Below are 132,555 nucleotides of genomic sequence, written 5' to 3'. Positions count from 1 at the left end.
CTGCACGGCCTCATGGCCGCTGGCTCTGGTGCAGAGAGGGGACGGCGGGTAGGGGGGGTCTCTGGGCCACACGGTGGGTTTCTGCCCCAGCCAGAGAGAAGAGCAGCAGCACTGCCTTTGTCCCTGGGAGCCGAGGGGCAGAGGAGGCGTCGGGGCCGCCCAGCAGCTGTGTCCAGCACATGGCCACCAAGGGCAGGGAGAGCCCCCTGGGCCTCCTGGGCACACGGGGCTGCCTCGGGGCCAGCCCCCCAAAGGCCTTCCTCCGAAGGATGCTGGGCAGAGGGGCGGCAGGCAGGGCTGCGGCAGGCGGGGCTGCGCAGGGGGGGGGACCCCGTGTCACAGTGCCCACACCCGGCAACGCAGCAGTCACAATGCTGCGGGGCAGGATAAAAGGAGTGTGCCCCCCATGTCCTGCTGCCAGACTGCCCAGCTTCGCCCTCGGGACAGAGCTGGCTTGGGGCAGCCCCAAGACATCTCAGAGGAAGGCCAGGAGGAGCCCCTGGAATTGCTTGGAGGGAGGAAGCCTGGAGGCTGGAGGAGGCTCCTGGAGTTTCTCAGCTGCAGGGCCAGCTCCAGGGAAGCCCGTGCATCTGCCCCAGCAGTGGCCATCCGCCTTCTCCATGGCCTTTCCTGAGCAGGCAGAGGACACCACCAACAACCACATGCTGGCTCAACACCACCTCCGACGTCTCCGACAGCCCTGGCTGGACCACCTTCCTCCAGGAGCTCCCCGACCTCTCTGAGCACGCGGTGGAGGGCAGCTGCTGCAAGGAGAGCCTGGCGGAGGTGATGTTGGGGGATGCTGACCCCTTCTGGGGGGTGCCGGCCAGCCCCTTGCAGGACCCCAAGGGGGAGCAGGGTGGGGTGGTGGCAGATCTCCCCACCTGCCTGCCGCTGAGTCCCCTGGAGGCTTTCAAGGAGAGCGCTCTGGAGAGTTCTCCCAAGACTGCAGAGGACTGTCCTGTGGGGAGTCCCCAGAAGAACCCCCTGAAGTGTCCCCTGGAGATTCCCTGGCTGAGCCCCCTGTGCTTCCCACTGCTCAGTCCCCTGACCAGCTGCCCAGCAGCCCCCCAGCGTGATCCGCTCTGCATGGCCCAGCAGCTGGAGAAGGTGCCGCAGCGGCAGCCCCAGGAGGCTGTGAGCCACTTGCCGCTGATGCCGGCTGTCATCTCCGGCCAGGCACTGCCCAGAGTGGGAGAGGCAGGCGGCAAGCAGGCCAAGCGCCCTGCGCCAGCCGACGCGTCCGAGATGCAAGAGAGCTGCCCGCAGGACGACAACCCACCCGAGAAGAAGAGGAAGATGGCGGCGGCATGCCAGGAGGACAAACACTCAAAAGCCCTGTGCGAGGGGCAGCCGGGCAGTGGCGGCGTGGCAGTGGGCAGCAAGCAGCAGGCAGGCAGCAGCAGGCAACAAGAGGGCGGCATCAAGCGCAGGGCATCTGAGGACACCACTGCGCCCACCTTGGGGCCCAAGAGACCCAGAATCCCTGGGGACACCCAGGAGCCAAGCGCCCCGTGCCCATCTCACTCACCGCTGACCAAGAAGGACAAAGCGCCGGGGAAGCCGAGGACGCCCTGCACTGACCTGAAGGCGCGCTGGCTGGCCTCCATCCGGACTTTCCACCTGCTGCGGGAAAGAGTGAATACGACGGGGCCAGTGCGTCAACTGCCCCATCCGGAGCCCCAGGCCAGACCCCAGGTGCCCCCCCGAGTCCCCCAGTCCCTGACGGTGGCCCCAAGATGCCCCAGCATGCAGCCAGCTGCCTCCAAGCCCCCAGCTGATGGCAAGAAGGAGACGGCACCAGCGGTGGCACTGAGCGGCAAGGAGCGCACCAGGGAGGCTGCCGAACACAAGCAGCCCAGCTGGCTGCGCCTGTCACCCGTGGAGGGGCAAAACCCATGGAAGCCGCCACAGCTGCTGCGCCCTCCCGCAGCTCCATACTGCCCCTGGGGCCCTGGGGAGTACCCCTTGGCTAAGCCAACCCCGCTGGAGGAGCAGGAGGAGTCGGTGCCCATCACACCCGAGCAGCGGCCCGAGCGGGAGCGCAGAAAGAAGCTGGCCCAGGAGGAGCGGGAGCGAGCGGCTCTGCAGATGTCACAGGGCCGGACGCAGTTCTTTCTGCAGAGGCAGATCGACATGGAGATATCTGACAATTACGGCTACTCATTAGACACGGATACTGGACCAATCCACCCGCCACCTGTGTGCAGAGAGGACCTTGGATGGTGTTGACGAAAGGTCGCCATCACGACAAACTTACCTACACAGTGCTAGAGAAGCCGGCACTTCTTTATGGCAGCACTGGGAAGCACGGGGGATAGCTCCTCCTAACGTGCCTCAAAGTTACATTAAAAATTCAGCATTTTATATCCTTTTTCTGCAAAGTCATGGTCTTTAACATATTTTAACATAAGCATGCATGTTACGCCTGCTATTCATTTTGACATTTATGATGATTGGTCCACCCTATTAACTAACTTCGTTAATATTCCTATACTAATATAATCATTGGTTATCTTACTGATCAAGATCTCTGATATGCAAATTAGGATGGGGAGGACGTGAGGGTCTTCACCTTAACATTCCTTAGTTTCTAGGGTTTCATCACATAAGATGACACATCAAGAATGTGCACTTTCACTCCCTGTACCTGTCTCCCTGCCTCCCTGTTCTACGTTTTGGACAATGTCACAATCCACAGCAGCTTTAGCTTTGACCTTCTTCGTAAGGCCTGCGGCTGCTGTCTCTGAGCGTCAGTGAGGTTTTGTATATTTCTTACCGTAATGTAAACTGATTGAATTAACACAAAACTTTAGTTATTCATTAAAGCAATTAAGTTGTTCATTAAAAGCAATTAGTTATCAATGAAAAGTAATTATCTATTCAAAATTGAAACCTGATTGTAACAATGGGAGACCTGACCCCACCTGCCCCATCCCCAGCCCTCTCCCAGGTCCCTCGTTCTGTCCCAACCCGTTAAAGAGTTGGATGTTTGCTTGGCAGCGTCTCTCTCCGCCTGCGGTCATTTGGGCAGCGGGTGGGGGAGTGGCACCCCCACAGGAATGAGATACTGACAACGTCAACCACCCTCTCTTGATAAAGGCCCTGTGCTGTTTGCAGTCCTTGTCTTCTGCTGCGGGGGGGACGGCCTGCCTCACCGTGGTCTTCACCACAGGCTGTGGGGCAATCTCTGCTCCAGCACCTGGAGCACCCCAGCACCTCCTCCCCCTCCTGCTTCACTGACCTTGGTGGATGCAGAAAAGTTTCTCTCACACCTTCTCACTCCTCCCTCTCGCTGCAATTGATGCTGCCCAGTAACTTTTTCCCCTCTTAAAGATGTTCTCCCTGAGGCGCCACCACTGTCACTTAGGGGCTGAGCCTTGGCCACGGGGGAGGCTTCCAGCAGCTTCTCACGGAAGCCACCCCTGTAGCCCCCCACTACCAAAACCTTGCCCCGCAAACCCATCACAGCTCTGCTCAGCCGTAACTAAAAGATCCCTGTATTATTATCGACACACTTTCCAGCGCAAATCCAAAACACAGCCCCACACCAGCTAGTAGTGGAGAAAATTAACTCCATCCCAGCCAAAACCAGCATGGCTCCCCAGTAGAAGAGGGTTTTGATGCCGGGACAAATGACAACTGACCAGCTTGGCAGAGTGCGGGTGCCTTTTCATGCCCTGAGGTGTCTCAGGAGGGACAGGCTGGGCAAAGCTTCTCCTCCCCTCTGGGTGCTGTGGTGCAGCAGGGCAGCTGGGGCTTGGTTGCAAGGACAGCCTGGGCCCGGCTGTGCTGTTCTGCAGGCAGCAGCAAAGGCCAGGAGTGACGCTGTCTGCTCAGCACACTCGAGGTGGTCCCTATGGCAAGGACACCATGGAACTGGGCTTGTTGTTCCAACTTTATGAAAAGATTTATTAAAATTGGCCATTTTTCCAGGGGCCGTGTTATTAAACAAGCTAACTGGACAAAAAGTCGGTGTCTGTCACACAGACGGGCACGTGAGCACCTTGTGTGATCGAGTGTGAGGCCTTAAAAGGCACAGGGAAACCACGCAGGGGTGTCCCTCTCCAGAGACAGCCAACTCAAGGTGAGATAAACTGGCTCTGGGGCAGAACCGAGGGTCCCAACTCTTCTTCACAGTCGGGGGCTAAGGCTGGATCCAGCTGCACCCAGACTCCTCTCAGAGAGGATGTTTAGAAAGCAAAGGGGGTCCAGTCTGAACCCCGTCAGTTGGCAGCAGGAACTCCGCAGACCCTTTACAGCAACCCCACACACGCTGGCAGCGGGAGTCCTTCACCCCATGGCACGCTGCAAGCTGGAGCCCCTGCCTGGCAGCTCCGCTCCCTGGGAACCATCACCCTCCAGAGTGCCAAGACGACAGCTCCTGGTCACAGGCCCTGAGAGCAGCTTCCTCTGACCGTCCCTCGCTACACACGGACGGAACAGCCCTGGCTTCTCCCATGCCCATCTCCACGCTCGGCAGGAGCCGTTCACCCACCCTGCCAGCCGGCCTTGCTGCCTGAAAAACCTGTGCCATGCTGCTCAAGGCCACCACAACTGTCACACTGCGGCTGTCCCCACACCGCTCTTCCTCATTCTGAGTGACGTTGCCCATTTCTGTGTACTCCCACCTGTGTGCAGCCAGTTGTTGCCTTCTATCTCACAAGAATTTTGGAAAAAATCACACTTCTTTTTCCTGAATTCCTGTTCTGGGCTCACTAACATACGGGCCCAGAGTCCTATGACTCTGGCTGGTAAAGTCCAAAGCAATATAGAGTTGTGCACAGATGAAAAATACCCAATGGTTCAGCTTGTTTCAGTCGTTTAAGGCAAGGCTTTTAACTGGAACACAGTCGAGACAATTTAAAACTAGTGCTAACCTGCACGCCCTCCTTGACTGGCACCTCTTGTTTTATGAGTTCTTCGCATTTTGTTCCATCCTTGGCAGTACATATCAAGATTTTGTCTAAAAGAAACAAGATCAGTCACAAATAGGCAGAAACCCAGACATCCACATACATGGTGCCCACACAGTAACATTACTGTTTTCCTACACCCAAAGCTACTAAGGATTAACTGAACACAACCATCTCTTGTCACCTGTTGTCACAAGAGGCACGTGCTGCTTCGGTGTCGATTTTACAGGCTGTTACCAATGAGAAAATGGAAGCGTGTTTTATTGTAGGAGGAAACCCTGAACCAGAAACTTATTTCAGGGCCTCATTTGCCTCTCTAGGCACCCACACGGTGAACAGCCCAGGAAACAGCACTGGAGTGAGCAGCAAAGCAAATCCCGGACAACCCAGGGGCTCCCCTAACTACACAAGTCCCTCTCTCCTTTTCATCCCTGAGGTCCCAAAGCAGCAGGGCAGAAGCAAGGAGGGTACTCATGTGCTCAGGTTGTACCAGGGAGGAGAGGGCAAAACCAGCCTGGCAGCCACATTAGTAACAAGGATTCCGCTCTGAACTGGAGTAATCCGTGCTCAAGTCCAGCACGGATCCAGACACAAAACTGAGGGGGTCAGTGAACCCCAGGGGCCACAACCGCTGCACCTTCTTCCCTCGCCTCATCGATGAATTGTTATCCAGACTCCTCCACCTCACCCCGGCTCAGACACCTGCAGGCTGGCTCAGGGCTGGCGGGAGGGAACTGGCGACCCTGGGGGCAGCAGCAGGAGCCGCTCTGACCCTGGTTGTGGGGCTGTCCCTGGGGCTGAGCACTCGGGCCCAGGTCTGGTGAACTGAGCCCTGGCGGGGCCTGTGGGCCCTGCGGTCTCCAGGTCCCTTCCCCAGGCCCGGCCACGCTGGGAGTTACCTGCTTCTGCACCTGCAGCACCCCTGGGCCTGGGCTTGGTGTGGGCCTGTCCCTGTCCCTGTCCCTGTCCCTGCCCCCCGCTCGCCTTCGGGAAGGGCCGTTTTGCAGGAGCGGAGGCTGCAGCAGCACAGGGTGGGGCACAGCTCTGCCCGCCCTCGGTCCACTCGGGGGCCTGGGCCGGCGCAGGGAGGGAGGGGGACAAGAGCAGAGCTGCCCTGGGCTTGCTCTGGATTGTCGAGTCTTTCCCAAAAGGCGGCTCTGCCTGTGCTCCAGCCACAGCCCTGGGCAGGAGGAGCTGTGTGACGGCAGCCGCTGGCATCAGCCAGGCCCTGCCCCGTCACACTGCCCGTGCTGAGCCCAGCGCCTGGGGCCTTCCTCAGGCCTCGCCTTCCCCCGGGCCATGGGGAAGAGAGACACCCTGTCCTGGCGTGGCCCAGGGCAGCCTCCTGTGGCCAGCAGGAAGGACACAGCCTGCCCCGCTCTCCCCACGGGGCTGGCCACTGTCCTTGGCTCCTGTCCCCGTGTCTCCCTGGTGCTGGCAGGCCCCCGCAGGACTTCAGGGCCGAGGACAGGCCGGGGCGCCAGGGGCTCCTGGGGCTCCAGGCAGCTTTGGGCTTCTCTGAAGCTGAGGGGTGGCTGCCCCTTTGCCTCTGCAGCTGCAGTTATTTGCTGCCCCTTCCTCACACGGTTTATTTCCCCCAGAGTGAGCCCCGGGGGTTGCTGTGACATGCGGAAAAAAAAACTTTACGACCTGAAAGGTTATAAAGTAGGTATGTTTATTGCGCGCAGATGCACAGGGGATCACTCCACCACAAACGTGCATGCCCATCGTGGCCGCTTTTCCAGTATTTATACAATTAAAACACTACATATTCCAGAGACACCTATACGTATTCACGATCTATCCCCGAAAAGGCAGTTCCTTCCAGTCACTCCATTTCCATAATCTCCGCCTTGGACCCCTCCTTGGTGCGCTTGCGCAGTCCCTCCAGGTGGTCGTGAACAGGGGTCTTCAGGGATGAAGGCCATAGGTCTTCCTCGCTGTGTACTTTTCACCTCTCCCCTGAAATCTCTAATTTGGCTGAGCTTGCAGTCCCAGACCGGTTTCGGTCTGATCTGTCCTTGCGTGCACATCTGGCTACCTCCCTTTTGTTATTGTTTGAAGATGGATGTTAGCTAGCCCTCCTTAGCCCTTATCTCCTCCTGCCTTTGACAACTTTGAACCATGAATTACATCCTTGGTTTCATCTTTTCTGTTTCCCCTTATCAGCTTCTTTCTCCAGCATTCCGGGCCTTCTTCTCAGGCCGTTTGCAGGGGTTAGTAATTAATTGCCTACTTGCATGTATGTTAGTTCTGGGAAAGCAGGTTTTAATAGTTTTAGCGTTTTCTATGTAGCTCTCTATTAATATTTTTGATATATATTCGGTTAGAAAGTATATTTTCTATACGGCCCCCTATCACCTGTGTCAGTCTGCAGGCGGCATCGGGGCTGGGGGAGGGAGAGCAGTGGGTGAGCACACACTGGGGGGGGGGGGAAGGCAGTCCCGGCGGCATGCTGAAGGAGGGAGAGGAGAGGCTGCTTTTGGTGAGAGGGGCCGCGGTGTTGACCAGGAACCAGCGCCCCCAGGCTGGCCAGAGGCAAGGGGCTGACCCCCCGGAAGGCGAGACGCTGGTGACCCTCGGGCTCTGTGGGGGCAGCTGCGCCTTCCCTTGCCTCTGAGCCGCCTGTGCTCTGCTCTGCCGCCCTGCACGCACACGAGGCTTCACTCCCACAGGGGACACTGCGCCACGGCACTCACCCCCTCCGGGGGCCAAAAGGATGAGCCGTGAAGCAGGGCAGGCAAAGAGGCGGCTGGTAGATGAGGTGTCCTCAGCTGGTGCCTGCAGAGCCCTGGAGGTTCCGTCTCAGCCCTGCTCTCCTTGCCCCTCCTGCCAGCAACCGTGGCAGTTGCACTTTGCTGCCTGCAACACGCAACACTTGGGCTGGATGGGCTGCCCTGCCAATGAGCAGGTGAGCAGCTCGCTTCCCTTGGCTGCCTGATCCACCTCCTTAAAACAATCACTTCAACACGCAGTTTCTTTATTTCAGACCCCTCTGAGTATCCCCTGGCCTGCAGGCTGTTTTCAGCGAGCAACACAGCTGAAATACAGCGCTGGTAAAAATCTGTCATCTTGCTTTGATGTCAAAAGACTTTTGTAAGTTGAACCCCCAACTCTTTCGGCATCAAGACTACGGGGTGAGAAATACGCCTCTTCTCAAACCAGCAGGACACCTGCCAAGTCGCTGGGCACAGTGACCCGTGGCTGCTGGTGACAGACACCTTCTTCTCGTGCAGAGCCGTGGGCAGTGCAGAACGGGCCTCAGCGTTCCCTGCACCAGGTGCCCAGGGACCAGCATCTCAGTCTGATGGGAGCGGGCAGCAGCCTGTGGTCCCAGCCCCTTGCCCTGAGAAGGCGGCTGCCTGTAGTAGCGGCAGAACCGCTGCTGCCCAAAGGGGAAGGGAATGGCTTGGGGTAAAGCTCTCCAGGCTGCCTGGCCCCCGGGCAGTCGATGGCCTCGGCAGCCTGTACACAAGGCAAAGCTACAGCCTGAGAAGGAGTCACAGGCTGTAGCAGTTTCTGCAACAGCTGCACTGCCCTGCCCAGCTGGGCAGAGCCAGAGGCGAGAGAGAGAGGCTGCCAGGTGCCTTGAGGGGCAGAATTGCAGCAGACTGTGCCATGGCTGTTCTGCTCTTTGTCTTTGGCAGAGTTACTTCCCAGAGGCTGGCAGACAGGTATGCTTGCGCAGCCTCAGTGCTGCTGCTTATGGCGCAAAAGGCACGATAAAGCAGCGATGAAGGACAAGGCTGGGCTGTCGGGATGGTGGGAATAACATGGAGACCCTAAAGCATGAGCCAGGTAGGGCTTGCGAGTAACCTGGTGTTGGGGTTTAACCCCAGCCAGCAGCTAAGCCACACAACCACTCACTCACTCCCCCTCACCAGGTAGGGTGGGTGGGGGAATCAAAAGGGCAAAAGTGAGAAAACTCATGGGTTAAGATAAAAGCAGTTTAATAATTAAAGAGAAATAATGCCAGCAACAATAATAACTCATAAGGAAAAGGAGGAAAAAAAAAAAACAGAAAAATGAAACCCCAGACAGACAAGCGATACAGATGGAAACAACTGCTCAGCACCAACTGACCGATGCCCGGCCAGTTCCCAGGCAGCAGTCCCCTGCCAACCTCCCCCCTAGTTTTACCACCAAACATGACACCACACGGTCTGGAACACCCCTTGGGTCACTCGGGGTCAGCTGTCCCCACCTTCGGTGCACCCCCAGCCCGCTCGCTGGCGGGGGTGCGGGGGGCAGAACAGCCCCGGCGCTGTGCAAGCGCCGCTCAGCAGGGACTAACTCACCCCTGGGGGAGCAATGCTGTTCCCAGCACAGACACACAGCGCAGCAGGAGGGAGAGTGGGATGGGAGCGGGGTGCAGGGAAGCGTGGGGGCGTTTCAGAGTTTGGGTGGGGAGCAATGGGCAGGTGGGAGGGTGCAGGCAGCAGCCCCAGGGTCTGGAGTAGAGGGGTGACGGGGGGGGGGGGGGGGGGGCAGTGCTGAATATGGGGGAGTGGAGCAGGGGCTGAGATGGGAGAGGAAGGGGGGGGCGTGAGATAGGAGGGCAGGGGATGCGGGTGGTGTGCCATGGGAAAAAACTCTCGTGAGTGGGAAACCCACATGGGTAAAGGGAGTGGATGGGACAGGAGACAGACACCGGGGGAGGGGGGGAGACACAGACACCGAGGGGGTAGGTAAGTGTGGGTGGAAATGTGTATGCCTAGGGATGACCTGCTCCAGGGGGTCCACCTGGGGCAATCCACAGCAGATAATCCACACTGGGGTGACCCAGCAATGCCCCTCAAACTGCCTGTGTTTCACCCCAATTTTTTCTCAAATTGGGGGAAGGGGGGGTTCTTTTCCAAAATACTCAGTTTAGGCTATTTTTGGGCACTTTTCCACAATGTAAAAATTGGTGATTTTTGCATGAAAATGTTGGGTTGTTTTTTTTTTTTTTTCCTTTCTGGCTTCACTAATCCAGGCAGATTTGGCTTTCCCAGGAATCCCAAATTGTGCTGGCTTTTTTTCTCCCCATTGCAGACCCAGAATCAGGGGGTTTGGGGTATTTTCATACCATGGCTCTGGAGATGTAATCCCCGGCCTTCTGAAGACCTTCTGTTGGCCTTGGAGCAGAGAGTACGTGAGCTCTCCTCTTTGAATTGTCCTGCTTCCTCTGAAGGTGTGACTATTGCCGGGAGGCTGAGAGGTGGCGAGACCTTTCTTGGTGGAAGTGTCTCTGCTTTTTGCTTGGACTTCCTTTATTCTTCTAACTTCTTCCTCACCATTTCCGGAACTTCAAGGACAGTGGCTTTGGCATACCTGATCAGTTCTGCATCCAGCTGCTGAACTCTGGAGATCCCTTTCTGGATGCTCTCCTTGGCAATCTCGCAGCTCACTCGTGAAACAGCAGCAGCGTTTTGCAGTGGTTGCAACACGGGCAGCTTTCTCTCTTGCTTGCTTCTGGGATCTGCCGTTCTGATGCCCTGGGTGATCCTTGTCCTGTCACACCCTGAAGCTTCAGGATATTGGAAAACTGACAGCGAAAGTCCTGCTCAAACTGAGAGCTTACAAAGGATGATGAGGTGGAACTAATGCTTTCAACAGCCTCTTTGGTCATTTTGTGAATAGAAGACTGCAAAGACGCTCTGTTGGAAGCTGCTACTTCCACCTCCCTCTATCTCTTCTCTGGATTTGCCCGCTCGGGCGGCTCTTCCGGCAACGAGCTCCAACAGCTTCTGCCTGGCTGCTGGCCCTGGCTCAGCTGCTTCAGACGTGCTGGATACCAAACGCTCTCCAAAGCTCTCCAACACAGTCACCACAATCTCTTGAACCACCAGTCTAATTTCATCACGGCAATCTGCAGGATAAGTGTCCAACGGCTCTGTCCCTCTGGCACTGGCAAACAACCCTCTGCTGACCTCATGGGGAGCCCTCCTTAAGACGTGGACAGACTGATCCAGCGCCTTCACCCGCTCCAGCCCTTCTTGGACCACGGTCTCCGCCGTCTCTCTAAGCTCCTGGTCTGCTGCCAGCGTAGCCCGCAGCAGCACAGGCGGTGTGCTGCTAGGCACTTCTTCCCCAGCACACTTTGGAGAGTAAACTGAGGAACAGTTGATGAATGAGTGTGTTCCTTCACCTCGGTTTGCTCTCCTTTTCCTCCTCACAAGACCTGTGCTCAGATGAGTCCCTGGTAGACAAGCTTGAAAAACTCTGGTGTCTCCATAGGTCGCCTGGCACACGGAGGTTTCTGGTCTCCTGCGGCCAGGAGCCAAGTGTTGTAGGCACTTCTCAAAATCAAGCAGGTGCCATTGAGCTCAGAGCAAAGGGCACTGCAGCCCCTCTGGACCTCAGCACGCTGCACCAGGTGCCGCGCGCCCTGAACTGGAAGCTAGCGGCTACCTGGGTACCGGTGATCATGACCAGAGGACAGGCCCCAGGGCACGGTGGGCCCCCACAGGGGCTGGTACTTCCAACGGGCTTGTTGGCTCTAGCTGCAGGAGGCGCTGGGCAGAGCTGAATAGTGGAGGGAAAGCCATGGAAGGTCCTGGACCAGGCTTTCTGCTCCAGTCTCTTCTGCCACAGGTCCCAGCGACTCTCAGGGAACTGCTGCCTGTATCAGAGTGGCCCGTTTGCCCCTTTTCGAGGCCAAATGCCAAGAATGGTTGTTTTGAGAGGAAAAAAGGAACCAATCCTTTTCCTTGTGGCCCTGGCTGCTGTCTGCCAGCCCAAGAATTGTCCTTGGGACAGAAGGCAGTCTGAAAGTCCACCGTAACCACCATGATTAGTGTAAGAATCAGAGGCCGAAGCAACAAAGAGAACCTCTTGGTTGGTGTCCACTACAGGCTGTCTGATCAAGGGGAGCCTATGGACAAAGCCTTCTTACTCCAGCTACAGGAGGCTTCGTGCTTGCAGGCTCTTGTCTTGCTGGGGGACTTCAATCACTCCAACATCTGCTGGGAAGGTAGCAGGGAGAGCCATAGGCCATCCAGGAGACTCCTGGAACTCATTGAGGATAACTTCTTAAGCCAGGCAGTAGACAGCCCTACCAGAAGGGATGCGATACTGGACCTGTTGGTCACCAACTCAAGTGAGCTAATCGGAGATTTGGGCATGGGGGAAGAGGACGGACAGGGCTGGGGAGTGACAGCAGCCCAGTACTTTGCCTCCTGGAGATGGGGCATGGCCCCACGGGATCTCGGTGGCCAGGCAGGGAGGGGAGGGGGGGATCTGGCTGACCAAGGCAGGGAAGTGCCCGCTCTCCTCACCTAGCATTTGGAGAAGCTGGCCCAGGCACAACCCTGTGAGCTCACTGGACGTCACCAGGAATTCCCTAGTGTGAGGCCCCAGCAGCCCCACCAAGGAACCCAAGTGCTTCCAGACACATTGTCTCTGCCGGGGCAAGGCCAGGAAAAGGATCACTGACAGCCCCAGTGCCCACGCTGCCCCCGATCAGCGACTGGGCAGAGGGGCCACCCCCTCACCCCCAGAGACTCCAAACCCAGCACCCACACAGGCAGGGCTCCCTTTGGAGGCTGTGGCCAGCAGCGAGGGGACACAGTGGCATGCAGGGGTGCCTGAATCGCTCCTCGGGAATGCCCAGCATGTGGGTGCAGACCCACAGGGCCCCCTCCCGCTCTCACACTTTGGGTGAGCTGAGCCAGCAACTGGACCTGATGGAGGGTGGGTCTGTCTCATGACGGGTGCCTTTCTCTCCCTGATGCCCTCTCCATCTCCCTGCCACCCTGTAGCTCCGCACAGCCCCCAGCCCCACTGAGCACTGACCACAACTCTGCCCTGGCTCCTGACAGGCCAACGCTTTCCCTGTTGTCCAAGGGCTACTTACATCGACCATGGCACAAAAGCAGGCAGAGGTCACCTCTGCCTCAAGAAGGGCTGCCATGATCCAGCCCAGATCTTCCACACACAAGTGGAGCTGAGCCTGAAAGCAGGAAAGGAGGACAGAGGTTTGGCATCATGGTGCCTGCCGGGGTTCACTGGGATCCCACGCAGAGGTGAGCAGGGAGGGCCTGGTGGGTCCCTGCACATCCTGAGCTGTTGCCTTCATCTCCCCTTGTACTTCCATCTCCTCCATGGAAAGAAAGGACAAGACGTGCCAGCAGCACTCAGTCAGCCTGTCTCTACTGTTGCCCCGCTTCCCATCCCTCTCCCATCCGCAGTGTCTGGTTTCCCTGCTGCCTGTCCCCCACCTCTTCTCTATCTGCCTCCTGCTTTTTCTCTTCTCTTGTCTCCTGCTGTCCTGCTGTGTTTGGACACCGAGCCTTGTAGCCGACTCGGTGCCAGGATTTGTTCTGAGCAGGAATGAGTAAACTTTTCCTGTGCCCCTGGATGGCTTTCAAGCCCCTGGGTGCAGAGCCTGTGGCTATGGGCAGGTGCCATGGAGGGGCCAGTGTGCTTTTGCCAGGCCCTTGTTCCTGATGGACTCCATCTGGAGCTGGGGCAGGTGTGGCCAGTGAGGCTGACGGTAGGGCTGGCCCTGCTGTGGGCTATGAAGGGGACTGCCTGGGCATGCCCAGCTGCAGGAACTGGCTGAGGAGTCAAACAAAGGGGCTTCCACAAGGAGATGCCTCCAGCAAGGAGCAGCCGGTCCCCGTGTGTGGTGCGTTGACCCTGGCCAAAATGCTAGGTGCCCACCAAAGCCACTCTATCACTCCCCCTCCTTAACTAGACAGGAGAGAGGAGAGGGAAAAAAAAACCAACAACAGGCTTGTGGGGTTGAGATAAGGACAGGGAGATCACTCAGCATTTACCGTCACGGGCAAAACAGACTCAGCTGAAGGGAAATGTAGTTTATTACCAATTAACTCATAGAGGAGTAATGAGAAATAAAACCAAATCTTAAAACACCTTCCCCCCACCCCTCCCTCCTTTCCCGGGCATAACTTTGATCCCGATTTTTCTCCCTCCTCCCCTCCAGTGGCACAGGGGGGAAAACAGGGGATGGGGGTTAGGGTCAGTTCATCACACTGTTGTTTTCTGCTGCTTCTTCCTCCTCAGGGGGAGGATTTCTCACACTTTTCCCCTGCTCTAATGTGGGGTCCCCCTCACGGGAGAAGGTCCTCTGTGACTTCTCCAGCCCGAGTCTTCCCACAGGTTCAGTCCTTCATGAACTGCCTCAACAAGGGTCTCCTTCATGGTGTGCAGTCCTTCAGGAACCGACTGCTCCAGCGTGAGCCCCCCTCACGGGGTCTCTAGCAGCAAACCTGCTCCAGCATGGACTTCTCTCTCTCCACAGGCCACAGGTCCTGCCAGGAGCCTGCTCCGGTGCAGGCTTCCCATGGGGTCACAGCTTCCTTCAGGTATCCACCTACTCTGATGTGGGGGCCCTCCACGGGGTATAGGCAGTCATCTGCTCCACCGCCCATGGGCTGCAGGGTGACAACCTGCTTCACCATGGTCTTCACCACACGTTGCAGGGGAATCGCTGCTCCGACACCTGGAGCATCTCCTCCTCCCCTTCTTCACTGACCTTGGTGTCTGCAGGATGTTTCTCTCACATATTCTCACTCCTCTCACTCACTGCAACTACTGCTGCACAACAACTTTTTCACTCTCTTAAATATGTTATCACAGAGGCGAAAAACACTATTGCTGATTGGCTCGGCCTTGGCCAGCGGTGGGTCCATCTTAAAGCCAGCTTGCATTGGCTATATCCAACATAGGGGAAACTTCTAGCAACTTCATACAGAACCCCCCCGCTACCAAAACCTTGCCACACAGACCCACTACACCGCGGCAAGGAAGGAGCCATCCCCAACAGAGCACCCGACCGGCACACGACACCAGGACGTTGCTGCCTCCATCTGCCACACACTTGAACTGCTGCGTGTCCAGGAAACATCATGGGAGAGCTGCATTGAGTCACCCACTGCCTACTCCTAAGGTCAGGCAGCTGGCACTGTGGAGGAGGAAGGGGCAGAGACAGAGAGATAAGCTTTGGGGTGGTGGAGGTCTGCCATTGGCGCCAGGAGCCATGTGTCACCTCACATGGGTCCCGGCCCATCCCTCCCACAGTTTTCCAGATCTCTGCCTGCCTCCTTGCCTGTCCCTGCCTCTGTCTGCCTTTCAGGCTTTCTCGTTCCCCAAAGCTTTTCTGTCTTCTGCTAGCATTGCTCTGTAAACTGTCACCTTGTACCTTTCCTTTCTGTCTCCCCACCAGCTTACTTCATTCTTCCTCATTGCTTGTGAAAATGGCATTTCCAAGTCTCCCTCTAAATTTTCTCTTTGTGTCTCCATTTATCCGGGTCCGTGTTCGTGTGGCTTATGTCTTCCTGCACATCTTCACCTTCATGACCTTTATTTAATATCTTCACTTATTTAGTTTGCTGACCCTATTTCTCTCCCCTGCCATGCTCTGTTCTTAATCCTTCCTTCAAAATTTCCTTTTTATCTGCCTATTTTAATTTGGTATTGCTTCCATTTTGTTTGTTTTATAGATAAAGGAAAGCACATAATTTTTGATAATAATATTGCTGTTGTATTTAATGAGCTACTTTCCTACACAGTTTCATAGGGCATCTATCTTTTTTCCTATCTACACACCAAAAAAATAATTTTTTTTTCTTTAGGATTCCCTATCCCGTCACATTGCTGATGCAATTAATGTAGCTACAGTAAAAGAGCAGGAATATTTGTTTCTGGTACAGGTGGCTTTCTCCATTTGGCAATTTGCACCCCATAAACTGAAGGCAGCTGAGAAAACTCCTTGCTGCTACTCCAGCCACCTTTATGTGTTGTGGTGGTTGGCCCTGCCCCTTTCCCAGGTGATTGCAGGAAGGGTGGTGGGCGGGTCCTGGGGTATATGAGCCCCGGACTCTGCTTAGGGAGCTCATTCTGCTCTGGGCCTTCTCTGATGTCAGTGCTCTGCTGGACCTTCAGGTAATGGCAGGTTTTGACCTCTCTAAAATATTTGGGCGGATATGTTTTGATGTTTAAAGAAGCAGAGAACTCTGTCTGAGGTAAGAGCTTCAGGATTGGTTAAGGTTCAGCTGCATTTAGCTCAGAAAGTATGCTTATATACAGGTTTTTTTTTTTTAGGTCAATAATTTTGTTTTGAGTCTTCTGGGCTGGCAAGAGGGCTTAATAGTGTACTTTTTTTTTTTTTTAGTGTAATCTAGGTGTATCATGCTTTTTTGGAACTCCTGACTTTATTGAAGATGAAACTATCAAGCTATACAACTATTTGTTGTATACTGTGTTAATCGTTGTTATCTTCACTCTGTAATAGGACTGATGGTGAGGTTAGCTAACAGGGGTTAGGGTGAACATCTTGTATGCATCTGTGAGATGACAAATTATGCGATTTCTCAGAAGCGTAATGGTAGTTTTCCGTCTTCTGGCATTTTAGGTGCTACAAGCGATGATGGCTACAGTATCCGAGGCTGAAATTGGAGCAGATGAGAGGAAGGCCACGTTCCTTTCGAGCAGGAGAATGTTGTGGATGAAGTCTGTGTTGATACTTACTGCTGGTACCAGTTCTGTGCAGATGAAGAAGAACCTGGTAACTGAGGAACATCCTGGATGGCTGATGCGGTATTTTGTTGAGGATGGATTCAGAGCCTCAGCCCTCTGAAAGCTAAGTGGAGGGACTGGTGTTTGGGAGGGGGCTCTGGGAGGAGGGAACAAGGTTGGGAGCTGTAGGGAGGGGTTTCAAAATTAGTGTAGGGGAGAGGGCTGTCCAGGACCTGTCCCCTTTGGGCAGGTAAAGGGAGCGGGTTGCTCTTGGCACAATACTAGCTTGTGCCAGGCAGGACTCTTCCAGCCTGTAGCTGTGTACCTTGTGTAGCATGTCTTCTGTGTATCAGACCTTTCTCGGGTCTCGATGTCCTCGTTGCTCTTTGTGCTCAAGGAGCACTTCACGTGCCTCGGGCGCCATTCCTAGGGTCTCGAATGCCCATACTTGTCAGCATGGTGCCGCTCAGGCGTGTCTTTTCTTGTGTAACAAGCTTAAAGCTCGGATAGGTCTCATGTCTCGGAAGTTTCCAGTCGGTGTGGTTTGGTGTCATTGTTCTGGGCCATGTCAGCATCTCTGATTTTGAGTGGTCCACTTCAGAGTAAGTAGCTGTATAGCCAGCAAGCAAGGAGAGTTATTTCTGTACTGCTATGCAGAGACATGGCAGGTGACCAGATGTTTTTAGTGGCAGGCTGTATTTGGCCTCTAGATGGCATTCCTAAATGGAAATGAGACCTCTGGAATTGTTAAGCTTTTGATAGCACCTGGGCAATTTGTTTGATATTGCTTTTTTGGATACAGAGGAACGAGCTGTGTGCTAAAGGGCGATGAAGGAGAGGCAAGTGGAGGGATGGAAGAAGGTGTGTTGGCAAGTATTGTCAGAGGGGAGATGTGACCGGTGGTTGCCTGATTAGCTTATAGGTTTCAAGGTTTTTTATTTTGAAGGTACAAAGCAATGAGCAAAGTGGGATGGGAGAGGAGAATAATGATTAGTGGGCTGAAGTAGCAGTTATTTTTTAGGCATCTCATTGTCAATGAAGTTATAAGCATCCCTTGTTTGTGTTTTACAGGTGGTACACAAGCCTTAATGTAGCAACCAGTAAAGGGCAGAGGCAGGGCTGGTGAGCAGGTGAGGTAAAGGAGCAGGAGATGGGAATCAATGGGGCCCAGCTGTGGTTTGGGCAGTATCTCGGTGTGTGTTATTTTCTTTTTTTTTTTCAGGTGATGCAGTTCTACAGCCTTAGAGGGGTGAAGCTTCATGCTGACAGCCGGTCCGAGCGGGCAAGGTAGTTGTTGGATGAGTTGGTGTCTAAGAGCAAAGTATCCTGCAGAAACTCAGTGAAGTGTTTCTCTTCAGTTTTGCAACTGTGCTCAGGCTGCTTGTGGAATTGGATGAGCATTTGAGATGAGCTGGTGTAGTAGCAAGGAGGCTCACGAGGCCAGTGATTTCTTGTAAGCTCAACAGTAATCTTACGTCTCTGGGTATCTCGGGTGCCACAAGCAATGATGGCTGCAGCATCCAACACTGCAATCGGAGCAGGTGAACAGAACACCGTGGTGCTTCCAATGAAGGGGGTGTTGTGGCAGAGGTTGGTGTTGGCTGATGTGATGATTACTGATCGCAGAATTTGTTATTTGGTGGGTTTTTTTCTGCAGATGATGGAGGAACCTGGGGATTGCACCAGCATCTGAGTTAGCTAATGTGGGTGGTTTTTTGGTCAAGAATGGATTCGGACACCTAGACCTCTGAAAGCTAAGTTGAGGGGCCAGGGCTGAGGACAGGGCAAGGATGGAAGTTGCGGGGATGGAGTTAAAATTAGCACAGGGGAGAGGACTGTGCAGAGACAGTTCCCTGTGGGCAGGTAAAGGGAGCCATGTTACTTTTCTGCACCAGACTAGGATGCGCCAGGCAGGGCAGTTCCAGCCTGTCTGTTATGTAGTTTGTCCAGTTGGTCTTCTGTCTTGGATGTGTCTCGGGTCTCAATGTCCTCATTCCTTTTTCGGCTCAAGGAGCAAGACTAACATCTCGGGCACCATCCCTGGGGTCTCTGCTGCCTGTACGTGCCAGCATAGTGCCTGTTAGGCACCGCTTCTCTTGCATAACAAGCTTAAAGCGCGGATGGGTCTCACATCTTGGAAGTTACTGGGTGGTCCTCATCTGCGATGTCACTCAAGGATGCATCGGCAGCTCTGCTCGCTAGCTGTTGGGTTTTGCAAACTGAGAATTCTTCCCTGCATCGTTATGCTCGTAGGTCTTGAGGCCACATTTCTCGCGCACGTGTCATCTATGTTTCGACCGTAACGTCTTATAACAGGCTGTTATGTTCAAATCTTTTTCTAGAGGCTGCCGTAGAACCTCCTCGCCTCATGGCTCTGTAGGTCTTGCCCAACAGCGTAACTCATTTGGGAGTCATCCTTCTTGCCGAGAGGTTTCTCTCATCTTTGCGTCGCCTTTTTTGTAGAGTTCTGTGTAGCGTTAGTTTCCCTTTGTCTTTGTGTGTGTGTCTTAGAGCTGCTCTGCCTGGGGCTGTAGAGTCAGGGGTAGGTGCTATATCTCTGGTTAACATATTGATATGCCTAGACCATTTAGGCAACGGTTGTACAGTCATCTCGGGTTGAGTAGCTGGTGGCAGACTGCACAGCCAGTCATTTTGGGAGTGTTCTACAGAGAGGATGGGAGCCTTCTGGGAGGGGTGGTTGAGTTGGGAGCGAAGCAGATTGCATCTCAAAGGTGTTAAGGCTTGTGGGTGTGTGCCTCTAAGCTGGGTGTGTTGTTTTTAAAGGTGGGCTGCCTTTAGCCTCTAGGTGGTACTCTGAAGCAGAGATGAGAGCTCTGGAATTGTGAAGCTTTTGATCTGCACCTGGGTAAGCTGTGTAACAATTTGTTTTTTTTTCAGATGCGGAGGGACGAGTAGCTCTTAAAGACCGACAGAGGAGGCGAGTGGAGCCCTGTCAGAAGGTGAGTTGGTGCAGGGTGTTGAAGGGAAGTTGTGGCTATGTGGCCACATTATGGTTTGTTTTTTTTTCTTAATTTCAAGGTGTGCAGCAATTTGCAAAGCCAGATGTTGGTGCCAGTGCTGACTCTGGCAAGGTGAGCTGTGGCTAGTGGGTGAAGTAGCAGTTATTTTTCAGTTTTTGTATTGTCGGTGAAGTTTTAGGTGTCCCTTGTTGTTTGTGTTTTACAGGTGGTACCTGAGCCTCAACGCAGCTGCCCGAAATGATGAAGGCTGGCCTGGGGAGAGGGTGAGGTAAAGGAGCAGGAGCTAGGCATCGCTGCGGACAGGCATCGGTTTTGGGCAGTAGCATGGCAATCGGTTTTTGCCTTGTTTTTTGCCTCATTTTTCACAGGTGCCACACATGGGCTCGGAGGGCCGAAGCTGCATGCTGATGAGCCGTCCGAGCAGCTGAGGCTGTGTGCTAGGTCGGCATCTAAGAGCTGAGTCTTACATGGCAGCTTGGTTAAACACTTACCTTTTCTTTTGCAGGTGATGTGCAGGCTGCTTCTAGAATAGGATGTGTGTTTGAGGTGAGCTGGAAGTTACTGGGCGGTAACTTCTATTAGTGTAACCACTTCTATTAGTGAAGAGAACTGCGGGGCCAGTGACTTCTCACAAGCACAACAGTAATTTTGTTTCTTGGTATCTCAAGTGCCATGATCGACAAGGGCTGCAGCGCCCAGCTTTCGAACTGGTGCGGAGCAGGTGAGGAGTGGAATGACATGGCCCTTCTTGGGGGGGTGGCTTGTGGGGGTGTGTTTTGTCAGAGGTTGGCATTGACTGGTCCAATGCTGTCTGGCAGCAATATTTTGGTTTTTCATTTGGATTTTACAGACAAGTAAGAAGAACTTGGAGTCTGTGGGAGAGTCCCATTTGGCTGGCGTGTTTCTCTTGCTGAGGATGGATTTGGACCCCTGGTCTTCTGCAAGCTAAGTTGCAGGACAGGTGCTGGAGGTAGGGGGCGGTGGGGTAGGGGGGAGATAAGTTTGGGAATTTCGCTGAGGGGATTTTAAAGTTAACATAGGGGAGAGGGCTGTCCAGGAACACGTCTCCTTGGGCAGGGAAAGGAGTGGGTTACATTTTGGCACCAGATGAGCATGGGCAGGGCAGTTCCAGCTTGTTTCTGTGGTGTTATGTAGTTTGTCTAGTCCATTCACTGTGTCTAGGAAATTTCTCAGGTCTCAATGTCCTCATTCCGCTTTGCACTTGAAGAGCAAGCCAGATGTCTCGGGCATCATCCCTGTGGTCTCAAATGCCTGTACTGGTTGACATAGTGCTAGTTGGGCATTTCTTTCTTTGCGTGAGGAGTTTCAAGCATGGATCTGTCTTGCATCTCGGACGTTTCCAGGCCGTCCTCATTTGTGGCGTGGCTCTGGGCTGTACCGGCAGCTCTGCTTGCTAGCTGTCCGTTTCTGCGGACTGAGACCTCTTCCCTGCATCCTTGCATTCTTAGGTCTTGAAGACAGGCTTCTTGCGCATCAGTCATCTCTGTTTTGACCGTAACTTCTCGGAATGGGCCATTAGGTTCCTGCCTTTTTTTTTTCTGGGGCTGCCATAGAAACTCCTCACCTTGCGTTACGGCTCTGTAGGTCGTCTTGCCCGACTACGCAACTCATTTGGGAGTCATCCTTCTTGCCGATAGCTTTCTCTCATCTTTCTGTCACCTCATTTGTAGAGTTCTGTGTAGCATTGGTCTCCCTTTGTCTGTGTGTGTGTGGCTTGGAGCTGCTCTGCCCGGGGCTGTAGAGTCAGGGGTAGGTGGTATAGTGATAAGTGTCTCTGGTTAACATTTTGATATCCATAAACTGTTTAGGCAACAGTTGTACAGTCATCTTGGGTTGAGTAGCCGGTGGCAGGCTGGGCGGCCAGTCATTTCGGGAGTGTTCTACAGAGGATGGGAGCCTTCTGGGAGGGGTTGTTTAGTGGGAGCGAAGCAGATTGCATCTCAAAGGTGATAAGACTTGTGTGTGTGCCTCTAAGCTGGATCTGTTTTGAATGGCAGGCTGCCCTTGGCCTCTAGGTGGTACTCTGAAGCAGAGATGAGAGCTCTGGAATTGGGAAGCTCTTGATTGGCACCTGGGTAAGCTGTGTAACAAATTTTTTTTGGATGCAGAGGGACAAGTAGCTCTCTGAAGAGCAACAGAGGTGGTGAGCAGAGCCCTGTCAGAAGGTGAGTCGGTGCAGGGTGTTGGAGGGAAGTTGTGACCGGTGGCTATGTGGCTACATTATGGTTTTCTTTTTTCTAATTTGAACATGCACAGCAATGTGCAAAGCGGGATGCTGGTGCCGGTGCTGACTCTGGCAAGGTGAGCTGTGGCTAGTGGGTGAAGTAGCAGTTACTTTTCAGTTTTCATATTGTCGGTGAAGTTTTAGGCGTCCCTTGTTGTTTGTGTTTTACAGGTGGTACCTGAGCCTCAATGTGGCCACTCAAAATGACGGAGACCGGACCAGGGAGGAGGCGAGGTAAAGGAGCAGTAGCTAGGAGTTGCTGTGGACAAGCGTCTATTTCGGGCAGTAGCTCTGAACACATTTTTTGCCTTGTTTTTCACAGGTGCCACACATGGGCTCGGAAGGACGAAGCTGCATGCCAATGAACTGTCCGAGAAGCTGAGGCTGTGTGCTGGGTCAGCATCCAAGAGCCAAATATTACATGGCAACTTGGTTAAGCGCTTATCTTTGTTTTTTCAGGCACTGTGTGGGCCGCCTCTGGACTCGGCCAAGCATTAGAGTTGAGCTGGCTATTAGCGAGGAGGATCATGGGACTGGTGATGTCTCGTAAGCACAACAGTAATTTTCTTTCCTAGTATCCCAGGTGCCATAAGTGATGATGGCTGCAGTGTCCAGCTTTGGAACAGGTGAGGAGCAGTTGAGGAGTGGAATGACACGGTGCTTTTTGGCGGTGTGTGTGTTGTGGGAAAGGTTGTTCGTGACTGCTGTGATGCTATCTGCCAGGACTGGGTTTTTTTGTTTTGTTTGGATTTTGCAGATGATAAAGAAGAAATGGATACCAGGGGAGTGTCCCATTGATCTGATGTGTTTCCTTTGAGAATGGATTTGGACCCTGGCCCTTTGAATGCTAAGTTATGGGACAGGTCCTGGGGTTGGTGGGGGTGGCTTGTGGGGCGATAAGGTTAGGATTTTGGGGGAGGGAATTTTAGAGTTAGTATAGGGGAGAGGGCTGTCCAGGAGCAGTTGCTTTTGGACAGTTAAAGGGAGCTGGGTTACTTTTCAACACAAGTGTTGTGTGCTGGGCAAGGTAGTTCCAGCCTGTCTCTGTGTTCTTGTGTGGTTTGTCTAGTCAATCTTCTGTGTCCTGGATGTTTTTTGGTTTTGCGGTTCTCATTGCTCTTTGTGCTCAAGGAGCAAGATGGGCATCTCGGGTGCCATCCTGGGCATCTCGAATGCCCAGCCTCATCGGCATAGGGTCAGTCAGATGCTTCTTTTCTTGCATAACAAGCGTGAGACGTGGATCGGTCTCCTATCTCTTGAGTTTCTGGGCATTCCTCATTTGTAGGTCTCAAAGTCAGGATTCTCGTGCATCGGTCTTCTGTTTTGACCATAACTTCATGTAACGGACCGCTACATTCGACTCTATTCTGTGATGACTGCGAAGAATTTCCTCCCTTGAGGCTCCATAGGGCTTTTCTGCCTGCAGCATCTTCCTCACTGGAGTCACATCTGATTGTGGTCTTATTGTGCCTCATGATCGTGTTTCTCATGGTGTTGGTGTGTATTGTTGGCCTTCATGTCAGGGTTGGATCTGCCTTGCCTGGGAGTGTAGCGATATTAAAGGCAGGGTAGCATAACTCTATTGTTGTGTGATAACTTGATCCGCCCGGATTATTTTGGTGAAGACCGTACAGTCCATCTCCAGGCAAGTAGCTGTAGACAGCTGCCACAGTGACTTGCAGAGTTTTGCGGGTGCGTCTCAGGTTGGAGTCTCACCTTCTGGGAGCAGCAGTTTGTGGCAGTCAGCACACGTGGGGCTCAATTAGTGGTTTTAATGCTGTAGTTAGAAGGCACATGCAAAAATAAGATAGGCCTTGGGTCTCATCGAGGTACTGGTCAGCATGCAGGTAACTGTTTTAAAGGGTTTGTTTGGGTCGCTTTTTCAGATGTGGAGCGACGAACCCCACGCCAAAGGGCGAGAGAAGAGGAAAGTCGAGCGCCGGACAAAGGTGGGCAGGTGTCTGATATCAGAGATGCGACGTGACTGTCAGTGGTTCTGACTAGATTACGCTGATTTGTTTTTATTTTCTAGGTGCGGATCAAAATGTCAAGTGAGAGATCCACGCTAGAGCAAATTCTGGCAACGTGCGCGATGACCACTGTGCTATGGTAGCAGTTTGATATGTCATATTATTGATGTAGCCAGAATAATACCCCGTTGTTTGAGTTTGACAGGGGGCAGGCAGACTAAAGAATCTGACTCTGGCCGGTCAAGCGACCGAGACGGAGGGAAAGAGCCTCAAGCGAGCCAAGGCTTTGGGCGGTATCTTAGCGTACGCTTTCCTCTGTTTCTTTGGCAGGTGCCGCATTCCTTCTGGGGTGGGAGAAGTCGCATGACGAAGAGCGCGTTGAGAAAAGGCAAGAGACTCGATAAGCGGCATAGTTAAGCTTGAATCGCTGAGGATCACGTGGTGACTGTTAAGCATTTGTCTTGGGCTTTGCGGGTGCCCCGTGGGCTCTCCTCAAAGGGCCGAGGGTTTGAGGCGAGTCGGTGGATGAGAGAGGAGCGGCAGGCTAGGAACTGCAGAGCGGATGGTAACTTCTGAGTGTAACAGGTGATATATTTCATCAGTTTTCTGGTTTCCGTGGGAGATGCTGGACATGATATCTGATTTCTTGGGCGCAGCACTTAGAAGGTGGGTGTCATTGGGTAGAGATGAATGCGGTGTGGCATGTCTGTGACGGGTGGCGTTCTGTCTTGCAAGCGATGAAGAACCTGGTGAATGCAGGAGCATCCCACTCGGATCGTGTGCTTCTGATGAGGAGGGATTCTGGACCCTGCCCTCTGAAAGGTAAGTCAAGGGGCAAAAAGCGGTGGGTGGCTGGGGCTAGCAGGGCATTTAAATTTGGAGTTGTGGACAAGGCTGTTAGGGGTGGCTTAAGTCTGAGAGCGGTTAGAGGGCCCGGGGTCTGTTACACAGGATGCGAACGTGTGTGGAGCAGGGCCGTTCCAGCCCGTGTCCGTGGCTTAGCGTCATTTGTCATCTGCATTCTGTCTCTTAGACGATGCCTTCCACAGGTCTCTGTTTCGCCCCCTGGGCTCTCTACGCTTGGTACGTGTGTCAGTAGGGTTTCAGGTGATTTGCCGCTTCGCTATCAAGCCCCTTGAGCATTTATTTTCATCGGAGCCAAAAGCATGCCTGACATTGTGAATGTTCCTGGAGGGTCGCCCTTGTAGAGGCAATGTGGGCGGGTACGATCTGCTCTTGAAAAATCCACTTCCATAAAGCTGCCCTACAGCTTTTCATCCTGGTGCCCTTATGGGCTTAAGTCTTAAAGCCCAGCTTCTCACATGTCCATTGTTCTGGTTTTGTATTGTATTGCTCTGTATCTGTACTGATGGTCACCTAATACGGTATTGCACTGTAGCGTTCTGTTTTTGTAGGACACTGTATGGCATGGCGTTGTATTCATCTTGCATTGCAGCACCATGCTTGTGTGGACTGAGATTGCGTCGCACCGTATGGCTCCCTATTGTGCTGTGTCTTGCGTCGTGCTCTACGGCTCTGTATTGCACCACGCCTTGACTTTGGTCTAAGACTGCATTGCACTGTACGGCGCTCTGTCGTACCATAGGGCTGTGTCACACCTGCTATTGCGTGTCACTGTATGGCTCCACATTGTGCTGGGTCTTGACTGTGATCTAAGACTGCATCACACCATACGGATCTGTGTCATGCTGGGTCTTGACTGTGATCTAAGATTGTGTTGCACCGTACGGCTGCGTATTTCATCACACTCTGGCTCCATATTGCACAGGGTCTTGCATCACACTCTATGGCTCTGTGTCGCGCCGTACAGCTCCTTATGGCACTGGGTCTTGTATCACACTCTATGGCTCTGTGTCGCGCCGTACAGCTCCTTATGGCACTGGGTCTTGTATCACACACTATGGCTATGTGTCACGCCAGGTCTTGACTGTGACATAAGACTGCATCACGCCGTACGGCTCCGTGTCGCACAGGGTTCTTGTGTCACACTGTACGGCTTTGTATTGCACGGGGTCTCAACTGTGGTCTAAGACTGCGTCGCACTTTTCGGTTCCATGTTGTGCCGGGTCTTGCATTGCACCGTACGGCTTTGTGTTGCACTGGGTCTTGACTGTTGTCTAAGACTGTGTCACACCGTATGGTTCTGTGTCGTGCTGGGTCTTGTGTCGCACCATACAGCTTTGTGTTGCGCTGGGTCTTGACTGTGATCTAAGACTGCATTGCACCGTACGGTGCCGGGTCTCTTTTTTTTCTTTTGCCCTGTCTGTGTGGGTTTTTTTTTCCCCCAGTCCCTATCACTCTGTGTGGCACTGTTAATTGTAAATGTTTGGACTGCGGAGGGCCTCGGGCTGGGGTTTTCAAAGGCAGGGCGATTTTGGAGGCCAGCGGGAACCCTGTTCCTGAGGAGAGCCGCAGACCTGTGGTGGCAAGCAGTGGGCGAATGGCAGAGCGGAGAGGGAGGGGTGGTTTATAGGGTAGGTGAAGTGAGCGTTGTGCATGTGTCTGGCTTTGGTTGTGTGGTAGTATGTAAGCGTTGTTAACATGTTGTAGCTGAAGTCAAGGTATTTTTCTTTTCTAGGCCTTGTATAAAAAAAAGCAACAAACCACAACCCCAAAACAAACACACCACCCAAACCCAAGATATTCTAATAAGAAAAAAAAACCCAGTCAGGGGATATTTTTTTTCCACTTGCTTTTTTTTTTTTTAACCTAATTGGGTCCTAATTGGTCTGCACAGAGATAACTGCCAAAGTTTGGATGGTGGAAGGCAGCAGGGTACTTGGTGGGCTTTTGAGAAGCCCGGAAAAGACCCAGCACTCTCAGCAATTTAGTAGGGAGCTCACTGTGCTTTGGGATAGTCTGGCAGAAGCCATAGTGCGCTTGGGAATGGAGCAAGGGTGACGGCGGGGTTAAGGAAAGACCAATGGATGCTGTGGCGCTCTTGGTAAGTCAACAGGGAGCTCATTCTGCTCTGGGGTGGGTGCTCCACTGGTGCTGCTGGTGGTGGCAGCTCCGCAGCTGGCTGGATGTGCGGGCATTGGGCTTTAGTCACAGAGAGAACCAGAGTAGTCTGTTCCAGGTAAGAGCTGTAAGAAAGGCCCAGGTTCAGCATCACATACACTGGACAGGGGGGAAATGGGGGGAAAACAGAGATAAAAAGGAGAAGGGAGGGGGACCGGGGCCAACGGAGGCAAAGATGGGGAAACTAGGGAGAACTGGGGCAAATGAGGAGAAAGAAATGGAGAGTAGCAGTGATTATACCCTTTGCTGGTGTTTTAATTATTTCTTAGTTTTCCTTAGTGCTGATGTTATTCACATTTTCTTTCTACTTGTTGTTGGTTTGCTGTCCCTATTTAATAATTTTTTCATTTCCCTAGTAACCATATCTTTTATTTTTTTATGCCTACTTTTATTATTTCCTTTCTTTCCTTAGTGCTCTTTCATTTACTTTTTTTTTAATCCATTTTTGTTCTCCATCACTGTGTTTAATTTTTTTGTCTTATTTCCTTTTAAAACTGTGTCTCCTTAGATCCCATTTGCTGTCTTAATTTTGACACATTTTGAAATTATTTTGTGCATTCCTCTACGCCCTGACTATTTAGATATTCTTTCTACCTTGGCATTTTCTTTTGCTGTGGCTCTTTGTTCTTTCCTCTCTTGTTATTTTGACTATTGTTCCATTCTTTCCTGTCTTAGTCTCTTGGCTTTAAAAATTTTGTTTCTGTGTCTGCTTTTATCTAGTTTGCTGGTGGTGTTTTTAAGTTTGTTTTTTTTTTTTGTCCTCTACCTAGTCACTTTTTTTTCCCTCTCCTTTGACCCAGCTCTCTACCCTTCTTTTTAATAGTTTCCAGTTTCTTGAGTACCCGGTCACTTTTTGAATTTACTTTTGATGTGTGTCTCTTTTTTTCAGCCTTTATTTTTTAGGTTTGCTTGTCTTGCCTCATGTGGCTTCTGTGCTTAATTTTGTCCCAGCTAACACGTTTGTTTGTTATTTCCTTCCCATGAGTCCTGCAGCCTGTGCTTCTTTTATGATTTTTTTTTTTTCCCCCACAACTCTATTAATTTAGATTGCTGTCTCTGTTTTTGAATTTTTTTCCTCTCAATCTCTTGGCTTTAAAAAGCGTTTCTACACCTGTACAGGTAATTTAGTTTGCCGTCTCTTATTTTCAGTTGTCTGATGACCATACTGTAGCTTTTTGCATTTTCAGATTTCCTTCTCTGTCTCCTTTTGTTAAGCTGACTATCCCTGAGTTTTAATCCTTTCTTGTCTGTCACATGCCCCGTCACATTTGACTCTTTTGTCCCTTATTCAGTTTGCGCTCCCTATTTCTTTTTCCATTTTCCTTGCTCTCTGGCTATTTAAATTTTCTTTTAATGTCTCCATTTATCTAGTTCCCTTTCCCTTGATTTAGTTTTTTCCTGTCCTGTACCATGTTGCTTTAAAAATTTTATTTCTGTTATCATTTACTGAATTTCCTGTCCTAGAAACTTTAGCCCATGGCTTTTTATGTTCCACTTTGAATCTCCCCCTAACAAGTTTTTGAATTTGCTACCTTGTGGGCGCAGTGCCAATACTACGGAAGATTGATTGAGACTAAAATAGAAGCGGGAAGCTAATGTTCAACATATAAGAATAAACATGATAAAAGACCAGGTGTTCCAAACAAGCCCCATGGCAAAATGAATGTTGAGCATACAAAAAAGCCAGGCTGGAAACCGCCTGGGAGGATGCGTGAGAGAGGACGTAACCACAAACAGTCACGAGCGCAGGCGCGCCAGGGAAGAATGTTAAAACATCCCCCTTGGCTTTTTAGTTCAGGAATGAGCTCGCTCTGTATAATTGCTTGAAAGAGAGAAGCAAGAGAGCTTCCTTTGCTATGCCGCACATCCGTGCTGATTAAAGAATATACCTAGAAAAAGTCTACGAAGTCTGCATCTCCTTCATACCTGCAGCTAGGTGCCCTGTGTGAGGAAAACCTCCAGGCGAGTTTGCTTTTTATAGTTCTACTAAGGTTTTTGTGGCTACCTTCCTTAAATAGGAGCACCTGCACCCGTTGAACAGGAAAACTACACGATCATTGTAATGGGACAGATGGCTTCGCAAGAGCTAAATTACACTAAAAAGCACCGCAACAGGTATTGCGTGCTGCTGGTTACCGTGTAACTAAAACCCATCTAATGTGATTGCTGCTGTTGGTAAAAACATCGTAATTGGTTCCCAGTAGATGGCGCACTTGATAGCGCTATGTGGGAGCGAGTAAAGGAATGCTTACAGACACCTAAAGGGCTAGGTTTTGAGATTCCTGATGCTGTTCTTGTGACACGGCAGTTTTTATACTCCATGTTGGAGCAGCTCAAACCTTTAGAGGCTATTGTTAGAAAAAGGGGGAAAAAAAAAAAAAAGAAAAAAGATAGAAACGGGAGCCAAAGGGCCAAAATATATATGATCGAGCTAAAGCTGTCCCAAATAATTCTGAGACTGAAGCCCCTTTTGACCCTGGGCTGCTTAGTGCAGAGGGGGAACCAGATTTATACCCTCTATTACCATTACCTCCTCAGCTATTAGAGACACTGCCCCCCCCACCCCCCTGCTGTAATTTTCACCACCACCGCTGTTACGTTCTATATTGTCTACAGCACCTGCTAATCCCTTTCTGAAGGAGTTAGCCGAGATCGAGTCGGCAGCGCAGAAATGTAAAGAAGCAGCTATAAAACGGGCTAATTTTACTTTTGCCTTCCCTGTTAAAAAGAAATAAAACCGGTTCCCAACTAATGAGGGTTTGCCTCACCAGGTTTCTAAAGAGCTTAAAAAAAAAAACTATTACAGAAAATGGATTACAAAATGTGTTCACCGTAGCATTAATAGAGGCAGTGCGGGTGGCATATGTAATGACACCACATGATTGGAAAATGTTAACGAAAACAACATTATTTTCGGCACGCCGTGAGGTTTGGCAATTAGAATATTACGACTTAGTAACAGAGCAGGCGATGGATAATTTGGGTGCAGGAATACCAATTCATCAGGGTCTGCGTACAGGCACAGGACAAACCCCAACGCCAAACCGCAACGCATTTGCATCTTCTGACCCCAGCGCCAAACCCCAACGCCAATCGCCAACGCCAAACACCAACGCGTTTGCATCTTCTGATCCCAAACCCGAAACCCAACGCGTTTGCATCTTTAGACCCCAATGCCAAACCCCAACGTGTTTGCGTCTTCTTACCCCAAAGCCAAACCGCACCGCCAAACCCCAACGTATTTCCGTCTTCTGACCCCAAGGCCAAACCCCAGCGCCACCCCCTAGCGCCAAACTCCAACGTGTTTGCATCTTCTGATCCTAAAGCCAAACCCCAACGCGTTTCCGTCTTCTGACCCCAATGCCAAACCCCAAAACCAAACCCCAACGAAAAACCCCAGTGAGAAACCCCAACGACAAACCCGAACGCGTTTGCATCTTCTGAACCCAACGCCAAACCCCAACGCGTTTGCGTCGTCTGACCCCAACGCCAAAACCCAGCATCGAACCCAAGCGCCAAACAACACCAAACGCAAACGTCAAACCCCAACGCCAAAAGCCAACGTGTTTGCGTCTTCTGACCGCAACGCCAAACCCCAACACCAAATCCCAACGCGTTTGAGTCTTCTGACCCCAACGCCAAACCGCAACGCCAAACCACAATGCGTTTGCGTCTTCTGACCACAACGCCAAAGCCCAACGCCAAACCCCAAAGCCAAACCACAACGCCAAACCCAAACGCCAAACCCCAACGCCAAACCACAAAGCGTTTGCGGCTTCTGACCCAAATTCCAAACCCCAACGCCAAATCCCAACGCCAATCGCCAACGCCAAACACCAACGCATTTGCATCTTCTGATCCCAACCCCAAAACCCAATGCGTTTGCGTCTTTAGACCCCAACGCCAAACCCTAACGTGTTTGCGTCTTCTGACACCAATGCCAAACCCCAGCGCCAAACCCCAGCGCCAAACTCCAACACCAAACCCCAAAGCCAAACCCCAACGCCAAACCCCAACGCGTTTGCATCTTCTGAACCCAACGCCAAAACGCAACTCCAAACCCCAGCGCCAAACCCCAACGCGTTTCCGTCTACTGACCCCAAAGCCAAACACCAACGCCAAACCCCCAAAACAAACCCCAATGCCAAATCCCAACGCTAAACCCTAGCGCCAAACCCCAGGGTCAAAACCCAGCGCCAAACCCCAACGCGAAACCCCAACGCGTTTGCGTCTTCTGAATCCAACGCCAAACCCCAATGCGTTTGCGTCGTCTGACCCAAACGCCAAACCCCAGCACCAAACCCCAGCGCCAAACAACAACACCAAACCCAAACGCCAAACCCCAACGCCAAATCCGAACGCCAATCGGCAACGCCAAACACCAACGCGTTTGCGTCATCTGACCCCAACGACAAAACCCAATGCCAAACAGCAGCGCCAAACCCCAACGCATTTGCGTCTTATGACTCCAACGCCAAACCCCAACGCCAAACCAAAATGCGTTTGCGTCTTCTGAACACAATGCCAAAGCCCAACGCCAAACCCCAAAGCGTTTATGTATTCTGACCCCAAAGGCAAACCACAACACCAAACCCAAACGCAAAGCCCCAACGCCAAACCCCAACGTGTTTGCATCGTCTGACCCCAACGCTAAACCCCAATGCCAAACACCAGCGCCAAACCGCAATGCCAAACCCCAACGCCAAACTCGAACGCGTTTGCGTCTTCTGACCCCAACGCCAAACCGCAGCGCCAAACCCCAGCGCCAAACCCCAGGGCCAAACCGCAATGCCAAACCCCAACGCCAAACCCCAACGCGTTTCCGTCTTCTGACCCGAACACCAAACCCCAACGCCAAAACCCAACGCGTTTGCGTCTTCTGAACCCAACGCCAAACCCCAACACCAAATGACAACGCGTTTGCGTCTTCTGACCCAACGCCAAACCCCAACACCAAACCACAATGCGTTTACGTATTCTGACCCCAAAGCCAAATCACAACGCCAAACCAAAACGCAAAGCCCCAATGCCAAACTCCCACGCGTTTGCGTCTTCTGACCCCAACGCCAAACCCCAACGCCAAACTCCGAAGTGTTTGCATCTTCTGACCCCAGCGCCAAACCCCAGCACCAAACCCCAACGCCAAACCCCAACGCTTTTGCGTCTTCTGAATCCAACGCCAAACCCCAACGCGTTTGCGTCGTCCGACCCCAACGCCAAACCCCAGCGCTAAACAACAACACCAAACCCAAACACCAAACCCCAACGCCAAACCCCAACGCGTTTGCATCTTATGACCCGAATGCCAAACCCCAACGCCAAACCCCAACGCCAAACCCCAAAGCGTTTACGTATTCTGACTCCAAAGCCAAATCACAACGCCAAACCCAAACGCAAAGCACCAACGCCAAACCCCAACGCATTTGCGTCTTCTGACCACAACGCCTAACCCCAACGTATTTGCGTCTTCTGATCCCAACGATAAACCCCAACACCAAACCCCAGCGCCAAACCCCAGCGCCAAACCCCAACGCCAAAGCCAAACGACAAACACCAACGTGTTTGCGTCTTCTGAACACAACGCCAAACCCCAATGCGTTTCCGTCTTCTGACACCAACGACAAAACCCAACGCCAAACCCCAGTGCCAAACCCCATCGCCAAACCCCAACGCCAAACACAAACTACAAACCCCAACACGTTTGCGTCTTCTGACCCTAACGCCAAACCCCAACGCCAAACCCCAACGTCAAACCCCAACGCATTTGCGTCTTCTGACCCCAAATACAAACGCCAACGCATTTGCGTCTTCTGATCCCAACGCCAGATACCAACGCTAGAGTCTAACAGCAGACCCGAACGCCAGACTCCAACGTGTTTGCGCGTTCTGATCCCAACGCCAGACCCCAACGCGTTTTCGACTTCTGACCCCAACGCCGGACCCCAACGCGTTTGCGTCTTGCATCTGCCGTTGGGATCAGAAGATGTCAACGCGTTGGGGTCCGGCGTTGGGGTCTGGCGTTGGGGTATGGCAATGGGGTCTGGTGTTGGGGTCAGAACGCGCAAACGCATTGGGGTCTGGCGTTGGGGTCTGCTGTTTGGGTCTGGCGTTGCGGTCTGGTGTTGGGGTCAGGAGACGCAAACGCGTTGGGGTTTGGCGTTGGGGTCTGGCGTTGGGGTCTGGCATTGAGGTCTGAAGACGCAAATGCGTTGGGGTCTGGCGTTGGGGTCTGGCGTTGGGGTCTGGCGCTGGCATCTAGCGTTGGGGTCAGAAGACGCAAAGGCGTTGGGGTCTGGCTTTGGGGTCAGAAGACGCAAACGCGTTGGGTTCTGGCGCTGGGGTCTGAAGGAGCAAACGCGTTGGGGTCTGGCGTTGGTGTCTGGCGTTGGGGTCAGAAGACAACAACGCGTTGGGGTCAGAAGATGCAAACGCATTGGGGTCTGGCGTTGGGGTCAGAAGACGCAAACGCGTTGGGGTCTGGAGTTGGGGCCTGGCATTGGGGTCAGAAGACGCAAACGCGTTGGTGTCTGGCGTTGGGATCTGAAGACGCAAACGTGTTTGTGTCTGTCGTTGGTGTCAGAAGATGCAAACGCGTTTGGGTCTGGCGTTGGGGTCAGAAGTTGCAAACGCGTTGGGGTCTGGTGTTGGGGTCTTGCGTTGGGGTCTTGCGTTGTGGTCTGGCGTTGGGGTCAGAAGACGCAAACGTGTTGCTGTCTATCATTGGGGTCTGGCGTTGGGGTCTGGCGTTGGGGCCTTGCGTATTGGTCAGAAGATGCAAACACGTTGGGGACAGGCGTTAGAGCCTGGCGTTGGATTCTGGCGTTGGGGCCTGGTGTTTCGGTCAGAAAAACCAAACGCGTTGGGGTCTGGCATTGTGTCAGAAGACGCAAACGCTTTGGGGTCAGGCATTGGGTTCTGGCATTGAGGTCTTGCGTTGGGGTCTGGCATTGGGGTCTAGCGTTGGGGTCAGAAGACGAAAAAGCATTGGGGTCTGGCATTGGGGTCAGAAGACGCAAACGTGTTGATGTCTGGCATTGGGGTCAGAAGACACAAACGCGTTGGGGTCTGGCATTGGGATCAGAAGACGCAAACGCGTTGGGATCTGGCGTTGGTGTGAGAAGACGCAATCGCGTTGGGGTCTGGCATTGGGGTCTGACGTTGGGGTCAGAAGACGCAAATGCGTTGGGGTCTGGCCTTGCGGTATGAAGATGCAAACGCGTTGGGGTCAGAAGATGCAAACACGTTGGGGTCTGACATTGGGGTGGGAAGACGCAAACGCTTTGGGGTGTGTTGTTGGGGTCTGGCATTGGGGTCAGAAGATGCAAACGTGTTGGGGTCTGGCGTTGGGGTCTGAAGGAGCAAACACGTTTGGGTCTGGCTGTGGGGTCTGGCGTTTGGGTCTGGCGTTGGGGTCAGAAGACGCAAATTCGTTGGGGTCTGGCCTTGGGGTCCGAAGACGCAAACGCATTGGGGTCCGGCCTTCGTGTCAGAAGATGCAAACACGTTGGTATCTGGCGTTGGGGTCTGGCACTGGGGTCAGAAAACACAAACGCGTTGGGGTCAGAAGACGCAAACGCGTTGGTGTTTGGCGTTGGAGTTTAACGTTGCGGTCAAAATACACAAATGCGTTGGGGTTTGGCACTGGGGTTTCCATTGGGGTTTGAAATCGTTGGTGTTTGCGTTGGGGTTTGGCGTTGAGGTCAGAAGACGCAAACGTGTTGGGGTTTGGCGTAGGGGTTTGTCGTTGGAGCCAGAAGACGCAAACGCGTTGGGGTTTGGCGTTGGGGTTTGGCCTTGGGGTCAGAAGAGGCAAACGCGTTCGGGTTTGGTGTTGGGGTCAGATGACGCAAACGCGTTGGCGTTTGGCGTTGGGGTTTGGCCTTGGGGTTTGGCGTTGGGGTTTAACGTTGCGGTCAAAATACACAAATGCGTTGGGGTTTGGCGTTGGGGTCAGAAGACGCAATCGCTTTCAGGTTGGTGTTGTTGTTTGGCGTTGGCTTCAGAAGAGGCAAACGCGTTGGGGTTTGGCATTGGGGTTTGTCGTTGGGGTCAGAAGACGCAAACGCGTTGGGGTTTGTCATTGGGGTCAGAAGACGCAAACGCGTTGGGTTTGGCGTTGAGGTCAGAAGACGCAAACACGTTGCGGTTTGGCGTTGGGGTTTTTGTGTTGGGGTCAGAAGACGCAAACGTGTTGGGTTTTGACGTTGGAGTTTGGCGTTGGGGTCAGAAGAGGCAAACACGTTCGGGTTTGGCGTTAGGGTCAGAAGACGCAAACACGTTGGCGTCTGGCGTTGGGGTTTGGCGTTGGGGTCAGAAGATACAAACGCGTTGGTGTTTGGCGTTCTGGTTTGGCGTTGGGGTTTGGCTTTGGGGATTAGCTTTGATGTCAGAAGACGCAAACGCGTTGGGGTTTGTCGTTGGGGTCAGAAGACGCAAACGCATTGGGGTTTGGTGTTGGGGTTTGACGTTGGGGTCAGAAGACGCAAACGCGTTGGGTTTGGCGTTGGGGTCAGGTGTTGGTGTCAGAAGGCGCAAACGCGTTGGTGTTTGGCTTTGGGGTTTGGCGTTGGGGTCAGGTGTTGGTGTCAGAAGGCGCAAACGCATTGGGGTTTTGCATTGGGGTTTGGCGTTGGGGTCAGAAGTCGCAAACGCGTTTGTGTTTGGTGTTGCGGTTTGGTGTTGGGTTCAGAATACGCGAACGCGTTGGGGTTTGGCGTTGGGGTTTGGCGTTGGATTCATAAGAAGCCAACGCATTGGGGTTTGGCGTTGGGGTCAGAAGATGCAAACGCGTTGGGTTTTGGCGTTGGGTTTTGGCGTTGGGGTTTGGCGTTGGGGTCAGAAGGCGCAAACGCGTTGGGGTTTGGCTTTGGGGTTTGGCGTTGGGGTTTGGCATTGGGGTTTGGCATTGGGGTCAGAAGTCGCAAACGCGTTGGGGTTTGGCGTTGGGGTTTGGCGTTGCGTTTTGGCATTCGTTGGTGTTTGACGTTGGGGTCAGAAGACGCAAACGCATTGGAGTTTGGCTTTGGGGTCAGAAGAAGCAAACGCGTTGTGGTTTGGCGTTGGGGTTTGGCGTTGGAGTCAGAGGACGCAAACGCGTTGGGTTTGGGTCTGGTGTCAGAAGACGCAAACGCGTTGGCGTTTGGCGTTGCGGTTTGGCCTTGGGGTTTGGCGTTGGGGTTTGGCATTGGGGTCAGAAGTCGCAAACGTGTTGGGTTTGGCATTGGGGTCAGGTGTTGGTGTCAGAAGGAGCAAACGCGTTGGTGTTTGGCTTTGGGGTTTGGCGTTGGGGTTTAGCGTTGGGGTCAGAAGTCGCAAACGCGTTGGGGTTTGGCATTGGGGTTTGGCGTTGGGTTTTGGCATTCATTAGTTTTTGGCGTTGGGGTTTGGCGTTAGGGTCAGAAGACGCAAATGCTTTGGGCTTTGGCATCGGGTTCAGAAGACGCAAACGCGTTGGGGTATGGCGTTGGGGTTTGGCGTTGGATTCATAAGACGCCAACGCGTTGGGTTTTGGCGTTGGGGTTTGGCGTTGGATTTTGGCGTTTGTTGGTGTTTGGCATTGGGGTTTTGCATTGGGGTCAGAAGACGCAAACCCTTTGGGGTTTGGCATTGTGGTCAGAAGACGCAAACACATTGGGGTTTGGTGTTGGGGTTTGACGTTGGGGTCAGAAGACGCAAACACTTTCGTGTTTGGCGTTGGGATTTGGCGTTTGTCTTTGGCATTGGGGTTTAACTTTAGGGTTTGGCGTTGGGGTTTGGCGTTGGGGTCAGAAGACGCAAACGCGTTGGATTTGGCTTTGGGGTCAGGTTTTGGTGTCAGAAGGCGCAAACGCGTTGGGGTTTGGCGTTGGGGTTTGGTGTTGGGGTCAGAAGACGCAAAGGCGTTGGGGTTTGGCGTTTTGGTCAGAAGACGCAAACGCATTGGTGTTTGGCATTGGGGTTTGCCGTTGGGGTCAGAAGATGCAAACGCGTTGGGGTTTTGCATTGGGGTTTGGTGTTGGGGTCAGGAGTCGCAAACGCGTTGGGGTTTTGTGTTGGAGTTTGGCGTTGGGTTTTGGCGTTCATTGGTGTTTGGCGTTGCGGTTTGGCGTTGGGGTCAGAAGACGCAAACACGTTGTGGTTTGACTTTGAGGTTTGGCGTTGTGGTTTGGCGTTTTTGTCAGAAGACGCAAACGCATTGGGGTTTGGCGTTGGGGTTTGGCATTGGGGTCAGAAGACGCAAACACGTTGGCGTTTGGCGTTGCAGTTTGGCCTTGGGGTTTGGCGTTGGGGTTTGGCATTGGGGTCAGAAGACGCAAACACGTTGGCGTTCGGCGTTGCGGTTTGGCCTTGGGGTTTGGCGTTGGGTTTTGGCGTTGGGGTCAGAAGTCGCAAATGCGTTGGGGTCTGGCCTTGGGGTCAGAAGATGCAAACGCGTTGGGGTCTGGCCTTGGGGTCAGAAGACGCCAATTTGTTGGGGTTTGGCGTTGGGGTCTGGCGTTGGGGTCTGGCATTGGGGTCAGAAGATGCAAACGCGTTGGGGTTTGGCATTGGGGTTTCGCGTTGTGTTCAGAAGACGCAAACGCGTTGTTGTATGGCGTTGGCGTCTTGCGTTGCAGTAAGAAGACGCAAACGCGTTGGGGTCTGGCGTTGGGGTTTGGCGTTGGGGTCAGAACACCAAGCGCTTTGGGGTTTGAGATGGGGTCAGAATACGCTAACGCATTGGGGTCTGGCGTTTGTTTTTTGCGTTGGGTTTTGGCGTTGGGGTTTGGCGTTGGGGTTTGGCATTGGGGTCAGAATACACAAACGCTTTGGGGTTTGGCGTTGGGGTCAGAAGATGCAAATGCGTTGAGGTCTGCTGTTGGGGTCAGAAGACGCAAACGCGTTGGGGTCTGACTTTCGGGGTGGCGCTCGCAACATATGACGCAAACGCATTGAGTTCTGGCGTTGGGGTCAGAAGACACAAATGCGTTGGGGTCTGGAGTTGAGGTCTGGCGTTGGGGTCAGAAGACACAAATGCGTTGGGGACTGGAGTTGAGGTCTGGCGTTGGGGTCTGGCGTTGGGGTCAGAAGACGCAAACGCGTTGGGTCTGGTGTTGGATTCTGGCATTGTGGTCTGGCGTTAGGGTCAGAAGTTGCAAACGTGTTGGGGTTTGGCGTTGGGGTGAGAAGTTGCAAATGCGTTGTCATCTGGCTTTGGTTTCAGAAGACGCAAACGCATTGGGGTCTGGCATTGGGGTCTGGCGTTGGGGTCAGAACACGCAAACGCGTTGGGGTCTGGCATTGGGGTCAGAACACGCAAACGCGTTGGGATCTGGCGTTGGGGTCTCACGTTGGGTTCTGGCATTGGGGTCTGTCGTTGGGGTCAGAAGATGCAAACGTGTTGGTGTCTGGTGTTGGGGTCTGGCGTTGGGGTCAGAAGACGGAAACGCTTTGGTGTCTGGCGTTGGGGTCAGAAGACGCAAACGCATTTGGTTCTGAGTTGGGTTCAGAAGACGCCAATGCGTTGGGGTCTGGTGTTGGGGTCTGGCATTGGGGTCTGGCGTTCAGGTCAGAAGACGCAAACGCGTTGGGGCCTGGCCTTGGGGTCAGAAGACGCAAACGCTTTGGGGTCTGGCGTTGGGGTCAGAAGACACAAAAGCCATGGTGTCTGGCGTTGGGGTGTGGCATTGAGGTCTGGCATTGAGGTCTGGCCCTTGGGTCTGGTGGTGGGGTCTGGCATTGGGGTCAGAAGACGCAAACGCATTGGGGACTGGTATCGGGGTCTGGTGTTGGAGTCTGACTTTGGGGTCTGGCGTTGGGGTCTGGCGTTGGGGTCTGGCGTTGGGGTCTGGCGTTGCGGTCAGAAGACGCAAACGCGTTGGGTTTGGCATTGGGGTTTGGCGTTGGGGTTTGGCGTTGGGGTTTGGCTTTGGGGTTTGGCGTTGTCATTTGGCGTTAAGGTCAGAAGACGCAAACGTGTTGGTGTTTGGCGTTGGGTTTTGGCGTTGGGGTCTGGCGTTGGTGTTTGGCGTTCGGGTTTGGCATTGGGGTCAGAAGACCCAAACACCAGAACCCAAAGCCAGACTCCAATGCCAGACCCCATCGCGAGACCCCAACGCATTTGCGTCTTCTGAACCCAACGCCGCACCCCAACGCCAGAGTCCAACGCCAGACCCCAACGTCAGACCCCAAAGCGTTTTGGTCTTTTGACCCCAACGCCAGACCCTAAAGTGTTTGCGTCTTCAGACCTCAAAGCCAGACCCCAACATGTTTGCGTCTTCTGACCCCAACACCAGACCCCAATGCGTTTGCGTCTTCTGACCCCAACGCCAAACCCCAACGCCATACCCAAACGCGTTTTCTTCTTCTGACTTGAACGCCAAACGGTAACGAGTTTGCTTCTTCTGGACCCAACGCCAAACCCCAACACCAAACCCCAACGCGTTTGCTTTTTCTGACCCCAACGCCAAATCCCAACGCATTTGCTTCTTCTGACCCCAACGCCAAACCCCAATGCATTTGCTTCTTCTGACCCCAACGCCAAACCCCAAGGCCAAACCCCAACTTGTTTGCTTCTTCTGACCCCAACACTAAACCGCAACGCCAAATCCCAATGCCAAAACCCAACGCGTTTCCTTCTTCTGACCATAACACCAGACCCGAACGCCAAACCCCAACGCCAAAACGCGAATGAGTTTGTTTGCTTCTTCTGACCCCAACGCCAAACCCCAACGCCAAACCCCAACGCGTTTGCTTCTTCTGATCACGACGCCAAACCCCAATGGCAAAACCCAATGCCAAAACCCAGCGACAAACACCAACGGAAAACCCCAACGCATTTACTTCTTCTGACCTCAACACCAAAGCCCAATGCATTTGCTTCTTCTGACCATGGCATTCCTTGGAAACTAGAATTTCTGGAGCGTTCCATTGCATTCTGTGGGAACTCGAAGTTCAAGAGGGTTCCATTGCATTCCATGGCAACTAGAAGTTCCAGAGCGTTTCTATGCATTCGATGGCCTCTGGTAGTTCCAGATGTTTTATTTGGCATTCCATTGCAACTGGAAGTAGCGGAGCATTCCATTGCATTCCATGGCAACTAGTAGTCCCAGAGCGTTTCTATGGCATTCAATGGCAACTAGAATTTCTGCAACATCCCATGGCATTCCATGGCAACTCTAATTGCGATGTGTTTCCATGACATTCCATTAGAATTAGAAGTTCTCGAACGTTCCTTTCCATTCCATGGCAATCAGGAGTTCCAAAGCATTACATGGCATTCCATGGCACCTAGAATTTTGAGAGGGTTTCTGTGGCATTCATCGGCAACTATTTTTTCCGATGTGTTTCCATGGCATTCCATGACAAGTAGAAGTTCAGCAGCTTTCCATGGCATTTCATGGCAACTAGAAGTTCCGGAATGTTCCATTGCATTCCATGGCAACTAGGAGTTCCAGTGCATTTCTATCACATACCATAGCAACTAGAAGTTTCATAATGTTCCTTTGAATTCCATGGCAACTAAAATTTCCAGACCGTTCCATACCATTCAATGGCAAGTAGTAGTTCCAAAGGTTTTTATGGTATTAGGTTGCAACTAGAAGTTTCACAGACTTTCTATTGCATTCCATGGCAACTAGAAGTTCCAGTGTCTTCCATAGCGTTGCGTGGCAACTTGTAGTTCCAGAGCGTTTCTGTGGCATTCCATTGCTACTATGATTTGTGATGTGTTTCCATGACATTCCACGGCAAGTAGGAGTTCCAGAGTGTTCCATTGCATTCCATGGCAACTAGTAGTTCCAGAGCGTTTCTATGGCATTCCATTGCAACTGGTAATTCCAGGGGGTTTATTTGGCATTCGATGGCAACTATTATTTGCGATGTTTTTCCATGAAATTCCATAGCACCTAGGATTTCCAATGCGTTTCTATCAAATACCATGGCAACTAGAAATTCCAGAGTGTTCCATACCAATCAAGAGCAAGTAGTAATTCCAGAGTTTATTATGGCATTAGGAGGCCAATATAAGTTCCAGAGACTTTCTATGGCATTCCATGGCAAGTAGAAGTTCCAGTGTCTTCCATAGCGTTCCGTGGCAATTAGTAGTTCCAGAGCGTTTCTATGGCATTCCACGGCAACTGTTATTTGCAATGTGTTTCCATGGCATTCCATGGGAACTAGTAGACCCAGAGCATTTCTATGGCATTCCATGGCAACTAGAAGTTCTGCAGCGTTCCATGGCATTTCATGGCAACTAGAAGTTACACAGCGTTCCATTGCATTCCATGGCAACTAGTAGTTCTGGACGTTTTAGATGGCATTCCATGGCTACTAGAAATTCCATGGTTTCTGTGGCAATTAGAAGTTCCTGTGTGTTCCATAGCATTCCATGGTAACGAGAAGTTCTGGAGCGTTCCATTGCATTCCATGGCAACTAGAAATTCCAGAACGTTCCACACTAATCAAGGGCAAGTAGAAGTTCCAGAGCTTTTTATGGTATTAGGTGGCAACTAGAAGTTCCAAAGCGTTTCTATGGTATTCCATAGCTACTAGTAATTACAGAGCGTTTCTATGGCATTACATAGCAACTATTATTTGCGATGTGCTTCCATGACATTCCATGGCAACTGGAAGATCCGCAGAGTTCCGTGACATTCCGTGCCAACTAGTATTTCTAGAGCATTTCTATGGCATTTTGATGGCAATGAGGAGTTCCGCAGCGTTCCATGTCATTCCATGGCAACTAGAAGTTCCAGAGCGTTACATAGCCTTCCATGGAAACTAGTAGTTACAGAGCATTTCTATTGCACTCCATGGCAACTACAAGTTCTAGAGCACTCCATGTCATTCCACGGAAACTAGTAGTTCTGGACAGTTTATATGGCATTCCATGGCTACTAGAAATTCCAGAGGGTTCCGAGGCAAGTAGAAGTTCCAATGTGTTCCATAGCATTCCATGGCACCTAGTAGTTCCAGAGCGTTCCATGGTATTATATGGCAATTAGAATTTCTGGAGCGTTCCATTGCATTCCATGGCACCTAGTAGTTCCAGAGCGTTCCATGGTATTATATGGCAATTAGAATTTCTGGAGCGTTCCATTGCATTCCATGGCAAATATTAGTTCCTGAGCATTTCTATGGTATTCCATGGCAAGTAGAAGTTCCAGTGTCTTCCATAGCGTTCTGTGGCAATTAGTAGTTCCAGAGCGTTTCTATGGCATTCCATGGCAACTAGAAGTTCTGCAGCGTTCCATGCCATTTCATGGCAACTAGACGTTCCGGAGCATTCCATTGCATTCCATGGCAACTTGTAGTACCAGAGCATTTCTATGTCATTCCATGGGAACTAGGAGTTCCAGTGCATTTCTATCGCATACTGTGGTGGTTTGGCCCTGGCCACATGCCAGGTATCCACCAAAGCCACTCTATCACTCTCACCCCCTCAGCTGGACAGGGGAGACAAAGTATAACAACGGGCACTTGGGTCAGATAAAGACAGTTTAATGAAGCAAAAGCCGCATGCGGAAGCAAAAGCAAAACAAAAGATCTTATTCTCTACTTCCCATCAGCAGGCGATGTCCAGCCACTTCCTGGGAAGTAGGGCTCCGGTACGTGTAGCGGTTGCTCTGGACGACAAACGCGAAACAAATGTCCCCCCCTTCTTCCTCTTTTCCCCAGCTTATATTGCTGAGCAGACGTCATGTGGTATGGAATATCCCTTTGCACAATCTGAGTCAGCTGTCCTGGCTATATACCCTCCAAGTTTTTACCCACCCCTAGCCTACTGGGGAAATGGTGGGGAAGCAGCCTTGGTGCTGTGTGAGCCCGGCTCAGCACTAGTCAAAACACTGGTGTATTATCAAGCTACCACTGCACAGCACGGTGAGGGCTGCTTCTCAGGCAGACCCATTACACATACCATGGCAACTAGAAGTTCAGGAGCGTTCCATTGCATTCCATGGCACCTAGAAGTTCCATAGCGTTCCATGGCAACTTGTAGTTCCAGAGCGTTTCTATGGCATTCCATGGCAACTAGAATTTCTGCAGCATGCCATGGCATTCCATGGCAACTAGTAGTTCCAGGGAGTTTCTATGGCATTCCATGGCAACTCTTATTTGCAATGTGTTTCCATGACATTCCATTAGAATTAGAAGTTCTGGATCATTCCATTGTATTCCATGGTAAGTAGAATTTCAAAAGCATTACATGGCATTACATGGCAAGTAGAATTTTGAGAGGATTTCTGTGGCATTCATCGGCAACTATTATTTGTGATGTGTTTCCATAGCCATTCCATGGCAACTAGTAGTTCCAGAGCCTTTCTATGGCATTCCATGGTAACTAGGAGTTCCGGAGCGTTCCGCAGCATTCCATGGCAACTAGTAATTAAGGGGCGTTTCAATGGCATTCCATGACAACTAGAAGTTCCAGAGCGTTCCATGGCATTCCATGGCAACTAGTATTTTCAGAGGGCTTATTTGGCATTCAATAGGTACTAGAATTTGCAGAGTGTTCCATGGCATTCCATGGCAACTAGTATATCTAGAGCGTTTCTGTGGCATTCCATGGGAACTAATAGTTTCAGAGGGTTTATTTGGCATTCCATGGCAACTAAAAGTTCAAGAGCGTTCCATTCCATTCCATATCAACCAGTAGTGCCAAAGCGTTTCTATGGCACTACCTGGAAACTAGTAGTTCCAAAGTGTTTTTATGGCATTCCGTGGCAACTAGGACTTCCAGAGCGTTCCATGGCATTCCATGACAACTAGTAGTTCCAGAGCGTTTCTATGGCATTCCATGGCAACTAGAAGTTCCAGATCGATCCACGGCATTCCAAGGCAACTAGAAGTTCCGGAGTGTTCCATGCCATTCCATGGCAACTAGTACTTACAGAGCGTTTCTATGGCATTCCTGGCAAATAGAATTTCCAGAGTGTTTCTACGTCATTCCATTTCAACTATGAGTTCTGGAGGGTTCCATGGTATTTTGTGGCAACTAGAATTTTGAGAGCCTTTCTATGGCGTTTAACAGCAAGTATTTTTTGCGATGTGTTTCCATGACATTCCATAGCATCTAGAAGTTCTGAAGCGTTCCATGGCATTCCATGGCAACTAGAAGTTCCAGAGCGTTTTATAGAATTCCATGGCAACTAGTTGTTCCAGAGCCTTTATTTGGTATTCCATGGCAATTAGAAGTTTTATAGCATTCGATAGCATTCCATGGCAACTGGTAGTTCCAGAGCGTTTCTATGGCAGTTCATGGCAACTAATATTTTCAGAGGGTTTATTTGTCATTCCATGTGTCTTGGTTTGAAAAGACAGGTGTCTGTGGAGGAAGGCAGGAGCCTCCCTTGAAATGGAGAGTGCAACCCCCTTCCCTCCAAACTATTATAATTTTGAAATTAACGGGCCTTCAGGCAAAGATATGGGGAACAGGAATAACAGTTCTTTACCAATATATATATATATATAACACCAGGCAGGGAAAAACAAACAACCCACTGGTTTACACTGACAGAGTCAGAAATACAACCTGACACCCTGTTAGGGTGGCAGTAGCAGTCCGATAAGATGCTGGCTGCAGTCCTCCTGAAGTGATGGGTGTAGTTCTGTGGAAGCAGCAATCAGGTAAAAGAGTCTGGTCTTCCTCCGAAGGTCCAGTGGTCGGCAGGTAGCTCTCATCCTCTGGAACTCCAGTGGGGGGAAAAGCTCCTCTGGGAATCCAGTGGAAGAAAGGCTGCTAGGGTGTTCAAAATCTCCGTTTTTATTTGGCATGGACTGCTTGGCTCCTTCCCCCCCCCCCCCCCCTCCCCGGGCGGAGCATCTCACAATGGGATGGGGAGTCGTGAGGCAGTTCCTTGATGGGCCATTAACAGGAGATAGCCCAGGAGCGAGTTACCGATGGGTCAGGCGATAAGGCATTGTTGTGCCCATTGACAGGAGATAGTCCAGAGGGGGGAGGCAGGGAGCACCGCCCCACCTGGTCTCAACAGCTCCTGAAGATGGTAATAGAATATTTTTTTTTTTTTTTTTTCTGGCACATTTTACACTGTAACCCAGGACATAATCCACCCCTTATTCTATTACCATCTACACCATACCCAACCCAATGCCCCCTTACAGATACATATATACATATATACACAATGAAACCTTACACAGAGTTCTCACTTAAAATTAGGTCTCCTTGTGGTACACAACGGGTTTCCCCATTTTTCTGCATTACCCACCAAGTGTAACCAGGTCCTTGAGCAAAAACAACCCCACGGAGGGGTGTGCCTTTGCCTGATGTGGGATTAATCCAAACAGTCTTTCCTAACATACCTCTCGTGTGTACCACAGGGACTTTATCTCCGTCCACTGTGTGCAAGGGTCCAGACTGGGCGGGACCAGCTCGATTGATGGACCCTCGGGTATTGACCATCCAGGTGGCCTTTGCTAAGTTCAGTTCCCAATTTTTGAAAGTCCCCCCTCCAAGTGCTTTTAGGGTAGTCTTAAGTAGCCCATTGCACCGTTCAACTTTCCCGGCAGCTGGTGCATGATAAGGGATATGATATATCCATTCGATTCCATGTTCTCTGGCCCAAGTGCTTATGAGGCTGTTCTTGAAATGTGTCCCGTTGTCTGACTCAATTCTCTCAGGGGTGCCATGTCTCCAAAGAACTTGCTTTTCCAGGCCCAAGATGGTGTTCCGGGCAGTAGCATGAGGCACAGGGTAGGTCTCCAGCCACCCAGTGGTTGCTTCCACCATGGTCAGCACGTAGCTCTTGCCTTGACGGGTTTGGGGAAGAGTGATGTAGTCAATTTGCCAGGCTTCCCCATACCTGTACTTCGACCATCGTCCACCGTACCACAGAGGCTTCACCCGCTTGGCCTGCTTGATTGCAGCGCAGGTCTCACAGTCTTGGATAACCTGGGAGATACTGTTCATGGTTAGATCCACCCCTCGGTCCCGTGCCCATTTATAAGTGGCCTCTCTGCCTTGATGGCCTGAGGCATCATGGGCCCATCGAGCTAAGAACAACTCTCCTTTATGTTGCCAATCTAAGTCTATCTGGGACACCTCTATTTTTGCAGCCTGATCTACCTGTTCATTGTTACGATGTTCTTCGTTAGCCCGACTCCTGGGGACATGAGCATCTACATGACGGACCCTCACAGGTAGCTTCTTTACCCGGGTGGCAATATCTTTCCACTCATCAGCAGCCCAAATTGGTTTTCCCCTACGCTGCCAGTTGGCCTTTTTCCACCTTTCCAGCCAGCCCCACAGAGCATTGGCTACCATCCATGAATCAGTATAAAGGTAGAGCTTTGGCCACTTCTCTCTTTCAGCAATGTCCAGGGCTAGTTGAACGGCTTTGAGTTCAGCAAGTTGACTTGATCCACCTTCTCCTTCAGTAGCTTGTGCGACCTGTCGTGTGGGGCTCCATACGGCTGCTTTCCACTTCCGGTTCATCCCTACGATGCGACAGGAACCGTCAGTGAAAAGAGCATATCGTGTTTCCTCTGCTGGTAGTTGGTTGTACGGTGGAGCTTCTTCAGCCCGCATCACTTGTTCCTGCTCCTCTTCGTCAGTGAGGCCAAAGTCTTCACCTTCCGGCCAGTTCGTAATTATCTCCAAAATCCCAGGGCGATTTGGGTTTCCAATACGGGCGCACTGTGTGATGAGGGCAATCCATTTGCTCCATGTGGCGTCAGTGGCGTGGTGGGTGGAGGGAACCTTTCCTTTAAACATCCACCCCAGCACCGGTAGTCGGGGTGCCAGGAGGAGTTGTGCTTCAGTGCCAATCACTTCCGAGGCAGCTTGGACTCCTTCATAGGCTGCTAGGATTTCCTTCTCTGTGGGAGTGTAGTTGGCCTCAGACCCTCTATAACTTCGACTCCAGAATCCCAGTGGTCGGCCACGAGTCTCTCCAGGCACCTTCTGCCAAAGGCTCCAGGACAAACCATTGTTCCCGGCTGCAGAGTAGAGCACGTTCCTCACCTCTGGTCCCGTCCTGACTGGGCCAAGGGCTAGCGCATGAGCGATCTCCCGCTTGATTTGGGCAAAAGCTTGTTGCTGTTCAGGGCCCCAGTGGAAATCGTTCTTCTTGCGGGTAACCAGGTACAGAGGGCTCACGATCTGGCTGTACTCAGGAATGTGCATTCTCCAAAAACCTATGGCGCCTAGGAAAGCCTGTGTTTCCTTCTTGCTGGTTGGTGGAGACATCGCAGTGATCTTATTGATGACCTCGGTGAGGATCTGACGCCGTCCGTCTTGCCACTTTACCCCCAGGAACTGGATCTCTCGGGCAGGTCCCTTGACTTTGCTCTTCTTGATGGCAAAACCAGCTTCCAGGAGAATCTGGATGATCTTCTCTCCTTTCCCAAATACTTCCTTTGCCGTGTTCCCCCACACAATGATGTCATCAATGTACTGCAGATGTTCCGGAGCTTCACCCTTTTCCAGTGCAGCCTGGATCAGTCCATGGCAGATGGTGGGACTGTGCTTCCACCCCTGGGGCAGTCGGTTCCAGGTGTACTGTACGCCCCTCCAGGTGAAGGCAAACTGAGGCCTGCATTCTGCTGCCAGAGGAATGGAGAAAAAAGCATTGGCAATGTCAATAGTGGCATACCACTTTGCTGCCTTGGACTCCAGCTCGTACTGGAGTTCCAGCATGTCCGGCACGGCAGCGCTCAACGGTGGAGTCACTTCATTCAAGCCACGATAGTCCACAGTCAATCTCCATTCTCCGTCAGACTTGCGCACAGGCCAAATGGGGCTGTTGAAGGGTGAGTGGGTCTTGCTGACCACACCTTGACTCTCCAGCTCGCGGATCATTTTGTGGATGGGGATCACGGCATCTCGATTCGTCCGATACTGCCGGCGGTGCACTGTCGAGGTGGCAATTGGCACTTGTTGCTCTTCCACCTTCAAGAGTCCTACTGCAGATGGGTTTTCTGATAGTCCGGGCAAGGTGTTCAATTGCCTAATGCCCTCTGCCTCCACAGCAGCTATCCCAAATGCCCACCTGAGACCTTTTGGGTCCTTGTAATAGCCGTTCCGGAGGAAGTCTATGCCCAGAATACACGGGGCCTCTGGGCCAGTCACAATCGGATGTTTCTGCCACTCCTTCCCAGTAAGGCTCACCTCGGCTTCCAACAGAGTCAATTGCTGCGATCCCCCCGTTACCCCGGCAATGGAAACAGGTTCTGCCCCCACATGTCCCGATGGCATTAGGGTACACTGCGCACCAGTATCAACTAACGCTTTGTATTTTTGTGGCTCTGACGTGCCAGGCCATCGGATCCACACCGTCCAAAATATCCGGTTTTCCCGTGCCTCTCCCTGGCTAGAGGCAGGGCCCCTCTAGCACTGGTTACCATTTCCTTCCTGGACATACATACTAGAGGTTCCTTCAAGGGGATCTGTCAGATCATCCTCCCTTCTGTAATATCTGGCAGCTCGGTCCTGGGAGGTTGAGGCTACCTTCACTTTAGTGTTACTCCCCCGGTTAGTGTTTCCCTCCTTGAGTTGACGCACCCGTGCTGCCAGGACAGAAGTGGGTTTCCCATCCCACCTTCCCATGTCTTCCCCATGGTCGCGCAGGAAGTACCATAGCTCAGCTTGTGGGGTGTACCCTCTCCCTCTAGCTGGGGGACGTTGGGCTCCGACTTTGGGGCCTGTGACTTGTACCGGTGCCAAATGGGAACTGCTCCTCCTCACCTCCTCCTTTATTTCCCTCATCTCCTCTTGTAGGCTCTTAATCACAGCAGAAACGTTAGCCTGCATTGGGCCATTGATCATGCTTTCAAAATTTCTAAGCTTGCTCGTGACAGAACCCACTGTCTCTCGGTCGTTATCTGCATTAATCATTGCAATGAAGGTGGAGTATTCAGATGGCCCTAGATTTGCCAGATTCCACAACATTTGCCCTGTGCACCTGACTTTGTCAGGGTCATTACCATGCTGTCCATCCCTCCCAAAGAGTACCTCCAATATTGCCACTTCTCTCAGCTGCTGGATCCCTTCCTCAAGGGTCTTCCAGCGCATTCTATGATGGTGCTCCTGCATTCTCTCTCTGTGGACAAACCTCTCTCTCACACTCATTAAAAGCCACTCCCAGAGGGAAAGGGTCCCTGGCTCCCTTACAAATACCAGATTGACACCTGAGTCCTGAGTCAAGGGTCCCAAATTCCTTGCCTCACTGCCATCCAGTTGCACACCCGTACCCATAAGATCCCAGACCCGAAGTAACCAGGTTGTAAAAGCCTCACGCCCCCGCCGTACGATGTCTTTGTGCAGATTACGGAGACTGTCGTACGTCATGGACTCGGTGATTATCTCAACCACTGGCTCGCCTGCAGGTTCTGAGGGCCCTCCTTTCTTAACTGAGCGCTCTGATTTCATCTTAGATTTCCTCGTTTCCACAGGGGCGACTGCTGCTGGCTCTGACTGCCCTTGCGTTTCAGCTGGAGCCTGGACGGTTGTAACGTCTGTGGGTTCTACTGCCGCACCATTAGACTCTCCCTCTTCAAGGCAGGAGGAGGGTTTCCCAGCAGCTGAGAGAATGCACTCCTTCAGCATCTGGCCCATCTCACGTATCTCCTTCACCCAATCCGGGTGGTTCATTTCTGATGTGAGCTGTGAGGCAGGGTCAGATTCTGGAGCAGCATTCCTAGTCAGGGTAGTTATCCAAGCCAATCTCCCCTGATCTCTGAATACTGAATAAAACAGGATTATCAGCAACACCAGCCACTGTATGATATCATTAGCACTTAGGAAAGCTCTGAATCCTTCGAAAACTGGTGGAGTAGACCCAAAGAGCTGGGTTAGGGGTTGGGAGAAAGTTTCTCCCGGTGTCATTTCCTCACAGTAGGTACCATTATTAAAGTAACCCCAAAAGCATACAGTTAGTGTTTGATAGCTCCGAATCCATGTGCCCGCCTTCCAGAGGAAGTTAATAAGCCATGAATTCCTCACCTTATTAATCCATAAAACAAACTGGATAACAGTCACGGTAGCCTTAGTTATAGGACCCATGTTTAGATAAGGGCCTGCAAATGGGAGAAATACAGCCACCACCACATGCCACACGAACCAGGATAAACTAGCCCACATGATGCCACTTAACAAGGAATCTATATCCAATGCACAAAAACCGTTATTCCTTTATCTCTCGATGCCCTCGAGCCCCACGTTGGGCGCCAAAATCTGTCTTGGTTTGAAAAGACAGGTGTCTGTGGAGGAAGGCAGGAGCCTCCCTTGAAATGGAGAGTGCAACCCCCTTCCCTCCAAACTATTATAATTTTGAAATTAACGGGCCTTCAGGCAAAGATATGGGGAACAGGAATAACAGTTCTTTACTAATATACATATATATATAACACCAGGCAGGGAAAAACAAACAACCCACTGGTTTACACTGACAGAGTCAGAAATACAACCTGACACCCTGTTAGGGTGGCAGTAGCAGTCCGATAAGATGCTGGCTGCAGTCCTCCTGAAGTGATGGGTGTAGTTCTGTGGAAGCAGCAATCAGGTAAAAGAGTCTGGTCTTCCTCCGAAGGTCCAGTGGTCGGCAGGTAGCTCTCGTCCTCTGGAACTCCAGTGGGGGGAAAAGCTCCTCTGGGAATCCAGTGGAAGAAAGGCTGCTAGGGTGTTCAAAATCTCCGTTTTTATTTGGCATGGACTGCTTGGCTCCTTCCCCCCCCCCCCCCCCCCTCCCCGGGCGGAGCATCTCACAATGGGATGGGGAGTCGTGAGGCAGTTCCTTGATGGGCCATTAACAGGAGATAGCCCAGGAGCGAGTTACCGATGGGTCAGGCGATAAGGCATTGTTGTGCCCATTGACAGGAGATAGTCCAGAGGGGGGAGGCAGGGAGCACCGCCCCACCTGGTCTCAACAGCTCCTGAAGATGGTAATAGAATTTTTTTTTTTTTTTTTTTCTGGCACATTTTACACTGTAACCCAGGACACCATGGCAATCAGTATTTCCAGAGCATTTTTATGACATTCCATGGCAACTAATATTTTCAGAGGGTTTATTTGGCATTCCATGGCAACTAGTATTTCCAGAGCATTTCTATGGGGTTCCATGGCAACTAGGAATTCCGCAGTGTCCCATGCATTCCATGGCAACTAGGAGTTCCAGAGCATTCCATGGCATTCCATGGCAACTAGAAGTTGCAGAGCATTCCATGGCATTCCATGGCAACTAGTAGTTCCAGAGCATTTCTATGGCATTCCATGGCAACTATTATTTGCAATGTGTTTCCATGACATTCCATGGCAACTAGAAGATCCACAGTGTTCCGTGGCATTCCATGCCGACTAGTATTTCCAGAGCATTTCTATGGCATTTTGATGGCAATGAGGAGTTCCGCAGTGTTCCATGGCATTCCACGGCAACTAGAAGTTCCAGAGGATTCCATAGCATTCCATGGACACTAGAAGTTCCAGAGTGTTTCTACGTCATTCTGTGGTAACTAGGAGTTCCAGAGGGTCCCACTGCATTCCATGGCAACTAGACTTTTGAGAGCGTTTCTATGTCATTCAATGCAACTATTATTTGCCATGTGTTTCCATGACTTTCCATGGCAACTAGGAGTTCCTGAGGGTTCCATGTCATTTCTTGGCAACTATTAATTCCAGAGCGTTTTTATGGTATTGTATGACAACTAGAAGTTTTGCAGCGGTTTATGGCATTGCATGGCAACTAGAAGTTCCAGTGTGTTCCATAAAATTACATGGTAACTAGTAGTTCCAGAGCGTTTCTATGGCATTCCATGGCAACTATTATTTGAGATGTCTTGCTGTGATATTCCATTTCAACTAAAAGTTCTGCAGCATTTCATGATATTCAATGGCAACTAGAAATTCCATTGTGTTCCATGGCATTCCATGGAAACTAGATATTCCAGAACGTTCCATAGCATTACATGGTCAGTAGTAGTTCCAATGCGTTTCTATGCCATTCCGTGGCAACTACTATTTGTGGTGTGTTTCCATGACATTCCATTGCATCTACAAGTTCCACAGCCTTCCACTACATTCCATGGAAACTAGAATTTCCAGAGCATTCCTGAGCATTCCATGGCAACTAATATTTCCGGAGTGTTTCTATGGCACTACCTCGCAACTAGTACTTCCAGAGAGTTTCTATGACATTCCATGGCAACTAGAAGCTTCAGAGCGTTCCATAGCATTCCATGGCAACTAGAAGTTCCAGAGTGTTTCTCCGTCATTCCATGGCTACTAGGAGTTACGGAGGGTTCCATGGCATTTAACTGCAACTAGAACTTTCAGAGCGTTTCTATGGCATTTAACAGCAAGTATTACTTGCAATGTGTTTCCATGACGTTCCATAGCATCTAGAAGTTCAAGAGCATACCATGGCATTGCATGGCAAATAGAAGTTCTGCACCGTTCTGTGGAATGCCATGGCAACTATAGTTCCAGTGCATTTCTAGGGCACTCCATGGCAAATAGGATTTCCAGAGCGTTCCATGGCATTCCATGGCACCTACAATTTTGAGAGCGTTTCCATGGTAAACAACAGCAACTATTATTTGCGACATGTTTCCATGGCAGTTACATCGTCAACCCAGCTTCATTTCTTAGTGGGAAGACTGGAGAACCAGTGGACCACGACTGCCTTGAGACGATTGAGGCCACGTACTCTAGCCGCATCGACCTCAAAGATGCCCCCATGGATGGGGTAGAGCACTGCTTCACAGATATGAGCAGCTATGTTCTGGGCAGAAAACAACATTCCGGCTACGCCATCACCACTACGGAAAAGGTAATAGAATCTGGACCACTACCGGCTGACACCTCAGCGCAAAAGGCCGAGATCATAGCCCTCACTCGGGCCCTGGAGAGGGCCGAAGGAAAGGCTGTGAATATTTGGACTGATTCTAAATACACCTTTGGAGTGGTAGATGCCCATGGAGCAATTTAGAAGGAGCGAGGACTGTTGAACTCCCAAGGAAAGACTATCAAGCACGTGAAGGAAATTTTAAGACTTTTAAATGCAGTCCAACTTCCTGAAAAGGTGGCAATTATGCACATCAGGGCACACCAGAAAGTGAGCACCGAATTGGAAAGAGGAAACGAACTGGCGGACAGAGAGGCAAACCAGGCAGCTAAAGAAATGGTAAAGGTGGGGAGGGAGCACTAGTCCCAGACGGACAGATAACCCTAGAAGGTAAGCCAGAATACACTAAGGAGGATCAAAAGTTAATCACAGATTTGGAAGGAACATCCAATGAGGACGGGTGGGCCATAACATCACATGGGAAACTCATAGTCCCCTCTTATATGGTTTGGCCATTGGTCCGGGAGGAACACAAGAAGGGACACTGGGGGGCGGAGGCATTACACAAATACCTTATCAGACACGTGACGGCTCGAAATTTATACACCACTGTCAGACAAGTGACTCAGCAAGGTGACCTTTGCCTCCAGACTAATCCAAAAATTGTCCCCAAACCAGAAATGGGCCAAATTGGGAAAGGGAATTGTCCGGGACAACACTGGCAAATTGATTTTGTGGAACTTCCTAGAAAAGGAGGGTGTAAATACTTGCTTGTACTAACTGATACCTTTTCAGGCTGGCCAGAAGCCTTCCCATGCAGAACAGCCAAAGCTCGAGAGTTGACCAAGGTGTTGCTACAAGAAATCATATCCAGGTTTGGAGTCCCAGCAGTGATGTCCTCAGATAGAGGGCCGCACTTTATCTCCAAAATAGTGCAACAAATAAGCCACCATCTAGGGACAGACTGGCAACTACACACTCCATACCGGCCACAATCCAGTGGCCAGGTGGAGAAAATGAATCACTTGATTAAACAACAGATTGTTAAATTAGGACAAGAAACCAATTGGGCCTGGCCACAATCTCTACCCCTAGCAATGCTATGGATACGAACTAGACCCCGAGCTAAGGAAGGGCTAAGCCCATTTGAAATTCTATATGGACGACCCTATGCGGTACAAAAGGGAACCTCTTCACAAGTTGGTGAAGAACTGATTGACTTCCTACATGGTGACATTAGGGAAACAGCTTTGTAAAACTGGGAAACCGCTGTTTGGAACCCGATGCAGGGGTTTGGATGGGCCAGTGCCTAACATACAGCCTGGAGACTATGTGTGTGTTAAGTTTCTTACAGAGAAAACTTTGGAGCCACAGTGGGAAGGACCATATCAAGTGCTTCTCACCTCTTTCACAGCAATTAGGATCAGAGAACAAAGCACCTGGATTCACTACACCTGTGTGAAGAAAGCACCTCCTGGGATTTTTCTAAGCTGTGGGAAAAGCTAACCTCTTGGTTGTCAAATCTAACATGGTTAAAGCAATTGTTTGTCACAATGATAACAATTATCCTTTTGTTTATAGTCCTTTGTATAACAGTCTGATGTAGTTTATGGTTAAGACAGGGGATTCCTACAATGAATTGAAAAAGAACCAATTAAGATGGAAACTTGAGTCTAGTCAGTATTTTAAAAATGTTAGATAGAGGAACATTGTGTTCGGCTGTAGTAAAAGAACTCACTTAACAGAAAAGGGGGGAATTGATAGGGGGCCATATAGAAAATACATTTTATAACCAAAGATATATCGAAAATATTAATAGGGAGCTACATAGAAAAAGCTAAAACTATTAAAACTTGCTTCCCAGAACTAACATACAGGCAAGTAAGCAATTAGTCACTAACCCCTGCAAATTGCTTGAGAAAGAAGCTGATAAGGGAAACAGAAAGGACAGAAACAAGGACATAATTCATGGCTCAAAGGCATCAAAGGCAGGAGGAGCTAAGGGCTAAGGAGGGCTCGCTAACATCCATCTCTAAACAAGAACAAAGAGGAGATAGCCAGGTGTGCACACAAGGACAGACCAGGCTGAAACTGGTCTGGGACTGCAAGCTCAGCCAAATTAGAGATTCCAGGGGAGAGGCAAGGAGTACACAGCGAGGAAGACCTATGGCCTTCATCCCTGAAGACCCCTGCCCAGAACCACCAGGAGGAACTGCGCAAGCGCCCCGAGGAGGAGCCTGAGGTGGAGATTATGGAAATGGAGTGACCAGAAGGAACTGCCTTTTTGGGGATAGATCATGAATATGTACAGGCGTTTCGAAATAGGTGATGTTTTAACTGTATAAATCCTGGACAAGCGGCCACGGTGGGTATGCCCGTGTGTGGAGGAGTGATCCCCCGTGCATCTGCGCGCAATAAACACACCTACTGTGTAACCTTGCAGGTTGTAGAGTCTTTTCTGCACCTCATGTGTCACTTTCCTTATTATCATTTAAAAAAAACCAAACCCAAACAGGACTTGCTTATTGATGATCATGAAAGGGACTTAGCCCGGCACTGGCTACGAGCTGACGTTCAGGACTGCCAGGAACTGCCTCCCCCCCCCCCTCCAAGCCCCTCCCAGCTGTGAGTGAGCGCAGGTCTCACTGCTGCAAGCTGGGGTGCCCCTGGGGTAACAATGCACGGACCCAGTGAGGGCAGAGCTCGCTTGCCCTGAGGAGGAGCGGGGGGACAAGGGGAAGGAAGCCAGTGCCTTCTGCCGGGCGAGAGGGTGGCATTTCCCAGCACCCACTGCACTGGAGAGCTGGAGCAGACACTGGCAGCAGCACTGAGCTTGCAGGTACTGCAGGAGTTCGGAAGACAGGTCAGCTTCAAAGTGCCCGTGAGGTGGAAGAAGGGTCTGAGCTGAGCTGTGCTGTGCTTCCTCCCCCGTTGCTGAGAAGCTCGGAGCATGAACCTGTCCCCCCGTCTCCCCTGTCCTGGCTCATGAACATAGAAGAGCGGTTGGCAGAGCAGACTTTGGGGGCTGCTAATGCTGCTGCCTCTGAACTCCGAGGGGGAGAGAAAATCAGATGAGGAGGGAAGAAGAATGGCCTGAGGCGAACTGCAGAGGAAGTCAAGCACCAAGTAAACTGACAGCCGCACTCTTAAAGCCAGCCCTCTGCTGTGTTTCACCACGGCAGGGATTCCAACAGCACAACCTTTTACCTTGAAGATTCTTTTTTCTTAGATGACTAAAATAAGGTAATCTACCTCAGCTGTTTGATGGATTTTTCACTGACAGCTGAGGATTTGAAACCCCCCTCTAAACTACAGAGCACTGAACTAATAAACTGCTGCTTGAAAGTGGAAATGGGAAAAAGATTAGAAAAGGCTCCGATCGATTAACACTGTGTTGTAGCGTGGTGCTCGACTGCCTTGAGTCATCCATGCCAAGGTGTGAGGCAATGGATGAAGGTTCACAAAGCCTGAATGCTGCCTACAGCAAGGAATCACAGAACTAATTCAGCTCTTTACAAGGTGCTTGTGCCTGGGGCAGCGACAGCCCCAGCCGAGCGCTCGCTTGGGGGGGGGGGGGTCAGGAATTTGGGGAGCACAAGGGGGACCCAGCATCCCCATGTCCTGGAGGTACCTACAAACCGGACGGAGCAGCCGCTCAGAACGGGGATTTATTCCCTCCCCACGCAGCCAGCACTCCACCAGAGTGCAGTACAGCTCGGGGTCAGCTGGGAATATCACACTCCGTGGCTTGGCCCAAGAATGCCCAAGTTTCACCATCGATCCTTTTGGCACGATGACCCCACTCACAGAGGGGGAACCGGCCCACACCCGGTGCCCCGACCCTGCAACCACTCACCGACGGGCGAGGGCTTGCTCACGGACAGAATCTGCAGGGTCTCCACTCACCCAATGCCCCCGGGGGGTGAGGGCCCTCAGCCCCGGGCAGCGTCCTCGGGCACATCCCAGCCCCCGGGAGAGTCCCTGGCCGCAGCCCCGCTGCTCCCCGGAGGCCCGGAGTGGCTCCCAGCACCTCTTGGTTGGGCTCCGGCTGCGCCCCCTCGGCTCGGGCTGGGGTCACCTCTCATGAGCTGGGGCCAAGTGCCAAAACCGTGAGGTAAACGCCATGATCAGATCTTACCGGCTGAACTCCGATCGTTGTCTTTGGCAAGTCCCTGTCAATGTTGGCTCTTTGCCAGGGCAGGTGCATCTGCCACAACCCACCCATGACCACAGCCGTTACTCAACTGGTTTCCTGGGAGCGGTCGTGCAGCCACCTCTTGCCTCCAGCGTTAAAAGCGAGTGTGACCTCGGGGAGCTTTCGTGCTCGCTGTGGATCGTCATTCCTCAATTATCCTTCTGTCCAACACGGACAGAACAGGTTTCAAGGGGGTGCACTCTACCATTAACAGGTTTCAGTACTGCACGCCTACTCTGGCTTATTACAATACAAATTACAATAATCATAACTGCAGTCACCTATTAAAATCCAAACATTCCAAAACTTTCTCCGACCCATTAGTCCCCGGTACAGCAACAACTGCCTCCCAGACTTTTACCACTTTCTTCATTTCGTTGGTCTGATCCCGAGGTGGCATCGATACATCTCGGATGTGGATGCAGCCCTATTCCACACACTCCTTCTCCTTTGGTCACACAGCATTGTGTTCCACTGAGCACCACACTCGGCTGTTGCCCTGGGAATGTTGAAATGCAGGGTAGTGCCATTCCAGTCCCCACCCCACGGTGTCATGAGCGGGTAGGAAGGAATAAGTTCATCGCTCAGGTGAATCCCACTGGCATTTTTGCCACCACACGGTCATCCAGGTCCTGGTTGTCACCATGGCCAGCAGGGACACCAGGGCGATCCGCTGTCCCTGTAAGACAACACGGCTGGCCTCAGCTTGGAAACTGGGCTTCAGGGTTAGAAGTCAGGGATTATCCACCGGCACCAATACGGTGGATTTCCCACTCCCATCCAGGGCTTCCCAGGCAAATATGCCTCTGGGTTTCGCCAGGGTCATGGGCACAATGCCGAGGGAGGGCAGCCTCACCATTACAGGTTGGCCCACGTATGTCCACAGTGTCCCTTTTATCATCTGGTACAGGGGCGATGCCCATCAATGGTCCCATAGGACAAAACGCTCAAATTTTGGGGTTTCCATGATGCCCCCAGCGGTTCTTGTCAATAAAGACCGCCTGTGGTGGCTGTACATCCCAGTTACAGTGTCAGACATCGGCACATCTTTCAATCAAACCACGGGTTCATTCGACTGCATGGTCAGCCTGAGTATGAGACCGTGGATGAACACCCACCTGATGCCCTCCCCTCGAGCCCATTGCTGCACCGCTGTGGCCATAAAATGTGGCCCATTGTCACTTCGGATGCACTCAGGAGTGGGTAAAATACTAAACCACTTTCTCTGTGCTTGCCCTGCCTGGTCTCCAGAGGCAGTTCTAACAGCTGTAGCCATGGTCAGTCCACACACCACCTCCACTGCTACCAAGAGAGATCCCTTTCCATGGGATGGCTGCAAATGACCAGTACAACCACCTCTTCTCTTACGGGAATCATAAAAACCAGGTCCTTACCACCCAAAGCGGCCACCCACCAACAGGCGGCCGCCTGTATTGCTGTTACCACTGAGGGTACCCTCGGGATGGAGCTGTCAGGGACGGGCTATTACCAGTCAGTTTGCTATAACCTTTAATTAAACACCACCATCCATCAGGCTTACGGACTGGCCGGACTGGAGCGTTACGGGGTGAATGGGTGCAGCTTATGGTCTGTCTCTTCTCCAGGTCACCAGTCCCTTCGGTGATGCCCTGCTTGGCTGCGGCTGGCAGCGGGCCCTGAGCCGTGCCGGGCACATTCGATTGCGGCAGCGCAGGAGCGAGCTGCAGGGGCCTGATCCACCCCCAGCTCCCGAAACCCCAACCCTGAGAAAAAGTGTGGATTAGAAGGAGAGATGTTAATGCCACGTGCGGAGGAAAAGGAGAAAAAGGAAAAGAAACATCTGCCTGTATGTTGGGGGGTGACAAACAAGAGGATGGGCAGTTGTGAGTCTCTTCTTCCCCTCCCCCGTGTGACCCCGGTCCAAAGGGGAAGAGAGGCAGGAAAACCCAGACAGAGCAGAAAGGACAGAGAAGAAATGGGGAGTTCGGGGCTGTTTCAAGCGGCACTAGAGGGCACTCAGCACACACACCCCCACACACACAGGTGCCACTGAGCCAGGCTGTCGGGGTGGATGCTGCGGCATCTTTGTTTCTCCCATCCCTGCACCCCCAAAATCTGGTTATATTCCCACCTGCACCCCCAAGTCCAGTTAAATCCCCCACCCTGCACCCCTAAATATGGTTAACTCCACAACTTGCACCCCCAAACCAGGGTGTATCTCTCATCCTGCACCCCCACATCCATGGGTGCCTTGGTGCTGGGGGACCACCCAGGCAGGGTGAGACACAAAAGATGACGCGGAGGCCACGGCCTCGCAGGACGCAGCGTTTATTGTTGGCAGGGGAAACTGAGGCACGGGGATGCGGACAGACCTGTGTCCCACCCCCTGCCACCCCAGCCCAGGGGATGCACCCGTGCCTCAGCAGGCAGGGCCACTGCCCCCTTGGGTTAAATAGCTTAAAAAACAAACAACCAAACCAAAACAAGCCCAAACAAACAAACAAACAAACAAAAAAAAAAAAAAAAAAAAAAAAGAGGAGATTTTAAGGGAAATAAAAGGGTGAGAAGCCCCAGAGCTCAGTGGGGACCAAGCCCGGGGCTCCCAGGAGCCTCGTAGTGGAAACTGAGGCACGGGGCGGGAGGAAAAGTCAGTCCCTCATCCCTGCAAATGGGATCCTGCTTTGCTGTCAGCAGGGGAAACTGAGACACAAACCCACCTCCCCCTCACCTCCCTGCCCCCTCCCCCAACAACTCCAGCAGCCCCAGTTCTCCCAGTCGCGCCTTGGGAGTGCTCTCCCCAGCCCCGGCTGGTTTTGGGGCTCGGGTGGGGGTGACCCCTCACCGCGGAGGGCCGGGCCGGCGGCTGCCACTCACCGTAACGTCCCCGCCCGCCCCCCGAACACCCCCGGCCTGGCCGCGTTGGGCGGGGACAGGTTCGGGCCGCGGAGGCGAGCGGAGAGGCGGGGCGGGGGCCGCAGAAGGGGCGGTGCCGGCGGCCGTGGTCGCGGCAGAGGGTCTGGGCAGGGCGGGGCAGGGCCCGCACCAGGCGCTCGGGGGCGGCTTCTTCGCCCCGCGACGGCCCGCAGCCACCTCCGCGCGTGCCAGGCGCCGCCGGAGGGCACCGGCGGGACCGGGGGGGGGGGGGCGGGGGGGCTGGTGGTCGCCCCCCCGGGCGCGGTTTCTCCTCCCTCATGAGCGGGGGGCAAGCGCCAAACGGGCTACTGAGCTCTGCGATCAGGCTTTTGCAGCCGAGGCCGGTTGGTGGGGGGTTGGCCGCGCTGGGATGACCTGCTCTCCGCCACACTTTGGCAACCCCTGGACGCTGCCGGGGCTTTTCAGGGCAGGGCCACGAGCCACAGCGGGGGATCGGTGAAACCCCCCACTCGATCGCTCTTCCCTTCCGACCAAAGCTCCGGTCATACCGCCGTGTGGGGGGCTGCTCCAGGCGCAGTGATTTGCCACAGAAGAGTAAAATCATTTTGGACGTTGATACAACAGGGAGGAGTCGGTGCAGCTCGGCAGTCAGGAGCGCTGACCAGGATGATGCTGGACTCCCAGTTCATGGGGAGTGTGTGAGCAACCACGCTCAGCTCAGTGTGGACACTTGCATCATTTAAAGGTCAGGCTCGCTGAAACACTTCCCTGAACCGAAGCCGCACTGGGTTGTGCCCTAAAAACCCCCGGGACCGCCCAGCTGCACCAACCCCAGGCGTCTCCACCGGCGCGCCGTTCCTTGCAGTCTGGTCCGCTCCTGCCAGCGCAAGCCCCGATCCCTGCTGGCTCCTCGGGACGAGGTGGGTCACCCCGCTGCCGCCAGCAGCACCTGCCCCAGCAGCGGGGCCGTGTGCCCAAACCTGGTATTTCCCTGGCCATGGAAGTGCAGCTGGAGTGAAGGCCGAGGGCCAGCGGGGAGTGCCAGCGCTCACGACACCCCTCTCATCCGAAGGGTCTTTGCTGGAGCAGTGCTGAGGGACAGGCTCTACTTAGACCATGCAGAAGGTGTATTTATTTTTAATCAACTTCCTTGCTGACAGGTGCACATTTCAGTGAGAAAAGATCATTAAACAGCTTTCTGTACCACGGAAGTCTAACCATGCAAAAGAAAGATTATTCTGTTTTTCCCGGAAGAAAACATAAACTCCGAAAACAAGTCTCAGCACTGAAAGCAAATTATTAATTTAATAGCACTGTAAAACCAGATCACAAAACCACACATGCAAGACATACGATTAGGATGTCTAACTTGGAGCCTCTTTCCCTTGAGAATCAAGACAAAACCGATTTCACTAGAACGGATGGGTTATTTCTGTTACAGCAGCAGTATTTGGACAAGGCAGGTGTTACCATTCTTACAGCTACAAAAGCAGTGCCCTTCAGGCTTGACAGCTCCCCACTACTGTTAAGGCCAGAGGACAAGTTCATAGAAACCTCTAAATTGGGCATTACAAGAATTAAAAACCCTCAGATATGTGATTTTCCCCCTATGCCTATGCAGAAGAATTAAAGCCCAGACAACGACCATCAGAAACAGCAACCGCATTAAACAAGACTTCGTGAGGAATTTGTGAAGTAAAATTTTTCATCTTTTTTTTTTTTCTTTCAGCAGTATACAAAGAGCCAAACCAAACCAAACCCTAACAGACTTATTTTGAGACCTGACTCTAAGATCTTAAAGTAAAATCAATTATTTTTTCCATTCTCTTTTTTTTTCTTCTTTATTTTAATTTTGCAAGCAAAGGCCTGTAACGTTACACGAACAATCCCTTTTCGATGTGACATCACGTGGCTATGTACTTCCCAGACTAATGCTCAGGAGCAACCACAGCTCAAACACCACACCGGGGTTTTGTTGGGTTGGTTTGTTTTCAAAAACATTTTATATTCCTCTCCGGTAAGAAAACAACAACAACTTGCCTGGGGTCCTGTGATCAAAACCCCCAAAATTCTGCCAGTGACACAGGGCTCGGAGCCAAGTATTCATCTGATGGCTGTTCCTGTCTCTTCCCTCGTCACTCCCTGCAACTGGAAGGAAAGGAGAACACTACTTGTGTTCCTGATCCCTTCACCACTCCTCCCAAGACCCTGAAGTCTCTCTTGATTGCCCTTGGACTTCTGGTTACAACTTCATCGCTGCCTACCTGGAAAATCAATCCCGGATAATGTACAGGGTACTAACGGATAGGCACACCCTATGCCATGCCATCCCCCCCCCCCCCCCAAAAATACTTATAGTCACGTGAATTGGTGGGGTAAATTTCTGTTAGGCCATGGTGCTGAATTTAAAGCAATCACTTAGACGTAAAATACAACTGTAACAGGCAGAAAATGTTCACCTCACTTTACAATGTTCCAGTAATTTAACCTTTGAAGGACAAGGAAGAGATAAATCACCATTGTTCCACCAAGTGAAAATCCAATGACCTATTTTCTGATGATACAAGGTAAGCGCCAGACTGCAGTACTGTAATTCTTAAAGTTATCTTTTCAGGGAAACGGTCAGTATTTCTCCGCCCTCACTGAAGAGGGTATTTCAAGCAAGAGTTAATGCAGACAGCTGCAGTGCACAACCATCTGCATCAACAACTCAGCAGCCTTTTGCCACCTTACCAACTGTTTTCTATCACCTAAAACTGTTAGCTGTCCCGCCCTTTTCACCAGCAGGGCGGGACTGCAACGTTTCCTGACTGCAACAGATCCAAGATGTTCACAAAATGTACCTCCTCAGGGGACACCACATGGGTGACTCTGACAGGAAAGGGATCTCCTGGAACAGGTAGCGGTGGCAACAGGTACGAAGGCAAACCAGGAACGTCTTCTTCGAGTAGCTCCTAGACCAAGAGAGGTTTTGGTCAGGCATCATGTTTAGTAACAAAATGGAAACTAGCTTTGGTATGATTCCTGGCACAAAGGAGTTATGTATTAAAGGAGAATGTAACCAGCATGTCTTTGATGAAAAAGATATTAATCAACATTTCCAACAAAAACTTAAGCTAAAAGATAACAGAACAGAACTAGTTAATTAACACTTTTAAAATAGAAAGCATCTATCTTTGAAATGGTCCTAACACACTGACTTGCTAACTTGGCTGCTGTTAATTCAAAAGTGCACTGAATATGGCATTCCCTTTAAAGAAAGAAAATATTTAGAAAGAAAAATGAAGATAACAGCAATTTACCTGCACGGATTAACCCGAATGCCGTGCCCAAGGCTACTGCAGTTTGCCAGAGCAAGCTATCCCTTACGAGAAAGGCAAAGGATAATTTGACTCCTTAGCCGCCAGCATCATCCCACGTTCAAAACAGATCACAGACTTTGCAGGGTACAGATACCCATTGTCTGGGCAGCACAGCATGCTCCGGTCTGTCGTCTTCTAGACCCTTATATTGTACAGGTTCAGCTCTACGTGCCGTGCGCTCACTTGGCTCAGGACAAAATCAACCTTGGCACATTCCATTATGCCTTTAAAGTAAGGATGGATAGCACATAGCTCAGCTGGACCATAGCTCCGGGGTACAGCTCCTGTCCTCTCTCGTACTTTAATGTCATACGTAACAAAAGGCACAATTTCTCTGAAATAATTTTATTTTTCACACATCTACTTGAACAGTTTTCATTCTGCCCAAAACAAAAAGTGGAAGCAATCAGATACCGATAACTGCAAAATAAAACAGCTTAAAAAACCCAACAAACCCATCTTGATAAATACCGGTAAAGAAAGGACATCTAACTAGATCACAGACACACACAAAGTGCCAGATTTCTGCCAAACCACCAGGAATATTGTGACGGGCCACCTGACTGCACCTGGCTCTGAAGATTCCTCTGAAATTCCTGCTTGTTCCCAACAGAGCACTGCACATCGCCCAGCCGGGCACCTTGGTCACCTCTCGTGCGCGTCTGAAAGAAAAACTGCCCTCGCAGCTCTGCTGTTGTGTTACCAGCCCTTCCTCGCTGCCAGCAGGGTGCTTACTGCCAGATCTGCCACACCGGGGCGTGGACAGCCCAGTTGCAAACACTGACCCTAAAAACGTGTCCTGCCAAGACCTCTCAAGGAGCTACCCATTTCAAACGGCTGTCCCTCTGCCTTTCCGCCTTTGTGCCTGTTCTTGAAACACCTGAAAAGGCCTCGCATTCCTTAATGCATCTTTGAAGCCACAGCCAAAACCCTGAATGTTTAATAGATAATTCACACATCACCTAACACTGCACACTTAATAAGGCAACACAGGAGCACTTTTCAGCACGAGGAATTCAGTCCAAAGAAAGCAAAGGGCAGGCTGCAGGGCAGCGTGTCACCTCGTACCTCCTTCACCACACGCAAAGCTTTGGCCATGAGCAGCCTACATGAGCCCAGCCAGTAGGCTGAGGCATTAAAGACGTCTTTAGGGTGAGGAAGATCGAAGTGACAGTCCGGCAAGTCTCAGATTCTGTACTTCCCCAACACAGACAGGGTACCGTAGACTTCCCTTTCCTGTTGACAAAAGGAAAGCAGAAAGGGCTTTCTACCCAGGTGTTTGCAGAACGCCTTTCCACTGGACTTATTGCGAACATCAGCCACAGAACAGGTCTTCTTGGTGTCACAGATGGCGGGACCCACGACCCACACAGCTGGCCTTCAGCATACGGCCACAGTCACGTGACAGCCCCGTCCTTCATCCAGGCCTGGCCTGATAAATTTCTAACAAGGAAACAACAGCTCAGGGGATCGGGCAGGTCTTTCAGTCATACAGATCACCGGTTCCAGAGGGAATTAACTGCCTGTGTAAAAGTGGGGAACAGGGACAGGAGGAATAAGCCTTCCTGCAAGCCGCAGGGCCCAACCACCTCGCAGTCCCAGTGCTGGGATCTGCAACGCTGCCGGCAGTGCTGCAACACCAACTGCAGCATCTGCTCTCCCTTCCAGGGAAGCCCACGTGGAATCAGAGGAGAAGGAACCAGCCCTTCGCACGCTGCTGCTTCTGCCTAAAGGGTTCTCCCTCTGCCTGAGGAGACGCTGGTCCCTCCTAGAACGGCTGGTGGCTGAACAGCTCCTGGTGAGGCTGGAAGCGCTCAGACGACTACAAGTCAGTCCCATCACAAACGGCTGTGCGTCAAGTCTGTTCAGCACGGCCTTGGCTGTCATTCAGAAGGCAGGGGCTCACTGAATGAACGTGCCCAGGGTGTCAACAGCAGTTTGAAGCGCAGCTCTCCTCCGACCCGAGCTGACGGACTGTTCCAAAAGCCAGCATTGCCATTTCCAGGGACAGATTACAAGGGACCAGGCTGGCCAAGGGCTCGCTCAGATCATGAGCTTAAAACCTGCAGACCTCAAGTACCTCCCTACGGAGGGGCTGACAAGCAGTGTGGTTAAATACAAAAACAGGCCGTAGGAGGAACTGGGGACTTATTTTGGCTCAGACGCTTGGAAAGGGTTTGTCGTCAACTGCTGTAGAAAAAGTAATTCTAGAAATGACGGTTAGTTAAACCTCAGCTCAGAACAAAGAGATTAAAAACTCGTCTGTCAAATGAAGCAAGGTCACAGTCCCCCAGGCCTGAATCTAGGAGCACAAGGCAGCACCTGTACCTACACGTATGCACATGAAGACACGTTCATGTGCACACGTTCACCCAGAACGAGACAAGACTCGCTGCCGTGAGCTCACCACGCCCAGGGTTCTGGGGTGCTCTCCAACACCCTACTGCCTGCCAGGGAATCTCCTGGCTAATGACTAAGCTGGGATGGTGCTACGGTAACAAAGACCAGCTCCTGAACTCGCCTGTCAGCTCAGCAGAAGCGCATCTCGCAGACAGGAACACACTCTGAAGCAAGACACCGGTGTAGCGGGCTCTGCATAAGCAGCTCATTACCACTGTTAACAGCACGACAACACTCCCAGAACAGACCACAGTCCTTACCAGGTTACCTACCCGAAAACACGCATGTGAAGCAAGGAAGTAAAGTTACTATAAAATAATAACATGGGTAATGGCTGTACTTTACATAGTAACGGTATCTTCAGCCAACGCAGCGTAGCAGCTGGCTTGTGAGGATGGAGGGCTGCTGAGCCTCTCTGCAGCTAAACCCAGAGCTGATCGCGGCTGAACATTCTCAGAGCTGCAGGCTTCCCCCTTCTGCTGTTCCCGAGGCTCGGCTCCCAGAACCAGCTCGAGCTCTGGACGCCTTGCCCTTTTCTGGTCCACAAATGAACACCTCCAACACTCATTTTCTTACACATTCTTCTGAACCGCTTATTTCTGGATCGGGTCTGCTTAATGCTACATGCCTTGCGGAGAGCATTCCGGGCTTTCCGAATGCTCCTTGCTTACAACCGCCTTATGCAGCTTGGTGGCTGTTTTCCAAATTTCATTTTTGTTCTAAGGGTACAATCCCATTTCAAGACAGTTTGCAGAAAGTCGCATGTCACGTGCTGACTTTACCAAAACGCAACAAGAGACTGATTCACCATTGAGGTTTCACCGTTACTCAGTTCTAACGCACGCTGAGAGATTCTTCTAACTGCATCACTGCCATGCACGCCACGATTACATCAGCAGTGACAGCAGCGTCCTCTGAAGGGGAAAACGATCCTCTGAAGCAGAGACGAGCAACTGAGCAGTCTTTTTAATGTCAGAGGGACAGCAGCAAGAGACATACCTACACACACAAAAAAGCTCACCAGCTTTGTTATGTCCTGACCCTCTTCAGCAACACAGAACTTCTGACATGCCATGAAGGAAGAAAGCGATGTTCCACCAAAATACAGGCTGACGGACAATTTGCCCCACGGGTTATCTGGTAATTCCTACTTACACAGGACAAAGTAAGATTAGAACAGGCACAGTGTGACTGAGGTTTTAGAAACAGCGACCCGGAAGTTCCAAACTGTCAGTCCTACGCGCGCCCCACTCATTCGCCAACAGGACGAAACCCCCAAGGATGGTCGTTAACGTCAGGTAACGACACAAATGGGAACGTGCCCGTCCCTGGAACGGCAGCCCCGACCACTCGGTCTAACACTGAAACACCATCCCACGTTCGCTCACTCAGCGATAAACCCTTCTCTTCCACAATATACCATTAGAAATTAAATTATCTGAAATTGCAGGTTTTCAGACAATACAGATTATCTGTTTCCCTGTAGTGTCATACGTTAATTTAAGCATGTCCATACTTGATTACGCCCAATTTTAATAACTTAAAATTGAATTTACAAGAATTTATGCTGTGGTAGGTAGGATGCTTGTCAGAATGACAACACAGAATACAAACAGCACCAAAAAGCATTTTTGACCTCTAAAGGACACATTTCGGGCCTGAAAACTATAACAAAGGTAAAGTCACGGGAGAAAACTTTAGTTTGGGATTTTGATCTGTCTACGCAACACATTTACTGCTGTACTCCTTCACCTATTATTCCTGATGCAAGTTAAAAGGAAATTAAAGCAAGATAACAGAAAGTAAGCCTCATTCCACACCCGTGAATACATTAAGCTACCTGAACATGGATTTCAACCTCCTCATGTGTAAGTAGTTCTTGAAGGCAATCCACTGCACCTTGCTGCCGAAAACTGCCAATCTGTTGGGTGAAAGCAAGAAAATCACCACACATTAAGACGCTGACACTAAGCCCCACACCAGCCTCAACACAGGGGCATGAAAATAGGCGACTATCATTGAAAAACTTGGTTGAAAACACCCATCACTGGTTTGATTTGTCTACAACAGTTTAAACGTTACCTGCTCTTTGGGACACTAAAACTTTCAGTGTGACAAAGCCCACCAGCCAGTTCAGACGTTGAAGTGGCTTAGAAAGAGACGCTGCTTGCCAAGGCTGACCTTTACCCCAGGCCTAACAAGGTCTGTGTGCACAATCACCCAAAGCAGAACCCAAAGACACAGAATTACACTCGGAGATAACAGACAACAGGAAACACAGGACACTTTAAAGACTTCTGTGTTTCCCTGCAATATCTGTCTGCGTCCCAACCCCCAGGCCGATAAGCCTGTCTGTCTGAATCTATCAGTTGAACTGCTCCCAGCAATAAAAAGGTTTTCTTTAAGAACAAGTTCAAAAGTGACCCAGTCGTTTCAGTAATTCACCTTTACTAAATGCACCATTCAAATGGGACTAAGGTGTGATGACACCCGAGAACGTTGTTTACATACCAATTACCGACTAACAAAACCCCTAAACCACTCACTCCCATGAGTTGAGCAGCGGTAACAGAGGGTTTCCTTCACAGCTACCTGCAGAATGACAGAAACTTTTGCAGGACTTGAAGACTGACAATTTTCTGGCTATTTTGCATTAAGAAATCCAGGCCCCCCTTCTTCTCGCTGCTACTGCAAAACAAACTACCACTCCTGAGTATCATCCTGCCAACTACCGCAGCGTCCCCTCTCACAAAGATTTAATTCCAAGGACAGCTGCTTCTGAAGCATGGTCACTTCATAAAGCAATCCGGCGGCTCCTGGTAAAAGCCTGCCTTGCTGAAACCATCCTCCAGCTGTTCTCCCCATCCTCGCAGGCAAGAAAACACGCCAGCAACTAGCCTCAACCTTGGTGGGACTCAACAGCGTACCAGTTTGAGTAACTATCAGCTAAAACCTCTTCCAAGTCACCGTTGCTCACCCGTACTGTCTTGTGGAGCTCACAGGGTATGCAAAACGCAGGAACACCAGCATACAGCGCGGCTGGATACAGAAGACACGGAATAACCCTCTCCATGTAACCATGGTCTATGTACTGTACCTATAGGAAAAGAAAAGCTTTCCTGAAATAATTCAGTCAAGTTTACTCAGAGAACTCGTTCATTGACAGCATTCACTTCTCTGGGGGAAAAAATAACGGTCTGCTGAGAGCAGGTGATGTGATGAGGTGGAAATGAAGGAAAGGATTAAAAAAACGCTATGGCAGGTCAGAAGTTCGCTTTCCAAACTTGTCTTGCAAGAGACCCCACGTGTTGTGCAATAACCCACAGCAGTTTAGAAGTGAAAGACATAAAGAATGCGTGAACCAGGCTGGAGTCAGACTTGCAAATCTACGTTGAAAGAGGGCAAGCAGACTCAAGAGTTTAGGTAGGATTAACTGCTCATTCGAAAAAGGAGCTCTGTACCTGTGCAGCAGAAAGCATTCAAAACACACAGCCAGCCCTGACTCTCTGGGTGGGGGGAAGCTAAACCCAAGTATTTTCAAAGCGTTCCACACATGGTAACACCAACAGCAAAAGAAGAAAAAACCTGCAAGGGATTACTTACAGGGGATCAAGGGGAGCTTTTTACTTAAGAACATCTATCATCACCAGGAAAACTACAGGAAAGATTGTGACAACTGAGATAGGTACGTAGAATTCATCTTTAACAGAAACATTAACATCCGGACAGTTACCACACTTTTAAGCAGAATGAGCATCTGGATAGTCAGGTCAGCTGAATGAAAAAAAAGGTGTGATCATAAACTGACGGTAGACGACTGGATTATTTGCCTTTTTTTTTTTTTTTTTTTTTTTTTTAACATACACGTGCGCCTGTTCATACACACATGCCCCCTCCCCCCATATAATCAAACTTACCTGGAGATAGGCACTGCTGAGTCCTACAACTCTACCTCGATACCACATGGCATCTGGTCCTCTTACAACACAAGCTTCTCCCTTTGCCCAGCAGTAGGGTTGCAGAAGACCAAGGCACTGGAAGTTACTTTGTATGTCAGTCATCAATTGGTTTAGTGCCGTTTCTGGGGGTGGGGGGAGGAATAAAAAAAATCAATTCAAAATAGTCTATAACATAGTAGTGCAAATGATTTCAGTCACCAAACCCCAGCAGATTCAGGTGAAGACCTGTATAAACAGAAACCACACGTGCTGCTCCAAAGAATATTTTCCAACACTGATACAATCTGTATGTATCGACGTCCAGCATATGCAAACACGCTACTGCTCAAAACAAAAAGCAAACTGCATTTCCAATTGGGAAGCCATTAGTATTTCTGGACTCTCATCTCAGAGAAGGAGAGTCTGTAAATTTTGCAATCGACACCTTGACAGCACTAGTACAAGAGCCTCTCCATGAGCAATGTAACAGATTGCCAGAGACAGCAGCAGGACACCATGAACCACCACCAAACACACGTCCAGACGACCCCCTGGAGACCGGGAAACTGGGTACTGAGCTCACGCGGAAAGGGGAAAGTCCAGCAGTAGCTGAGAACCAGGCTAACTCCCAAGCATCTTTAGGCCTGCACCTTCCTCAACAGCGGCAAAACATACCACCAGCTCCGCGTTCCAAAGCCAAGCACTCGTGGTTGCACCCCAGACTGCCCAGAGAAGCATTGTCAAACACATTTGACATTTTTGTCTGCTGCCTGAGCAGCAGTTGCTGATCCTGGGAAGGGAATGCCAGGCCTGTGAGGTCATTGTGCCCCGGACAGAGCAAGGACGAGAGCTGAGCAACTTGTTCATCTGGCAGAAAACAGCAAAAGGATAAGAGATGCTGGTATCTGCTTCTCCCTTCTAGAAACCTTGTGGGGGGAGATAACAGCCAAAGGAGGGAGCCTTGCTGGAGGCAAGAGGGCTCTGTTTTGTCTCACGAGTGCTGTGCTGTTCTCCGGTGCCAGGGACGAGCCTGAGAACCGTAATCAAGAAGGAACGATCAGCATCGATGGAGCCAAGAAGAGGCGGAGATATAGAGGAGGAGCAAGGGCTGCTGCTGGGCATAAAAAAGGGCTCCTCAGCACCCGAACTTTGGAAGCTCCCCCCACCAAGGATCATGATGATCGTTAGGACCAGCAGGATGCTGTCTGGACCTGGGACCATAGGGACGCCTTGGACCCGTGGTGGTAGCTATCCATCTCTGTCCTCTTTTCACTTTACTTTCTCCTTTCCTTTCACCCTCTTTCCCTATCACACACTACTTTGTGGGCAAACAATAAAGTTTCGCTGTCTGATTGTAGCAAACCCCTTTGGCATGGTCACCTTAATTTTGGACTTTCAGATCACAGCAAATGAACCATCACGAGTCCACGGAGTGGACCGTGACACACCAATTGCAGCGAGAGAGAGGAGTGAGAATATGGGAGAGGAATAGCCCTGCAGGCACCAAGGTCAGTGCAGAAGGTGGGGGAGGAGATGCTGCAGGCGCCGGAGCAGCGATTCCCCTGCGGCCTGTGAAGACCACGGTGAGGCAGGCTGTCCCCCTGCAGCCCGTGGGCGGTGGAGCAGATGACTGCCTACACCCCGTGGAGGGCCCCCACACTGGAGTAGGTGGGTGCCTGAAGGAGGCTGTGACCCCGTGGGAAGCCTTCACCGGAGCAGGCTCCTGGCAGGACCTGTGGCCTGGGGAGAGAGAGAAGGCCACGCTGGAGCAGGTTTGCTGCTGGTGACCCCATGAGGGGGCTCACGCTGGAGCAGTCGGTTCCTGAAGGACAGCACCCCATGGAGGAGACCCACGTTGGAGCAGTTCGTGGAGAACTGCAGCCCCTGGGAAGGACTCACGCTGGAGAAGTCATGGAGGACTGTCTGCTGTTGAGAGGGGACCCCACACTGGAGCAGGGGAAGTGTGTGAGGAGTCCTCCCTCTGAGGAGGAAGGAGCAGCAGGAACAACAGTGATGAACTGACCACAACCCCCATTCCCTGTTCCCTCCCGCCCCGTGCCGCTGGGGGGGAGGAGGGAGAGAAATCGGGATCAAAGTTAAGCCCCGGAAAGAAGGGAGGGGTGGGGGGAAGGTGTTTTAAGATTTGGTTTTATTTCTCAGTGCTTCTCTCTGAGTTAATTGGTAATAAGTGACATTCGTTCTCCCATGTCAAGTCTGTTTTGCGCATGAGGGTAAATGCCGAGTGATCTCCCTGTCCTGATCTCAACCCACAAACCTGTTGTTCTATTTTTCTCTCCCCTGTCCAGTTGAGGAAGGGGAGAGTGATAGTGGCTTTGGTGGGCACCTGCCATCTAACCAGGGTCAAACCACCCCAGCCAGGCCCTAAGCACGGGCTTGCGTGCCTTAACGCATGCCCCCACAGCTGTCTGCGTGGCACGTTGTTGTCTCCTGTCCTCTTGCGAGCCTCGGTGACCCGTCTTCTCCATCCCATGGGGGCTCCCAGCCCCCTCCCCTCTGTCCAGGCACCGTTTCAGCCCTTTGGTGTGACGCTTCCCCTTTGTGCCCGACTTGTCTGCCCGCAGCCTCCTGCCGCAAGGGCCTGCCGTGGAAGTCCTTGCCTTGCACAGGAGACTGAACTGGACTGAAGCGTGGTCAACTGTGACAACTGGTGACTTTATTTCAAGAACTAAGTCGAGCGCAGCAAGTGTGTGCCCGGAGAGGAGCGTGGGCAGGACAGAGCAGACCTCTGGCACTGCGGCTGCCTTTGGATCTCAGCAGGCTTTGCCCCGGGAGGAAAGGGTGGTGCTACTCTGCAGCCTGCACTGGCTCCTGTTCCTCCTGCTGCTCAAGCCTTTATCCCCCTTAGGACCTGCAGGAGCTCCTGCAGCAGGTTAAAGAATTCCAGCAGCTTCTGCCGTGGAAACTGACAGGGCCTAAACCTGCCCGACTGGGTTGGGATCGGCCTTGGCCTCTGCACGGGGGCTGAGGTGAAGACTGGCTGTGGCGTTGGAGCAGCCGTTCCTGCTGGGCGCAGTCCCATATGCGCCAGGATCCAGTCGTAGAAGTGCTGCGTGGAGGTGTAGACTCCGGGCCGCTTGGCTCTGGCGCAGCCTTTCCCCCAGCTGGTCACCCCCACGAGCCAGAAGTAGGCAGCGTGCTTGTCTTGGCAGACGAGAGGACCACCACTGTCCCCCTGCAGCGGAGCGGAGGAGAGAGAGGGGGTTCCAGTGTTGTTGGGTGGCTCCGGCAGCACTGTGGCTGGCCCCTTCTCTCTCCCAGCACCTGCCAGAGCCGTATCCACTGCCCAGAAAGGCTCTGCTCAGGTGCTGGAGCCTGTAGGACCTTGTCCGGGAGGGGCTGGTGGGCCTGCAAGGTCGGGCGCTCTCCTGTCTGCCCCAGTGGATCCTGGAGGTGTGGAAGGGGGACGTTCCAGGACTGGGATCCGGAGCTCTGGGCTGGGGCAAGAGCACTGGGTGGCCTTTCTGGGCAGAGTGCTGGGGCTCTGGGACAAGGCGGGCGCTGGGCAAGGGCCTGCAGACAGGGAAGGGCAGGCGAGCCCCGACAGCGGTGGGGACCCAGCGGCGGGAGGGCGACTCGGCAGGCGCAACACGCGCCGGGGGACGTTTGGGCGCTGGCGACAGGGCTGCCTGTGCTGCTGGGGGCTGGCGCGGAGCACGCTCCTACCTGGCAGGTGTCGATGCCGCCCTGCGGATAGCCGGCACACACGTTGTGGGGGTGGATGGCCCCTCTGTACCAGCGGCTGCTGTTGCAGAGCTTGGCATCGATGAGGGGGACCTGGGCCTCCTGCAGGACAGCGGTCGATCCTCCAGCTGTGAGCACAGGAAGGAGTTAGCAGCCAGCAGCCCTTCTGTTCCCACTTCTCCTCCCCTGTGTGGGCGAAGCCCTTCCCTAGGGCTCGCCTTTGCCGCTGCAGAGGCCTTGTGCCGGGCTTGCCCTTCTGTCTCGCCTTGGCTAGTGGCTCGGGCCCATCTCTCCGTGGCCGTACGTCCCCACAGCCCGACTCTGGCTTTCGCCGCCACTGCTGCCATAAGCCCAGCCCATCTCCCCAGCGTGCCGAGCTTGCCCTCGGGACACGAGCACTGTTTGGGAACTCACATCTTGCCGTGGTGGCACCCCAGCCGCTGACGTAGCAGTTTGTCAGCTCTGACACTCTCAGCGAGGCGTCGGGCACGCAGGCCAGCTGTACGTAGTAGCCGCACTGGACAGGCTGGTCCAGTTCCAGCAAGGCGATGTCGTTCCTCTCCGTGCCGTTACGGTAGTGTTCGTGAACCACCAGCCGCTTGATGTTGCGCACTTGGGTCTCAGGGCCTGGCTGAGCCAAGTGGGTGGCCCCGATCACCACGCGCCACATGGTGACGTGCCTGGAAGGCAGATGGAGAGAGCGGTGAGAGGGAGTGGAGCCACGTGCTGCAGCAGCCCCGCAGTTCCCTGCCTTCTGCTTCCCAAGGCAGGGAGGAAAGCAGCACTGCGGAGGGTGCCACTGCCCTAGCACGCCTTGGGCACCAGGAACGTGGAGCTGGAGGCTGCTAGGAAGCGGTGGCACGAGCCCAGCCTTCTGCGGAGCAGTCTCTCAGCTGGGCTCACCAGTGCCCTGGCACTGGGCATACTGCAAGGCACCGGGATGGTAGGAGCTCGTGGGGCTGCGGACAGGGCGCCTGCTGGTGCTGTGGGGATAGCCCCCTTCCCTGCTCCTCCTTACCTGGCCCCGACGAAGCAGTGGGCTGCTGTGAGGACCCACTGCGGGCTGATGAGGGACCCGCCGCACACGTGGCCCGTGCCCACTTTCCAGGGGTTCTGGATGCTGACGATCCAGGGCCAGGCCCCTGGCTGGGCACCCGTGCCACCCACCACGCGCGACGTGCCGGAGGGAGCCGCCATGGGCCGGAGCCCGCAGGTCCCGCTGTAAGAAGAAACTCATGAGTGTGCTGCTGGACGGCTGTGCTGCTGTTGAGGCTGAAGGTCAGCCGTCTTCCCTCCCCCCGAGGGGCTGCACGGACGGCAGGGCCAGGGAACCCCGTGGCTGTGCCTCCAGCCCTCTGTCCGCTTCAGCCCCGTAGACGGCTTGTGCCAGCAGCCTGGGTGCTGGCAAGGAGCTGAGGCTCCCACACGGGTTCGGGAAGCTGTGGGGTGGCCACAGGGCACACGCGGGCCCCCTCCAGCAAAGCCCGTCAAGGGCTGCCCGAGCTCCCTCCCAGAGCCTCGACCCACTTACCCACAGCTGTCCCACATGCCGTGCGCAGGCCGGCACACGGCCAGCAGGACGAGGAGGGCGAGCAATTTCATCGCTGCCAGCAGCACGTGTCAGCTGCAAGAAGGAGGTCTTGTTGCCTCCAGTGCAGCTGTCGATGTACTGCCCGCAGCAGTCTCGCTGCCTGAGGTGCCCTTGGCCCTGGGGCTGATGTCACAGAGCCGCCGTTTCTGGGCGTGGGGCATGGTGACCTCTCGGGGGGGTGGAGGTGGGGGTGTCAGCAACATGGGGGGTTTCTAAGCAGGAGGGGAGGCAGAAGCTGGGATCGGACCCCCCTGACGGACCCCTGCTGAACACTCTGCCTGCAGGATGAGGGCGTGCAGGCCCCGTGGCAGGCAGCGGCGCCTGCCTCTGAGCGCTGCCTGCTCACAGCCAGCAGGAAAAGAGCAAGCGTGGCAGCACGGCCTCTTTGGGAAGTTCACTGCCACCCTGCTCTCTGCAGCCGTTCGCCTCCAGGTCCTTCCCAAAACCCACACACCAGAGAACATAACTGCTCTGGGCAGGACGCACTTGTTGGGTGTTGAAGAGCCAGTCCGGCCATCGCCGCGGCAGGCAAGCAGCGATGTGCAGCCAAACAAGCCAAGCATCCCCAAGCAGGGCCAGCTTCCCTGCACAAAGCCCAGTGAAACACAGATGCAGCACAGTCCACGCTGGCTAGGGCAGCCACAGCAACACCCTCTGGCAGGCTTCCTGTCCTCGCTGTCTAGGAGGTCTGTCGCCCTTCCGAGCCAACCCTGGCAAGGGCGATGGGGCGCCTGGTTCGTGCGGCCCAGGACGTGCAAGCTGAAGCTCCAGACAGAGAAGGATGCTCCTCCTGCTCTCAGCCGCACATGTCATTCTCCACGGCTTTGGGAAGCCCTGCACCAGCCTCATCTCACCAGTCCGCCTTCTGCAGCTGTATGGCGGAGCCTTGCCTTGCTCACGTGCTGGAGCGCAGGGCAGTCACGGGAGCACAGCGGCAGCCAGCCACCGTGCATGGCATTTGCTGAGCAGGGCCGGGTCCCTGGAGGGGAGAGAGCAGCGGCTTGAAGAACGGCAGCCTCCAAGCTCGTGAAAGGTGCGGGAGCTTCCTGCCGTCATCCTGGCTTGGGTGGACAGACAGAAGGCACTGTAACGGGTCTGCATGGCAAGGTTTTGGTAGCTGAGGGGCTACAGGGGTGGCTTCTGTACGAAGCTGCTAGAAGTTTCCCCTATGTCAGATAGAGCCAATAACTAAGTGCGGGAGCTGCGTGAGGACACTGACACGATCAATGTGATCTAACAAGTGAACCTTTATTTCCGTGTTTTTCAGTGCAATATATAACCCTCGACCACACCCAATAAATACTGATTGGCTTCATCGCAAATAATCGGCCCATAGTCCAACCCGATTGGCCATATTGCGAGTCATGTTCAAGTCACGTTCACAGATGTTCACACCCATCTTCTTCAGGAATTAAAACTGCGTCATTAATGGCGGCTGTCTCTTCTCCTGCACCTGCAAGATGTTGATGCCCCCTGCACCGGAAGTTGTTTATGCTTTCAGCAGTTCCGGTACGTCCCAGCCCAGGCTCTCTGAAAAGGCTGGATTGTTCACATGTCCCTTATTTCATAAATGTCCTCCCACAACTAAGAGATGGGATTTAGGCAAGAACAAATCAGTCAGTAAAAACATGGTTTTGAGGGAAAGATCCTTGTAAATCTCTAAGCTAACGGATGTAGTTTCTATTTTTTGTTTTAGAAAGCATAACACTTTTTTCTTTGTTGTTGTTTTTTTTTTTCCTTTGTTTTGTTTGGTTTGGTTTTTTTTAGGATAATCATGATTTCACCCAACACACTTGAAGCAAAGTATTTTCCTTTTACCTTTTCACATTTCAGTTCAACAGGTTTGGGGTTTGTTGCTGTTTCTGGACCGGTCTTAAAAGACTGCTCCTTCGTGGCTCCTGTCAAGAGTACGAACATGCTGTGGGAAATCAGACCCAGGAAACAAGCACAAATCTGTTCCACATAGTTCCTGAAACTTATAAGCTATAGTTTCCTGGTGGCAAGGCAGGGATGTTGTTAGTAATTCTGTTCCCTTCCTTCAGCTGGAAAAGCCCAAAACCTCAGAAACTTCCGTTCAGCATGAGATCAGGAGTGCCAGAGGCACGACAAATGCTGTGATTCTCTGGGGAGGCAGAGACATGACTGCTCCCAGTCACTGCAAAACCTGAGTGCCCAGGAGACAACAACTAGAAAGAGCTCTTTCTTCCCACTACAGGCAGCAACAGGATCTTACTTCCTTTCTCCAACAATTTTTTTTTGGTTGTTGAAGCTACTATGAACTTAGTATATTTGAAATTTCAAGTCTTTCAGGAAATCTGGCTGAACTCACTCACTGGATTCACAGGTTATTAAGGAAGGACAGCCAGACAGGCCTTGTTTCCCATGGCTGGAAACTTACCCAAGTCCAACACCAGAGATGGCTATGCCCAGAGTGTATCCTAGACTGAGAGATGGGAGATACTTATATGGATGTCTTTCAGGCCGCCTGATCATCTAGTTGTATGCTCTGGTGGTCGCTTCTGAATTGTGTCCACTTTTGAGGCTTAAAAACAGTGCCTTGCTCTGAGTATCAACATGCAATGCCTACTGGATCATAAATACTCTATTTTCCAAAATAAGAAAATCTCATCAGAAGCAGGCACAAAAATATTAATTCAATAAAGAAGACTTACATTAATTCACACCTGAAAAAAAAAATCCCCCTCTTTCTCTTCCACATAATTTTCAAAGGAAAGGAAACCCTCAAAGTTCTTTCTAAGAGTCCCAAAAGAAACTCCAAGGAAATAAATATTATTTACTTTGCATATCCTGCAAGACAGTAAGCAACCTCCCAAAGAGGGTCCACAGACTCCTTTCAGTATCAAAAATTTCCCTTGTGGAGACAAAAGAAAAATAGATCTATGAAGAACTACTACGGTTTAAAACGCTGTGAGAGGCAGACCGTTAATGCCTGTCCCTATCACCATACACAAGTGAGCACCCCGGGTTTTGTGTCCTTCACCAGTTTTATCGCGCGCTCCAGCGTTTCTCTGGCTTTGCGGAAAGGGTTATCCCCAACCTACAAAATTAAAAATAAACTGAAAATCTTTACTGCTAAACCCAGTACTAGTTCTTGGTAAACACAGTCCAACTTTGCTTACGAAAATTACTATATTGAGACAATATATTTTATTTAAGGGTTTAAATGCATATAATAAATAAAAAGGTTGCTTACATTACCCCAAAATAGCACAAATTAAAGGAAGGGTGATCACAAATTCTTAAGAATTAAAATAAAGGAAAATTTGGTTTAAACGTCTTTAGGCATGGTAGCAGTGTAAGGAGCATGACAAGATTGCTTAGGATCATTTTATCTGGTTTTTGGATTCTTCTGATTCTTCCTTTTATGAAAACCATGAAACAGCCACAGTGTTTTATTTTATTTCTGCTCTTACAACTGTAATCTACTTTTGGAGAGAGTTCTACAGAAATGCCAACTCCAAATGCTCTTTTTATGGGAAGAATAAAAAATAAAAGACTTTTTTTTTAAAGAAAGGATTGCAAATAAATCCCAAGTTGCTGATTTTCAGTACTACAAATAAAACCAGCTTTTGTGAAGGTATTTACATTAAACATGTTTCAAATAATACTACTGTGTTATCTGACTATGCTTTATTAACAGTGCCTTTTCCACAGTTTTTCTGCATTTTTACCTGCAAGGCTCACCTCAGTGCAGGGCACTCTTCCAGAACAATTAGCAGCGGAGTCACGACATGTAACACCAGCTGTAAATTCCAGACCCGACTGCCGAGCTGCAGGCATTCCAGTCACAGCCTTGTCAGGCTCATAAGCCTTCACGGGCTGTTTCACCGCTGTCCTCGGCTCCAAGATCCCTCCCAGCACTCCCGCCAGCACACCCTTTCTTCTTGAAGGCTGCCACAAAGGGAACCAAGGAAAAAATCACGTTCAAAAGCCCAACCTAAAGAGTGAGCATTAAAAGCAAAACCCAGAACTGTTAAGATAATCGCTGTTCAGAGGACAAATTAGTTTGCAAGGTGCCTCAGGCACCAACGGTTTGGCTCTTCCCATAACTACCACGAGCAACCCCGAATGCAGGCAAAGCTCTTAAGGGCAGGGTAAACAGCTTGTTCTTCTTTGTTCTCATCAGCCCCACTCACCCACTGGTTAGATACCCTTGTTAACTGAAACGGGACTTCAAGAGTTAACTGTTCATTCTCCAAATGGTAAATGCTAAAGGAACATTGTCATTTAAAAATCTTGCAAATATTCTTTACTTGAAGTTTGTGGTTTACCTTAAATAGGTGTATGCTGGGGATTGACTAATTATTTGAAAGAGTTCCAGGCCATATTTATTACTTCCTTACCAAGCAGCCAGCAGACACCTCATATAAAACGAGAACAACAGAAAGCAGGTCAGGGAGTTTCATCTCCTGAACGACGACTCTTTGTCTAGGAAAACATTCTGCTCTACAGGCAGAGGAAGAATGAAGTGTTACACACAGATAATTACTGTTTGATCCCCAAACTGCACAAGTAAAACACAGTTGAATTATTGATTAAATGAGCCTTCAGTGTACATGAAAGCATAAAGTGTAAATATTTCCTGAACTGCCAGAAGTTCAGCCGTCTGACAAATATCAAAAAACATGGGGAAATGGGAGACTGAACCTCCCCCCCTTCTGTCTGCTTGTAATGCAGCAAAAGAGAAACCACAAGATCAAGCTGAAGTTCAGCTGCTCGGCCAACAGGAAGGGAAAGTGCCTGTCACAGAGCCCTGATATCGTCACCTTGACAAAAGCTCCTCCACTGGGTGACACTGGGGTATCATCTCTAATCTGGTACAGTCAGTCAAGAAGGGCTTAGCTATGTACAAAATTTCTTAGCTATGTACAATTACAAATAACACGTTATAATGACCCATGAGATTTCCAATCAACAGAATCGCTGTTAAGCTCCATCAGAGAGGCCACACAGAGTAACTCATTGTATCTTTCCATTTTGCATGGTTAAGACCAGAATGAACTACAACTGTCAAAAGAGAACAACAATCATTTATTAACACACAGCCGAATAATACCAGTCCAGTGTTGAAAACAGGGAGTACATTTATGTGACATTCTAAGTTATTCTGAAGCAATAGGAAAAACCGGCCTCACCACAAGAATGGGACAGCTGTACACACATGGACATACAGAGCTGATTTTTTTTTTTTTTAACAGAACAGAGTCTAATTCTCTGTTTAATTAAAAACAGATATTGATGTGCATAGGTATATGTGTGTGCATACCCCGCCCCCCCCTAGATTTTTATCATCTCTATTGTGTAGCAGAAAATGGTGCTATTCACACCTGCCCCTGGTTTCCAATGACACCCAAGGGTTCTCAGTACCTCTGAAAAGATGCTAAAGTCTCCAGGGAATTCAAGTTTGTGAGAAAAGATGAACCACTTACTTCCCTAAGCTTTCAACCTGTCCCAGGCAGGCTGAAAACCAGTAGCTGTGTGCTATCCCAGCGGAAGGCTCTAACGGCTGGAAGGCTCACACGAGAACAGCACTGCCGCAGGAGCGGGATTCTGGCTCCAGTACTGAGGGAGCACGTTGCAGGGCTTTCCCTTGAGCTCGCTGCTGGATGCTGGGTGTCCCAGGAACACAATTCGTTGGCTTTGCAATACGCAGCACCAGGGACTCCACACGATACTGCACAACAGGTTGGATACAGTCACTGTAATTTCAGAAATGCAGAGTAAACACGGCTGTATCCAACTGTGCGAGTACACACTCACATTTCCTGAATTTAAAGTACGGACAACCAGTTTTCCAAAATAAACAGCCACGCTCTCGCTTTTAAGGTACATTTTCTATCACATACGGTGGAACTTTTCCATGTGTTTCCTCATCATTTAGCCCTAATAACTGAAAATCAAGTACTTCTAATTTTTACCTATGGAAAAATAAACACCCAACAGGCTGCAACAACATGTGCGGATGGCCATGCTGCAGTCAGGGAACAAGCGTTTACTAAACTGTATTTTAGCTGGACTTGCCGAACACTGAAGAAAACACAGTATAACATGCAGCTGGTGAGCATTTTCCCGGTCATCACTGCAGGAAAGAGGCACTGCATTATTATTTCAACATCTGGGAAAACAGAGAAATGACACGGGAGCTGTGTCAGCTGGTAATTGTGCCTCCAAGCTTTTAACCGTGAGGAGTAACTAGAACGTGCTTTGCAGCAAGAGAACTAAGGGAAGAATCCAAGTTAGCCCAGTCCAAAAGTCTGCTGCTTTGCTCTGAGTATCGTGCTTTCTGCCTGAGGATGCCACAAGTAGTACAGGAAGCATAAAAACCCCAAAAGTTTAAGAACTGTCACCTTGTTCGAGACATCACAAAATGTTGCATGTGGAGGTAGCAACATGAAAAAAAAACAGCCCTATTTATTTATTACTCAATGCTTTAGTAAGGCTTTAAAAGCACTGATAGCCAGGTATTCACTGTGTCCATTCACAAGAAAAAACAAAGTAGCTGAAAATTACACACATGGGCGGCAAAGGACTGAAAATCCCAAAATATCAAAGAACAGCCCCATGTAATCCTGATTCTGTTCTTTGTAAGCAACTCAATCACTGCTCAAAAGCCCTCTGCCTGACGCACTACACATTCAAGTATTGTACTGAATGGCTTCGGTATAATTTCTTTAACTCTGACGTTATCAATGAACTCAGAGAACCAACAGCTTTAACCAGACCCTGCTACCTCACAAACAGGTTGGGGTTTGAAAGCGTAGCTCTGCAGCAGCATGAGCTGCTGCTGCTGCCTTGCACTAAGTTGTGTCCAGTGCTGAGCTCAGGTGTGTGATGAGGTGCTCAGGGACTGGATCTGGCAAGAGCGAGGGGTTTGGGTTGGTTTTGTTTTCTTTTTTCTAGTGTTCAGCAAGTTCTTCAGTCATCTGACTAATAATCCCTAGGTCTATGACCATCTCCCTCTTAGATTTGTTTAGTCTACTATGGAATATTCAAGATAGCTTAATAAAATAAAAGAAAAAAACACCTTTAAAAAAAGTCTTGTAAAACTTTCAACACTGAGGAAGAGCTGAAAACTTGGTTTTAGTTTTGATTCCATTAATTTCTACTACGTGGAAATGACTCGGGTATTCCTTCTTGTCATTGAAGACAACAGAATGAGTTAAAAAATTTCAACAAAACAAGGAACAAAATCTGAAATACAAACTAGTTGGATAAACCTATTTTAATGCAGGTTTATTAAATGCAATTCTTCTGTCACAGAACAGATTGACAGAACAGTCGAGGTTGGAAGGAGCTTCTGGAGACCATCTAGTCCAACCTCCCTGCTCAAAGCCTATGACCTCATCTAGTCTTTCAGTTGGCTTTGGATTTTTTTAATTTGACTCCACTTTCTACACAAAGGTATGTTTCACAAATTCATTTTCACAAACGTATGATTTTTGTGTATAGGAACTGATGTGTTTTGCTAACCCGTTGGAGCACGGGTGGAAGGAGCCATCCCCCGTGCTGCCCGGCACCGTAATACAGAATCCCTGCTTAATAACACTGAGTTGTCAGTGAGTTTTCTTTGAGTCAGTTACAGCACTGCTTCAGCAAATGCTTCCCAGGCTCTGGAGGTGAAGTGGCCTCAAGAAAAACTCACTTTGGGTAAACATCAAGATTTTAACTATGCAGAGGCAAATTAAGCCTCAAAACACACATTTAAAGAGATATACAGACGCACAAGTCAGCAGAGCGTGTGATTCTGTGATTTTTCTGAACACAAATGGCACTAAACACATGACTAAAACTTTCTTAAAACATACACTTAAACCAAAAAATGGCCCAAGTTTCAGATGCTCAAATGCCTACAACTTCTACAGCCTAAACTTAAGAATATAATAGGTGTAGAACAAGGCTTGAATTTTCCAAATTTGCCAGAAGTAGGGAGGTACTGAGAAGCTACTATAAGCTGTCTTAAAACAAGAATTTTCACCATAGTGAAAAAAAACCCACTGAAACGCAAAATCCAAACCAGTTTGGTTTTTTTTATGGGGTTCTTTTGGTTGGTTGGTTGGTTTTGGTTGTGGTTTTTGGGTTTGGTTCATTTGTTGGCTGCATTTTTAAATGACAATCAAGTTGAGGACATCAATACCAAGTACAAAAAACACCCCCGCAAACCACTCCGTCTCCCCACTCCCTCTCCCGTAAGTAGGATGAGGTACCTCCTCTTGTTGTCCCAACTCTTCTACAATCCTTTCCTCCCTATATCTAAAGTATAAAACGAGCTCGATCTTGTTTAAAAAGCAGTGACCATCAAGACAGAACACAAAGGCTTACAGCACCGTCAAGACTCAATGGTTGAAACCGTTTCCTCAGTTGCAAGTCGTGCCATCCCCTTACCACTACGTACCTCACAGAAACAGTACTTTCCCCTTCTCTCACAGACGAAAATAAATTCTAGATTGGAAGGTAAAAAAGAACGGGGGGCGGGGGGGGGGGGGGGGGGTGTTTGAAGCGGGTAAGCAGAAGCCTCAGCTCTGACCACGGAGGCGAACATGAGGTTTATCACTCACGACGCTGCTCCTGGATCCCACGCTGCCACCGGGAAGGCGAACTCACCCGGGAAAGTCGAGTTTCAGATTGATTTCTGCCCGAGGGAAGGAACCGCAGGGAGATCCTGCCTACGTCAGCTCCCCAGCCACATCCCCCACGGCGCCACACGAGCCTCCCCAGCTCGCGCGCTCCGTTTTGAGATGAAAAACAGCTAAAAAGGAGCTACAAGGCGCTGGCCCAAGGGCACCTCCTACCTGCCAGCTCTGCAGCCTCGTCAGAGGGGGGGGTCAGGCCCCAAGCGCCGGCGGTGGCCGATGACCCTGTGCCCGATCGCGGCTTTGTCTCGGAGCCGCGCGTGCCTCCCGCCCGCCGCCCCGCGAGCGCGTTCATCGCCACAGCGGGGACCGAAGGCGGAAGCAACCGGCGGGACGCTCGCAGCCCCGGGACCATTTTCCCGCAGGCGCCGGCACGGCGGGAGACGCGGCCCGGACGCGCCCGCCCTCCCCCGGGCAGCGGAGGGGCCGCCCCGGCCCCGACCCCCGACCCCCCCCGCCCCGGGCCGCCCTCGCCGCGCCGCGCCGGCGCCTGCGCTCTTGCGCCGCTCGCACTTGCGGTGAGAGCCCGGGGGAAGAGGCGCTGCCGGGGCCGCCTCGCCGTCCGGCGGCGGGGCCGGCGCTGCGGCTGCGCGACACCAGCCCCGGCCCGGGCCGAGGGAGCTGCAGCCCCGCGGCCGGGAGGCCTCTCCCGGCGGGAGCGCCGCTGCGGGGCCCCGGAGGGGAGCGAGGTAACGCGGCGTCCGCCCGCGGGGCCTCCAGTCCCGCTCTCTGCGTCCCTGCCGCCGGGACCGCTCCCCTTCCCTGGCCGCCCCGTGCCTTCGGAGAGCCGCCTGCCGGGGACGGCCGCGGCGGGGTGGAGGTGAGAGGGTTTCATCTCGGCGCTGCCGGGGGGGGAGGGAGGGAGGGAGGGAGGGAGGGAAGTGCTTGACGGCCCTTGCCGTAACTGCAGACCGTGGGGGCTGGGAGCTGAACTGGGAAGCCGCAGCTTTCGGGACTTGTCACCTTGGCCCTGACGCCGTACTCGAGGTCACCTCGCCGGGAAGCGAGGGAGGGCAGAGCTGAATCGTTGGACTCGGAGATGCGGTTGTGTTTAACTGAAGCAAAATGACAATCAATGCCCCTGGTTGTGCTTTCTTACAGCACACAGTGGGTTTTCCTTAGGAGAACCCTCGCTGTTGAAAGCTGCGGGAACAGAGCCGATAGTTTTGAATTCAGGTGGCCTCTTAAGTGGCAAGTAAACATGTTCTATGGGAAGATAATGTTCTAGCTTTTGGCTTTGTAGGTGAGGTAAAAATTTCAGCTGTTGAGCTGCAGCAGGCACAGTTCTCTGTAGCTTCAGTAATGCCAGTGTCAGTAACCCTTGCTGCTTGTCGGTGTGGGTTTTGAGGGGAGATGGTATTTTACTTGGTATGAAGGACTCAACACTGTTTTACTGTCTGCAGTCACAATTTGATGCTCTGTTGACCATTCGCAGTGTGTTCAGAAGCGTTCTTAGCCTCACCTTCCTTCAGAGAAGTCCTCTCTGATGTCTCTGGTGTACCTACTGTTCTACAGTTTCCCAAACCTCAACCCAAATAAAAAGGCAGTACCTAGGAATCGTTCCCTTTTGGGTGGAGTTTCTAAACAGTTTTGTGTAGGTGCCTCCAGCAAAGAAGATAAAAATAGCCATTTCAGTTTCTAGGTGCTTTGCCTGAAATTTCTGCAAAGCTTTAAGCTCGCTCACGTCAATCAGTGAGGCTTTAGAATTATCTCTTGTTTTATTTTGTTTTGTGGTTTTGTTTGGATTTTTTTAAACACAACTTTTCCTGTGTCCCTTGAAACAACTCTCCTGGTAGAGGTGGAGGGAGAAGGACTGGGAAGAGTCATGGCTCAGGGGTGATGTAGCCAGGCAGGCACGCTGCTGGATGCAAACTCTAACGGACTGAGGCCCGTGGACTGCAATTAGACAGCCCAAACTGCTACAGCCCCCAAAGGTGTTCCTCGTGCTTCTGAGTGTGGCTGTGCTCGAGGCAGGAGTGTTTGGCCTTCCTGTGAACCGCCAGTTGAGCCCTGTGTTTGAGGGTGCTGTAACACTGGGTAGTATGATGACTTGAGGAACTTTTCTGCCCAGTTAGAATCCCACAACTTTGCAAAGGCAGTAACTTTTGTAATTACGTCTTTTTTTACGAGATGCTTGGTGGACGAGGAGAAGCTGAGCCTGGAAAGCTGTGGCTGAGCAACCCCGAGGCAATACTTACGGACTGGTCCCACGTGTGGGATTGGAGAGACGGGAGCAGGTCAGTTAACAAACACCTCCATTTCGGGGGGTCATGAAACGAGCTTTTTTTGGCAATGAAGGGGGAGAGAAATGGCTAGCTTCATCTAGCTAGAGACAGGCTGAGTCAAAGTGTGAAAGTCTCCTCGAAAACAAAGAACCCTGAAGTAGTGGAGAACTTGCTGTGCTTCAGAAGGTTTGGTTAAAATTTAGGCACTCACGAATAAGAACCTCTAAATACCTGTAGCCTGTGCACGTAAATACAATGTAGGCAGAGAAGTTTCTTGGAAAAGCTTTACACCTCTACCGTGCTTTACCAGTTCAGCAGTGTCAGCAACTGGGGATTTTAAAAGCTCTGATTCTCAGATCAGAGTTCACGGTACAGGTTTCTAGGTATGCGCTGTGTGTTTTATTCTGGCAGAAGAACAGGCCTGTATGCTGTGACCCCTGCAGTACCTTGTGGGTGTAGCTATCAGTACACCTTCAAGGTGAAGAGTGTGTGTATGTCCAGAGAACCCAGTTATTTCCAGGCCCACCCAGTTTCCTGGAGGATGGTGAGGACTGTGCAGGGACTGAGCTGTGAACGGAAGGAGTTTGCCATCAGCTGAAGTAAAGGTCTGCGGGGTTGTTTTGTGATTAGGAAAGATAATTGGCTGCTGGTCTTCCAGTTCCTCGAGCCCCTTGCTTCTGTCAGGAAAAAGGGCAGCTCTCTGGTACAAGACCAGTTGTGCTGGTGGGTTGCTGGGGAGGTGTTCAAATCAGGGCTCGCTTGCCAAGGGCAGCGTCAGGTGGTGAAGAGGGAGACCCCCGGGTCCGAGTTGCCGGGGCCAGGAGCAGCAGTCGGTCTCTGCCCAGACTTCTGGAATGCCGTGGGGACAGGTTTGCTCGTGCCAGGCTGGGGTCTGTTAGATACAGCCTACGCTCAGCCACGGGGAGTGGAATTTCGGGGTGGGATTACTGTGCAGCACAGGGGGGCACAAATTCCTGTGTTTTCATCTCCCCCTTTAGCGTAAGACTTAAGTTTTTATACGGTGCTGACTCAGCAGCCTATTTCAGCAGCTTAGAATTAGGAAAGGTTGTTTCACAATTAAAGCCACTGAATTTCGTGCTGCTAGTCAGAAGCTGGAGATGTGAAGTAATTCGAATTCAGATGTTTCATGTGGCTGTAAATGATTCCTGGGTTGTCACCTGGGGGGTCAGTCTGTGGGTGCGGGGGTGGAGGCGGCACAGCAGGAGGTGTGTTCCTGCGGGGCGGGTGGCGAAGGGGTGAGCGTGCGAGGGGAGACCTCTGGGCGTAGTCACAAGGGAGACTTGTGCAGGACTTGCAAAGTGGGGGTTTTATGGTGGTCCTACGCTAGCGTGGTACAAACTGCCTACAACGGCGGGCACTGGTGCTGCACTGCAGAAGGGAACGTCCTAACCCCTGGCCCGTGTTGCCCCCAAGACTTCCTCATGTCACATCCCACTTCTTCGTTGCCCCTTCTCCATGGGCTCAGGGTTACAGTCTTCCCATGTCTCAAGTGTGTTTCTGACCGTCAGAACAAATTTCTAACGGGTTTAATGTTTAGGAAAATGAATGTAATACTTATTGTAGTTTACTCATGCATTAATTACCGAGTTGGAAAAAAAGCCGTGTTCTTTGAGATGTGAGCCATGTTCAGTGTCCTTGTTGTGATCCATTTTATACTCACGTTGTGTAATGCCGACCTTGGGGATGAAGGTATTTCTGCGTGTTTTATTGACTTACATCTTGAAAGTGAGGTGTTGATATGTACGTTAGATGTTAGGCAGGACAAAAACATAATAGAAAAGCGCAGTAATGGTATCTTTCCCTCTCACCCAGTTATTATGGTAGAGCAGGTTTTTTTGTTGGGGTTTTTGTTGTTGGTGGGTTGGGTTTTTTTGTATTTAGAATGGTCTGTCTGTTCCTGTTTAGGCACAGAGGCATGTGAGATGTTAAAGCTGTTGTGACCTGATGCATCTACAGCTCCAAATTAAGTGGATGAGTGGGTTAATTGATACAATATTGAAACAGAGGAACCTATTTTATTGTAGTTCTGATTTTGCATAGATACGAGATATGATGTAATAATATTTATGCAATGCATGAGTAAATATTCATTATTAAAAACTGTAGAGCCTGAGGTTGTCTGGCAGTTTCTTACATTGAGGTAAAATAAAGCTGGTTTTATAAATACTTGGTATCAACTATTTTGACTTTTAGGCTGTTTGAATTAGCTTTGTAGTACTGAGGCTTAATCATCTTTACTGTTAGGTGTAAACAGCAGCAGGAAAACCAACCCAGTTCTGCTGCGAGTATTATCTGTTCCTCTGTTTCCTACCACAGAAGTGGGTTTTTTACCCTCAGATTAATGTTCAGGTTGGAAGGGACCTCTAGAGATCATTTAGTTGGTCCAGGCGCCCTGCTCAAATCAGGGTCACCTAGACCAGCTCCAGGGATGGAAACGCCACAACCTGTCTGGGTAAGTTCCAGTGTTTGACCACCTTCACAGAAAAACAAAACAAACAGCAAGAGGGGGGAAAAAAAAAAAAAAACCCACACGAAAGAAAGAAACCAAACCCACCCAAAACTTCCTTTTTAAGTTTCTTGTGTTTCCAGTTGTGCCTGTTGCCTCTTGTCCGTTCACTGGGCACCACTTGGGTGAGTCAGACCCACTCTTTTTTACTGCTTCCCATCAGGTTTTTATACGCATCGATAAGATTCTTTCCCGCCACCCCCCGTCCTTCTTGAGGCTACAAAATCCTGGCTCACACAGCCTTCCCTTGTATGTCCGATGCTCCAAGCCCTTAATTGGGCTCCAGTATGTCCGTGTTTGCCTTGTACTGGGGAGCCTAGACCTGGGCCCAGCACTCCAGATGTGTCTCACCAGTGCTGAGCAGAGGGAAAGGGTCACGTCCCCCGACCTGCTGGTGCTCTTCCTAATGCAGCCCGGGACACTGTTGGCCGCCTTTGTGGCCGAGGCGCGTTGCTGGCTGCTTCACCCAGGACCCCGGGTCCTGTTCTGCAGAGCTGCTTTCCAGACAGTCTGCCTCCAGCCCGCAGTGAGGGATGGGGTTATTCCTCCCCGCGTGAGGACGTTTTAGAACAGGACAGTGCAGAAACACCCCGGTGACACTGATGAATGAGTTTCTGACCAAAGCCACGACAAAATAAATAGCCTGACCTGTGGTTTTAGATCTCAAGGTCTTCTGGTGGTTTCGATGGCAATTCTTTTCTGCTTTTCCTAGAAATAAAGGAATTCTTTGTCTCTTAAAGGGCTAGAGCCCCAGGGATTTGAATGGTCAGCTTCTCTGTAGAGTTGCACAAGCCTTAGTCTTACTTTCCGTCAATAGGAGGTTTTCAGGTGGTTGTCCCAGCCCCAGCCATCGCTATTAATACTATGCTGTGGCGGTCACCTGTGTGAGAAGTTCCTGTTGGTTTGTGCTTTGCTCTCAATGCACTTTGTGTTTATTTTACTTTTGATATACTCAAGTTAATTGGCCAGGACTTGCAATAATCAGTCAAGTGTTGGCCTTAACTATGCAAAATACTTTTAAAGCACAGATTTTTATTCCTGGTTACAGTCTGTTTATTTCAGTTGTCCCAAGTGTTGGAATGACCACTGGAAGAGTAAGTGTTGACTGAAGAGCAGTCTGATGGTTAGGGTGTGAGAGTTCAGATTTTGGTTTTTCCATCAATTTCTACTGAGGCTTTGGAAAATGCTTCTAATATCGATAAAAATGTCAAATGAAGTAAAGTCCTAATTTATAATTTGGCACAGTGCTGCACTGGTAATCTGATCTAAATGATTTGAATCTATAGCATTTTCCCTTCTTGGTCTAATTACAAATGAAAAATAGATCCTTTTCTTCATCGTCCTGAACTTTGCTCTCAACACTTCCAGGTTCTTTTGTTCTGGATGCCTGAACAAGTTTGTGTGTGTCAGTTCTTTCTTAAACTCATTGTTAGTAACCTCATCGTTATTGTTCAAAGGATTGAATGAAACCTTTCTCTCAAAAGGACCGGGAGCCAGGACAGCAAAATAATAAAATTGGCTAGAACAAAAGTGATGCCATTAGTACTGGAAATAAAATGCAAATACTTCCAAATCTGAAACACGAGAATGGGAATAGTTGTGTTCTGTGGTACTGGTGTTCACAGAGAGTTTTCCAGTCTCAAACTAGAGCCTCTAGTTAAGTAGTACTCTGACTGCTTTACAAAACTGGGTGCGTCCTGACAGTCTTTTTATTTTGAGTGAGAGACAGTTGCAACTTTATAGTTCAACAGCCCCAAAACATTTTACTAGTTAGTGATCTTTGTGGACTGTGAGTTCACTGCAGCGATAACTCTCCAACCGACCTCGGGGACAAAAAACTTGGAGGTATGAGTTGTCATTGTACTTCTGAACTTGTACAACTTCTTGATCTGTCTCCTGACACTGGATGATTAGCATGAAGTTGTTGCACGGCTTCAGAAAGACAGCCTGTCTTTTCAGTTCTTGGAAATGTCAGTGATAGTTTCTGAGGAAGACTTAAGTGCTCTTTTGAGGTGTGTCTTCACTAAGCAATGAGCAGTAGGGCTGTTGCAAAGTGTATCACACCGTTGACGTTAACACCCTGCGTGCTTTCGGATCTGGTCGCGTCCAGTGACTTTAGGAAAAGTCATAGCTTGGCGTTCAAGTGCATTCCTTACTCAAGCTTGTCATGACGGGGCACGTAAGCTGACATAATGTGCCGGTAAAAGCTCTTAGAGCATCTCACTACAAAAAGTAGAATATACCACTAGAGGCACATGGCTGAACAAAACCAGTATGGAAGGTGCAGAATCACTGAATGGTGTTTTACAAGGTTCACCTGGGTCTTCAGATTTGGTTGTTAATCTTTGGAGTTCTCCATAGGGTAACCAGCTGCAAGGGTATCTAAACACACGGGCATAAAGCAAAGTCTGTTTTGAAAGAGATCGAGACAATCACTTCTCTGACAATGAACAGGAAAATATATTCAGTAGCTTCTAGTCCTCTCTTTTTTTCTTTTAGGGCTAGCTTCTACTATGCCAGTAGCTGTAGCATGGGAAAACAATGGTTTGGGCAGATTACCATGTGTGTATTCTGCCATCAGCGGAAAAAAAAAGACCTAATTAATGTTTATTTCTGTAAGCCCTTGGGTAAAAAGCAATAAAACCACTACAGAAAACCAACTAGTAGGGAATAAACTGGCTTCAAATGTTTACTTTGTAATAGCTTCATCAGAAGTTATATTCATATGCATAAAATGCATAAAACTACCTCTCATGGCTAATCTATAGTGTTATCCCCAAGTTTTACCTGCTGCTGTGGTAAGGAGACTTTGTCCTGTTCACTTACAAAGTGTAGAGTGTCCTGGGAGTTAAACGGATTGTATTTGGTTTAGTTTTATCCCCTCTCCATTGCACCTTCCTTTGGCAACTATTTAGTCCAAAAAGTCTCCAGTGTGCTTTATGGGTTTTGGTTTTTTCCAGATCTGTACTACCCCGGCTTTTGTACAGAAACCCTTAGTCCCCATGGACCTTTGAGTAACGCAGTGAGATGTCTGTGTTTTGTTTGGATGTTGTTATTTCAGTTGTCAGGTTGTACTGAGGAGCTTAATGAAGTCCTCTGGGTATCTTAAATGTGGGAAGTCCTCCGTTCTGTTATTAAATATGGAGCCTTTAAACAGATAACAGATAAAAAGCGAGGACTTACTTTGATCCGACTAAATGATGATGATGGTGGTTATTATTTTTTTCTCAGTGCATTGGAAATGCAAGTTCTCTTCCATTCTTTAAGCAGTCCTGTTGCTTTTGATGATCCATTCCACTCAAAGGCTTAATACAGTAAGATTTGAAATATTTGTAGTGAACTTGTGTAGCTATTTGATTCCTTTTTCTGAACATGGTGATCAGTAGCCATAAATTTTCACAACCTGAATCAATGAAGTTCTGTTGGAACTTTGTGTGCAGATTTGTGTAATATATGCTGTTCCTTGCCATCTTCAATTTAAGCAAGATTTTGTGTAAAGCCAAACTTCTTAGAATAATAGCAGCAATCCCAGGGGACATAAAAGAAAGTATCTTGGGAACAGAGGTAGACCTGTGTTTTTGATTTTGTTTTCAAATGAGAACCAGTTCTGTAGTTGTAGTTGCCAGGAAACATTCAACACCAAAACCAAGTCAATCCAGTAACACACTGTCTGCTTGAGCTGTCAGAGAGCTTAAAACAATAGCTCTGAGGTATGAACTGACCCATTCTTAAAACTGTGCCAGTAGTGATCATAGAATCATGGAATCATTAGGCCGGAGTAGACCTCTAAGATCGTCAAGTCCAACCGTTGACCTAACACCACCATGCGCACTAAACCATGTCTAGAAGCACTACATCAACACGTTTTTTGAACACCTCCAAGGCTGGTGACTCCACCACTTCCCTCGGCAGCCTGTCCCAATGCTTGATAACCCTTTCGGTAAAGAAATTTATCCTGATGTCCAATCTAAAGCTCCCTGGCGCAACATAGAAGAATCATTTTGGTTGGAAAAGACCTTTAAGATCATCAGGTCCAACCGTTATCCTAACACTACCAAGCCCGCCACTAAACCAGGACCCTGAGCACCACATGGGTACGTCTTTGAACACCTCCAGGGATGGTGACTCCACCACCTCCCTGGGCAGCCTGTTCCAATGTCTGACCACTCTTTCAGTAAAGAAAATTTTCCTCATGTCCAATCTAAACCTCCCCTGGCACAACTTGAGGACATTTCCTCTTGTCCTATGGCTTGTCACTTGGGACAAGAGACCGACCCCACCTCACTCCAGCCTCCTTTCAGGCAGTTGCAGAGAGCAATAAGGTCTCCCCTCAGCCTCCTCTTCTCCAGACTAAACCACCCCACCTCCCTCAGCTGCTCCCCATCAGACCTGCTCTCCAGAGCCCTCACCAGCTTCGCTGCCCTTCTCTGGACACGCTCCAGCACCTCCGTGTCTGTCTTGTCCTGAGGGGCCCAAAACCGCACCCAGCATTCGAGGGGTGGCCTCACCAGTGCCCAGTACAGGGGCACGATCACCTCCCTGCTCCTGCTGGCCACACCATGGCTGACACAGGCCAGGATGCTGTTGGCCGCCTTGCCCACCTGGGCACACTGCCGGCTCACGTTCAGCTGCCTGTTGACCAGCACCCCCAGGTCCCTCTCTGCCAGGCAGCTTCCCAGCCACTCCTCCCCAGCCTGTAGCGCTGCTGGGGGTTTTGTGGCCGAAGTGCAGGACCCAGCACTTGACCTTGTTGCAACTCGTGGAACTGGCCTTGGCCCAGCGATCCAGCCTGTCCAGATCCCTCTGTAGAGCTTCCCTGCCCTCCAGCAGATCGACACTCCCACCCAATATGGTGTCATCTGCAAGCTCCCTGCGGGAGCACTCGATCCCCTCATCCAGCTCATCCATCAAGATGTTACACCAGAGCAGTCCCAATGCTGAGCCCTGGGGGACACCCCTTGTGACCGGCCACCAGCTGGATTGAACTCCCTTCACCACCACTCTCTGTGCTTGGCCATCCAGCCAGTTTTTAGCCCAGCTTGGAGTGATGATCTGAAATGTCCGAGTACTTTACTGTGTCACTGTTCATTGAGATAGAAAGTAGGACCATATCTATATACATCTTGCATTCTGAAAAACGTAGAGCCCTGACAGGCTGATAGAGTCAATAAAATGAGTAAAAGAACAGGTGTAGGTGGATATTAAACTAAACAGCTTCAAAGTCTTAGGTTTGGAATTGCTTTTTCTGAAGTAAGTATTGTAAAACTTTAGACTTACTGCTATAATTATTGTCAATTCAGGATGCTTCAGTTGCAGGGCGTACACATGTTAATTGGTGATGTTTAATAGTATTTATTGCCTTGAAGAAAAACTACCTTCACTTACCTTTTCTTTTGCTTCTTTGTTGTTGGGCTTAAGGTTAACTGTGATTGGATGGCTTGAACACTTGTCAGAATACCTTTGTGTAGAAACTGGAGTCAAATAAAAAAATCCAAAGCCAACTGAAAGACTAGACGAGGTCATAGGCTTTGAGCAGGGAGGTTGGACTAGATGGTCTCCAGAAGCTCCTTCCAACCTCGACTGTTCTGTCAATCTGTTCTGTGACAGAAGAACTGCATTTAATAAACCTGCATTAAAATAGGTTTATCCAACTAGTTTCTATTTCAGATTTTGTTCCTTGTTTTGTTGAAATTTTTTAACTCATTCTGTTGTCTTCAATGACAAGAAGGAATACCTGAGTCATTTCCACGTAGTAGAAATTAATGGAATCAAAACTAAACCCAAGTTTTCAGCTCTTCCTCAGTGTTGAATGAATATCATTGATCTGTTTGACAAAACCAAAGTGAAGTTACTTGTTCTGCACCTGCTTGGGAGAGATGGTCTCTGTCACAAGCTGGATTTAGAAAAACTCTGTAATTCTAGGCTGTTTGCTTTTCCATTTCCTTGGTTTGATTTTCTTTACGAAGGTTTGTGTTAGACATGGTTTCCTTAACATTTAAAAGCATTTAATTGGAATGATGTTAATGGCTTACAGCAAACATAAACCTCAGTGTAAGTTGTTACACATTCAAATTGGATCATTAAGAGGTTTACTTTAAAAGGAAAGGGTTTGTTTGCAAGTTGCTGAAGTGGAAACAGTTTAGGTTTATGGCTGTCTCCTAATATGACCCTATCAAAAAGTTTTACTCGTTTTGTGGTGTTCAGTTGCTGAGGGTTTTTTGGTATCCGTTTTCCAAGAGGGAAATGGTGACAGTTAACTGTTTGGATAAAGGACCGGGATTTTACCTGGGTGAAATTCAGGGCTAAATTCAGTACAGCTGACAGAGCTGCACTCGGGTTGCTCCTGCTGATGGACTGCAGCTGCTGCCCTCAGGCATTACAGCCTGCTAAGAACTGTCTGAGTCTGAGGAGAGACATACTATTAAGTCAGTAAGTGATGAAAGAAGCTTCAGCCATAGAAGAAAGGGAAACAGGCAACGTTTAGTTGCATAGTTCGGGTTGAGTTACATTTTATTACGGGCGTTTCACAGCTCACTTAGCATGCAGAGTATCCCTGCAGCAGGGTTGCGTTTGTCAGGTCTGGTGATTGCAGTGAGCACCAAAGAATTCTAAACTAGGAATACTTCAACACAAGTGAAAATTTTTTTTAAAAAAAAAAAAAAAGAAAAAATCTGAGTTTGACAGTGCTCTTTTATTCCTGCAGGTGAAACTTTTTAGAATGCAGACGTTTCAACTGGAGTGCTCCTTGTTTGAACGCACACCCCCACGGGCTGTAACCAACATACATCTGGATAAAATGTACGTAGTTACAGATGTTATCGGTTTTAATATACAATGTGTCTTGTGTCCAGTTTGAGGGGTTTTGAGCTCTGTGATACAAATTAATTCTTGCATGCTTTTGCACATGTGTTTTTGGTGTTGTTATTGATGCATTTCTATGTTTGTATTCTTCTACTGTTTGTTTTATAGCTTTATTGTTCTTTAGCCATGTGCCATGAAGTATAAGCGTACTGGCTCTTTCTGGCTTGGTGAACAGCAGTATTCGTTCTAGCTGTAATAAAATTAATGAAAGTAATTTATTGAGAGTAGGGGACACAGAAGAGCTGCTTGGTGATTTTTTTTTTTTTTTCTTTTTTTAAATCCTGAGGGCAATGTACAGAATTCAAAGTAGAACTTTTCTGATAACTCGGAGCATGTCTTTCACTTATGTGCTTTCACTTGTTTTGAGTTATGTGGCTGCAGAGTAAGAGCTGGAGTTTGATTTTTAGAAAAGTTTAATGACGTTTGGTTTTTCATCCCTTTAAAGAACATAAATATTTCACATGAGAAGCTACGGGTTATAATATTTCTTTATACTTGACGGTGAAATTAGTTTGTATCGGTAATGTATAATGTTGATAGAATTCACCATTATAGCAAGGCAGAGAGCTGCAGAAAGTCAAACAGTGCAGCAGTCATCCATAGGTATGTAAATCACTTGACAGAGTTTGGGTATTCGAACAAAGGGGGATGTTGTTTGTGAGAACAAAGAATGTAAGCAGTGTCCCTGGGGTAGAAAACAGTGACTGTGAAAAGAATTTGGGGACGTTGCAGACAAGCAGCTCAATGAATATCAGAGTGATGCTGAAAGAGCTGATGTCGTTTCTGGTTACATTAATAACAGGCGAATGCTGAGGAGGTTGAAGGTAGCGTTTGTGAAACAGATGGGATCAGCGCTGTGTCCGACTCCTGCTCCAATGTATTTTAAAGTATTTTGGAAAAATAGAGAAGGCTCAGAGGAGAGCCCAAAGATGCACTTTGCTCCTCTGGAGGATAATAAGATATATTTTTGTTAGGTTGTGTTAGGAGCTTGTGAAGAAGTGATGAGAAGTTGTAGTCTACTGAAGAAGACCGTGGAAAGAACAAAAAACAGCTCAAACAAATATTTAAGCAAAGAAGAGTTTTGGAGAGGGGATCTGAAGTGGTTTTGAACTGCCTGTTAAAGTGGTAGCCTCCTCCTACAGCCAGCCATGGATCTTTCTAGAATGGCTGCTTTGGTCATGTGAGCTGCTGGACGACCAGGTTGACTTCCAGGCCTGTAACATCCTGGAGGGCAGGTAAACTGATCAGATCTTCCCCCATAACCTAAAAAAAAGTACATTAAATATCAACCGACGGCATCAATCTGATTCAGTTCTGTATCGGTGCGGGGTGATGTCTGGGTGGCAAGTACTGCTTCTAGCTCAGTCTCAGCAGCGCGGAGTGCTGACCCTACTTGTGAAGCAGAAAGATTTGAGTACCAGTTCCCTGTCAGGCTCCTTGTGTCACCTCAGAGCTTACTGACTTGTGCTGATCTGCGCTGTATACAAATAGCTGACCCTGTTATAGTCAAACTAAGAGTCAATCAATACAGCAATAACTTATTCATTTCCGATTGATTAAGGTAGGAAAGCAAAGCAGCGCTGGGCGGCCGAGGGAAGTCGCAGCTTCACCTACAGCTCACAAATTCAGGCGAGCTGAGGGGCCCCTTTCATCTTTGTGGCGGCTGATTCTCCAGGCTTATTGAAACCTCCAGCTGCTTCTGTCTACGTGACCCCTCCAGGCTTGTTCAAACTCGCAGTTAGCTGTACTCTTGCGATAACATAGGAACATAACAGTGAGGTTTAACGTTTCACAATATCTTTCTCTACATACAAAGAGCTTGTTCTTCTCGCTCAACTGCCTTTGATCAACAAACTATCAGTAGTTACCCATTACAACCCCAAGTACTGTGGATTTAGGTAAAATCTGTGGGGAGGATTGTGCTTTCTGTCTCTTGGAGCTCTTAGGAGAGCTCACTGGCTTTGCAGCACCACTCTAATGGTGTTACCCTGGAATAAAGTGAAAAAATCAATGCCGAGTATTTCTACAGAAGGACCTCTTCTCTGTTGTTGTTGCTGTTGTGTTGTTGTAGGTACAATCACACACACACAGAGAAAATTTTGAAATACCAATGGGATTCTGGTTTTGCGTGTTTTCTGCATTCTTAAATTCCTTGTGTGTGCCGCTGCTGTGTGTGTCCTGTATCCATGAACCGAGACTGATTTTTGGAAGTCATGTGTGTTAGGTTTTGTGTGTTGGAGGTGCTTCTGCTACCAAACCTTCTCTTGCTTCTCCTTGGGTTCAGCCATATGTAGATGTCGTTCAGGCTGCCTGCTATAAACATTACTCGTGGTTTCTCTGTCTGGCATACGAGGACATGAAGATGCTGCTGAGCAGCCCTCGTCCTGGTCAGCAGCTTTGCAATAAAATCCTTACTTTCAATAGCCACGCTTGTACTGTGGGCAAATTTTACTGGCCCAAGTGCCGCTGCGTTCCTCCAGCATTCAGAAAAATCTCTGTTTGGGTTTTTTCTTGAAAACGTGGGGAAAGCGATCTAGGAGAGTGCTAAGCCTAGTGTCTGTACTTAGCCAATCAACAGAAGCTCTCATTCTGAAGAACGTAGTTAGTGAACAGCTAGAGAAATGTGTTGCACCCGAGAAGATTCAAGATGACTTTGTAAAATTAAAAACTGTCACAAAAATTTTTTTGTAGCTTTTTTCAGTCATGAAGATGATGGTGATGAGGGAGATAGGATTTTAAAAATCAAAACAACTGAAAAAGCTGCTTTTGTCAGGGCTCTTGCCAAAGATCTGTACAGAAACTAAGCAGCCATGAAATAAGAAGTGCTTTCCTGTGATCCTGCTAAAAACTTGGTCCTGTTACTCTGTAATGGTTGAGAAAGAAAATTAAATGTTAGGAATTACGGAGCAAGGAAAATATAAGCCAATAAATGTAAATGTAAAAATCTGTAGTGTGCTCGCACCTCAAAGAACTGCAGTTGTAGCCTCTTCATAACCTTTCCCCCATCAAAATGGATATAGGAGAACTGATAAAGGTGACACGGGTAATCCAAATGTGTCTGGTAAGTTAGGATTCCAGAGCAGACAAAACTGGGTAAGGAAGGTAAAAGCCTGGGAAATCTTGAGGGATTTAAAGGGAAATATGCATTGGCTGTTCCAATGCAAGCGCCAGAACTCATCAAATGAAGGCAGCAAATGGCAGCTACCGAATAGGAGCTGATTTTTCACCCATGGGTTGTTGAACTGCAGAGTTCCTTGCCACAAGACAGTACAAATGCTTAAAGTGTGTGTTGCTTTAAGAGGAGTTAAAGTCTTTGAAGAAAAATCCATTGGGAACTATTAAATTTGTCAGAATCATGCCTGGCCCAGGAAGCTGCAAGTGCTTAGAAGCTGGGAGAGTTCTAGAGAGATTATCAATGGCTGCTTACCCTGTTGTTGAAGCATCGGCTTTTGGGTACTTGATAGAACCCGATACAGGGGTAGTTGCATCTTTGGGCTTCCCCAGCAGAGCAACAGCATCTCTTCTGTTGGCATCCTGCGTGCCTGGCCAGGAGAACACGGTGTTTCAGAAGAGCTGTGTTCACACACTCCTTCCTTGAGGTTTGAACATCTGTGCACTCTTTTGATGCCTTCAGAATTTTTTGGTGCTTTTAATACCTGTGACTTGTTCAGAAAAGGTCTGACTTGTAGACTTCTCCCAAGGACAGAAAACCATGAGAACGGATTTGCATCTTCAGTTGAAAGTTGTTGTCAACTGGACTTTGGTGAATTTTTAAATGTTTAATATATGAAAACAGGAACACATGGCAGTTTAAATATGAATTGGCCGTCAAAGGTCACAAATTTCCTCCAGCACAAAGGTCTCCAATTTGTTCTTCAGGAATAATAACTGACTGCATGAACCTTGTTATTACCTTCCCCTGATGGCTCAAATGGAGATGATGCACTGATTGCAATAGTAGTGCCTCTGGTACAGTCTTCGGAGGTATTGAAGGCTGTTCGGAAAAAGTTGTGACCCCTCTGTCCTGGTTTGGGCTAAATCAGAACTAATTCTGTTTTAGTGCTTTTAACTTTTCAGTTAAGTCTCCTCTAACTAACAGCATTTTCTGAAACAGCAGCCTGTTTTTCCAGACAGTGACTGCTCCTAGTAGTGATAAGGCCTGGTGTTTATAGTTCGTACCAAGGAATGGGATGCAGAGAGGCCCTTGCTTAGACTTGTTCTTATGGCGACCAAGGTCACTGCTAAATCTTGTACTCTGTGTTGGGGTGCCAGGAGTGAAAAGGGTCGCACCTACAGGGAGGAGCGAACTGGACAGGTGACCCAAACCTGACCAACAGAGTATTCCATCCCATAGGTGTCATATTCAGTATAAAGCTGAGAGATCACGAGGGTCTCGCGCTCTTTGTCTCTTCCTCTCTTCTTCGATGGCCGACATCTGAGGAGGACTGATCCGTGCATCCCTGAATCCAGTGCCTGAGTCCAGCTCCTGTATCCCATCCCTGTCTACTGCCGAGTCCAGCCTGGGACTGCCCCAGTGCCAGCCCTGCGGTGTGGTGGTGACGTATTGTCATCAGGGTGGGGGGAGTTGGGTTCGGTGTTGGTTTTGTATGTATTTGTACATACTGTATATATTTCATTTTTCCTTATTCTTATTATTATCTTTTCTTTTATTGTTATTGTTCCATTAAAGCTGTTTTAGTTTTCTTTTCCAAACTGTAAAGTCTCTCTCCCTTGTTCTCTCTCCTTTTCCCTTTTGGAAGGGGAGAGATTAGTAGAGAGCGTCTGCCATTCATTAGTGGCCGGCCCAACCTCAAACCGTGACACCCCTCACACTTCAAGATTTGCCTTTTCTTTGGTAAGAGAAATGGTAAGTGTTGCAGTCAAAAGTTTCTTAGCCCTCCAGTGATCACCAAGGTTTCCTGCTCTGCTGTAGAAGTACAGCTGAGCAATCTCTTCCGTTTGGGACAGGTAACTAATGTGTCTCTGCTTTGGATCTTAAAGGCTGAGTCGCAGCTCGTGCCTTGCAGGACAGCTGTGTCTGCACTGCAGTTGATGCGTTTAGTTCCATCAGCAAAGCTCTCCATAGTACCCGCCTTTGTGACAGAAGCCGTTGTTCAAGATGCTGGAATTGGGGTGCAGATGAAGAGTTCCTCAAAGAAGAAAGGTCACTTCTCTGGGAGCTGCACGGTTCTTAACGGCGATGTCCCTGTGTGTTTCACAGCTGGGCTTCCTTCCCTGCAGTTGTGAAGTCCCACACAACATGGGTTCAGTTCTAGCGAAGGGAACCAGGGTTGTAGCCCTTAACATCTTGGGACATAAAATTGGAGTGGGCCTGCAGGACGTAGATGTGATCTCCACAGCCCTGGTATTCATAGGACTGGTGTTCTTGTGACAGGAGGTAGATGCACACCCAGAAGTGGAATGTGTAACGCTTAAAATGTTTCTAAGAACTCATGTTCTTGTAAGGTAAGTATTCTTTTCTGCCTGAGCTGCAGGAGAAAGACAAGGAAATGTTGACACTGAGGAGCTCCTCTCAAAACTGTCATGCCGTAAGTGTGAGCTTGCTTTCCGTCTGGGCTATCCAGAACTCACTTTACAAGTAAAACCTTGAGTTAGAAATTCTTCAGGGCAGAAATAACTTTTTTTTTTTTTTTTATGTTGTGCACTCATGTGCATGCAGCTAGCTCTGAAGTAACATTGGGCATTGCTTAACCAATATATTTGCTATGGAAAATATATTGCCATGGACACCATTTCAATGAAAACGAAGGAAGCGTTATCTTGGATGTGCAAGAGCAGGAAAACCTGGGGGGAGTGTTATTTGGAGATTGTGTGGAAGACTGGTAAATACACAATCTCGAGCAATCGGTGACAGTCTTTATGAATTCTTATTTTTCTAGAGAGCTCAAATTGGAAGAAGGATAGCTTGGTCTGGTCTTGACTGTCCTGTAACTTGCCTAAATCTGTTCTCTTTTAATGTCTTTAGATGAAGAGAACCGATTTGCGGCTGAGCTGGATGAATTTGGGTCAGATACAGTGAGTGAAATCAATGTTGTTGGGTGAATTATCTTAAATGTTTGGAGAACGATGAGAAATGAGGTAAAGTTTCAAAAGGTTAATGTATTTGACTGACTGGGGTTTTTTTAATTGTAGTAGATTTTGTTGAACATTTCATGTAACTTGTGTAACTGTCTGTTCTCTGTTTGTACACCTTTTCAAATAGAGCATTCTACCACTGGGTCAGACTGGGTTTTGCATGTCACTGGGATGTAAAATACTGAAGCCCTTACCTTTTAGTCATGTTACGTGATGATGTTCCTTTTCACTCCTTTCTGGGTTTTGAGAACAACTTACCCGTTTTCGCAACTTGTCAAGTGTGGTGCTTTTACGAAATTAACTACTTGAACTTCCTTTAAGCTGTCAGACTTATTCATTGCTTTGCTGTTTAAGACCTTACATTTAATACTCAGATGGTTCAGTCCTTAGAAGTCCTGTTCTGACCAAATTCAGACCTGACCTTTGTGATTTGCTTAATTCAGCGTATTCTTTTCAACTGATGAGGGTTATTCTTTCCTGACTTGTAAATAGTTCGGGACTTCTACGTATGTATGTTTACCTTTTTTAGCAAAGAATCCTAATACAAAGTTAATAAATTGAGTTGTCACAGTTTTTAAAAAGTAGGGATTTCTCTGACTATGAAAGACATCACGCAGGTTAACGCAGCCTCTGTGTTTTTCTAGGTGCATCTAATGAATTACCCTTTTGAAAACGTGGGCTTTCATGTTCTTCATCACCGTTTTCCTTTATTTACTCTCCGAGTGCTGTCTGATTCGTTTGATAATAAGGCAGATGTCTATGGGTGGAGCTATTGATCCAGTTTGTTTGTTCCTTTTAAGGCCAGATTCTTAACATGGGAATACGTGTGAGCTAAAGTGAGCATAGGGAGAAATAATCAGTTTAGCTCAGGTACTGGAACAGTCTGTATGCAGCAACATGAGCTTATTTACTCTGCTGTTGTGCTGTGCTCTGTTGTGTACTTGTACCCTCAATATTTCATCTCTCTGTATTTTTCTGTTTAAAGTACACAAAACCAAAGCAAATGCTCAGTCCCAGTTCCAAGGTATCTGAATAGATGGACCATGTTGAAGTTCTGGAAGGTATTTATTTTGTATGTACTATTCCTCAGAAAGACTTTTAATGAACTGCCAGGTTTCTGTTTTACTTCACGGTGCATGCCAACGAAGCTAGGCTCCAAAGGAGAACAAAACAGTGTGCGAGATGTTAAGGCAGTAACTACAGCGGCTTAAAAACAGCCTTTATATGACATGTATCACACTGGGCTTCACTCTTTGCTGGAGTGATTTGGTGTTGTGTGGTGTGAACAGCTCATAAAGCTGAGTACTGATCTGAGCGTCATTTGTGACATACAGATGATTTCTGTTCAAGTTAAATACTTTGCAACTCGGTGGAAACTTGGTTTAGTGCTGAAATTATAAATCTATGTTCAGCTGAGATAGGTGTTGTTAATACAGAAGGTGTTATATTAACAGTTGTTTGGATTGTTAATACTGAAGGGTTTTGTTCCACCAAAGTCCGCTCAGTTAAAAAACCATGTAAACAGGGGAAGAGCAACTGGAGTTTCTGTTTCAGTAGTCCTTTGGGGGAGTGGGGAAAACAGTACAAAGTGTGTCATTGAGATAGGCCTTAACAGCAGTTTGCTGTAGCACAGTCTGTGTCTATCTTTAGAATACATAAGTGTTTATTTGTGTGTGCCACGTTTTTGAAAGAGCCGTGTGAGAATGTCCTGGGGGGAATTTTGTTTGCTGGTTTGTAACAAGCTGTCATAAAACCACGTTGTTACTAGTAGAAAGAGCAACACTGTCCTGATGGTTTATAACGAGGCGCTGCCTTTCATACATGGAAAGCGGTTGATCATTCTGTTGGCTGGGTCCGTGGGGATCTGCAGTTGTCAGACAAACTGGATTGGATTGAGGGAATGCGTGAGATGGCGAGACTTTTTGGCATTCAGTTCTTACACGTATGAACAAGGGGCTCCCAGGTAAGATCTGGTTTTCCTTACACTTCACAAAAGCAAAACAGTCTTTATACAATCATTCTCCAGTATCTTTTCAGTTAGTGTGTGTATTTTCATAAGGTGACAGAAAACTGTTTCGCATGACATGAAATGTAAAGGAAGGGCATTCAAAAGCGGTACTAATGGACTGAATGGTTAGTCTCAGAGGTTAAAAATAGCTGTTTATTTTTAACAATGAGTGCCCCAGAGGTAATCATGCCAGTGAGTCTCTTCTACTGACTGAGTCTGAGAATGAATGCTTTTTAAAACAATAACCAGTAAGTTGAGAGCGTCTTAGAAAGAGGAGATGATTTTCCTCCAGGGCAGGCAAAGCTGCATCAAGTGTGTTCTGAGTGACATGTGCTGTGAAGCAGACCTCTGGGTGAGGTCTGATGGTAAGACAAGAAGGGCTCTGGCTTTATTAAGGACATGTGTCATGCAAGTCGTGTGTGGTTCTGTTATTTCGATACCAGCATTAGAGGGAGCGGGAGCAGGACAGAGTGATACTTACACTGCTCTTCCTTTGAGACCCCAGCAGTTTCCAGCAATGCCAAGGGCTTTCCTTGCCCAGATTCCGAGGGACTGGACCAACTAGACTGTTTTCATGGCTTCTCATGAGCCCTGAACCACACCTGAAACGAGAGACAACTACTCTCACTCATGTGGTCTGCGCTGCTGTTGTCTTCTTTCCTGCCCTCCTCCTTCTTTCCTACCCTCCTTCTGCTTTTGTCTTAACAGACTGTAGCTGAGCTGACCAGGACTGATTATTTGGCCAACTTCTGTGGACAAAAAGACAACTTGGAAACTGCTGTCCTGAGCAGACCAGCGTTGTCCTGAGCCAGCCCGAAACGGGAGTGTCTGAAGCTGCCGGTCCTTAACACTCCAACCCAACTCAAGAGCGTTGCCATCTTATCCCTTTGACTGCAGTTGCCTGGATCACCTCATGCCCCAGTGCAGGTTCTTGTTGGTCTTGCTGGTGCTGGCCCTGTGTTTTGGGCGAGGGGCGGCCCTGGCCGCAGAACCCCGGTGGTGTTCAGTTGGTATTTGCCAGTTCAGCTCCCTGACCCGGTTCACCACGTTCCCCGAAAAGTGCTGCTGTTGGAGCGAGGGAGGAGAAACGCAGAGCTAGGGCCAGGGAGGGGAGGCTGGCGTGCTGCTGACGTAGGGGTGCTTGAGCGGTCACGGCTGCAGCCCGCAGAGCCTGTCCTTCCTGTCATTTTCTCAGATGGCCTTGCGTGAGGGTGAGCACAGAAACAGGCTGCATGTTCTGTCCTGACTGCTCTTTGCTCTTTCCTTCTGTGCACTCAGGTTTTGTTCCCACTGAAACTTTCCAGATCACAACAATAGCAGTTGCAGCAATTCCCAGTCACCTCAAATAATTTTTTTTCTCAGAAGAATCATCACTGCCATTTATGTAGATACTCCTTTTCTCCTTAGCTGGAAAAGATGTGAAACGGAATAGCACTAAGAACAGATTTCAGATATTTTGTTTTCCATATATTTTTATCTCATATGAAGTTTTACAAGACCTTTTTTAAAGGTGGATTTTTCTTTTATTAAGCTATCATGACTGTTCCATAGTAGACTAAACAAATCTAACAGGGAGATGGTCATACACCTAGGGGTTATTAGTCAGATGACTGAAGAACTTGCTGAACACTAGAAAAAAGAAAACAAAACCAACCCAAACCCCTCGCTCTTGCCAGTTCCAGTCCCTGAGCACCTCATCACACACCTGAGCTCAGCACTGGACACAGCTTAGTGCAAGGCAGCAGCAGCAGCTCATGCTGCTGCAGAGCTACGCTTTCAAACCCCAACCTGTTTGTGAGGTAGCAGGGTCTGGTTAAAGCTGTTGGTTCTCTGAGTTCATTGATAACGTCAGAGTTAAAGAAATTATACCGAAGCCATTCAGTACAATACTTGAATGTGTAGTGCGTCAGGCAGAGGGCTTTTGAGCAGTGATTGAGTTGCTTACAAAGAACAGAACCAGGATTACCTGGGGCTGTTCTTTGATATTTTGGGATTTTCAGTCCTTTGCCACCCATGTGTGTAATTTTCAGCTACTTTGTTTTTTCTTGTGAATGGACACAGTGAATACCTGACTATCAGGGCTTTTAAAGCCTTACTAAAGCATTGAGTAATAAATAAATAGGGCTGGTTTTTCTCATGTTGCTACCTCCACATGCAACATTTTGTGATGTCTCGAACAAGGTGACAGTTCTTAAACTTTTGGGGTTTTATGCTTCCTATACTACTTGTGGCATCCTCAGGCAGAAAGCACGATACCCAGAGCAAAGCAGCAGACTTTTGAACTGGGCTAACTTGGATTCTTCCCTTAGTTCTCTTGCTGCAAAGCACGTTCTAGTTACTCCTCACGGTTAAAAGCTTGGAGGCACAATTACCAGCTGACACAGCTCCCGTGTCATTTCCCTGTTTTCCCAGATGTTGAAATAATAATGTAGTGCCTCTTTCCTGGAATGATGACCGGGAAAATGCTCACCAGCTGCATGTTATACTGTGTTTTCTTCAGTGTTCTGCAAGTCCAGCAAAAATACAGTTTAGTAAACGCTTGTTCCCTGACTGCAGCATGGCCATCCGCACATGTTGTTGCAGCCTGTTGGGTGTTTATTTTTCCATAGGTAAAAATTAGAAGTACTTGATTTTCAGTTATTAGGGCTAAATGATGAGGAAACACATGGAAAAGTTCCACCGTATGTGATAGAAAATGTACCTTAAAAGCGAGAGCGTGGCTGTTTATTTTGGAAAACTGGTTGTCCGTACTTTAAATTCAGGAAATGTGAGTGTGTACTCGCACAGTTGGATACAGCCGTGTTTACTCTGCATTTCTGAAATTACAGTGACTGTATCCAACCTGTTGTGCAGTATCGTGTGGAGTCCCTGGTGCTGCGTATTGCAAAGCCAACGAATTGTGTTCCTGGGACACCCAGCATCCAGCAGCGAGCTCAAGGGAAAGCCCTGCAACGTGCTCCCTCAGTACCGGAGCCAGAATCCCGCTCCTGCGGCAGTGCTGTTCTCGTGTGAGCCTTCCAGCCGTTAGAGCCTTCCGCTGGGATAGCACACAGCTACTGGTTTTCAGCCTGCCTGGGACAGGTTGAAAGCTTAGGGAAGTAAGTGGTTCATCTTTTCTCACAAACTTGAATTCCATGCTGGGAGGGTGGGGGGTGGGGTAAGGGGGTGGTGTATGCACACACATATTCCTATGCACATCAATATCTGTTTTTAATTAAACAGAGAATTAGACTCTGTTCTGATAAAAAAAAAATCAACTCTGTATGTCCATGTGTGTAGGGCTGTCCCATTCTTGTGGTGAGGCCGGTTTTTTTTCAGAAATAGTTAGAATGTCACATAAATGTACTCCCTGTTTTCCAAACTGGACTGGTATTATTCGGCTGTATGTTAATAAATGATTGTTGTTCTCTTTTGACAGTTGTAGTTCATTCTGGTCTTAACTATGCAAAATGGAAAGATACAATGAGTTACTCTGTGTGGCCTCTCTTATGGAGCTTAACAGCGATTCTGTTCATTGGAAATCTCATGGGTCATTATAACGTGTTATTTGTAATTGTACGTAGCTAAGAAATTTTGAATGACAGTATGTTTGTTTATGGCTGAGATTATAATTGTGACTGTATCCTTGGTAGTATTACCAGCATTTAATGTGAGTTGGTGGGTTTCCTTGCTCGGGCTGTAAATGAATGAGTTGTCTTCATATTTCATTTTCCTCTTTATCAGATAGGATTCATTCCAATCTGGCCGTGCGTCTCTCAGAGCCCTTCTTGACTGACTGTACCAGATTAGAGATGATACCCCAGTGTCACCCAGTGGAGGAGCTTTTGTCAAGGTGACGATATCAGGGCTCTGTGACAGGCACTTTCTCTTCCTGTTGGCCGAGCAGCTGAAGATCAACTTGATCTTGTGGTTTCTCTTTTGCTGCATTACGAGCGGACAGAAGGGGGGGAGGTTCAGTCTCCCATTTCCCCATGTTTTTTGATATTTGTCAGACGGCTGAACTTCTGGCAGTTCAGGAAATATTTACACTTTATGCTTTCATGTACACTGAAGGCTCATTTAATCAATAATTCAACTGTGTTTTACTTGTGCAGTTTGGGGATCAAACAATAATTATCTGTGTGTAACACTTCATTCTTCCTCTGCCTGTAGAGCAGAATGTCTTCCCAGAAAAAGAGTCCTGGTTCGGGAGATGAAACTCCCTGACCTGCTTTCTGTTGTTCTCGTTTTATATGAGGTGTCTGCTGGCTGCTTGGTAAGGAAGTAATAAATATGTCCTGGAGCTCTTTCAAATAATTAGCCAGTCACCAGCATACACCTATTTAACGTAAACCACAAACTTCAAGTAAAGAATATTTGCAAGATTTTTAAATGACAATGTTCCTTTAGCATTTACCATTAGGAGAATGAACAGTTAACTCTTGAAGTCCCGTTTCAGTTAACAAGGGTATCTAACCAGTGGGTGAGTGGGGCTGATGAGAACAAAGAAGAACAAGCTGTTTACCCTGCCCTTGAGAGCTTTGCCTGCATTCGGGGTTGCTCCTGGTAGTTATGGGAAGAGCCAAACCGTTGGTGCCTGAGGCACCTTGCAAACTAATTTGTCCTCTGAACAGCGATTATCTTAACAGTTTTGGGGTTTGCTTTTACTGCTCACTCTTTAGGTTGGGCTTTTGAACACGATTTTTTCCTTGGTTCCCTTTGTAGCAGCCTTCAAGAAGAAAGGGTGTGCTGGTGGGAGTGCTGGGAGGGATCTTGGAGCCGAGGACAGCGGTGAAACAGCCCGTGAAGGCTTATGAGCCTGACAAGGCTGTGACTGGAATGCCTGCAGCTCGGCAGTCGGGTCTGGAATTTACAGCTGACGTCACGTGCGGTGACAGCGGTGCTGATGGCTCTGGAGGAGGGCCGGCGGGGGCGGGGCGGCGCTGCCGCGGCGGGGGCCGCCGCTGGGGAGAGCGGGGCTGGCCCGGGCCTGGGCTGGCGGCCGGGCTGGGCGGCGGAGAGCGGCGGAGCCACCGGCTGCTCGCTGGGGGCTGCTGGAGAGCCCCGGCCCCGGCGGCGTCGCGGGGCTCCCGGCGGGCGGGCGCTGCCGGACTCCGCTGCCCGGGGTGCGGGCTCGTGCCCGCGGGGCGGCAGGAGCCCTCGGCCGAGCGGGAGCGGGGCTTAGGTCTGGAAGAGGCGCGGGCTGTGGGTTTTGCTGTTCAAAGTGCGGGGAAGGGTAACGGAGGGGTTATGACTGCGAGGGCAGAAGGAGGGTGGGGGCGCTTTGGAAGAAGCCCCGGACTGCGACACTGCGAAAGTTGGTCAAGTTTCTCCCCGCGGGGCGAGGGGAGGCTGCAGCCGCTCTCCGCGACTCTCTGCGTGAGAGCCCGGCCGGGAGCCGCTGCGCCTCGCCTGCTCCTCGCTGCGGGGGGAGATGCTGCAGCCCAGGAGGTCCCGTCGGGTCTGGTTCAGCATCGGCTGGGGCAGAGCCCAGGCGCTGACGAACCTCCTTTCCCCGCGGCGAACGCGCAGAGACGCCCCGGCCCCCGCGGTGCTGCCGCTGGTCGTGTCCGTCTGAGCGAGAGGGGTGCGCAGCGCGGTTCCCGGGACAGAGCGGGCCCCCGGGGAGCCCCTGCTGGCGCCTGGTCTGCCCGTGCGTGAGCCGGGCTGTGCCGGCGAAGGACGATTTGAGAGAGGCACCTCTGTCTGTCACGGATTTGAACTCTCCCTCACTGTCAGCAGTTCTGACTGAAATAGCGGAGCTGTTGCGTTCCAGGGTGCGGAGCGAGGGCCGCGGTAGCTGTCTGTGCTGCCCCCGGGGCGCTCCGGTGCCGGGCAGGACGGCGGCTCCGTGCCGAGCGCGGAGCGCTGGTTTCTGCCGCCCGCCGCGGTGGAGCTGCGGGACCGTCCCCGCTCCCCCGGGGGGAGCCTTGCCGGGCCGGAGGCTGAGCACGGGCCTCGGGTGCCGAACGGCCGCAGCAGTGACAGGTCCAGCCCCCGCAGCCCAACCCCCGCCCTGCCGGTCTCCTCCCTCCCGCCCTGCCCCGCCCGCCTCCGCGCTCCCAGCGGAGCCGCAGCCGGCGGGGACTCGCCCGGCGCCCGGTACGTCCCGCCCGGCGCCCCCAGCCGCCGACCGGGCTCGGCTCTGCCGCGGGCGGACCGGCCCCGGGAGCGGCGGGGAGCAGGGGCGGGAGGCGGGGGCGGCAGCGGGACCCCCCGAGCCCCGCGTCCGCGGGAAGGGCCGGCGGGAGCGGCTGCCGTGAGCGCTCCGCTCTCCACACGCCTCCGCGGGGCGCGCTGGCGCGGGCGGTTTGCGGGCAGAGAGCGGGGTGTCTGTGAGGGGCCGAGCGCGGTTTGGGGGGAGGTGGCAGCCGCTCCGCCCGGAGTCGGTCACTGCCGAGCCGCGCCGTCGTTAAAAGGATTCGGGCCTCGGGGTGCGAGCCCTCGGCCCTGCCCCCTCGGTGTGTCCCCTGAGCTCGGCCGTCCCTCGCCCCCCCCCCCCGAGCGGGAGCGCGGCCGGGGACGGAGCGGAGCGGGCTCCCCGGCACCCCGCGCCCCGCAGGCGCCTTTCAGGTGCGTCATTAGTGATAATAATATCAGTTCTTTTTGTAGCGAGATTGAGGATGGATGGGGGAAAGCGATGGGAAATAATCGCCTTTTTTTCCGGTGGAAATAAGGAAACGTGAAAATCATGCACTGGGGCGCGGGGCCGGGGGGTCGGGAGGGAGGGAGGAGAAAAGCGTTTGTAATTTGAAACAGAAAGAAAAGGCTTTTATTGGGGAAAATACGTCTCTAATCAAATCTGTCTAAATTAAATGCTGTGTACAAACCAGAAGTCACCAACCAGCAAAAAGTATACGCGCTCAGTTCGGTTTCCCCTTAGTTTTATAGTTTCGCTTCCGACTCGAAATTTCCAAGTGATTACCGCTCCGATTTCAAGGCTGAAAGAGCATTTTCTGTAAACGTTCGGTTTATAAGTACAGGGAGAAACACGTATTTGGGGATCCTGATATTCAGGCGAACGCGCCAAGAAGAAACCAGCTGCCGGCGGCGGAAAAACAAATGAACGGGAGAGAAAGGTGCGAGGGATGCCCTGCGAATAAAGCAATCGCTACAGAGATATTTAGATGTATTTAATGGGATGCGTTATTCAAAAGCCCTGCTGACTGGTCTAATCATTTAGAAAAGCTAGTTTTCCTAAAAACTTTACCAAATATTTACACTCAATAAACATTAATCGATTAACAAGCCGGTCGTGCTCTTACAGGACCTTTCCTGCGGTCCCGCCATCGCGCTGTCCCCGCGCGTCTCCACCGTTTTGTCGGTTTGACAAAGTATAAACGAAGCCCTTCAGGCGGTGGTGTTTATAAACCGGCTCGTTTGGGCTCGGAGTGAGTCTCCCCGTCCATCCACATCACCAGACAGAATAATAGTAACGAATCAGACAGGGAAGAGCCGGGCTGAACCACCGTCCTTTTTCCTTATTTCCCCAGGGGTACTGAAGTCCCGAATCACCAATTCTTCTAACTTTCTGGCCGTTGATCCACGGGAATTCGTAGTTCAACGACAAAGGTAACATCAAAACAGTATTCGACTGTTCGACAGCTGGAGGAAAAGGGTAACTCCTGTGTACGAGCTGCTGCTGAGCTTGGCCAGATTGAGGGGAAAAAAGGGCGAACAGCCCGGCGGGGTGACGTCAGGCGCACCCAGCGCGCTGTCCGGGCTCCGGGGCTCCTTTCCCGGCGGGCCGGCAGGAGCCCCGGCGGGCGGCAGCCGCTGCGCTCTCTCCCCCTGCGCAGCCCGCGCCCTCCCAGCCCGGCCTCCCGCTCTCCCCCGCGGCTCCTCTGGCTGCCGGTGGCGGGACCCGGCTCCCACGGCCGTTCCCGGCTCGCTGTCCCGGGCAAGGCCGGCACCGCGCGCGGGCTCCGGCGGCGGATCCCGCTGCCCCTTCCGAGGCGCGGTGAGACCCGAGTCCTCCGGCCGAGGCGGGGGAAGCCGCGCTCAGCGCCGCTCCTCGGGGCCGGGCCGGGGGCCGGGTGCGGAGCGGAGCGATGCTCTCCCTGAGCCCGCCCGGGGCCCCGCTGCTCCTCCAGCCCCGCTGCCAGGGGCGGCCCGGAGCCCCCCGGGAGAGCCGAGCTCTGGGCGGGCGGCCGGGCTGTCCCCGCCGCTCGGGGGGAGGGAGGGGGGCGGCGGGGCCGGCGGCGGCCGAGCTCCCGCGGGGGGACCCGCCCGTCCTCGCCTCCCCGTCTCGGGGCAGCGCCAGCGGGGCTCGCCCGCCCCAGGACGGCTGCGGGCGGTCTCGGGGCTGCCGCTGCTGCCCACCCTGCCCTTCCCGGGCTTTTGCGGGGCGGACGGACACCATCCGCCAGGGCTGCCCGGTGCCGGGGATGCTCCCGCCGCGCCCCGGGCGGGGGTGCTCTCGCCCCTGCACCCCTCGCAGCCCCCTCTTTTCTTTGCCCCCCCCGGCGCCGCCGTAAAAGGCGGAGCTCTGCAGGGGGCGCGGCGGGGACGGGCGCGGGTGCCCCCGAGCGAGAGGCGACTGCTGCAGGGCGGCCGCTGGCCTCCCCGGGACCGGCGAGGGGCCCGATCCCGTCCGGCCGCGACTTGCCGGCCGAAGCCCTCCCCTCCCGCTGGCAGCGCTTCGCCGGCGCTGTCGTGCCGATCCGGCGCTCCGCTGTGACGAGCTTTAGCGGCAGCGGCGCTTCCCCGCCCGCTCGTCCCCTCTTCCCGGCCCCGCCGTCGATTATCCCGGTCCGGCCCGGGAAACGCCTGGAGGGGCAACGGCCGGGGGCCGGGTCGGGCCGCGGGAGGTGGGTGGGCTGCTGCGCGCCCGATCTCCAGACAGCTCCGGGACTTGATTTTCGCGGGGGCCACTGCCGCCGCGGAGCCCGGGAGAGCGGCGCTCCCCACCTCCCCTCCTCGCCCCGTGTCCCCAGCACTGGTTTCCCCACGGGAGGGGGGAGCAGTCGGCCCCCTCTCCCCCGCGCCGCAGCCGGCGGCCCCGCGGCTCCCCGCCCCCTCGCCCCGACCTCCCCGCTCCGCTCCGCTCCGCTCACCACCCGGGCCCCTCCGGAAAGGGGCTCTGGCCCTGTCGCCCGGGTCCTGCCGCTCTGGCCCCCCCGGAGGAGGGCAAGGAGGGGCTGGGGGAAGGAGCAGGAGCGGCGTGAGAGGGAAGGAGGACACTGCCCCTTCCCGGGCTCTCTCCCCCCGCCCCGTGGGCAGAGCCCAGCTCGGCCAAGGCACGGGCGGGCCGGGGGCGGGCCGGGCGCTCTGGGGGTTCCCCCGCGGCGGCACCGCCGCCCGGCCTGGCAGCCCCTTCCCGCGGCCCCCGGGGCCCGACGGCGCCGGCCCCGAGCCGAGGGAACCGCGCGGCCGCGCTCCCGGCGGCACCGGCAGCGCGGGCAGAAACGGCTCCGACCGGAGCGGGGCGCCGGGCGCGGGGCCGGGGCTGCTGCGGGGGCGTTTGCCCTGCGGGACAGCGGCGGGGCTGGGGGCTGCGGGGCGCTTCCCTCCCGTGAGATGCGGGGAGGAAACTCTTCCCGGGAGGGCGGCGAGGCGCTGGCACAGGCTGCCCGGAGCGGCTGGGGCTGCCCCTGCCTGGCAGGGCTCCAGGCCAGGCTGGACGGGGCTGGGAGCGACTGGTCTGGTGGGAGGTGTCCCTGCCCAGGGTGGCACTGGGTGGCCTTGGAGGCCCCTTCCAGCCCAAACCCTTCTGTGATGAGTCTGGGAAAGAAGCAGCGCAAACACACTGTAAGCACCAAACTAGTATATGTTAATCCAGCTTTGTGATGAGAACGTACACTGCAGCCTCTGCCTTCCTCAGTCAGTACACATGGATTACATCAGCTGCATATATTAAAATTAGGGAAAAAAAATCAATGTCAGACTGGTGACTTCAGCTCTGTTCGCTGCACAGATTCATACAGGAAATGTGTCTGTTCTGCGAGGGAAACAAACAAAAAAGGACAATAAACCCAGTAAATAAACCTCACACACAAGTCCTTACACCAGAAAGAAAACAACAACAATTCAAACCAGAAGACAAATGTCAAATGATTCAATCTTCTGGGGATATTCTAAAACCTGATGCTTTGGGGTGGGAATTAGCTTTGTATTTGTTCTGGCACCTTTTACTCCAAAATATACCACACTAAAGCATACAGCCCTAGTTGGGGAGGAGGGCGAGGAACAACACCCCAAAACCAACAAACAAAAACATGTCTCTGCTTTTATTCACTTAACACCCCGGAGAAGTTAGATAATGGAAAAGTAATTCTGTGGAGCCTTGCTAAGTTTTAATGCATTTGTAATCATTAATTATTCTTCCAATATATTTAATTTCTTCACAGTGAATGCGAGCAGTTTAAACATCTTGTCTCTACAATGGAAAAATTATATATTTATCACAATTATTTGTCAGTATTAGAAAGCTGTTTACTCTTCCTCCATATGCAATCTCTCCAAGCAGGCAGAGAGATCATTCTTTCTAGTCTAATTCTGTTTAGGATGACTGAACACCTACACAGAACATTAAATGCTGCTTGCAAAGTGCTCTCAAAATATAAGTAACCCTCTTCACCACCTCTTGAGTGGGTAAATATTGTGCTTTTTTTTTTTTTTTTTTTTTTTAAAGTGAGTAAATAATGTCATTTAAATCTGTTTATGGTAGTGTAACCCAGGAAAGATCTCAAAGGAACTACTTTGGTACACAAGCAGCAGGTACCCAGAACATGGCTCAGCCCAGTGGGGTCGGTAATTTTCAGGAATTCTGACTGATTGTGATTATTTGAATGTTGGATGCAGTTCCCTTGGCTGCAATGAAGAGAGCTCACACTTCAGTTACCACACTGACCTAACTAAAGCTTCGGACAGTGTTAATCCGCAACTCGACTGAATCCGAATGGCTTTTCCTGGTTTTTGTTCCCACTCGGTCCACTTCGTGGAAAAGGCCACTTTTCTTCACTATTTGAGGATTTGCCTTTTCCTGACATTCTTTTTCCTGGGATGAAGGCAGAACATTTTTTCTCATCTTTAGAAAAGGCACCCAAACAAAGTGGGCTCAGAAGGAACTTGTGTACCCCTTCAGTACTGTAACTCGTGATGCCTGACATTCCTGAAGGTGTTACTCTTGTCCATTTGGTGGCATTTTGTTGTGCAAAATTTGGGTGCAGAGTAGCTGTGTTGAAAATCCCCCCTGGGAAATCCCTGGGCCCCTTCCCACTCGTCAGTGGTGCCAGGGAATTTGTTGAGCTTTTTAAATGACATTGGCCAAACCTGTAACTGTTAACCTCCAAATGATTTAGCGCTGCAGATGATCAAGGTCCAGTTCACGGGAGCACTCGCTGGTGCTGTTTAATTCAATACCAGAGATGCTGCCAAAAGGGCTCCCTCAGACAGCACCTCACGCTCACAGACACCAGGTAGGTTCTTCCATACCCTCTTAGAGCAGCGGTGAACAGCAGCAGAGGAAGGCCATGTGAGTAACCCAAGCTCATCCATTGTCTCAAGGACAGAAGAGTGGCTCATCCTCTTAAGAACACAGCCTAAAGAGCATCTGGCTTCAAACCGCTGCTGTGATGAACAGGTAGAAGGTGTACAGGTTTTTGTTGGTTTGGTTTGGTTTTTTAAACCTTTTACTTTTAAATAAAAAAGGGAACAAAAGGTATTACGTGTCTACAAAGAGACAAGGCACTGTCAGAAGAGTAGGATCTAGTAACAAGCAGTGATGGAAGAAATAGAGACAGAAAATGGGAAGGCTCAGCAAGTCCCGAAGCACGATCCACAAGTGAAGTGATCCTGTCAGCAGAGCACTTTTTGCCATCAAAATACTTGATCAGCAAACAGTTCAGTCCTTCAAACAAGGGACATCCGAGCAATGAAAAAGTGAAAAGGGAACACGTATCTTGAAAAACAATGCCTGAAGAGACAGTTCTTTCGGAGGAAGGAGAGATTGGAAGAGACCTCCAGGCTCATCATAGACTTACTGAACTCCGTATTAAGCAAGAAGGGGTTGGCTGGTTGCTTTCTCCTTTCTTTATTCCCATTGGAAGGCCGTTGCAGAACCCAAATCTTCTAACCATTATGAGTCTTCTTGTAGTTTTCAGCTTAAATTCACTCAGGGCCAGGCGGTACACATTTTTTCTGGTGCCCATACCTTTCAGCTTAGTAACTGTTCTCCCTAAAGCGTTATTTCCCTCGTCTGCATTTACAGCACTCACCCCACTCTTCTTCCACTTGCTTTTCTAGCCTAAGCAAATCAAGAACTCCTGGTGTCATCACACAGGTCCATCCCCCATGTCCCAGCGATCCCTGCAGCTCTCCTCTCCAGTTTTTCCAGGGGGAGTTCGTCTTGCTGGTACATGAAGGGTCAGCAGGGAAACCACATCAGCCCAGCTGGGCGCTGTTCAGGGGCAATAACTCTTCTCAAGGGCTCCTGAAAACACTCCCCCTGACACACTGCAGGGCAGCACTTTCTTATCCCCACAGCACACTGGTGTCTCCCGGCTGCTCTCAAATGCTTCCCTTCAGCAACCTGCAGGTCTCCTCCCCCCTCTTCAGTTCTGGCCAGCTGAAGCACATCCAGCTTATGGCTCTAAAATTCTTTCCCCCTTCTAAATGTTTTCTCGGGGGTCTCTGCCCTTCAAGTAAGTAGCTTATTGTAACAGGACAAACATAGCACTGGGGGTCTCCCCAAGTAAGCAAACACTTAAACTGTTAATTTAAATATAAAAATTAAGAGGAAGGGAGAAAAAAATGACAGCTAAGTGGGAAGGGAAAGTTTATTTTGGTGCGTAAGCAACTTGAATACTTCTGCTGCAGCTGTAGCAGAGGGCTGGCACTTAGATGTCTGATCCTGAGAAAACCAAACATCCTTCCACTAAGGTTTCAAATGACACAGTAACTTCATCTAAGAGAAGACAAAACGCATACATACCAACATTGCCACCTGTTTGTAGGGCCGTCTCAGCACAACGTTTCTCTTATGGCACCAAGAACTTACTGGTATGAAAAATTACAAGCTTTAAGTGCTGTTTTAAAGCAATTCACAGTTAAAGCAACAGTAGTGAGAAAATAGTCAAGAACTTGAGTTGCAGAATGGTAAATGATTCGTGACTTTCTCAACAGCTTTTCCTACTGATGAAGCTTGGAAGCACCTCACTGTTTGGGAATGACATACTCTGTTAGTGTTGGTCTGGTTAGAAACTCGGCAGGATGGCTTGTCCATCACGGCAGGTTTTCCATCAGAGGAAAGAAAGAACCGAGGAAGAACTATGCAGAAAGAAGGCCAGCAGGTACCAGTTTCAACTAACTTCCTCCTGGGAGCAGAATGAAGCTTCTCTCTACAAACAAAAACTGCATCTCTCTCAGGATATTGGCTATTCTAGGAAGTGTGTTTTTTCCACTCTTTGCCTCACCAGAAAGCTTTTTGGCCCAGAAGGTTTTCTCCTGATGCAGAAATGTGAAAGCACTGGGAATCTTGCACATTCATATGGGAAAGCTGTTGCCCACTTAGCTCTGCAGCTGCGAGGGCAGATGCTGCACCGGTAACACCCCCCTGCAAACAGCAATGGTCTTTGCCTTCTGCCCCAACACATCACAGGTGAGCCACGTCATGAGGAAAACCTGCTCAGCTACAACTCCTGGGCCGGACGAGCAAGGACACCACCAGCAGGTCTGCAGGTCAGAAGCCCGGTGCTGGTGCCACACCTCAGGTTCTTGACACAATGATAAGTCAGCATGAGAAACTTAAAGGTGGAGTGGTTCCTGTTGGAATGCCAAAATAGAGGAGAGATCTGGCCTCTGGGGGATTTTAAAAAAAGAAAGCAAGATCTTACTCTCTCTCTATTCTATTTTACAAAATGAAATGCAATATGCAAAAAGCCATCGAGACAGGATTAACAGTTACCAACAAGTAAAACAAATTTCCTGGAATTATTCTGGAATCATATAATCCCTGTCCTAAGGAAGCTACATGCCTTGAAGGTGCAAGACAGCCAGTGACATGTCAAAGGTGAAAGTGTTTCTGAGGTAGTTCAGCTACCTTTTAGCTCATCAGCTAGTATACAGCCTGGGTTTTAAAAGAGGTTGTGCTGGATAGAAGAGTCAGCGTTGAGTTGCACTATCACAGGAAGCTGAGGGGAGCAGAACACCACAAACCAGATTCAGCATGAACTGGCACACAGCTGACAAAACGCTCATCCCTTTGGCATGGCAGCCTGGTCGTGATTTGGATGTGCCAACATCTCTGTCAGGAGCTGCCGTGACTTCAGGAGCTGTTGTTATCCCTAAGCGGTAGCCAGCACTCATTGGCATTAGGGCTAGGGTGAGACCCTGGCAATTACTACACTCTCTGACTCAGCCTGCAGTAAATCAATCAATCAATCAATCAATTAAATCACATGTAGCACAAAAGGGCCGTCTTCAGAAGTGAATGGCTCTGTAGATAAAACAACGGAGAAGATTAGTTTCTAATTAATTCTGACGTTCTCTGACCTCTACTTTGATTCAAGACCTCTCTGTACTCAGAAACTCTACACTGGGATAGCCCAGCAGGAGCAGTGGGGAACAGCAGACTGGCGGATCAGGACCTATTCCTTGTTCTTTGTGTTATGCCAATAAACCTTAAGGACCATAAATGTTACTTTCTGAGAGCAAAAGCAGGCCTGATGAAGGGGACTGCGATTTTTAGAATGGGTCTCCCATATATCATAACTAGGTATCATGAAAAACGTTATTTTGATCACATTTCCCAGTTCCTTCATAGCCAGAAGGAATTTCATGACTGGAATTTTCACAACCACTATACTAGCAAAAAGGCTTACAAGCCTTTTTATCCTTTTACACCTGTTCCAGAAAAGCATTTTCCACCCTCCAGCCCATGACCTCTCTAAGCAGAAAAGTCCTATCTGCCACATAAGCTGTCATAAACCAGGTAGGATACGTCAAAGTTTCAAATACATCAGTATTTATAAAATTAGAAACTTTAAAGCACAAACTTTAAAGCACAAAAAAAAAAGGAAAAAAAAAAGAAAAAAGGATGGTGGGGGAAAAATTATATTCTACCTTGACCGTTATGTTCTTAAGCTGACAGTATTTAACATTAATGTCTCTGTATTTCCAGGTCGTGGTTGCAACAGTTCTATTTGTGGGTATCAGTGAGAGATGATCTGCCTTTCACCAGTTCAGGCACTTCACCTACACTTATTCACAGATTATTATTTTTTTTAAATGTTTCAAAGGTTCGAATCTGCCCCTCCAAGGTATAATGGGGAAAAGAGCATATTGTAAGTGAAATTAAATTACACTTCTCTTGATTTAAATACAGGTTAAATAAAGGTTAGCTCTACCTGTACATTCATCCACAAGAATGTCAACACCTCCAACTTCACAGACACCCATAAGTTCTTTTCGTAAACGCAAATTCCTAACGACAGAACACCGCTCTGTGACAGTGAAACAGAATGCACACAACCAGCATTTTCCTTTTTGATGAGAAAATGAACATCTCTAACAGATAAGCTGGGATTAAAAATCAACCAAATCTGGACCCCAAAGGCAGTGTGGGTTATGATATGCCGCCATAGATCTGGACTCGACACCCGACAGCAATCATGCACGAAGGAAAATTTTAGAAAGTTGTTATGCAGAGGTTTAACTAGAGCCTGGCAGCTTAATTAGGGACAGGAAAGGTATTTGCACGGCAGTCCCATGTGCAGTAAGGCAAAGCGGTGTCACAGTTCTGTTTCAATGCCACACCCACCCTCCAACAAAACAAGGACACTGCGTCTGAGTAACATGGATGGAAATCTCACCCGCCATCCCCAAGTTAAACTGGGGCATTTCTTCACTTTCTGTCACTTCCCTCTGGCTCGGTAAATCTTTTGCAGAGTCTGATGCCAAGGCTCGCAGCTTTTTCCTGTTTCTAACAGCGGATGTCTTGGTTTTCAGAGGTTGGTTTGTTGTTGGGCACCACTTGTACCCGGGATTTGCCTTCATAAATTCATCCTTGTGCTAGAAAAGAAAAGGAAAAGGACGCGTTATGCCAGTCATGGCATTATACTATTCACAGGGCAACAGAGCGCACCCCTTGTAAGAGGATTTAATACAGTAAATAATCCTTAAATATCTTGATTTTTAACAGTTCAATCACATGCCGAGAGTCTCACTGACAACACAATTTAATAAGAAGAAATAATAAGATCAGTAGAGCTGTATTTAAAAAAGTGGGTTTTCTCTTCCCTCTCCTGAGGCTCTATCACCCAGAGCAGGCTGAAGTTCTGGTCCTGCAAGCTGCTCTCCAGTGCTTGTACGCTCACTCTGGGAAACAGACACCATTTGAGTAATTTTGCAGGTACAATCTTGGTTTACTTTCTAGTTTGAATGCAATTAAAACATACATTTAGCAATAAATGCATCATGATGCTCCTTAACTTGCACTCATTGTTCTCTAATAGATCTGATTTTAGAATATTTGAGTATATGCTTTCCCAAACCAGGCACCAAATGTAAACCACTACCAGTATCATTTTGTTTTCAGTAATTTCTGATACATCATCCCAGCGTTCCTTCCAAATGTACCGTGCTGCATGGCTGTGTACAATAAACTGGGACCATTTAAAACTTTCTTTGGCCCAGAGCACACCGCACACATCTCACTTGTTTGCTATATTCGTGGTAGCAGGCACCAAAACAAACAAAGCCAGGCTACACGTAGCAGGGTGGGGGAAAAGCTCTGGATTCTCAACAGTTTGGGGAGTAGGGGAAGGACGGGGACCTATTTCGTTCACAAACTGCAACAGCGATGTTTTCCAAGTATCTTGCTGATCTTGCTGCAGATGTCTGCCTGATGGCTGACAGGGGTGTACAGCACTGGCTGCTGTGGGAGGCCACCCAGCAAGGACCAGTGCTGACCCCAGGGAGGAGGAACCCAACACCCAACACCTTCCCGGGCACTCAGCAGCTCTCGATGGCAGCAAAGGACCAGAAGAGCGGTTTTACCCTGAAGCACACGGCAGGGCAGCTGCAGGAAGTTCTCCTGGGCTTGCACATGTTCCCACCCACCAGCTGCCGCCAGGCCCCACCACGGCACAGAGAAGCACCTACGTTTCACGCGTGTGCCTGCACAGAAACACGTGCAGAAGGAAGAAAACCCCTTGGGTGTCCCACACAGAAACAGCTCCGGGAACCTGGCCCTCTGATGGAGTCCCTGCAGTGGTTCCCAGCCCAACACCCCGCACGCCTTGCGGCAGGATCACCATCACACATGCGTCGCTTGCTTTCATTTCCATCTGAACCTGCCAGCCGGCATTTGCTGCCTGCAGGCTGTAGCAAGGGGGAAAACTATTCAGTGGCCAAGCAGCTCAGCGCCGAGTGAACCAGCCGTGTGAAAGCCTGGATTTACAGGAACGGCTGTAAACAACAAAACCCTGCAGGGACCGCTGACCCCCCCACACCCCCCGCCTTTTCTGAATAGGGCCCGTGTCTTTAATCTGCAGCCCGAGGACTGCAACACTTCTCACCTCGCCTCTTTCCCCTTTCCCTCAGTTCGGTTTGGGAGCTCAGTACGCCACAAAAATAGCCTGGTGGAGGGAAGGGAAGAGGAGGGGGTAAGGGAAGAGATGGGAGGGAAATACACAGCGAAGCAGCTTTGCCTCCCCTCGTTAAAGCCACAGCCCACGCAGGAATCACGTTTCCAGCCTGCAGAGTGGAAAGCACAGAACCGCTAGCAATGAGGTGAGTGAGCTCTTCGTATCAGCCTTGCTGCTTCGAGTAACTGAACTGTTCCACAGAGAAATCCAACGAGCTGACAGGCTGTCCATCACAGGAGAACGGAACGCCTGCCGTTCGCCAGACAAGGCAGCGATCAGCTTTCCATCGGTTCCCAACAGGAGCAGTTCACGTGAGCTGCTGTATGAATGGATTTGCTCTGCAAAGCCAGGGCTGAACATCAACCGCCCTCCCCAAAGGGGAGGGAGCAAACTGCGGGAGGGCAACACTTGTCCCCTCCTACCGCAGGCGGCTGCCAAAGCAGCAGCACAGCAAGGACAGGAGCTCCCAGCTGGGCTGCCTGTACCTGCGGAACCGCTGGCCGAGCACTCACGGGCAGACCCGTCCAGCTCCGTCACTGAGCAGCAGCAGCCGGGATTCATCAGGCTGCTCCCTGCAGGAACAATCCCCACTGCCGGGGTCTTGCTGACGCACGGCCGTGTTTAAAAACGACGGGCTTTCTTGCAAGGGAAACGGGGCTTGAGCAACCGTAACCTGGCTGGCGATTTTCCAAGGCAGCTGGATATTCCCAGTAAGCCCTGTGAGAGTTAACAGAAGAACACTACCCCTGTTATGGGAGTAACTAAAAACGCTGGAGCATGTTTATGAGTGGCCAGATTTCATTTTCCCCTCGGTGAAGGGAAACGCTAACGAACGGCAGGAACGCTTGTGGTTCCACTTGATAAATCCTCTCAGCTAATGGGCTTATATCCTAGATCGTGGAACTTTAAAAGTTAAGTTGATCAAGGGAGTCTGCAGGATACAAATAGAAAGCCTGCTGCTAAGGAAACCACCAACAGAAGCCAACACTGAGTTCTACAGGCACAGCACGAGCTCTCCAGGGCAGGTGTTTAAAGAATAAAAATTATATGCTATCTCTCTTCTACATGTTCTTGGAACCAGTTGTAATGATGCAAACTACTTAGATTTATTGTTTTGCTTTGACTGTGAGTATGCAATTTGTTCTTCATGCCAAGAAAAAGAAATAAATTGCTACAGGAGCAATGATTTCTACAGCAGTATCATTAATAGTTTCAAATCTGTCACTCCATGCAGAAGTCCTGCAATTATTTTCCTTGTTAATGAATGAGTTTCCTTCATTCAAGACAAACGGCTAAGAAAAATAGTGATGGATCTCCTAACTGCCCTTTTCCCACACCTTTCAGGAAGCATCACCAATTTGTGAGTGGGAATGCAGAACAAACCAGGAACAGCTGGACAAAGCTGATACTCAAGTATTTCTACACTGTGTCACAGACAGGGAACTACAGAGGCATTCCAGACCCCGCTTCAAAAATGACCTGCCATGCAGAACACTTCAATTTCCCTGTGGGCTCTTCCGTTCTCACACAAAGTACTGAACCGCCAAACCTTGTACCCGTGTGTTAACAGTAACAGACAACTTCGGGTGACAGGTACAGGTACAGAGAATGGTTTCTCCATCATTTCACAGCTCTCTGTGCTTCTTGTAGCGCTCCACCGTTGCTGGACAAATGAGAGATGTCCTTCCTTCTGACTGGCCCTCCATCATTTTTCCTAAGATCGAGTTCAGTGGTTACCCACAATCTACATCACACGGGTAACTACAGGGATCTGTTCTGGGGTGATGTTATCAGCCTGAGTGCCTGGCTGTGTCCCCCTCACTCTGCTACTGAGATCTGCAGCCTTCTTGGGGCCAGCTTACCAAGCAAGCTATTTCTTAAAAGGCCTCATTTAAATTTGAAGTTGACCTAAAGATACTTTGTGAAATATGGGGATAAATCTCTTTTCCTTGCTCCCAGTTAAAGGACTCTGACAATGGGTTGCTCTCTGATTCAGACACCGGACTCTGCCTCACGAAACGTTGCTCTGTCGGAAACTGGGGAACAATATATAGGGAGAGTACTTCATGAAACACTAAGAATTTTTAAATTCTTTAGCATCAAAAGTAAAAAGCAACTACATTTGTTGACTACGCTTTTTCTTTTGTCCACCTGTATTATAACAGCAACCTGTATTACCGATAGCAAATGCACAGCCTGAGCGAAGGATCACTGGTCAGCTGACACTGAACTGTATGTTACTGTGTTCAGTGGCCCCTGCCCATGCACTATCCCCGTGTTAATGCTCGTACCGCAGGAATTACCAGGTGATATCTACCACAAAATACGTAGATTTGTGCCAATGACTACTAGAGCCAGGTTAGTTTGTGTACACAGACCAATTTCTTTTCATTCTGGTCCGAAGGACCACGTGATTCAAAGCAAGAACAGCAGCTGCTCTGGGCACCAGAATCCCACTGGGGAAGCTGAGGAACTCGGGGAAGAGGAAGACCTCACAGAAAACATTGAATACACACAGAAACAGAAAACAGGCAAATAGGTAATGAACTCCCTTTACATCCCGGCAGAACACACCTCCTTGGCCATGTTAGTGTATTTCTGCTCTTCTTCTGTCTCTACAACAGCCCACCGACCCGCCAGGACCTTGGTTGCATCACGGCTATTGAGCCAAGGGTGTTCTTTATGCACGAGAGCGCGATGGTGTTTGCAGAACAAGAAAAACGCATTCACTGGTCGGCGAGCTCGTTGCTCTGAGGACTTCTCTTCGGTTCCATCAGCATCCCGCTCTAAACCATCTGCGCCAAGGAGTGACACCTAGCAGCAACAAAAGGGAAGGGGTGAGATCCGAGACGGAGCTGAGAAGGTACCACAGCTTGTCAAGAGCATGGACTGCTACCCACTGTTCCTCTTTCATGTGGGCATGAATGACCTAACAAGTCACAACCTGTGTAGAATCAAAGAAGACTACAAAGTCCTGGGGTCAACAGTGCAAAATTCAGGTGCCCGAGTTACCTTTTCCTGCATTTTACCAGTTAGGGGGAAAGAGGCAGCCGCAAATCAACAGATAATGCACATCAACTCTTGGTTGTGCAGCTGGTGCCGTTGTGAGGGGTTTGGGGTTTATGACAGTGGGGCATCCTTTGGCATTAACCTATTGGGGAGGGATGGAGTTCACCTGTCTGGCAGAGGCAAGGGTATCTTTGGTAAAAGGCCAGCCAGCTTGGTAAGGAGGGCTTCAAACTGAATGCGCCCAGGCATGGGGTCCAGGGTGGCAATGCCCCTGCCATTTCATTTGACTGGGGAATAGACCAGGCAAAGCAGAGCAACAACAAGTGTCCCACAGCTGCCTCTCCAGAAGAAAACCAGAAGGCCAGCTGCCTCCAGGGCATGTCTAGCTATGGTAGATCCTCCTCCGTCCCTCCAGGGAAACCTGCATGCTCAGTTACCTCCCCAAAATGCCTGTACACCAACACACACAGCACGGGGAGCAAACAGGAGGAGTTAGAGATCTGTGTGCAGCTGCAGGGCCGTGATCTCATAGCACTAACGGAGACATGGCGGGACAGCTCAATGACGGGAATACTGTCATGGATGGCTACGGGCTCTTCAGGAAAGACAGGCCAGCCAGGCGAGGTGGGGGAGTTGCCCTCTGTGAAAAAGGATCTGGAATGTATCGAGCTTTGCCTAGGGGAGGAACAAGTTGAGAGCTTATGGGTGAGACTTAAGGGGCAGGCTAATGTGGGTGACACTATTGTGGGTGTTTACTACAGGCCACCTGACCAGGAGGAGGAAGTCAATGAGGCCTTCTACAGCCAGCTGAAAGTGGCCTCACAATCACAGGCTCTGGGTCTCATGGGGGACTTCAACTACCCTGACATTTGCTGGAAAAGCAACCCAGCCAAGCAGCCACAGTCCAAGAGGTTCCTATAGAGCACTGAGGACACTTTCTGACACAGGTGGTGGAGGAAGCAATGAGGAGAGGGGCGCTGCTTGACCTCATACTGACAAACAAAGAAGGATTGGTTGGAGATGTGAAGGTTGGGGGCACCCTTGCTGTAGTGACCACGAGATGGTGGAGTTCAGGGTCCTGCACGGAAGAAGCAGGGCACTAAGTAGGATGGCAACCCTGGACTTGGAGAGCCAACTTCAGCCTCCTTGTCACGGTTTGAGGCTGGGCCAGCCACTAACGAATGACAGACGCTCTCTACTAACCCCTCTCCCCTCCCAAAAGGGAAAAGGAGAGAGAACAAGGGAGAGAGACTTTACGGTTTGGAAAAGAAAACTAAAACAGCTTTAATGGAACAATAACAATAAAAGAAAAGATAATAATAAGAATAAGGAAAAAAATGAAATATATACAGTATGTACAAATATATACAAAACCAATACCGAACCCAACTCCCCCCCACCCTGATGACAATACGTCACCACCACACCGCAGGGCTGACACTGGGGCAGTCCCAGGCTGGACTCGGCAGCAGACAGGGACAGGATGCAGGAGCTGGACTCAGGCGCTGGATTCAGGGATGCACAGATCAGTCCTCCTCAGATGTCGGCCATCGAAGAAGAGCGAAAGGACGAGACCCTCGTGATCTCTCAGCTTTATACTGAATATGACGTCTATGGGATGGAATACTCTGTTGGTCAGGTTTGGGTCACCTGTCCAGTTCGCTCCTCCCTGTAGGTGTGACTCTTTTCACTCCTGGCACCCCAACATGGGGCACAAGATTTAGCAGTGACCTTGGTCGCCATAAAAACAAGTATAAGCAAGGGCCTCTCTGCATCCCATTCCTTGGTACGAACTATAAACACCAGGCCTTATCACTGCTAGGAGCAGTCACTGTCTGGAAAAACAGGCTGCTGTTTCAGAAAGTGCTGGTAGTTAGAGGAGACTTAACTGAAAAGTTAAAGCACTAAAACAGAATTAGTTCTGATTTAGCCCAAACCAGGACACTCCTCAAAAAACTACTTGGAGGAATCCTGTGGGCTGGGGCTCTAGAAAGCAGAGGGGCCCAAGAGAGCTGGTTGCTATTCAAGCAGCACTTCCTCCAAGCTCAAGATGGGTGCATTCCTATGAGGAAGAAGTGGAGCAAAGGAGGCAGAAGGCCTGCTTGGATGGGCAAGGAGCTTCTAGTAAAACTCAAAGGGAAGAAAGAAATGTACAGCAGGTGGAAAAAGGGGCTAGTCACTTGGGAGGGATATAGAAACACTGCCAGAGAACGCAGGGATGCAACCAGGAAAGCTAAGGCCCACTTGGAATTAAAGCTAGCCAAAGATGTCAAAAACAACAAGAAGGGCTTCTTCAAATACATTGGCAGCAAAAGAAAGACGAGGGAAACTGTGGGCCCATTGCTGAATGAGGCGGGTGCCCTGGTGACAGAGGATATGGAGAAGGTGGAGTTGTTAAGTGCTGCCTTTGCCTCAGTCTTTACTACTAAAGCTGACCCTCAGGAATCCCTGACCCTGGCACTAGGGAAAGAAGTCAGAAGAAAGGAAGACTACCCCTTGGTTGAGAAGGATTGGGTTAGGGATCTTCTAGGTAAACTAGACACCCACAAATCCATGGGCCCTGATGGGATGCACCCACAAGTGTTGAGGGAGCTGGCGGATGCCATTGCAAAGCCGCTCTCTCCCCTAAAATAAATGAACCAAAGCTTACTGCACATTAGTGCGGAAATAAAAATGTATGCTCAGCTCCAAGAATTCAAGTGGTGTTCAGAAGGTTGTTTTCTTAAATTGTGAACCATTTAACCCGAGTCATCACCCTGAAGCAGCAGTTCTACTCTAAAGAGGCTTTTTAGCAAGATGGGTCATCATCCTCTAGGCTGAACACACATTTAGGAGATCCGAGACACAGAGTAAGTCAGATCCTGGCTGTTACACAGGCACCACTTACTACAGGAAGACACACGGTCGCTCTTTGCTTCAACTTTGGAGTGAATCTCTGCAATCGTCAACAACAAAAATCCTCAGGATTTAGCCCCACTGATGGAAGGACTGAGGCCACAGACTGACTTCAAACTTTACCTTTGCAGCATGGCCTGGAAGCCCCCCGCCCCTTAAGTATGTTGAGCTACATAATCTATCCTCTGTGCCCTCTCTTCTCTCCTATAAAATAGGGGGTTTTTCATAACATGAACAGGTAAAATATTTCAGCCCCTGTATTTTAATAAATCTGTGTTTCCAAATCTTTTCCCCCCCATTTTTGCTTATTCAAGTTCTCCTAAGGGAGAGTTATATACCCTGTTTGCTTTCTGCGTTAAGAAATCTAGGAAAACAAGGCCTGTCTTCTCAAGTGTGGCTTCAGGAACCCACTGGTGAAAGAGCCTGCAAGGCTGGAGCAGATGGTGAGACTCCGAGGACAGCGACCTGTCTAACTGCAGTGCACTTCAAAGTTAATGGCTGAAATACGTGGCTGAAATCTTTTGTGCCTTTCCTCGGGAGCCAAATGCAGTATGTCTGACCTCACAAGCACGCTGGTTCTCCAGATGCCCGCGGGCTATACCCAGGCAGGTCCGGAAGAGCAGTCCAGGGTCACTTCTGCTGTCCCCTCCACGTGGGCACCAGATACGTCAGTGTGCTCAGAGGTGCAGGTCCCGCCCTGCCCAGCGACCGGTAGTTGTTATCACCTGACAAAACAGTACGTAAGCGCCTTGACTGAGCACCGGTTTGGTGTCAGGAAGGGCTGTTGAGGCCTCTTCCATTCGGTACCAAAGCCCGTTACCGGCCTGCAAGTACAGACCAGGCTGTATGAGGGGGCTCCATCTGATGCCTTCGAGTTCAGCTGATGACAAAACCAGGACACAGCGCAGCTCTTTCACCTGCAGCCGCTTCGCGTTTTACCTGCAGAAGGTCCTGGGCAGACCCTCGCCTGCCCACGTCCACCTCCAGGCAGCAGCTCAAAAAGGCCCGAAACTCAGTGCACAGTTGCTCGGAGTTCTGCAGCTCTGGTGTCCCGTTGGTCGCTATCAGATACGTCACCTAGAGAGAACAGAAACACGAGACTCCACCTGTTTCTTTCTTACCCAGAACTGCTCACAGAGAGCCCATTTTTTAAGGCCCAGTCTTCGGTGCCAGTTTCTTCCCTGGCAGAGGGTTAGAGATGATTTTTCTATACCTACAAAAAAAAAAACTGATGCAGCCACAGCTACTCCAACATCAACATGATCTTGCCTTGACAGCTGATTGCAGTGGCTGACTCAGTATGAACTCCATCAGCAAAAGCACATTTTGTTTCTCCATGCATTGACACCAACTTTACTGGCTATTTTAAAGAGTGAATTCGGGCCAGCTGTATTATTTCAAAGGATGATTACATAAAATGCATCCCTGCAGTACTCACTGCTCCCTAAAGTACAGCTTCCTTAAAACAAACCTAGTCCAGATTTTTGCCCTGTTCTAGATAAAAATGGTAACCAGATGAAAAAAAAGAGTAGATCCATCAGCTTATTCCTTGGATAAACAGAAACATTTGGAATCTCATTTTCTACACAAACGTGTAAGCTGCGTACACAAATATACTATGAAGAAAAAGCATAACTGGGCAGACAGGAGCCACCGCAACTATGTCTTTCAGCAGTCTCCAAATTCCAGATCAGCAAGTCTTCCTGACAGACCTCAGGCCAAGGAATTAGAACAGAATTTTGCAAAACATGGAGCGAGCATTATCCAGGGCAGTTCACTTGGAATCAAGGTCTCACATGCTGAGAAGCTGGACAGATGAGTTCATTCTGCTTCTGCAAGACGTTCTTTAGAAACGCAAGAAAAACATTTTGAACCGTTTGCACCTAAACTTCCAGTATATGTCTCAAATATACAGCAATAATAACAGAAATAGATCTAGGAGTCTTCCATAAAAACGTCTGCCATGACAAGAACAGCTCTGCACTACTGGCATTTAAAGAGACAGTGGCCAAAGGGACTTTGCTCTTATCCTCTTAAACACAGAGGAAAAATTCCAGGCCTAAAAAGGCAAATGAACTATCCTAGAGTAAAAACAATAAAAGGAAGTTTCTCTACTTTTCCCACAACAGAAGTGTCACAAAATCAGTCCTGTCCCGTCCCTCTGCAGCTGCCCTCAGGCACCGGGCACAGCGGTGAGCCGGAGGGCCTGTCCTCACTGCGGTTAAATGGTGCTGCCCCAGGGACGTCCCTTCTCCTGCGGTAAAGGAACACAGCACCCATGCCAGCCTTGGGAATTTTATTCCAGCTCCATTCACCTGGCTGTGAAACAGGAGTGCCAGGACAAAGGGAACTCTTTCAGCTGCTCCTTTCTTCACAGAACTCCAATCAGCAGAGTCATCTGTAGCTGGGTACTGCACCTTTTAAACAGTTCTACGACCACAGAAAAAGATCTAGGGGAAGCTGAAGCACCTTCTTGCCGTGTCTCTTTTGCTTTCCTGTGATCCAGCTGGCAGAGAAAAACAAGGACAGTACAAAGGAAAGAAGTGTTTGCAGTAGCTGCAAAGGGGCAACAAGCTCATGGATTTCTTTAACGCACCCAGAAACAAGAAGGGATTTGGCATACAGCTGCAGTCTGTGAAAATGAGACCCTAAAGTCATCCGGGGCACCCAGATACATGACAGAACAACATATGGATGATTTAGAAGCCGGAGACTGTAAAAGATTCGCAGCATTTGGAAAATGGCTACAGTTTTGAAGAAAATTGATGCAGGGTGGTTAATAAATGCAAAAGCAAACAGAAATGCCTGGGATTTGGTTTGTTGGGTTTTCTTAAAACTGGAACTGGGGAGGTCTAACCAGCATTTCAAAGGATATTTATCGCACCAGTATTTGTCCCTCAGGCCCCAGACATATGCCTGGTGGAAGGAAATCCCAGTGAGAGAAAACAAACACCGTCACAGAAATATCCAGGCCACTCTTGGCTGGAAAATGGTTCATTCCTGTGAGTTCTGCTTCGGCTGGAAAGAACGTGAGCAACAGGGGATGCATTTGCTCTACACGTGGAAAACGAGAATCATATCTACATTCAGACTGGTGTTAACTCTATGATCAACGATCCTTTAATGCCCTTAGAGTACGTTTAGGTATTTCAACTCCTGTCAGGAACGGAAGCTGCTGCGTTCCTTGCACTAAACAAGCATTCAGAAAAATGTGAAAGAGCATCCTTTGGTTTCCAGGCTTCGCAGAACTCCCTGGATGGGGTCTAAATGTGACTATTAAACCCAACAGCTACTGTGTGCCATCAGCTAAAACCTGACCTGCAAACACAGGCCTTGCTTATCAGCTCTCCTGTCTGGATGCAGCTGAGAGCTCTCGCTGCACTCTGTGATTCCACACACAACAGCAGAAGGATCCTGTCCCTGCTGGGGATGATTCACCTTCATAAAACCAGCTGGGAACTGGGGAACTTCAGGTGATCCATCACAAGCTGTTCACTGTTCCCAGCTCAGGGGCAACAGCCTCTGCCCAAGACTCCAGGAGTGAACACAGATGGGACCAACTCCAGGTGCCTGATTTTAACCTCCTGCAGTTTGACTCAGACACCTGAAAATGCCTTGAAGCTCCAAGTGCTGATCTCAACTCCCGCAGCAGACGAGGCATGTATGAAGAAAAAGAGCATCTCAAATAATCTGGGCAAGGGCAGGAATCGCTGAATGTGAATTTGATCAGAGATAAGAAATCCAGTTCCCTTCCTCACAGTTGACCTGAGGCTTCTCGAGGAGCCCTAATCAACAGTTGAGGTTAAGGAAGCTGGGAATTTTCAGCCTGTAAACCAGGGACACAGGCCTACTGCCACCCTGCCAGCTGCGGTGCACTCAGCTGACTCAGCATCAGGCTGAACCCAAACCTGTTTGCTTCTTCTGAGATAAAAGCCGAACCAAAAAGGTCACCCTGAAACGGGCAGCTCAGATGCAGACCCCAAGTCTAAAGGTGAGCTAAAGCCCAAACCAGAAAGGTCACTCAGACAGGTAGGTCAGATGCAAACGCAAACTCTAAAAGTGAAATAAAAACCAGAACTAAAAAGCTCACCCTGAAACTGGCATCTCAGATGCAAACCCCAAGTCTAAAGGTGAGCTAAAGCCTGAAACAAAAAGCTCACCCTGAAACAGGCAGATCAGACACAAACCTGAACTTTAAATATGAAGCTAAAAGCCGAAGCAAAAAGCTGACCCTGAAACAGGCAGGTCAGATGCAAACCCAAACTCTAAATTTGAAGCTAAAACCCGAACCAAAAAACTCCTCCTGTGAGGGAAGGGGCTAAGGAAATCTTGGTGAAAATATTATTGCTTAATGATGATCTAGATTACTGTGTAACCCAAAGAATCAGGCTAATGGATACCGCTTAATATTTTGCTGACTATTGTACAAACTAGTTGAAGCAAGGAATGTTGTGGCCCCTTACAAAAGACAATTCCTGATAAACTCACAGAATCATGAAGATTTATGGCTCCACACAAGGATAGTTCCTGATAAGAACCTGGGGGATGCCTCAAGAACCGACTGAAACCAACCCTACGGTTTGAGCAAGAGCCAAGGAGCAACTGAGTCTGCGCAAGAACAAGGGGTTACTAGCGGTGATGAAGAGGAGCCATCAGCCTTCAAGGGGTTAGTAGCGGTGGCAAAGAGGAGCCATCAGCCTTCATCTCCACGACCCCCCTACCTGTGCCCCCCCCCCCCCCCGCCCCCCGACGACCACCACAAGGAGGCACTGCGCAAGCGCAGTTAGGAGGAGTTTATGGAAATGACCTTTTGGAACTAATTTTAATACAAAGCAGGGACAGGTTATGCCTATGTATAGGTGTATTGGGAAACCTTAGGTATATGTAGCATCTGACCGTTTAAATCAGAGACAAGTTGCCGCGTTGGGGTGCACACGATTTTGGTGGGGCTGCTCCCCGTGCTGCCCAGCGCTGAATACACATACCTACTTTACAGTCTCACAGATTGGGGAGTGCGTTTTCCGCACATCACCTGAAACAGGAAGGTCTGATGCAAACCCAAACTCTAAATTTGAAACTAAAAGCGAAACCAAAAATCTCACTCTGAAACAGGCAGCTCAGGTGCAAACCCAAACCCTCAACATGGGCTAGAACATGAACCGAAAAGCTCACCCTGAAATAGGAAGTTAAAATCCAAACCTAAACTCTAAACATAACCCAAACGTGAAATGACATAACCCCCCACTGCTCCTTTCTGGACCACCAGGCTGCAAGGGATGTTTTTTACAGCCGAACTGAAGAGCGCATCAGCCTTCTCCTGGTGACACATGGGTGTTGTGTCAGTGCTCGGGAGCATTGGCTCGGTAATAGATTCACAAAAATAAACACAAAATTAAATGAAATAAAATCTAAAGACAAAACACTGTTTCCACTTGCAGCCTCTCTGATTTGTGTTGCTGAAAGTGATTTTGGAGCTGAGCAATCCGGAAGGTAAAGAGCTTTGCTGCTGTTGGGACTGAAGTAAGGAACAGCCTAAAGCAGAGCCTTCCTGGCACAGGAAGATGCGTCCCCAGAAGAGACACAAGCCCTAACACGGGAACAGACCTGTGTCTGGCTGAAAATTCGCACTCCAAGAATCACAAGCTTCTGCTCCAGGGGCAGCAGAGCACCAGCTCAACTGCGTCGTCGTAATTTTACCTCCCCCCCAAGAACGCAGAACATGCGCTATCCTTTAAGGCTGCAGAATGGTAACCAAAGTGGAGAAAGGCTTTGAAATTAAGTCAGGATGGCACTTACTCAGTCACACTGGGAGGAGGTGCAAGGCAGGGAAGACAGCAAAATGGAGATTATTCCTTACTCACACAGAGCTGACTCGGACTCAAGTCAGTCTTCCTCTTCTCCTCCCTCATAATCACGCATGCCCTCAGGCAACAAGTCCAGATTTTGTAGCCATCTCTGCAGACAAGCAAAAAATGACCCTGGCTCCGCTTTTGCGGTATTTAGGAAATTGCGGAATTCCGCAATTGCAGAATTCCAAGACTTCATTCCCATTTCAGTACCCATCTACATGCATCGGCACAGGATAAACTAAGAATCACAGCACTTCCAATTTGCTGTGACCCAGCAGACCTCCAGGTTTCCTTTCAGAGCACACGAAGGTACATCTCTCCGGGCATCACGTGGCATCATCATCACCGCCAGATGACTTGGCGAGCTTGTAAGCATCTGAACGGCTGCCAATGTGTTGATCCGTAAGGCGGTGGATGAAACGCAGCTGGATCCCACCCTGCACGCTCCTGC

The 132,555-nt window shown here is 50.1% G+C and overlaps 1 protein-coding gene across 1 annotated transcript; it reads right to left on the bottom strand.

The window, feature by feature from the left end:
• Nucleotides 1-23,815: 23,815 nt before the first annotated feature.
• On the bottom strand, nucleotides 23,816-74,439 carry LOC147412342 (acrosin-like). The gene is made up of 6 exons (XM_086481451.1): nucleotides 74,357-74,439; nucleotides 73,844-74,044; nucleotides 73,240-73,505; nucleotides 72,808-72,953; nucleotides 72,067-72,316; nucleotides 23,816-23,919 (listed from the first exon to the last, which is right to left on the bottom strand). The coding sequence occupies exons 1-6, from the start codon at nucleotides 74,425-74,427 to the stop codon at nucleotides 23,816-23,818; spliced, it is 1,038 nt and encodes a 345-aa protein (XP_086337577.1). The 5' UTR covers nucleotides 74,428-74,439.
• Between the last annotated feature and the right edge of the window lie 58,116 nt (nucleotides 74,440-132,555).

The sequence above is a fragment of the Leptosomus discolor genome, unplaced genomic scaffold (assembly GCF_034619465.1).
Source record: "Leptosomus discolor isolate bLepDis1 unplaced genomic scaffold, bLepDis1.hap2 HAP2_SCAFFOLD_82, whole genome shotgun sequence".
NCBI lineage: Eukaryota > Metazoa > Chordata > Aves > Leptosomiformes > Leptosomidae > Leptosomus > Leptosomus discolor.
The sequence above is the reverse complement of the archived record's forward strand: the minus strand, read 5'-3'. Positions and strand labels throughout refer to the sequence as shown.

Bases quoted from the DNA above. Each gene is read 5' to 3' on its own strand.
- LOC147412342 (XM_086481451.1), bottom strand. From the start codon at position 74,427: ATGAAATTGCTCGCCCTCCTCGTCCTGCTGGCCGTGTGCCGGCCTGCG. The intron at 74,045-74,356 runs GTAAGTGGGTCG...TTCTTCTTACAG, and splicing joins GGCATGTGGGACAGCTGTGG to CGGGACCTGCGGGCTCCGGC. The intron at 72,317-72,807 runs GTAGGAGCGTGC...GCTCCGCTGCAG, and splicing joins GCGGCATCGACACCTGCCAG to GGGGACAGTGGTGGTCCTCT.